This window comes from Pseudophryne corroboree, chromosome 6, assembly GCF_028390025.1.
Source record: "Pseudophryne corroboree isolate aPseCor3 chromosome 6, aPseCor3.hap2, whole genome shotgun sequence".
Taxonomy (NCBI): domain Eukaryota; kingdom Metazoa; phylum Chordata; class Amphibia; order Anura; family Myobatrachidae; genus Pseudophryne; species Pseudophryne corroboree.
The window spans coordinates 824637251-824781429 of record NC_086449.1 but is presented as its reverse complement, the minus strand read 5'-3'; the positions used below and the strand labels follow the sequence as shown (position 1 = coordinate 824781429).

Below are 144179 nucleotides of genomic sequence, written 5' to 3'. Positions count from 1 at the left end.
ACCACAACATTTTTTATATAAACAATAGGCTAGAAACCACAGCACTCATAAATCCGCGGTGCCAGTGGTATTTGTGACCATTTAAATAATAAAATCATGCAATGCTCAGATTTTTGTAAGTCAGCGTAGGGACTGACCAAATGGGAATGGCCGTGACGTGACTGGTCAGCTTAACAAACTATTGTAATATTTTGGAACTAACATTCCCTGAATTCAGATGAATTACAGTTTAAAGTGTTAATATTAGGTGAGTGCTGCATTTGTATGATTTTTTATTTATTTAAATGGTGTGGTCACAAATACCACTGGCACCACGGATGTATGAGTTCCAGCAGCCTGCTGCTACCCCAGCTTGCCACTGTGCCAGGATGTGACTCTCAGTGGTGCTCTGCTCTTTCTGTGCCTACTAAGCTCCCAGGAGCAAAGTTCCCACCAAAACCAAGACATGAGAGCAGTCATGTTGTATTCGGTCAGCTGACTCTCCACAGCCAATCCGGACGCTGCTCCAAGAACAACAGAGTGCAGCGACCAATGAGCATCCACACAGTGCTATAAAGGGGACTTCCTGTCAACCCCAAATTGTCAGTACAACATTGCTTCTCCAGAAGTTACAGCTCTGTGCTGAGCTCTCTGATACTCTGTGTTATTACAGTTCTAATCCACTCAATTCCAGTTCCAGTCTGGTTCTGTTATCTCTTCTTTACCGCGGCCCTCCACCTTCAGAGTGGTTCTGCAGAGACTCTATCCTGATATCACCATTCCAGTTCCTTTCCGCCCACCATTCTAGTTCCAGTCCAGTCACAATCTGGCTCCAGTCCGGTCATTATTCCAGTTCCATTCTTGTAATTATTCTGGTTCCAGTCCAGTCATCAACCAGTTCCAGCCGGTCACCATTTTGGTCACTATCCAGTTCCAGTCTGGTCAGCATTCTGGTTCCAGTTGTAGCAAAGCTATCTCCAGTATCTACCTACTCAGCATACAGCATCACTGGGATGGTCAAACCAACTACAGTTCCTGTTTAATAAAGTTTATTTCTCTTTACACTGTTCCTGTCTTCAGTCCAGTCACTGCTAGAACCGTCTCTACACAATCCCCTGCCAGCAGCTCCTACTGCCTCCTAGTTCTAAGCTCTATGAATAGAAGCTGGATCAAGCCTCCCTGCTTCCTCCACACTCTATCTATACCAGCCGTGCCCACACACGTACCCACATCACACCCAACCCTCAGTCATTCCATTATTATTATTTAACAATTTCTTATACATCAAATTCTGTTGCACTTTACAATTGGAAACATTGACAAAACAAAACTGGGTAAATACAAACAGTAATGGAGGTAGGAGGGCCCTGCTCGCATGCTTACAATCTACAGGGAAATAGGCATTGATCCACAAGGATAGGTGCTATCTATTGCATAGTTATTCACCAGATTGCAAAGGTTCTTGGTGGGCTGCATGTTATGGCTACAAAGCAATGATGAACGGTATCCGTTCACATGTTATGGTCGACAGTCATTAGGTCGACCACTATTGGTCGACATTGACATGGTCGACATGGACACATGGTCGACACATGAAAATGGTCGACACGTGAAAAGGTCGACATGAGTTTTTTTCTTTTCTTTTTTTCTTTTGGGGAACTTTTCCATACTTTACGATCCACGTGGACTACGATTGGAACGGTAATCTGTGCCGAGCGAAGCGAAGGCACCATGCCCGAAGCATGGCGAGCGAAGCGAGCCATGCGAGGGGACGCGGTGCACTAATTGGGGTTCCCAGTCAGTTTACGCAAAAAACGACACCAAAAAAAGAAAAAGAAACTCATGTCGACCTTTTCATGTGTCGACCTTTCATGTGTCGACCATTTTCATGTGTCGACCATGTGTCCATGTCGACCATGTCAATGTCGACCAATAGTGGTCGACCTAATGACTGTCGACCATAACATGGTCGACCATTTATAACCGGAACCATGATGAACTGGGGTCAGGAGGAAGGGAAAGAGAAGGAAGAGAAGACTTGTGAAGACATCTGTGGACTGTACAGTGGGGATATAATTGGATAGAAAAGCTTATGAAGGTTATGCGCTTGAAAGTTTGGAGACTAGAGGACAGTCTTATTGTGCATGGTAGAGCATTCCACAGAGTGGGTGCAGCCCGAAGAAAGTCCTGTAATCATGAGTGGGAGCGAGTAATGAGTGTGGATGAGAGACGTAGATCTTGTGTAGAGCTAAGAGGTCAGGTAGAGAGATACTTTGATATAGACGAAGAGGTGTAGTTTGGTTAATGGCCTTGTGTGTGAGTAACAGTATTTTATATTTAATACGGTAGAATACCGGTAACCAATGGAGGGACTGACAGAGCGGATCTGCAGACGATGAACGTCCAGCAAGGAAGATTAGCCTCGCAGCTGCATTCAGAATGGATTGTAGTGGTGAGAGTCTCTTTTTGGGAAGACCCAAAAAATGTATGTAACATGATCTTGAGACAGAAACAACGAATAGCAAACAAAATAGCAGCGCTACAATCAACAATTGAAATATAAAATCAACACAACGATATATATCGATTGGAACAAATGGAGATGAATGGACTGAAAAGGAAAGGTACCAAATTATTTAATAGCATGAATAATTAAAAGTGCACGACATTGCCGAAGCAATAATAAAAGTACATTGAAAATGATAATTGTTAAGATCAATATTCAGATCCCCAGGGGGCTACTAGGTGTGTGTCCGTTCCTTAATTGGTGTGGACGTCAGATGAATAAGATCAGAGTGAACATTAGAACTGGTGGCACAGTCCTTTTGGTGATAGTTACCACAATGATTACCGCTGGAGGGAAGGAGTCCTCTGGATGGCGTCCCTTTAAATGGGTGGGATCTTTGGGATCCATAGTCCTCACCAGATTGCGGAATCCTCAATGCTGAGTTGGTAATTAAGGTGTCACCAATACGTGAGAATGGTTTATCTGGTCATCTGTATAGGTAGTCAAAGTCCACTAAAGGTCCGGATGTAGCTCATACAGCTTCCAATAGGCAAGGTGATTCCAGATCACCTTGCCTATTGCCCCCTGGTGATCTGAATATTGATCTTAACAATTATCATTTTCAATGTACTTTTATTATTGCTTCAGCAATGTCGTGCACTTTTAATTATTCATGCTATTAAATAATTTGGTACCTTTCCTTTTCAGTCCATTCATCTCCATTTGTTCCAATCGATATATATCGTTGTGTTGATTTTATATTTCAATTGTTGATTGTAGCGTTGCTATTTTGTTTGCTATTCGTTGTTTCTGTATCTGCAGGATTGACTAGTCCTGCTTGTGTGGCAGCTGCTCAAAATTAGCACAACAGCCCTCTTTGCGCCTGATTTAACCTTGGTTAAACCCCCCCTTTTTTGATCTTGAGACAGATTGAATGTGGGTAACAAAGGACAGTTCTGAGTAAAGGATGACACCGAGGCAGCGAGCTTGTGGGGTAGGGATGATTGCTGAGTTCTCATCAGTGATAGAGATATCAGGTTGGGAAATACTATTGGCCGGTGGAAATATAATTAGCTCTGTTTTGGAAATATTAAGTTTGAGGTGGCGAGATGTTATCCAAGATGCCACGGCAGAGAGGCACATGGGGTGGAAAAGTGATGGGTGTCCCTGGGTGGTGACGGGGACTATTATGGGTGTGACAGTGACAGCAGGAGTGTCCCCAGATGCACAGGCCAGAGTCACACGGTGAAGAATCTGCACCTGCCACAGGAATTACCATAAAGCAGGCATGTCCAAACTGCGGCCCCCCAGCTGTTGTGAAACTACATATCCCAGCATGCCCTGACACAGTTTTGCTGTCAGTGAATGCTGAAGCTGTGTCAGGGCATGCTGGGATGTGTAGTTTCTCAACAGCTGGAGGGCCGCAGTTTGGACATGCCTGCCATAAAGCATCACCGGCAGCATTACGGCATTCAGAGATGCGGAAAGTATGTATATATTTGGGGTGTTGTATATTTTGGTATATTCATATCATCATAAGAATATCGACATGGTCATATTGTTGACATGCAGAATGTCAATATGTCCCTGGTGGACTGGTGGCGACTTTCCTGATCCAGCAGGTCCAGTGGCTCCAACCAGGTCTTCTGGCAATATCCTCATACACTGTTGCCACTGGTCAGAATAAAGGCCCATACACATGGTGAGATTCAGGCTATGCCCGATCCTCACTGTGCGACAGGGGCTAGGTCGGCACATAGTCAGTATCGCAAGCACATAATGGGGTATATTTACTAACATTCGTAATTTTCCGAAAGAGGTCACAGTTCAATCACAAATGACATCGGAAGTGTAAAATTGCAACATTTTGAATTGATTACGACTAATTTACTAAGCTGCCGTATTCTGCATTTTCGGGTTTTCCGATGTCGATGTCATTCGTTTTTTTTGGCAGTGTTTTACGTGAGTGAATTGTAAAACACTGCCGACTTTAATACAATGAATCTCGGCCGGATCTGAGAGATCCGTGCTGGGCTTCATTGTGCACCTTGTAAAAAAAAAAAAAAGTTTAAATGTGAAAAAAAAATTGCATGGGGTCCCCCCTCCTAAGGCAAACCAGCCTCGGGCTCTTTGAGCCGATCCTGGTTGCAGAAATATGGAGAAAAAATGGACAGGGGTTCCCCCATATTTAAGCAACCAGCACCGGGCTCTGCGCCTGGTCCTGGTTCCAAAAATACGGGGGACAAAAAGCGTAGGGGTCCCCCGTATTTTTAAAACCAGCACGGGGCTCCACTAGCTGGACAGATAATGCCACAGCCGGGGGTCACTTTTATACAGTGCCCTGCGGCCGTGGCATCAAATATCCAACTAGTCACCCCTGGCCGGGGTACCCTGGGGGAGTGGGAACCCCTTCAATCAAGGGGTCCCCCCCAGCCACCCAAGGGCCAGGGGTGAAGCCCGAGGCTGTCCCCCCCATCCAATGGGCTGCGGATGGGGGGCTGATAGCCTTTGTTTGAAGTTATGAATATTGTTTTTAGTAGCAGTACTACAAGGCCCAGCAAGCCTCCCCCGCAAGCTGGTACTTGGAGAACCACAAGTACCAGCCTGCGGCGGAAAAACGGGGCCGTTGGTACCTGTAGTACTACTACTAAAAAAATACCCCAATAAAGACAGAAGGCACACACCGTGAACGGATAACTTTAATACATACATACATACCAACATACATACATACTTACCTTATGTTCACACGAGGGTCGGTCCTCTTCTCCAGTAGAATCCATGGGGTACCTGTTGAAAAAATTATACTCACAAAATCCAGTGTAGATCGGTCCTCTTCTGCAAGCAATCCATTTGTAATCCACGCACTTGAGAGAAAAAAAACGGAGTCCTGACCTCGAACTGAAAGGGGCCCCATGTTTTCACATGGGACCCCTTTCCCCGAATGCCAGGAACCCCCTCTGACTTAAGTCCAAGAGGGTTCCATCAGCCAATCAGGGAGCGCCACGTTGTGGCACCGTCCTGATCAGCTGTGTGCTCCTGTACTGACTGACAGGCGGCACACGGCAGTGTTACAATGTAGCGCCTATGCGCTACATTGTAACCAATGGTGGGAACTTTGTGGCCAGCGGGTGACCGAAAGTGACCTCACCGCTGACCTCAAAGTTCCCACCTGTCAATTTTTTTCCCATATTTTTGCAACCAGGACCGGATCAAAGAGCCCGAGGCTGGTTATGCTTAGGAGGGGGGACCCCACACAATTTTTTTTTGAAAAATTAACACTTTCCCACCCCTTCCCACTGATATACATGCACGGATCTCATGGATCCGTGCATGCCTATCCAATCACGGCTCAAAAAAGCAGGTCTGTTTTTTTTTAGCACTTTTTTACGATTTGTAATTTATCACGGCAGTGTTTGGCTATTTTGAGATTTGCACTTTTTAGTAAATGACCGAGTTCTACTAATTTGCTGGCGTATTTGACCAATGGTGTATTCATTCGTATTTTTTTTCTTGGACTTCCAAAAAAATACGAATGCCCTCATCACTGCCGTGATTTGACTTTAGTAAATGACCGAGATGACACTTTGAAGAAAAAACGGCATCTCGGTCAAAATCGGGACGTTAGTAAATATACCCCAATGAGTGTGCTTGCAAAACTATGTGTGTAACCCTCCCCTCGATATATGTCTTAGATAAGGATTGTCTATCTATGTATTACAAAAGGGGAAGGCTACTAAATTGTTGTGCCTTCACTCAAGCTATGTGTCGTGTTCAACTACGGTTAAGGCTTGCATGAGAAAGCCTGGTATTTATATTTAGTGATCGATACCCTTATGACATAAATATAATATAATATATACCTGTCTCTTCCTTAGGATCCTCAGATTGACTTCCAGATGGACCAGATGTATATGGTAAATATAACTATTTTTTAATGAAAGACACTAAGGGGGTCATTCCGAGTTAATCGCTAGCTGCCGTTTTCGCATCGCAGCGATCTGGCTAAAATTCGGCAGTTCTGTGCCTGCGTATAGGCCGCAGTGCGCACGCGCTAAGTACTTTTACACAAAACTATGCAGTTTTACACAAGGCCGAACGACTCTTTTCAATCGCTCGAGTGATCGGTGAGTGATTGACAGGAAAGGGGCGTTTCTGGGAGGTAACTGACCGTTTTCCGGGAGTGTGCTAAAAACGCAGGCATGTCAGCAGATAACGCAGGTGTGCCTGAAGAAACGGGGGAGTGGCTGGCCGAACTAAACGGACTGAGGTGATCGCAATCTAGGAGTAGGTCTGGAGCTACTCAGAAACTGCAGGGAATTATTTAGTAGCAGTTCTGCTAATCTTTCGGTCGCTATTCTGCTAAATTAAGATACACTCCCAGAGGGCGGCGGCCTAGCGTGTGCAATGCTGCTAAAATCAGCTAGCGAGCGAACAACTCGGAATGAGGGCCATTGTGATCTAAACACACGGCAACAATTCACCATTTATATATTTACTTTTAGGTTATTAATCCCAGCCAACCCTCTCATATTTGGCCTATACACAATACCTGCATGCAATACACAAAAATACCTTTTTAAAGTAACACCCTTAGGTGTTAGAGTGACCCGGGTACTCTCAATACGACAGATTCATAAAAATAACAGCAATTAATGTCTAACATTTAACATCACACATAGCAATGACATTCGCCTTTCCCTTTTGTAGATGAATTGCTTATCTCAGTACAGAATGTTATTATAGCAATTGCTGTCTAGCATAGTGTTACTTATGTTTCTCTTCTCCCTGCTAGGTAAAAAGTATCTTTTTCCGTAGATGTAACAAACAGCAGTGAGCGACTGGTTCCTTTCCTCAATAAAAGTGTTTTTGCAGCTACACACTCTTATGCTGCGTTCTTTTAACAAACTGTACTCCCTGTATCTTACAACACAAGTGTCTTCTCTATTCCTCCAAGGCCTAGATTAAAACTGTCTCTTAAGGGCCGTTTTCATGGACTGATATGGGGAGAGCTGTGTGCTGAGCGTGCGGGGGGAGACGGGGGGGGGGGGCGCTCATTTCACCCAGCGGGTGAAGTGAGCGACCTGCTAGATTGGCCAATCTAGCAGCAGCAATAGCGATGCGCGGGGCACACACGGAGGGGTACACACGGAGAGATCACTGCTTAAAATCTTAGCAATCTAGGCCGCTATTGCTAACAAAAGACTACTCTGTTGATACATTTGGATACAGAAGGGGACTTTCTATATAGGAACAGGTCCTATCACCTCCTCCATTTTTTCAGCTAAATGTGTCTGGGAGATATGCCGTACACCCTTTTCTAGGGTTTATTAACATTTCATGTTGTTATTGTTCATTCCATTATTGTTTAATGAATTTTATATGAAATAAATGTTTGTGTATTAATTTTCTCATCTCATATATGACCGTTTAGCGCTAGAATTCTACTGTTGCTAGTATAAATCACTGGGATATAACTCACTGTATTTCATTTCCCAATAGCCACTGCCCTATAATCCTTGATGACTAAAGCCTAGCGCTGGTGTGTTTAATCCCACTTTGAATATGGTTTGGTTTGTCCTTGTGGCTTATAGTGTCAAGTGTCATATAAATGACATGGGCCCTCATTCCGAGTTGTTTGCTCGCTAGATGCTTTTAGCAGCATTGCACACGCTAAGCCGCCGCCTACTGGGAGTGAATCTTAGCTTAGCAAAATTGCGAATGAACGATTCTCAAAATTGCGAATAGACTTCTCTGTGCAGTTTCTGAGTAGCTCGAGACTTACTCTGCCAGTGCGATCAGTTCAGTGCTTGTCGTTCCTGGTTTGACGTCACAAACACACCCAGCGTTCGCCCAGACACTCCTCCGTTTCTCCGGCCACTCCCGCGTTTTTCCCAGAAACGGTAGCGTTTTTTCGGACACACCCATAAAACGGCCTGTTTCCGCCCAGTAACACCCACTTCCTGTCAATCACACTACGATCGCCGGAGCGAAGAAAAAGCCGTGAGTAAAATACCTAACATCATAGCAAATTTACTTGGCGCAGTCGCACTGCGGACATTGCGCATGCGCATTAGTGGCTAATCGCTCCGTTGCGAGAAAAAAATAACAAGCGAACAACTCGGAATGACCCCCTTACTACACTTACACCTCCCTTGAAGATCAGACAGCTGGTGCTGCGGCATTCACTCCCCCGACTTCTCCCTTTAGCTCAGGCTTTTTCAACTAGTGTGCCGCGACCAGTTGCAAGGTGTGCTGCGGAGCCAGAGCAGCTTCCTGCACCTTCAGAGTGAACTGTTGTCCCAGGCTCTTCTTAGAGAGGATCAGTCATGCTCTGGCCGTGTCCTATGCCTTGAAGACGCGGCGGTGTGATATCATAGGTCACGGCCGCCGTGTCTCACCACCCAGCCAGCCCACCCGCCTGCATACATATCTTCCAGTTCCTGCCTGCATACACAGCCTTCCTTTCCCACCCACATTCACACCTGCCCGACCGCCCACTGCTCAGTATTCGCAGCACTCCACTATGTACAATCCCCGCCACTGAGAGACAGGAAGGAGGACAGCTGACCGGTAGGGGCTAATATTTGTTTTTTTATTTCTCCTGTGGGGAACAATAGGATTTATGTGGGGAGAAGGAGGATTTATGGATTTGTGGGGGGGAACAATGTGAATAATTCATGTGGGGAGTAATAGGATTTATGTGGGGAGAAATGTGATTGTTTTTTTCTGTGTAGGCCAATGTATGTGTGGATTTTTTTTTACTGTGAGGGCTAATGTGTGTTTTTTTTGTTTGTTTTTTTCTGTGGGGAACTGATGGTGCGCCTTGGTAATTTTAAAATATTGTTTGGTGTGACGCGAGTAAAAAAAGGTAGAAAATCACTGCTTTAGGGGATGGGGAGACTAGGAATAGCTGGCTCACTGCTGCTGCTGCCACAACGGCTCTGCCTCCGTTGGGAAGGAAGGGCTGCAGTTGGCATCTGGGTTGCTATGACACTGCTTCCCTCCTGCACCCACTGCCTGGAGCTCTTCTCCGGCTGCCCTGCCGCCCCGACACCCGCCTGGATGACACCGCGGGCTCAGCGCGCAGCACCTCGGTGACCTCCACCTCCGATTTACGCTTCCCACCACCGTTGCCGGGATGTCAACTGGCAGGTACGTCACCGCAGCAGCTGGCCGCTCCTCCGATCCTGCTTCTGTCCTCCGGCTGCGCCCCCCAAACTCTCCGGCTGCCGCTGTAATGTTCACAGCATGTATAGCTCTCAGCGGCACCGGAGAGACCTAGGTGCGAGCACTCCCAGCGGGATCTGCAGTCTGACCTGTGCCGGCAGGGAGCATCTTTTATATGCTCCTCAGTGCCGGCACGCGGGTCCCCCTCTCTGCACACAGCTCCCCACTTACCGGCACGCGGGGGTCCCAGCATTTGCACGCGGCTCTGCTCTCTCTACCGGCGCGTGGGCAGCGAACCCATCTTTGCACCCGGCCCTTTGCGCATGCGACACTGCCAACCATGCAACCTGCCTCCACTGTCCCTCTGTCCCCACTAATCGCCCCAACAAGACTCAGCGCAGCACCAACACCCCCCCCCCCCCTTCCCCATCCTTTTCTCTATATGAATATGCTATTTATAATTCATGGCTTAAATAAATAATCATTATATACAGTACAATATATATGCATATCCTGCAATATCAATATATATACACATACTAGGTGCTTCATCGCGCCCTACGGGCGCTCTTCACACCGTCGCAAGGGGCTACGCCCACTTAACCCTTGCATGCCTTTCTGGGGTTCAATATTTGTATTATATAGAGTATTACCTGCATTCCTTTGTTAGTGGTTAAATATTGCACAATGAAAGGGCGTGCGATGGTGAAGGAGGCGCAGCCCCTTGCGACGGCGTGAACAGCACCTGCAGGGCACAATGTACAGAATGTAGCAGGTGCGGGGGGGGGGGGGGGGCTGTGGATGGGGGAGGGTGTCTGTAGATGCTGCGGGTAGAGGGGGGGTGGAAGCGGGGGGGCCCGGATGGTGATGGGTCAGGAGATGCTGCGGGTGGGGGAGGGGCAGAGGAGTGGGGGCTGCAGATGGGGGATGCGGTCCGGAGGCACTGCCGGTGGGGGAAGGGCAGGGGTGCCAAGGGTGGGAGAGGGGCAGGTGCGGGGATGTTGCGGACGGGTGAAGGGTTCCGGAGGTGCTGTGGGATGGGAAGGGGCGGGGGTGGGGTAGGGGGTCCGGAGGTTCCGTGAGTAGGGGAGGGGCAGGTACAGGTGGTGCGGCAGATGGGGAAGGGGGTCCGGAGGTGCTGCAGGTGGTGGAGGGGCAGGTGGGGCAGGGGTGGATGAGGGGGGCACCGCGGATGGAGGAGGGTGTCTGCAGATGCTGCGGGTGGAGGGGGGGCAGGTGTGGGGGAGACATATATGGGGGGTGGATGGTGGAGGGGGTCTGGAGGTGCTGTGGATGGTGGAGGGGCGGAGGAGTGGAAGCCGCGGGTGGTGTAGGGGGTCTGGAGGCACAGCGTGTGGGGGAGGGGTGGGGTGCCGCATGTGGTAGAGGGGAAGGTGCGGAGGTGTGGTGCATTGGGGAGGGGTCTGGAGGCGCTACGGGTACTGTACCTGCCAAAAAGGTAGTTGGAGGGTATGCAGTAACGGGGCCAGGACAGGGGTGACTGGGTCAGGACAGGGGTGACGGGGCCAGGACAGGGGTGACGGGGCCAGAATATGGGTGACAGGGTCAGAACAGGGGTGACAGGGCCAGGACAGGCGTGACGGGGCCAGAACAGGGGCGACGGGGCCAGGACAGAAATTACAGGGACAGGATAGGGGTGACATGGCCATGGTAGGGGCGGCAGGACCAGGAAAGGGGTGACAGGGCCAGTATAGGGTTGACAGGGCAAGCACAGGGGTGACAGGGCCTGGATAGGGGTGACAGGGCCAGGATAAGGGTGACAGGGCCAGTATAACGGTGACAGGGACATGACAGAACACAGGGCACGGGAGAGATTGGTATTAGGGACAGAACAGTGGTGACAGACAGATGTGTCTTACCGGAGTTACTGCTGCTGGCTGCTGCTGTTCCACTCCAACCTGTTGGGATCTGCTGCTGGTGGAGACTTGGCATGGCTGACTCTCTCAGGCTGGAGACTGGGAGTGACTGGTTAGCCCCCAGGAGACGCTGTGACTGGAGGGAGGAGGGGGTCGGAGCCTGCAAGCAGCGCGGACTTCTGCAGCGCTGCCCGCCAGCTAAAGTGTGTGAAGGAGCTGGGCGCACCTCACTGCGGGCGGCAGCACTGCAGCTAGCGGTGGGGTTGCCGGGGCTGGAGATAACAGAGGCAGTATGGAACCTGCACAGCGGCAGGTGGCCCACAAAACTGCAGCTAAGAAGCGTGGAGTGTGCCAGAAAGTGACGCTCCTCTGCGCCAGTGAGACCCTGCTGAGTATGCTGATGTGGGGGGTCAAGCACACAGTGAGCCGGTGCCCGTGTGTCTGTATGGCATACCCCCTCACACACCCCCACACCTCCCAACCGTCCCGATTTTCGCGGGACAGTCCCATTTTTTAGGGTCTGTCCCGCTGTCCCACCCGTGGGCCACAGTGTCCCGCGGTGGTGGTGGTGTTGGGGGGGGGGCAGTTGGGAAGCTCCTGTACTCTCTGTTTTGCTTAGAGCAGCGGTGAATTTAGTGGAGACAGAGGGAGAGGGGGCATCAGGGGGTACGGATTAAGGGGGGGTTCCAGCAGCAGAGCCGGATTAAGGGGGGGCAGGGGGTACGTACCATGGGCCCCACAGTTTTATGGGGCCCCCTGGCTGGAGTAGCTCTGTCCCAGCTCAGAAGCTCCCCCGTCCTGCCAGCAACAACGGCAGCATTGTGTTACAGTCAGCACACGCTGCTGCGTGTTGGCAGGTCTGTGGTGTTGCTGGGAGGCAGCAGTCTCCCTGCTTTCTTCTACCTGTGCGGGTGTGTAGGGGGGAGCGACCACCCCCTCTGGATTTACCTCTAGCTGAGGGGCCAAAATTCCATTAAAAAAAATAATCCCTGGAATTTGCATAAGGGGCGTGGCTTCGCGGGCGCGATTAGGCCACGCCCCCAATCCAACAGCAGGCACAGAAATGAGTTAGGGCCCCTTGTCTTTAGTGCCCTGGGCCCCCAGACTCATAATCTGCCCCTGGGGGCATGCCAGCAGCTCACAGAGCGCTGGGCATGCCCCCTCACTGACGAAAACGGGTGCCCTCCCGTGAAGCCACGCCCCTTTCATTGACCACGCCCCCTTTTCGCCGTGTGGTGTTTTGTGTGTGTGTGTGTGTGTGTGTGTGTGTGTGTGTGTGTGTGTGTGTGTGTGTGTCCCTCCTTCTGTCTGAAGAGAGCTGGGAGGTATGCACCCCTACCTGTGCCATGTCCATACCATCTGCTTCTGCTGCTGGTCTCCTATTGATTTACCCAGTTCTGTGACTCATTTGAATAACTCCACCCACCACTGTAACTCCGCCCAGCGATACAGCACAGAGTCACAGATTAAGGCAAATATATAGGAGATGCTACATGTGCGATTTTGGCTAAGTGTCAATTTTGACTATCTCTTCTATAGAGATAGTCAAAATTGACTTGCCTGCACAGTCTATCTATTCTTGCGATGCCGACCGGGCGGGACCGCGCATTGGCATCGAATCGGCATCGCAAGGTGACTTTCACCTTGCGATCTGCACTAACTTTTCTTACGATTTTGACTATATAGTCAGAATCGTAAGAAAAAATCTTACTGTGTGTACACACCCTTAGACAAGAACCAATGTTGCAATTTTGTTACTAGTTGGGGACAAAATGGACAGAGTAGACATAGGGCATGTACTGTATAGTCAAAATAAGTATATATATATATATATATATATATATATATATAGTATATTTTGACTAGTGGCAACAGTGTAACATTGGGGGTCATTCCGAGTTGATTGCAAGCTGCCGTTTTTTGCAGCGCAGCGATCTGGCTAAAAATCGTCTGTTCTGCGCATGTGTACGGGCCGCAGTGCGCACGCGTCAAGTACTTTCACACAAAACTATGCAGTTTTACACAAGGGCGAGCGACTCTTTTCAGTCGCTCGGCTGATCGGAGAGTGATTGACAGGAAAGGGGCATTTCTGGGAGGTAACTGACCGTTTTCCGGGAGTGTGCAAAAAAAAATGCAGGCGTGTCAGATGAAAACGCAGGCGTGCCTGGGGAAACGGGGGAGTGGCTGGCCGAACGCAGGGCGTGTTTGTGACGTCAAAACAGGAACTAAACTGTCTGCAGAGATCGCAAGCTAAGAGTAGGTCTGGAGCTACTCTGAAACTGCTTGAAAATATTTTACAGCAGAACTGCTAACCTTTCGTTCGCACTTCTGCTAAGCTAAGATACACTCCCAGAGGGCGGCGGCCTAGCGTCTGCACTGCTGCTAAAAGCAGCTAGCGAGCGATCAACTCGGAATGAGGGCCATTGGTTCTTGTTTTATTCTGACTAGTGGCAACAGTGTTAAAACTTTAAAATACATATACTGGGATTGCTGAATGGTGCTATGTTAAATATACTTGCTTTGTTATATTATTTTTAACGACTTCAGCCTTCAGGATCACAATTTATAACAGGAAGCACTTTCATTATTCTGTTTTCATACATGCTGACCTCTATATGTTTCTCTTGTATGTCAGTGAGTTGTGTTTTATCACAACACTTTGATTATATTGCATTACAGAAATTGTGTCATCACAGGATATATTGCAGGCATTTAATTTTTCTGTTGCGTATTTGCCTTTATATATTTTTTCTATAGGTTAGTGAGTAGCGTTTTGCTACAAATTATTTTATTATATTTCATCACAGGAACCATGTCATTACAGATTATATCGCAGGCAACAGTTACAAATACTGCAATGAATGTACGCTGTAGAAGCGCTCAGCAGGGAGTGGCCGATAACAGGTTTTATTGAGATCAAAATCCAGCATTTAAAGGGGGAGATTCAATTCTTTTCACCCCTTTTCACACCCATTCTGTTTCTGCCCTCAGTGGCGTGGTATCATTATTTCTGCTTGCTACCTCCGGAGTATGGAGGCACCCAACCCTTTACACAGCTAAACCTGAGCACTATGGGCGCAATATGCGCAATAACGGAGATCATTTTAGAAGGAAATTGGGCGTGATATGTCATTTGAATCTCACCCAAAGGATCTCATTAATTGGATATTATAAACCTGTATAAAACTTCTCTATATTTTCACTTTGCTGATAGAAATTATTTTACGGTTCTACCTATACACCCCTATATGTAAAGAAGGAATATAATTACAGGTTGAGTATCCCATATCCAAATATCCGAAATACGGAATATTCCGAAATACAGACTTTTTGAGTGAGAGTGAGATAGTGAAACTTTTGTTTTTCGATGGCTCAATGTACACAAACTTTGTTTAATACACACAGTTATTAAAAATATTGTATTAAATTACCTTCAGGCTGTGTGTATAAGGAGCATATGAAACATAAATGAATTGTGTGAATGTAGATACACTTTGTTTAATGCATAAAGTTATAAAAATATTGGCTAAAATGACCTTCAGACTGTGTGTATACGGTGTATGTAAAACAGAAATGCATTCTGTGCTTAGATTTAGGTCCCATCGCCAAGATATCTCATTATGGTATGCAATTATTGCAAAATACGGAAAAATCCGATATCCAAAATACCTCTGGTCCCAAGCATTTTGGATAAGGGATACTCAACCTGTATATTTATAGGGGTGATATGATTATAGGGTAGTACTAGTATTGTTGTACATACTGTTAAATCTTTTCAGGGTGACAACCGATTGTCCTATGTTATGCCTATTAATACTTTTTAAGAAATTTAGTAATAAAAGTTAAGTTTTAGTTAACTAATGTAACAACACTAAAAGAGTGTGCCACACATTAAGCCTTCTTTGGCTAAAGCCCACTAGTGGTTTTTGCTTAAATCCCCAAACTACAGGTGCGGGAGAATGCAATGATGGTATTTACTTTAGCAATAATTTTGGAAAGGCGGTTCCTGTGCATGTATGTATTACACATAACTTTCATAAACCTTCCTATCAAATTACATCCACTCTGTACAGTCCACACATATCCTCACATGTCTTCTCATTCTATGCAATAGATAGCACCTTTCCCTGTGTACATATGCCTATTTCCCTATAGATTGTAAGCTTGCGAGCAGGGCCTTCCTAACTCTATGACTGTTATCACCCAGTTTGTTATTATTATTTCAAATTGTAAAGCGCTACGGAATTTGCTGCGCTATATAAGAAACTGTTAATAAATAATAAATAAATTAGTGGAACTAAGCCTGTTAGTGTGCTCCCAGTGATAAGCTCAGCCTCGCTCTGTGTGCAGAATGTGACCACACTGATATCTGAGTGTCAGAGACTTTCACTTTTATTTCTCTCTCTTGCTGCTAGCGATGGCGTCTGCTGCTCTGAGACAGGAACTGAGCTGTTCCATCTGCCTGAGCATTTATACAGATCCCGTAACCCTGAGATGTGGCCACAACTTCTGCCGGGGCTGTATTAGTCGTGAGCTGGATACACAGGAAGAGTCTGGAGTTTACAGCTGTCCCGAATGCAGAAAAGAGTATCGAAAGCGTCCTGCTCTGGAGAAAAACAGGACGCTCTGCAACATAGTAGAACATGTCCGCTCTATTCCAGAGGAGGGAACTGGGGTGCTCTACACTTATGGTGTCCAATCTCCAGTACAATGCTCTGTCCATAAGAAGGTCCTGGAGTATTATTGCACTGAGGACTCAGCCTGTATTTGTGTGTCCTGCTGTCTGATTGGGGAACACAGAGGACATAAGATGCTATCGCTGGATGAGGCCTCTGAGAAGAAGAAGGAGAAGCTGAGCGATGTTCTGCAGAAACTGACCATAAAGAGAGCGGAGACTGAGAAAAAAGTCCAGAATCTGCAGGAGTGCAGGAGAGATCAGGGAAAAGCAGCTGGTGTAACAGAGACAGTCACTGCCCTGTTTAGAGACATCAGGAGACAGCTGGATGACCTGGAGAAGAGAGTACTGACTGAGATCTCCAGGCAGAAACCACACATTTCACTCTCAGTCTCTGATCTGATCCAGCAGCTGGAAATAAAGAAGGACGAGCTGTCCGGGAAGATGCGTCACATTGAGGAGCTGTGTAACATGTCTGATCCAGTGACTGTCTTACAGGAACCAGACACAGGTGACTTGTGTGATACTGAGGACACAGAGAGACATGATAACCAGGTCCATGGTGCAGGAGATCTGGATGTGGGTCTCATCTCAGGGACATTACACACATTATCTGATATAATAACAGGTATAAATACAGGGATCTATGTGCAGGAAGATACAGACCTATTACTGGATGTAGCCACAGCTGGTGATACAGACTCTGATATAATAACAGGGATAAATACAGGGATCTATGTGCAGGAAGCTACAGACCTAATTCTGGATGAAACCACAGCTGGTGATAATATACAAATATCAGGTGACAGGAAAACTGCATCCAGGTCAGATATAAACCAGAATCTCCCAGTAACACCAGAGAGATTTCAGTATCCTCAGATAATAAGCACCAGGGGATTCTCCTCAGGGCGACATTACTGGGAGGTGGATGTCAGTAAGTCAGTGGGCTGGAGGGTGGGGATGTGTTATCCCAGTATAGGCAGGAGAGGATGGCAGGCAGTCATTGGATGTAATAACAAGTCCTGGTGTCTGTGTAGGTGTAATAATCAGTACTCAGTGATACATGACAGTAGAGAGATCAGGTTACCTGAAAATATCCCCTATGGCAGAGTGAGGGTATATCTGGATTATGAGGCAGGACAGCTGTCCTTTTATTTTATATGTGACCCCATCAGACACTTACACACCTACGCTGCCGCCCTCACTGAGCCCCTCCATGCTGCATTATGGGTAGGACATGGGTGTATAACTATATCTGAGGGAGTCAGTAGTTGGGAGAAATTACCATAATGAATTTGCTTAGAGACTGGTGACATCACAGGGAGGTGAATATGATTGGTGGAACATTCAGCTAATAGCATGCTGCAGTAGGTGGAGCTACAGCTAAGCTCCCATTCTCTCCTTCCCACGAGTCTTGTATATAAGCATAGTTAGTGATTTCCAGCCGCTTTCTCTATTGCTGCTTATCTAGCACTATGGGCTAAATATAATAGCCTCCGATTTGCCGGAGGTGTGAGACTTTGTGCAGATCAGCCCGTTCTTTTTAAGCAGTCGTCATTTACAAGGTGAAACTGGGCCTGATTCAGAGGGTTCCGGTATGAATAGTCGACCACGTTATGGTCGACAGTCATTAGGTCGACCACTATTGGTCGACATTGACATGGTCGACATGGGCACATGGTCGACGCATGAAGAGGTCGACACATGAAAAGGTCGACATATGAAAAGGTCGACATGAGTTTTTTAACTTTTTTTGGTGTCATTTTTTGCGTAAAGTGACTGGGAACCCCAATTAGTGCACCGCGTCCCCTCGCATGGCTCGCTTCGCTCGCCATGCTTCGGGCATGGTGCCTTCGCTTCGCTCGGCACACTTTACCGTTCCAATCGTAGTCCATGTGGATCGTAAAGTATGGAAAAGTTCCCCAAAAGAAAAAAAAGTAAAAAAACTCATGTCGACCTTTTCATATGTCGACCTTTCATGTGTCGACCACTTTCATGCGTCGACAATGTGTCCATGTCAATGTCGACCAATAGTGGTCGACCTAATGACTGTCGACCATAACATGGTCGACCATGTGAACGGATACTGATTCAGAGATGGACGGAAGTTCAATGCCGTATGCAAGCAGCATTGTATTTTTATCCGATCTCTAGGAGTGGCATGCAGGAGACATCTCAGCAGAAGAGATGCCTCCTGCATGTAGCTGTGATCCCAGCACTGTGACCAACGTGGCAAGCTGGGATCCAGCATCACGTCTGTCGCTCGTAATGTTCCCTGCAGAAGGCCAGCTGGGTAAGCCTCCGTTTGAACAGCTGACAAGTGGAAGCGGGGGCTGCGAGGTCTGGAAGTCTGCGTGGCGACATGGAGCCCCTTGGCTTTCCTCTCCTAGAAAACGAGGGAGACACGTCTCCATTTCTAGGAATGCATCCCTCCCTCCTGTAAATTAGGCAGTGGCACAGGGGAACTCCGTACAACAGCGAAAGGCCCAAAGTCCTGCAACTCCACCAACTCAACTAGAGTTACCAATGTGGATTTCTATAATTGCTAAATTGTACTAGAGATGTGCCCCGACCCCTGTGTTTGGATTTTGGATCTGTATATCGCTCGTGTTTTTGGATCTGTATTTGGTTTTGCCAAAATTGCCCTTGTGTGTTTTCGTTTTGGATCTCTATGCTTGTAAAAAAACAAAACATAAAAACAGCTAAAATCACAGAGTTTGGGACTGTGTCTGTTCCTACAGTATTATTAACCTCAAAAACATTTATTTCCAGTCAACTTTGACCACCTCACAGCTCACAATATTGTTTTCATACATTTTATGCCAAAGGCTGCAGCGAGCCGGCTGGTTACTAACAGGCACAGCAGCGACACAAACATGCAGCAGTTTATAGAACATCTACAGTATGAAACTTTGTCACACAGGAGTGCAGAAATGGAAAGTGGTGCCAAATGGAATTGTCCTTGGGCCCTCCCTCCCACACTGGATATTAAAGTTTAACAAACCAAGCACTTCAGTGATAGGGACAGACACTTTTGTGGCTAAAGCAATTGCTTTGTCTGGACCCGCACAATACAATTTTTTGGAAGGACTAACTCCAATCACTAATGAGGTTGCTGATGAGGGTGTTAATTACATTATAATCTTGTACAATAAATTTCACGAACTCGCCGCAAATGACGTAACATGGAGGAGTTGCCTAGATAGCTAACTCCCTACTTCTACTAACTTTGGCCTCACAAATGGAGCAGATGCCTTCACAAACATTGTCAGGATTTGGGGAAAAATAATCCCACACCCAAGAGGTGGCTTTTTTTGTCTTATGCCCAAGCATCACAATGGCTTTATTTTTACCATGGCCAAGACCTGTAGTCACTGGTGGCTAACTTACACAAACAACATCAACATCCTCAGTGTCAGATAGAAGTAAACACATATCCCCCTCACCCTGTTCCACTTCCACACACGACTCCTCAATTTCTATTATGCCCTCATCATCACCATCTTTACTTGTACTGCTTCCCACATGTGCACATGGTGCAGAACTGGTGATAGAAGATGAAAGACTTCTCTATGAGGACAGTGTGAGAAATGTCAGACTCACACATAGCTAATGGGAACACCCTTAAATGTTCCTCAGGAATGTGTGTCAATGCACAGTTTGTTCTACTGCCTTGGTGGTTTTTATTTTTTTGACACCTCTTCTAGACTCTGGGTGAAAAGTTTTTGCATTGTCATGAGATGCAGAAGAAGATGCCTCACTGACAGTTTCAAAACCACCACTTAAAGGCAAAGTACTGAGTCTTTCCTTGCCACTTTCATGTTTCTCTGCAGCTAACTTTTACTTTTGATGGTTTTTTCTTTACCACTGTAAAATTAAATTGCTTCTTTGATTTTATATGCCCTGACCTAAACCCTCTATGCCCTTGGGGATCAACTTTAGTAGATGACATTGATGGACTTGTATCGTCATGACTGTTGGCAGCACTTGCAGCACTAGTATGTGCTTCCTGCTCTCCTCTCAATTGTTCATTCTCCATATCTATTAACAAACACAAACAAAGTGGGGTACAGCACACATTACAATCTGTACAAAAAAAGTAATACCTACAGTGTCACAATACATGTATGAGTCAGAAATAATAAAATAACATACAGGTTTATTTTCACCTACAGTGTCACACAATACGTGTATAAGACAGAAATAGTACACTAACACTGCAGTTTCATTTCACCTATAGAGTCACACAATATGTGTATGAGTCAGAAATAATAATGTTGCAGTTCACTTTCACCTACAGTGTCACACAATACATTTATAAGTGCAAAAAATATATATTACACTGCGGTTTAATTTCACCTACAGTGTCACACAATGTGTATGAGTAAGAAACAGCCATCTAACACTCCAGTTTAATTTCACCTACAGTGTCACAAATACGTGTATGATTATACATGATGGTCTGACTGGCAGGGTCACAGAAAAATAATAGTATAGTACACTGGGGCTTAGAACCCAACAAAAAACTATACCAAAAAAAAAAACAACCTAAAAAAATAAGACAGCGGCACTCCAGGACTTAAAATGGTGCAATAATCAAAAGGTGTGTATTTTCAAACTCACATATCCAACCAACGTTTTGGGGCCCACAGCCCCTTTGTCAAGGTGTGAAAATACACACATTTTGATTATTGCACCACTTTAAGTCCTGGAGTGCCGCTGTTTTAATTTTTTCCTATTATCTACACCATCGCGGAGGGCACCCAGGCGTCTAACCCACAAAGGGCCGTGAGTGCCGGGCATTACATCTAGCTATATATATGTGTGTGTGTTTTTAAATGTGCTAAAAAGCAGAATCTGCAGCTGTTTCTATAGCATGCTGGGGGCCGGTCAGCACAGGGCAAAGCCACCCGGCATGATATCTGCTGCCCATTGGCGGCGATCGCACCGCAATTAGATTGCGGTCACAGCAACTGTGATTACCTCTCTGCCTTCGAAGGCTGGCTGCAAAGGCAGGCACACCGCCACCATCTTTTTCCTCAGAGCAGCAGCGTGTGACGTCACGCGGCTGCCCTAAAAATGATCCGACGGTGCCCCAATTTTCGCCACCATCACCATGCCCCCGCAGCACTGTAAAACCGCCCTCCCCAACGCCCACTGCTGTCAAAGTGCGGTTGCATCCTTCCAGGATGCGCCATGTTCTCTCTGATGGGCATCCAATCCTCTGTGGCAGCTTGCCACACCCTCTCTGGAGATTGGCCACACCCCTCTCTGCACCAGCCGCAATATGATCAGAATAACATGATGTGTGAAAAGGTGCGTGCCCTAACACGCCACCATTCATCGCAACGCCAAAACTTGCAACAACCCTATGGCAGGTGCAGTGTCTCCATCTGACCATGGCGTCCTGTGCCTGCAGCTGTGCGTCTTACCCGGCACCCGCAGGGGTAGGGGCTCGGAAAGGAGCCCATCCCTGTGATGTGTTTTGCGGGCTGCCGGGGGTCCTGCGCATGTGCGGCCACATGTGACTGCGATGCACTAAGGCTATTTCCAGCAGAGGGTTCCATGGAACCCAGACGGAACTCTTTCCGCAAAGTGTAGCCCGTAGGTTACAATGGGCTATTGTAATCAGAAGTTTCTGGTAGCGGCAGGGGCCATTAATGGGAATGCTTTGCATTCCCTATATTGATGAATTTGGCAGCATCGCATCCCCCATAGAAACCTATGGGGGATGTGGCTGTGCAGGAATAGAGGGATCACAGCAAGTATCTCTAACACTTAATATTTGTGGCTCATCTACCAAAAACAAATAGTCGCAAAATAGGATTTTAAATACCTACCAGTAAATCCTTTTCTCGTGGTCCATAAGGGATATTGGGGACAGATTAGTACAATGGGGTATAGACGGGTCTAAAGGAGCCAGTGCACTTTAAATTTCTTCAACTGGGTGTGCTGGCTCCTCCCCTCTATGCCTCCTCTTACAGGTCAGTTATAGGTAAAACAGTGCCCGAAGGAGAATGACATACTTGAGAGAAGGAACAGAACAACAGCAGATGTGGTGAGATTTACACACCAGCACACCAAAACATAACCGGGCCAGCAACAGCTGGCAACATTAACAGCAACCGCTGAACAGGTAACACCCAACAGAGAACCTGCAGAAAGTCACCGCACAGAGGCGGGCCCCCAATATACCTTATGGACTACGAGAAAAGGATTTACCGGTAGGTATTTAAAATCCTATTTTCTCTAGCATCCATAAGGGATATTGGGGACAGATTAGTACGATGGGGATGTCCCAAAGCTTCCAGAATGGGCGGGAATGTGCGGAGATGTCTGCAGCACCGCCTGCCCAAACTGGGTATCCTCTTTGGCCAGGGTATCAATCTTGTAGAACTTCACAAAGGTGTACTTCCTCAACCAGGTAGCAGCTCGGCACAGTTGTAGGGCCAAGACTCCACGGGCAGCCGCCCAGGAAGAGCCCACCGATCTGGTAGAGTGGGCCTTCAGAGACTGTGGAACAGGTAAGGCTGCCGACACATAGGCCTGTTGGATCGTAAGCCGAATCCAACGAGCAATGGGCTGCTTTGAAGCAGGGCAACCCTTTTTCTGCGCATCATACATTATGAACAAGGAATCCGTCTTCCTGATCTATGCCGTCCTCTTGACATAGATTTTTAAGGCTCGCACTGCCTTCAATGCCTCTGGAGGGGCAGAAGTGCCAGAACTGGACGGAATCACAATAGGTTGATTCAAGTGAAACACAGAGACAACCTTCGGCAGGAACTGCTGTCTAGTTCTGAGCTCCGCTCTGTCCTCATAAAAGACCAAGTAGGAACTTTTACACGAGAAGGCCCCCAATTCTGAGACACGTCTAGCAGAATCAAGGGCCAGTAACATCAACGTTTTCCACGTGAGGTACTTGTCTTCTACCGTCGTCAGAGGTTCAAACCAGGAGGACTGTAGAAAGCGTAACACTACATCCAGATTCCAAGGTGCCATAGGCGACACAAATGGAGGTTGTATGTGAAGCACCCCTTGCAAGAAGATCTGAACTTCCGGCAAGAGAGACGACTTCTTCTGGAAGAAGACGGAAAGAGCGGAAATCTGGACCTTAATAGATCCCAGACGTAAGCCTTTATCCACTCCAGTCTGCAGGAAACGTAGGAACCTTCCCAAGTGGAATTCCGCAGAGGGATATGTGCGTTCCTCACACCAAGAGACATATCTCCGCCAGTTATGATGATAGTGTTTTGACGTCACAGGGTTTCTGGCTTGCACCATAATGGCAATGACCTTTTTGGAAAGCTATTTTCTGAGCTAGGATGTTCCACTCAACTTCCATGCCGTCAAACGAAGCCGCCATAAGTCTGGGTAGACGAATGGTCCTTGTTGAAGAAGATCCCTTCTTAGTGGTAGAGGCCAAGGGACATGTCGAGACGAGTCATGTACCACGCTCTTCGGGGCCAATCCGAGGCAATCAAGATTGCTCTCACTCTTTGATGCCTGATCCGCTTGAGCACCCTTGGGATCAGCGGAATCCGAGGAAACAGGTAGGCCGGCCGGTAAGTCCAAGGCGATGTCAGCGCATCCACTGTGCTCGCCTGAGGGTCCCTGTTTAGTGAGCAATAACAGTGAAGCTTCTTGTTGCGGTGAGAGGCCATCAAGTCGATCTGTGGGTATCCCCACCTGTCGATGATCTGTTGAAACACCTGAGGGTGTAGTCCCCACTCCCCCGGTGGAGGTCGTGGAGGTCGTGGCGACTCAGGAAGTCCACTTCCCAGTTGTCCACTCCCGGAATGAAGATCGCGTACAGTGCTCTTGCATTTCTTTCTGCTCAGAGGAGTATTCTTGACACTTCTCGCACGCAGGCTCTGCTTTTTGTCCCTCCTTGTCGATTGAGGTACGCCATGGACGTGGCGTTGTCCGACTGAACCTGGATCGCCCGATCCCGGAGTAGAGGGGAGGCCTGAATCAGAGCATTGTAAATGACCCGAAGTTCCAGGATGCTGATTGGAAGGAGAGCCTCTTGGGCAAACCACCTGCCCTGGGACTGTGCCCCCTGGGTGACAGCTCCCCATCCTCTCAGACTCACATCCGTCATGAGGAGGATCCAATCCTGAATCCCAAAGCGTCGACCTTCCAGCAGGTTGGAAGACTGTAGCCACCACAGTAGTGAAATCCTGGCCTGGGGTGACAGCTGAACCATCCGGTGCATCTGAAGATGGGAACCGGACCACTTGTTCAGGATGTCCAATTGGAACGGTATGGCATGAAACCTCCCAAATTGGATCGCATCTTACAAGGCCACCATCTTTCCCAACAATTTGATGCCAAGATGAATGGATACTCGAGCCGTTCGGAGTACCATACGAACCATTTCCTGAAGTGTTCTTGCTTTTTCCTCTGGAAGGAACACTTTTTGTGCTACAGTATCCAGTAACATCCCCAGAAACAGGAGCCGCTGAGATGGTTCCAGGTGGGACGTCTGCAGATTGAGGATCCACCCGTGGCGAGACAGAAGTTGGATAGTGCAGTGTATATGGAGCAATAGAAGCTCCCTGAAACTCGCTTTTATCAGGAGATCATCCAGGTATGGAATTACATTGACCCCCTGGACCCTGAGCTGAAACATAATTTCTGCCATTATCTTTGTGAACACCCTCGGAGCTGTAGACAGGCCGCAGGGTAACGACTGAAACTGGTAGTGATCGTTCAGTAGGACAAACCTCAGATAGGCCTGATGAGGAGGCCAAATTGGGATACTGGCCCTCATTTCGACCTGATCGCACGCTGCACTTCCTCGCAGCGATGCGATCGGGTCTGGAATGAGCATGCGTGGCGTGCGATGTTGGCCGGCGACAGCTGTCACTGGGCAACGACGCTGACAGCAGAGAAAGCGGTCGCAGAAGCGACCGCAAGGAGATTGACTGCAGGAAGGCGTTCTGGGGCGTCAACTGACCGTTGGAGGCCGTTTTCGGGGAGTGGTAAGAAAAACGCAAGCGTGTGCAGGTGAACGGAGGGTGGATGTCTGACGTCAAAGCCAAGCCCATCATCGCTGGATCCGTCGCACAGGGTATGTATGTCCAGGGCTGGTCTTGATTTGTGAGAAACTTTTTTAGCATAGCAGGGATGCACAAGCGAACGTAGCCCTGCTATGCTAAAATACACTGCCCCATAGGCGGTGTCAAAGTCAAATTGCATATTTCGATATTTAGTATACGCTATGGGATTTATTAATGGATGCATCTACGATGCCTGCTTCGATACAGTAAGGCGCAAATGACCATAACGGCAAGTTACTGTGCGCATTATGGTAGAAGATGCATTTCTTAATAAATATCATACTGTGACAAAATAGCAAATCTCTCCTACACACACTCAAATGTGGTATCTTCAGGAATACAAATCAAATAGTGTCTTAAACATATCAGATTGCTTAAACAGCCATTGTGAACATACAATGTAGTGTTCTTTACTCATAGGATTTCTTTGTTGGGAAGGTAAATACCTTATGTGTGCCTGACTGTAAGCATGAACAATGGAAAGTTGTGTGTTGAGTCTTGTATTCAAACAGCACAAGTCAGAACCTTGTTTGCTTAAACCTTTAATGATTTAAACAAGACCACCAAAAGGTGCAGTAGGAGGCACAAAGGGTGGTTGAATCTGCAGAAGCCCTTTCAAGAATGTCTAAACCTCAGAGAGAGAAGCCAATTGTTTCTGGAAGAAAATGGACAAGGCCAAAATCTGAACCTTTATGGAGCCCAAGCGTAGGCCAACATCCACACCTGCTTGCAGAAAGAGGAAAAACCGTCCCAGTTGAAACTCCACCGTAGAAAACATCCTGGATTCACACCAAGACACACATTTTTTCAAAAACCGATGGTAATGTTTAGACGTTACTCCCTTCCTAGCCTGTATCAGGGTAGGAATGACCTTGTTTGGAATGCCCTTCCGAGCTAAGATCTGGCGTTCAACCTCCATGCTGTCAAACATAGCCGTGGTAAGTCTTGATAGGCGAACAGCCCCTGCTGTAGAAGGTCCTCGGAAAGAGGAACAGGGGATGTTTAGCAGTTAGATTTGCCACCAGTGGCGGAACTATGGGAGGCAGTGGAGTCGGCTGCCGCCGGGCTCCTGATCACAAGGGGGCACATCTCCTCCACTGTCTCCCGCTGCCTGAGGACCGCGCTGCTATTGTGGACGGAGGAGCTGTGTCAGTGACACGGAAGCTGCCTCCTGTAGAGAGAGATGGCACTGGCTGCAGCTAGGGGGAGCTCCAGAGCACAGCTCCTCTTCTAGCAAGCCAAGGGAAGCTCTCTGCTCTGTCAGCCTGATGATAGCCAAAGGTAGGCACTGTGTGGGGGGTGGGGGATAGGTGTATTTGGGGGGAAGCACTGTGTTTTGTGTGTGCTTGGTTTTTAAGTGAGGTGTGTGTGTGTTTTTAGGGAAAGTTGTGCATTCAAGTAAAAGGCATGTGTGTGAGTGATGTGTGTGTGTGTGTGTGTGTGTGTGTGTGTGTGTGTGTGTGTGTGTGTGTGTGTGTGTGTAAGTGAGTGGCATGTGTGTGAGAGGCATGTATGTGTGTGTAAGTGAGAGGCATGTATGTGTGTGTAAGTGGGAGGCATGTGTATGTAAGTGAGAGACATGTGTGTGTAAGTGGGAGGCATGTGTGTGTATGTAAGTGAGATGCGTGTGTGTTTAAGTGAAAGAGACGTGTGTGTGTGTGTTTAAGTGAAAGAGACGTTTGTGTTTTTTTTATATATATCTAGTGTTCACGCTAGGTGTCTGCCCCTTTTTTAGACAGATGAATCCCGCCCTGCCCGTTTTTGTGCGCCCTGCCGACCCGCCGTTTGCTGCCTGCCGGACACCGCCACGCCGCCGGACCCAGACGTGCGCCGCTGGACCCGGTAAGCACATGAGAGTCCCCCTGGGCTAAATTAACCTTGTAAGTATTTTGCAGCTGTAAACTTCAATCTCAGTGCTCTCTACCTGGTGCAATGTGTCTCAGTGCTCTCTACCTGGTGCAGTGTACCTCAGTGCTCTCTACCTGGTGCAATGTGTCTCAGTGCTCTCTACCTGGTGCAGTGTACCTCAGTGCTCTCTACCTGGTGCAGTGTGCCTCAGTGCTCTCTACCTGGTGCAGTGTACCTCAGTGCTCTCTACCTGGTGCAGTGTGCCTCAGTGCTCTCTACCTGGTGCAATGTGTCTCAGTGCTCTCTACCTGGTGCAGTGTACCTCAGTGCTCTCTGACTGGTGCAGTGTGCCTCAGTGCTCTCTACCTGGTGCAATGTGTCTCAGTGCTCTCTACCTGGTGCAGTGTACCTCAGTGCTCTCTACCTGGTGCAGTGTGTCTCTGTGCTCTCTACCTGGTGCAGTGTACCTCAGTGCTCTCTACCTGGTGCAGTGTGTCTCAGTGCTCTCTACCTGGTGCAGTGTGTCTCAGTGCTCTCTACCTGGTGCAGTGTGCCTCAGTGCTCTCTACCTGGTGCAATGTGTCTCAGTGCTCTCTACCTGGTGCAGTGTGTCTCAGTGCTCTCTACCTGGTGCAGTGTGCCTCAGTGCTCTCTACCTGGTGCAGTGTGCCTCAGTGCTCTCTACCTGGTGCAATGTGTCTCAGTGCTCTCTACCTGGTGCAGTGTGCCTCAGTGCTCTCTACCTGGTGCAGTGTGTCTCAGTGCTCTCTACCTGGTGCAGTGTGTCTCAGTGCTCTCTACCTGGTGCAGTGTACCTCAGTGCTCTCTACCTGGTGCAGTGTGCCTCAGTGCTCTCTACCTGGTGCAATGTGCCTCAGTGCTCTCTACCTGGTGCAATGTTTCTCAGTGCTCTCTACCTGGTGCAGTGTGCCTCAGTGCTCTCTACCTGGTGCAGTGTGCCTCAGTGCTCTCTACCTGGTGCAGTGTGTCTCAGTGCTTTCTACCTCTTGCAGTGTGCCTGAGTGCTCTCTACCTGGTGCAGTGTGCCTCAGTGCTCTCTACCTGGTGCAGTGTGTCTCAGTGCTCTCTACCTGGTGCAGTGTGTCCCAGTGCTCTCTACCTGGTGCAATGTGTCTCAGTGCTCTCTACCTGGTGCAGTGTGTCTCAGTGCTCTCTACCTGGTGCAGTGTGTCTCAGTGCTCTCTACCTGGTGCAGTGTGTCCCAGTGCTCTCTACCTGGTGCAATGTGTCTCAGTGCTCTCTACCTGGTGCAGTGTGCCTCAGTGCTCTCTACCTGGTGCAGTGTGTCTCAGTGCTTTCTACCTGGTGCAGTGTGCCTGAGTGCTCTCTACCTGGTGCAATGTGTCTCAGTGCTCTCTACCTGGTGCAGTGTGCCTCAGTGCTCTCTACCTGGTGCAGTGTGTCTCAGTGCTCTCTACCTGGTGCAGTGTGTCTCAGTGCTCTCTACCTGGTGCAGTGTGCCTCAGTGCTCTCTACCTGGTGCAGTGTGCCTCAGTGCTCTCTACCTGGTGCAGTGTGCCTCAGTGCTCTCTACCTGGTGCAGTGTGCCTCAGTGCTCTCTACCTGGTGCAGTGTGCCTCCGTGCTCTCTACCTGGTGCAGTGTGCCTCAGTGCTCTCTACCTGGTGCAGTGTGTATAACGTGCTCTGCCTGGCGCAATGTGTATAACGTGCTCTATCTGGCGCAATATGTATAACGTGCTCTACCTGTCGCAGTGTGTATAGGAGGTTCTATCTGGTGCAATGTGTATTAGGTGCACTACCGTGTGGTGTAATGTGAAATGCCACTATTATGTGGCCACGCCCCTTCCCCACGAAACAACGCCGCTAGAGTTTTGGTGCCTTCGGCGCGCACTGTCCATGATTTGGCCCATAGGAATGGGAGCACCAAGCATTATAGTATGTACCTAAGTTTGCCCATCTAACTTAAAAATGTGCCCTCCCCGTGATCAGCACCCTGCCCTAAAAAAAATCCTACAGTGAAAACTAATTATATCGGCACACCGCTGCGCCAAAGCATCTCCATGGAGACCCGCTGGCGGGTGAGGGAGCACTGTAGGTGTACTATAAAGGTATGCTGATGTCTGTTTTATTGTAATGACTGACTTGGAGTGCATCCACTTTCTATGTGTATCTATATTACTATTGGGAAAGGTACCTGAGCACGCTGCTACTGTTCACCCTTAGTGCCGGATAGCTACATATGGTATGTGTGTGTATGTGTATATGTAGGGGGGCACCAACATTTAAAATGCCTCCGGGCTACTGGGACGAACTTACGCCACTGTTTGCCACTGCTTGTTGCAGTTCTTGAGTCTTATTGGTATTTGCAGTGAGTTGAGATGACATATCAGACATCATAGTTTTGATAGCCCCCAACCAGGAGGGCTCTGGACTCGTTAGGGGTGTGCGGCATGCGGCGGCTGCGAAAGCCAAAGCGCCGTGCCCCGCTGAACAAGCAGCCCCTCAGGACGGTGGTCCTGCAGCGGGGAAGCGGCTCGGCACCTCAAGAGGCCGGTGACCCCCCCATCCCCCCTAACTCCCATGGTGCAGGTATGCTGTTGCCCAAACAGCATACCGAAAGAAATAAAATGAAAATAAAATAGGCTTTTAATTACCTACCGGTAAATCCTTTTCTCGTAGTCCGTAGAGGATGCTTGGGTTCCATTTAGTACCATGGGGTAAAGATGGTCCACTAGGAGCCATGGGTGTGGGCTGGCTTCTCCTACCAGACTCTAGAAATTGTGCCAGAGGAGACGGACATACTACGAGAGAAGAAAATACACAGATAGTGGTGAGATTCATACCAGCGCACACATAACAAATGCCAAGCTAACCAAACTGAAACGATTCAGCAATGACTGAACCAACAATACTTAACCAAGTAACAGTGCAGGAAAACGAAGCACTGGGCGGGCGCCCAGCATCCTCTACGGACTACGAGAAAAGGATTTACCAGTAGGTAATTAAAATCCTATTTTCTCTTACTTCCTAGAGGATGCTGGGGTTCCATTTAGTACCATGGGGATGTACCAAAGCTCCCAGTATGGGATGGAGAGTGCTGAGGTTCCTGCAGAACTGATTGACCAAACTCCTCAGAGGCCGAAGTATCAAACTTGTAGAACTAAGCAAATGTGTTCGACCCAGACCAAGTAGCTGCTCGGCAAAGCTGTAAAGCTGAGACACCCCGGGCAGCCGAACAGGAAGAACCCACTTTACGAGTAGAGTGGGACTTAACAGATTTTGGACACGGCAAGCCTGCTGTAGAATAAGCATGCTGGATAGTAAGCCTGATCCAGCGAGAAATCGTCTGCTTAGAAGCAGGACACCCAATCTTGTTGGGATCATAAAGGACAAACAGAGAGTCCGACTTCCTGTGACGAGAAGTTCTCTTCACATAAATGTTCAAAGCCCTCACAACATCCAAGGACTTTGAGGTAATTGAGGAGTCAGTAGCCACTGGCACCACAATAGGTTGGTTGATTAGAAAAGCTGACACAACCTTTGGAAGAAATTGCTGACGCGTTCTAAGCTCAGCTCTATCCTCATGGAAAATCAAGTAGGGGCTCTTGCATGACAATGCCCCCAATTCTGACACACATCTAGCAGATGCCAATGCCAACAGTGTGACCGCCTTCCAAGTAAGAAACTTGACATTTACCTCCTGTAAAGGCTCGAACCAATTGCAGGAACTGCAGCACCACATTAAGATCCCAAGGTGCAGTAGGAGGCACAAAGGGTGGTTGGATGTGCAGAAACCATTTCAAGAATGTCTGAACCTCAGGGAGAGAAGCCAATTGTTTCTGGAAGAAAATGGACAAGGCCAAAATCTGGACCTTTATGGAGCCCAAGCGTAGGCCCACATCCACACCTGCTTGCAGAAAGAGGAGAAACCGTCCCAGTTGAAACTCCACCGTAGAAAACATCCGGGATTCACACCAAGACACATATTTTTTCAAAAACCGATGGTAATGTTTAGACGTTACTCCCTTCCTAGCATGTATCAGGGTAGGAATGACCTTGTTCAGAATGCCCTTCCGAGCTAAGATCTGGCGTTCAACCTCCATGCTGTCAAGCATAGCCGTGGTAGGTCTTGATAGGCGAACAGGCCCTGATGTAGAAGGTCCTCGCGAAGAGGAACAGGCCTCGGATCCTCCAGCAGTAATTCCAGAAGATCCGCGTACCAAGCTCTTCTTGGCCAGTCCGGAGCAATGAGGATTGCCTGAACTCCTGTTCTTTTTATTAGTTTGAGAATCCTTAGGATGAATGGAAGTGGAGGGAACACATACACTGACTGGAACATCCACGGAGTTACCAGTGTGTCCACCGCCACTGCTTGTGGGTCTCTTGACCTGGAACAGTACCTCCGAAACTTCTTGTTGAGGCAAGAGGCCATCATGTCTATCTGAGATACACCCCATCGGCTTGTCACCTCTGGGAACACCTACCAGTGGAGGCCTCATTCTCCTGGATGGAGATCGTGTCTGCTGAGGAAGTCGCTCCCACCTGCCCGATCTCCAGGCTGGGAGGTCCACTGTCATGCTGAAGATTTTGAGGAAGCAGAACCTGGTTTCTGTTCCTGAGAACCTGTTGATGCAGGTTTTCTGGATTTTCCCCGACCACCCCTAATTAAAGTGGAAAGGGGTTTGGACTTTTTAACTTTTGCAGTCCGAAAGGACTGCAATGTAGACGTAGGATGAGATTTTCTAGTCGGTGGTGTAAGGTTGCTGAGGGAAGAAAGGTTGACTTACCCATAGTTGCCGTGGAGATCCACTCATCCAATGCGTCCCCAAACAGAGCCTGACCTGTGAAGGGTAGGTTCTCCACACTTTTCTTGGATTCTGCATCCGCTGTCCATTGGCGTAGCCAGAGTCCTCTGCGCGCTGAGACCACCATGGAAGTAGCTCTTGCGTTTAGCATGCCAAGGTCCTTCATGGCCTCCACCATGAAACCTGCAGAATCCTGTATCTGACGTAAAAACAATTCAATGTCACTCCTATCCATAGCATCTAAGTCCTCTAGTAATGTGCCTGACCACTTTACTATGTCCTTAGAAATCCACGCACAAGCAACAAGCAATAGTGGCCCTTAAAGCCACGCCTGTAGCCGTGTATAGTGATTTGAGCGTAGTCTCAATCTTGCGGTCAGACGGCTCTTTTAAGGCGGTTGAACCAGGGACAGGTAAAACCACCTTTTTATACAACCTAGATACAGAAGTGTCTACTATAGGTGGGTTTTCCCACTTCTTTCTATCTCTTCAGGGAAAGGGAAAGCAATGAGAATTCTTTTAGGGATCTGGAATTTCTTCTCTGGGTTTTCCCAGGATTTTTCAAATAAAGAGTTTAACTCTTTAGAAGCAGGGAAGGTAAGCGAGGATTTCTTATTTTCGGTAAAGTAAGATTCCTCTTCCGGCTCAGGTACCTTCTCAGAAATATGTAAAACATCCCTAATGGCTTCAATCATTAGCTGCACCCCTCTAGCAAGGGATGCATCTCCCCCCTGCATATCCCCATCACCGTCCCCTGTATCAGAGTCGGTATCAGTGTCAACGTGCATTATCTGGGCAAGTGTACATTTTTTCGGGTATGTAGGTGGGGTGTTTGAGGAAGTAGTGGGAGCTGAATACTTCAAACCCTCTACAGATTTTCTCAAAATCCATGTCTCTTTCTCAGTACGTGACATCCTTGTAGAAATCTGGGATATCGTTCCCCTTAAAAAATCCACCCATGGGGGTTTGGTTTCCGAAGTCTGGGAAAGTACATTACAGTCCTGAGTACATGGGATAGACTAATCAGGTGAAGACAAACACTCTGCAGCACAGGACACAGAGTCCCTAGACATGGTAAAGTGGATATACACACTTACACACACACACAGGAAAATGTCAGACACAGTTTCCCCCAGAGTACCTTCAGGGAGTCACAGAGTATAAGGAGCCAGCCACACTGCGCCTCTGTAGGCAGTTATTATGATAAAAGCCTGGTGCTGACTAATTAACCTTAATAGGGTAATCAGTACTATAATCACACTCCCCCGTCTATAACACCCTGGTACCGCAGAGGTATGCTGGAGTTATGTGGAGGGCAGCGCTAGAGATGAGCGGGTTCGGTTCCTCGGAATCCGAACCCCCCCGAACTTCAGCCTTTTTACACGGGTCCGAGGCAGACTCGGATCTTCCCGCCTTGCTCGGTTAACCCGAGCGCGCCCGAACGTCATCATCCCGTTGTCGGATTCTCGCGAGGCTCGTATTCTATCGCGAGACTCGGATTCTATATAAGGAGCCGCGCGTCGCCGCCATTTTCACACGTGCATTGAGATTGATAGGGAGAGGACGTGGCTGGCGTCCTCTCCGTTAGAATAGATAGAGACACTTGAGTTGATTTACTACTAACTTAGTAATTTTGGGGAGCATTAGGAGTACTCAGAGTGCAGAGTTTTGCTGATAGTTACTAGTGACCACCACCAGTTTTATTTATTATTTAATATAATCCGTTCTCTGCCTGAAAAAAAACGATACACAGTCACATACCATATCTGTGCTCAGCCTCAGTGTGCTGCATGATAATATCATCTATGAATATCTGACTGTGCTGAGTGCTCACTGCTCACACAGCTGAATTGTGGGGGAGACTGGGGTGCAGTTATAGCAGGAGTACAGTGCACACTTTTGCTGCCAGTGTGCCTGACCAGTGACCACCAGTATATTGTCTGCCTGAAAAAGTTAAACACTCGTGTGGTGTTTTTTTTTTTTATTCTATAAACGCATTCTGCTGACAGTGTCCAGCAGGTCCGTCATTCATTATATTATATAAATATTTACCTGCAGTAGTGTTATATTTTTTTTGTTCATCTCTATCATCTTTATCATCTCTATATTAGCAGACACAGTACGGTAGTCCACGGCTGTGGCTACCTCTGTGTCGTCAGTGCTCGTCCATAATTGTATACCTACCTGTGGTGGTTTTTTTTTTTCTATCTTCTTCATACTAGTAGTTTAGGAGTCTGCTGACAGTGTCCAGCAGGTCCGTCATTATATTATATATACCTGCAGTAGTGATATATATATATATTTTTTATATCATTATCATCTCTATACTAGCAGACGCAGTACGGTAGTCCACGGCTGTAGCTACCTCTGTGTCGTCAGTGCTCGTCCATAATTGTATACCTACCTGTGGTGGGGTTTTTTTTTCTATCTTCTTCATACTAGTAGTTTAGGAGTCTGCTGACAGTGTCCAGCAGGTCCGTCATTATATTATATATACCTGCAGTAGTGATATATATATTTTTTTTATATCATTATCATCTCTATACTAGCAGACGCAGTACGGTAGTCCACGGCTGTAGCTACCTCTGTGTCGTCAGTGCTCGTCCATAATTGTATACCTACCTGTGGTGGGGTTTTTTCTTCTATCTTCTTCATACTAGTAGTTTAGGAGTCTGCTGACAGTGTCCAGCAGGTCCGTCATTATATTATATATACCTGCAGTAGTGATATATATATATTTTTTATATCATTATCATCTCTATACTAGCAGACACAGTACGGTAGTCCACGGCTGTAGCTACCTCTGTGTCGTCAGTGCTCGTCCATAATTGTATACCTACCTGTGGTGGGGTTTTTTTTTCTATCTTCTTCATACTAGTAGTTTAGGAGTCTGCTGACAGTGTCCAGCAGGTCCGTCAGTATATTATATATACCTGCAGTAGTGATATATATTTTTGATATCATTATCATCTCTATATTAGCAGACGCAGTACGGTAGTCCACGGCTGTAGCTACCTCTGTGTCGTCAGTGCTCGTCCATAATTGTATACCTACCTGTGGTGGGGTTTTTTTTTCTATCTTCTTCATACTAGTAGTTTAGGAGTCTGCTGACAGTGTCCAGCAGGTCCGTCATTATATTATATATACCTGCAGTAGTGATATATATATATATATATATATATATATATATATATTTTATATCATTATCATCTCTATACTAGCAGACGCAGTACGGTAGTCCACGGCTGTAGCTACCTCTGTGTCATCAGTGCTCGTCCATAATTGTATACCTACCTGTGGTGGGTTTTTTTTTTCTATCTTCTTCATACTAGTAGTTTAGGAGTCTGCTGACAGTGTCCAGCAGGTCCGTCATTATATTATATATACCTGCAGTAGTGATATATTTTTTTTTATATCATTATCATCTCTATACTAGCAGACGCAGTACGGTAGTCCACGGCTGTAGCTACCTCTGTGTCGTCAGTGCTCGTCCATAATTGTATACCTACCTGTGGTGGGTTTTTTTTTTCTATCTTCTTCATACTAGTAGTTTAGGAGTCTGCTGACAGTGTCCAGCAGGTCCGTCATTATATTATATATACCTGCAGTAGTGATATACATATATTTTTTATATCATTATCATCTCTATACTAGCAGACGCAGTACGGTAGTCCACGGCTGTAGCTACCTCTGTGTCGTCAGTCACTTGTCATCCATAAGTATACTAGCATCCATCCATCTCCATTGTTTACCTGAGGTGCCTTTTAGTTGTGCCTATTAAAATATGGAGAACAAAAATGTTGAGGTTCCAAAAATAGGGAAAGATCAAGATCCACTTCCACCTCGTGCTGAAGCTGCTGCCACTAGTCATGGCCGAGACGATGAAATTCCATCAATGTCGTCTGCCAAGGCCGATGCCCAATGTCATAGTACAGAGCATGTAAAATCCAAAACACAAAATATCAGTAAAAAAAGGACTCAAAAATCTAAAATAAAATCGTCGGAGGAGAAGCGTAAACTTGCCAATATGCCATTTACGACACGGAGTGGCAAGGAACGGCTGAGGCCCTGGCCTATGTTCATGGCTAGTGGTTCAGCTTCACATGAGGATGGAAGCACTCAGCCTCTCGCTAGAAAAATGAAAAGACTTAAGCTGGCAAAAGCACAGCAAAGAACTGTGCGTTCTTCGAAATCACAAATCCACAAGGAGAGTCCAATTATGTCGGTTGCGATGCCTGACCTTCCCAACACTGGACGTGAAGAGCATGCGCCTTCCACCATTTGCACGCCCCCTGCAAGTGCTGGAAGGAGCACCCGCAGTCCAGTTCCTGATAGTCAGATTGAAGATGTCAGTGTTGAAGTACACCAGGATGAGGAGGATATGGGTGTTGCTGGCGCTGGGGAGGAAATTGACAAGGAGGATTCTGATGGTGAGGTGGTTTGTTTAAGTCAGGCACCCGGGGAGACACCTGTTGTCCGTGGGAGGAATATGGCCATTGACATGCCTGGTGAAAATACCAAAAAAATCAGCTCTTCGGTGTGGAAGCATTTCAACAGAAATGCGGACAACAGGTGTCAAGCCGTGTGTTGCCTTTGTCAAGCTGTAATAAGTAGAGGTAAGGACGTTAACCACCTCGGAACATCCTCCCTTATACAACACCTGCAGCGCATTCATCATAAGTTAGTGACAAGTTCAAAAACTTTGGGCGACAGCGGAAGCAGTCCACTGACCAGTAAATCCCTTCCTCTTGTAACCAAGCTCACGCAAACCACCCCACCAACTCCCTCAGTGTCAATTTCCTCCTTCCCCAGGAATGCCAATAGTCCTGCAGGCCATGTCACTGGCAATTCTGACGAGTCCTCTCCTGCCTGGGATTCCTCCGATGCATCCTTGAGTATAACGCCTACTGCTGCTGGCGCTGCTGTTGTTGCTGCTGGGAGTCGATGGTCATCCCAGAGGGGAAGTCGTAAGACCACTTTTACTACTTCCACCAAGCAATTGACTGTCCAACAGTCCTTTGCGAGGAAGATGAAATATCACAGCAGTCATCCTGCTGCAAAGCGGATAACTGAGGCCTTGGCATCCTGGGCGGTGAGAAAAGTGGTTCCGGTATCCATCATTACTGCAGAGCCAACTATAGACTAGTTTGAGGTACTGTGTCCCCGGTACCAAATACCATCTAGGTTCCATTTCTCTAGGCAGGCGATACCGAAAATGTACACAGACCTCAGAAAAAGACTCACCAGTGTCCTAAAAAATGCAGTTGTACCCAATGTCCACTTAACCACGGACATGTGGACAAGTGGAGCAGGGCAGACTCAGGACTATATGACTGTGACAGCCCACTGGGTAGATGTATTGACTCCCGCCGCAAGAACAGCAGCGGCGGCACCAGTAGCAGGATCTCGCAAACGCCAACTCTTTCCTAGGCAGGCTACGCTTTGTATCACCGCTTTCCAGAATACGCACACAGCTGAAAACCTCTTACGGCAACTGAGGAAGATCATCGCAGAATGGCTTACCCCAATTGGACTCTCCTGTGGATTTGTGGCATCGGACAACGCCAGCAATATTGTGTGTGCATTAAATCTGGGCAAATTCCAGCACGTCCCATGTTTTGCACATACCTTGAATTTGGTGGTGCAGAATTATTTAAAAAACGTCAGGGGCGTGCAAGAGATGCTGTCGGTGGCCAGAAGAATTGCGGGACACTTTCGGCGTACAGGCACCACGTACAGAAGACTGGAGCAACACCAAAAACGCCTGAACCTACCCTGCCATCATCTGAAGCAAGAAGTGGTAACGAGGTGGAATTCAACCCTCTATATGCTTCAGAGGTTGGAGGAGCAGCAAAAGGCCATTCAAGCCTATACAACTGACCACGATATAGGAGGTGGAATGCACCTGTCTCAAGCGCAGTGGAGAATGATTTCAACGTTGTGCAAGGTTCTGCAACCTTTTGAACTTGCCACATGTGAAGTCAGTTCAGACACTGCCAGCCTGAGTCAGGTCATTCCCCTCATCAGGCTTTTGCAGAAGAAGCTGGAGACATTGAAGGAGGAGCAAACACTGAGCGATTCCGCTAGGCATGTGGGACTTGTGGATGGAGCCCTTAATTCGCTTAACAAGGATTCACGGGTGGTCAATCTGTTGAAATCAGAGCACTACATTTTGGCCACCGTGCTCGATCCTAGATTTAAAACCTACGTTGTATCTCTCTTTCCGGCAGACACAAGTCTGCAGGGGTTCAAAGAACTGCTGGTGAGAAAATTGTCAAGTCAAGCGGAACGCGACCTGTCAACATCTCCTCCTTCACATTCTCCCGCAACTGGGGGTGCGAGGAAAAGGCTCAGAATTCCGAGCCCACCCGCTGGCGGTGATGCAGGGCAGTCTGGAGCGACTGCTGATGCTGACATCTGGTCCGGACTGAAGGACCTGCCAACGATTACGGACATGTCGTCTACTGTCACTGCATATGATTCTCTCACCATTGAAAGAATGGTGGAGGATTATATGAGTGACCGCATCCAAGTAGGCACGTCAGACAGTCCGTACGTATACTGGCAGGAAAAAGAGGCAATTTGGAGGCCCTTGCACAAACTGGCTTTATTCTACCTAAGTTGCCCTCCCACAAATGTGTACTCCGAAAGAGTGTTTAGTGCCGCCGCTCACCTTGTCAGCAATCGGCGTACAAGGTTACTTCCAGAAAATGTGGAGAAGATGATGTTCATTAAAATGAATTATAATCAATTCCTCCATGGAGACATTCACCAGCAGCAATTGCCTCCACAAAGTACACAGGGAGCTGTGATGGTGGATTCCAGTGGGGACGAATTGATAATCTGTGAGGAGGGGGATGTACACGGTGATGAATCGGAGGATGATGATGAGGTGGACATCTTGCCTCTGTAGAGCCAGTTTGTGCAAGGAGAGATTAATTGCTTCTTTTTTGGTGGGGGTCCAAACCAACCCGTCATTTCAGTCACAGTCGTGTGGCAGACCCTGTCACTGAAATGATGGGTTGGTTAAAGTGTGCATGTCCTGTTTATACAACATAAGGGTGGGTGGGAGGGCCCAAGGACAATTCCATCTTGCACCTCTTTTTTCTTTCATTTTTCTTTGCGTCATGTGCTGTTTGGGGAGTATTTTTTGGAAGGGCCATCCTGCGTGACACTGCAGTGCCACTCCTAGATGGGCCAGGTGTTTGTGTCAGCCACTAGGGTCACTTATCTTAGTCACACAGCTACCTCATTGCGCCTCTTTTTTTCTTCTTTGCGTCATGTGCTGTTTGGGGAGTATTTTTTGGAAGGGCCATCCGGCCTGACACTGCAGTGCCACTCCTAGATGGGCCAGGTGTTTGTGTCGGCCACTAGGGTCGCTTAGCTTACTCACACAGCTACCTCATTGCGCCTCTTTTTTTCTTTGCGTCATGTGCTCTTTGGGGAGTGTTTTTTGGAAGGGCCACCCTGCGTGACACTGCAGTGCCACTCCTAGATGGGCCAGGTGTTTGTGTCGGCCACTTGGGTCGCTGAGCTTAGTCACACAGCTACCTCATTGCGCCTCTTTTTTTCTTTGCGTCATGTGCTGTTTGGGGAGTGTTTTTTGGAAGGGCCATCCTGCGTGACACTGCAGTGCCACTCCTAGATGGGCCAGGTGTTTGTGTCGGCCACTTGGGTCGCTGAGCTTAGTCATCCAGCGACCTCGGTGCAAATTTTAGGACTAAAAATAATATTGTGAGGTGTGAGGTGTTCAGAATAGACTGAAAATGAGTGGAAATTATGGTTATTGAGGTTAATAATACTTTGGGATCAAAATGACCCCCAAATTCTATGATTTAAGCTGTTTTTTAGGGTTTTTTGAAAAAAACACCCGAATCCAAAACACACCCGAATCCGACAAAAAAAATTCGGTGAGGTTTTGCCAAAACGCGTTCGGACCCAAAACACGGCCACGGAACCGAACCCAAAACCAAAACACAAAATCCAAAATATTTCCGGTGCACATCCCTAGGCAGCGCTCCCTGTCAGCGTCTCTGTCTGTATGATCTGCAGGGAGAAAATGGCGCTGGCGAGTGCTGGATCCGCTCTGAGAGGAAGCCCCGCCCCTTGCAATGGCACACGGCTTCCCGCACTAAGTTGCTTATACTGGCCTGAGTTGTTTGTTGCTAACAGCAGGGATTAGCCCCTGTTAGTTGAGTGACCAGTTTAGGATGAATTGTGCTGGCCCAGGACGCCCCTCAAGCGCCTACACAGTGTGTCTGAGCCTGCCGGAGCGCAGCCTGTCAGAGCTGCGTTCCCACCGGCGACCTGCTAACCGGGCCGCCGGCGCTGTACTCACCACTCTTCTTTCTTCTGGCTCTGTTAGGGGGAGGCAGCCGTGCTGCGAACGTGAGCGGTCACCTCGTGGGCTTGCGATCAGCACCCACAGGAGCGCAGTGTCCTGTCAGCGGAAACAGATAACCATTAACTTCTAGAGTTGGTTCCTACTCCCCCCCTAAGTCCCACGAAGCAGGGAGGCTGTTGCCAGCAGCCAGCCTGTAACCTAACAACTCAGAAAACAATAAAACTAGAAAAACTCATAAGAGCTGCCCTAGCTGTGACCGGCTCCTCTGGGCACATTTTCTAAACTGAGTTTGGTAGGAGGGGCATAGAGGGAGGAGCCAGCCCACATTATTAAACTCTTAAAGTGCCAATGGCTCCTGGTGGACCCATCTATACCCCATGGTACTAAATGGAACCCCAGCATCCTCTAGGACATAAGAGAAATTGAAGAAAAACTCAGGAGCTTGCAGAGTGTGCATCCTCTCCTGAGGGCATTTTTTTCTAAACTGACCTGTAGGAGGAGGCATAGAGGGGAGGAGCCAGCGCACCCAGTTGAAGAAATTTAAAGTGCACTGGCTCCTTTGGACCCGTCTATACCTCATCGTACTAATCTGTCCCCAATATACCTTATGGATGCTAGAGAAATATAGTGCACAGAGAGTTAGATTTGGGTGGGGTGTGTTCAAATTGAAATCTTAATTGCAGTGTAAAATTGCAGTGGGCGCCGCTACATGATCCAGGGGCAATGTCAGACCACCATTTGGTCACAGTCCACGATTCACTGGCTCTGAGCATGCTCAGGAGATCAGTGTGGGGGGCATGGGATTGGGTATATAGATCTCACCAGATCCTCTCCCAGATATTTCTATTGTTTGGGCATTGCAGTGTTCCACCCCTGACTGTTATGGTGTAGCGAGGAGGTTGGGTGATGATGGTATTTACTTTAGCAATACTAGTAGGTTCCTGTGCCTTTATATATTAGCGTAACTAACCTGTAGATATAATCTGAGTGATAAGATCAGCCTCACCCTGTGTGCAGAATGATATCCCACTGATATCTGAGTGTCAGAGTTCACTTTCATTGCTCTCTCCTGCTGCCAGCGATGGCGTCTGCTGCTCTGAGACAGGAGCTGGTCTGTTCCATCTGCCTGAGCATTTATACCGATCCTGTAATCCTGAGATGTGGCCACAACTTCTGCCGGGTCTGTATTGATCGTGAGCTGGATACACAGGAAGAGTCTGGAAATTACAGCTGTCCTGAATGCAGAAGAGAGTACCGGAGGCGTCCGGCTCTGGAGAAAAACAGAAAGCTCTGCAACATAATAGAACATGTCCGCTCTATTCCAGTACATGCTCCTAAATCCTGCCCAAAGTGTGAAGCTTCTCTATGTGATACGCATTGTGGGACACACAACCTATCACCAGAACCCACCACTGCCCTGGGGAACAGGAAATGCCCCGTTCATAAGAATATCCTGGAGTATTTCTGCACTGAGGACTCTGCCTGTATCTGTGTGTCCTGCTACCTGATTGGGGAACACAGAGGACATCAGATGGAGACAATGGATGAGGCCTTTCAGAAGAAAAAAGAGAAGCTGAGAAATGTTCTACAGAGATTGTTCACAAAGAGAGAGGAGACTGAGAAAAGAGTCCAGAGTCTGCAGGAGTGCAGGAGAGAAGATCAGGGAAAAGCAGCGGATGTAACAGAGACAGTCACTGCCCTGTTTAGAGACATCAGGAGACAACTGGACGACCTGGAGAAGAGAGTCCTGAGTGAGATCTCCAGGCAGGAACAGCGCGTTTCACTCTCTGTATCTGATTTGATCCAGCAGCTGGAAATACAGAAGGATGAGTTGGCCAGGAAGATGCGTCACATTGAGGAGCTGTGTAACATGTCTGATCCAGTGACTGTCTTACAGGAACCAGACACAGGTGACTTGTATGATACTGAGGACACAGAGAGACATGATAACCAGGTCCGTGGTGCAGGAGATCTGGATGTGGGTCTCATCTCAGAGACATTACACACATTATCTGATATAATAACACGTATAAATACAGGGGTCTATGTGCAGAAAGCTACAGATCTATTACTGGATGTAACCACAGCTGGTCATTATTTACAGATATCAGGTGACAGGAAAACTGCATCCTGGTCACGTATATACCAGAATCATCCAGTAAAACCACAGAGATTTCAGTATTATCAGGTACTAAGCACCAGGAGATTCTCCTCAGGGCGACATTACTGGGAGGTGGATGTCAGTAAGTCAAAGAGCTGGAGGGTGGGGATGTGTTATCCCAGTATAGTCAGGAGAGGATGGCCGTCACACATTGGATGTAATAACAAGTCCTGGTGTTTGCGGAAGAATAATCAGTACTTCGTGGTACATGACAATACAGAGATCAGGGTAGCTGACAATATCCCCTGTGACAGAGTGAGGCTATATCTGGATTATGAGGCAGGACAGCTGTCCTTTTATTATCTGTGTGACCCCATCAAACGCTTACACACCTTTACTGCCGCCCTCTCTGAGCCTCTCCATGCTGCATTATGGGTAGGGGACGGGTGTATAACTATATCTGGGGGAGTCAGGAACTGGGAGAAATTACCATGAGAAAACTGACCAGAGACTGGTGACATCACAGGGAGAGGAATATGATTGGTGGAACATTCAGCCAGTAGCATGCTGCAGTGGGTGGAGCTAAAGCTAAGTCACTCCTCTTGTGCTGCATAACCAGGGTTGGGTAACTGTACCACAAACCCTCCTCCAAAATGGCCGCTTCCACTGGCTACAAAATAGTTTACCATATTTACAACTGCCTGCAGTTGTAAGATATTCCTACATAACATTACTAACAATACCATATACACTAATTAAACGGCACAGATGGTGTAATGGTTAGTGTCACTGCCTCATAGCACTGAGGTCATGGGTTCAATTCCCACCATGGCCCTGTGTGGAGTTTGTGTATTCTCCACTTGCTTGTGTCGGTTTCCTCCAAGTACTCCCGTTTCCTCCCCAAAATATATATGGAGAGGTCAATTGGCTACTGACAATAAAATTAACCCTAGTGTGTACGTGCACATGGGCAGACTAGATGGGCCAAGTGGTTCTTATCCGCCGTCACATTCTATGTTTCTAACACCACTTACCCCAATCCAAGGAATACTTGTCGTTCATATGAGCTACTTTGGGGACTTGTGCTTGGGATCCTAAACAAGCTTTTTTTTTTTTTTTAGTTTACCACAAATCGCTATATTAACCAGCTACATAAAATATACTTTCTTTAGACTGCGCTTATTGAGGTAGCCATTATTTTGATGCTCTATTTTAGCTATATACTACTTTTGAACATATATTTTGCCTAAATACCATTGGTTTACCACATATTATAATAAATTACAGACTTTCTTTAATGAACATCTCTTGATATTGTATCATCTTTTTTGTGTGTTCATAATAAGGAACTTCTGTATTCATACGATGTCCTGTATCTTACTGCAGCATTCACACAGTAGAAATAAGAATACAATGTGATCATCCTGCCAGGAGCTCCACCAAGGGGCTCAAGAGCAACGAATGACAGCAGCCACAGCAACTGCATTAAATCACTGGCCTCGCATAAAAACTCTTTGGTGGTCCCCTGGCAGGCTGAGTTGAGCTGTAGTGAAGAAATTGAAGAATCCAGGGGTTTTCATTTATGATCTGTAGCAGCAGGAGACTATACAGTGACCTGGGAGTCTCCTGCAGGATGCAGAAGGGTGGACAACTATGTGTCAAGACCATGTGACGAGCTCTCATCAGGAGGAGGAGTCACTGTTGGGCAACAACTCTGAGGAGCTGGGAGAAACTGCCATGAGAAAACGGACCAGAAACTGATGACATAACAGGTAGGGGAATCTAATTGGTGGAACACTTAGGAAATAGAAGCAGTGAGTAGAGCTACAGCTAGTCCCCTCCTGTGTAACCACTAACCAGGGGGTAAAAGTAGTAGGTATGGCCAATAGGTGATCCTGCATCTATTTTTTAGATCGCCATGTCTGCAATTAATGCAAAAAAAGTGAAGGAAATCAATCATTTAAACAGATCAGAGATCGATGTCCATCCTTTAACAGGTACGGAAATCATCATACCCACTCAGATTCATTCTGTCATTCAATACAAATTCTTTTAAACTCTGCTTTACGACTTTAGTATTATGATGGCCGATACACACACAGATTATTACTTCCACCTGCTAGGACATAGTACATTATAGACACAGATATCACTAAAAATACTGCTGCCGACAGGTGGGACGGCGACTCCGTGCCCGAAACGCAGGACAGTCCCACCAAACTCAGTACGATTGGGAAGTATGGATAGCTGGATACAAAAACCATAATTGGGGTATAGCAGGATATGTAAGAGCTGCAGGCGAAGCTGGGCACTTACAACGCAGGGCATGTGTAGGCACGGAGGGATAATGAGAACTTTATGCTGGAAGATGCAGACAGAACCATGAGCAGTCAGGGGAACGAGGGTGTGGAGGTGGTGGGGTGTGGGGGGGCACACGTCTCCCGGCCGCAGGCCCCACCCTCTTACTGTAATGCTGCTGGGTCCTACTGCTTAGTCATTGTTACTGCTCCAAAATATGGAAGGCCGCTGGGGCAGCAGGCGGGTGACGCTGCAGGAAAGGAAGAAGGAATTTGCAGTGCTGCTGAGCACAGCGCAGCCAGCTGCTGAGGGGAACATCGTCCTCTTTTGCAGTTCATGGCGTCCCCCCTTTTCAGCGCATGGTATTTTTTTCAATGTTTTTTGGGGGGGTAAAGATGTGTAGCCACACCTACCCAGACTTGACCGCACCCCCTCTAGTACTCTAGCTCTTTTTCTCTCTCGACAGCCCTGATAACAGTAAACTGGTTTCCAGGTTATCCAAAGCACAAGAACTAGGTCAGCATAGCTAGAACGTAGCATAACACAGTTCTCGGAAAAATATCAATGACCGGCAAGGTCCAACGTGAGGGACGGGAAGATAAAGTCAGTGAGACAGGTGCGACTGCTACAGGTAAGAGGCAAATGCCCAACAGTGGGGGTCATTCCGAGTTGTTCGCTCGTTAGTTTTTTTTCGCAATGGAGCGATTAGTCGCAAACTGCGCATGCGCAATGTTCGCAGTGCGCCTGCGCCAAGTAAATTAGCACAAAAGTTTGCTATTTTACTCACGGCCTAACAAAGTTTTTTCATCGTTCTGGTGATCGTAGTGTGATTGACAGGAAGTGGGTGTTTCTGGGCGGAAACTGTCCGTTTTATGGGAGTGTGCGAAAAAACGCAGGCGTTTCTGGGAAAAACGCGGGAGTGTCTGAAGAAACAGGGGAGTGTCTGGGCGAATGCTGGGTGTGTGTGTGACGTCAAACCAGGAACGAAACTGACTGAACTGATCGCAGTGTAGGAGTAAGTCTGGAGCTACTCAGAAACTGCTAAGAAATTTCTATTCGCAATTCTGATAATCTTTCGTTCGCAATTCTGCTAAGCGAAGATTCACTCCCAGTAGGCGGCGGCTTAGCGTGTGCAATGCTGCTAAAAGCAGCTAGCGAGCGAACAACTCGGAATGAGGGCCAGTGTCAAGTGCAGCACCACTGGTAAAACAGAGGTACTGCACCAGTAGAGCTCACAGTCTGAATTCTCTGCCCCACACATTAATATTAACCTGCAAGCATGTTTGTGGACTTTGGGAGGAAACTGAAATACCAGGAGAAACTCCGCACAGACAACATGGGCTCTGAGGCAGCAATGAAGATCGCTTGGGTGAATTCGGTGCATTCCACTAGTGAACTTGGATCTTTAAAGCAAAATCGCTGCCTGTGCTGTTTGTGATGTGTTTAAACTAGAGATGAGCGGGTTCGGATCCCTGAGAACCGGACCCTACCGAACCTCCCTACCCGAGTCCGGATCCGAGTCAGGCTCGGGTTTTCCCGCCTGACTCGGAAACCAGAACGAGGCAAAACGTCATCATCCCGCTGTCGTGGTTTGGATTTCATATAAGGACCCGCGCGTCGCTGCCATTTTCACTCCAGTCTCGGAGAGTGTAGAGAGAGGACGTGTCTCCGTCCTCAGTGTCTGTGTGGGCGGGAAAGTGGGGTGGCGATTCCAGTGCTGTCTTGTGCTGCTGAGTCCAGTGTAGTGTCTTATGCTGCATCAGTCCAGCCAGTCACAGTGGTGGTGTCCTCTGCTGCCATATATCCAGTGTTACTGGCGTATAATTCCCGTGATACTGCCGTATAATTCCCGTGATACTGGCGTATAATTCCTGTGATACTGCCATATTATTCCTGTGATACTGCCATATTATTCCTGTGATACTGGCGTATAATTCCTGTAATACTGGCGTATAATTCCCATGATACTGGTGTATAATTCCTGTGATACTGGCGTATAATTCCCATGATACTGGTGTATAATTCCTGTGATACTGCCGTATAATTCCCATGATACTGGCGTATAATTCCTGTGATACAGCGTATAATTCCTGTGATACTGGCGTATAATTCCGTGATACTGGCGTATAATTCCCATGATACTGGCGTATAATTCCTAAGATACTGCCGTATTATTCTGGTGATATTGCCGTATAATTCCCGTGGTACTGGCGTATTATTCCTATGATACGGCGTATAATTCCTGTGATACTGACATATAATTCCAGTGATATTGCCGTATAATTCCTGTGATACTGGCGTATTATTCCTATGATACGGCGTACAATTCCTGTGATACTGGCGTACATTATACTGGCGTATAATTCCTGTGATACTGCCGTATAATTCCCGTGATACTGTCGTATAATTCCAGTGATATTGCCGTATAATTCCTGTGATACTGGCGTATAATTCCAGTGATACTGACGTATAATTCCAGTGATATTGCCGTATAATTCCTGTGATACTGGCGTATTATTCCTATGATACGGCGTACAATTCCTGTGATACTGGCGTACATTATACTGGCGTATAATTCCTGTGATACTGCCGTATAATTCCCGTGATACTGTCGTATAATTCCCGTGATACTGGCGTATAATTCCAGTGATATTGCCGTATAATTTCCGTGATACTGTCGTATAATTCCAGTGATATTGCCGTATAATTCCTGTGATGCTGCCGTATAATTCCAGTGATATTGCCGTATAATTCCCATGATGCTGCCGTATAATTCCAGTGATACTGGCGTACAATTCCCGTGATACTGGCGTACAATTCCCGTGATACTGGCGTATAATTCCCGTGATACTGGCGTATAGATCCTGTGATATTGCCGTATAATTCCCGTGATACTGGCGTATAATTCCTGTGATACTGGCGTATAATTCCTGTGATACTGGCTTTTAATTCCTGTGATACTGTCGTATAATTCCAGCGATATTGCCGAATAATTCCAGTGATATTGCCGTATAATTCCCATGATGCTGCCGTATAATTCCAGTGATACTGGCGTACAATTCCCGTGATACTGGCGTATAATTCCCGTGATACTGGCGTATAGATCCTGTGATATTGCCGTATAATTCCCGTGATACTGGCGTATAATTCCTGTGATACTGGCGTATAATTCCTGTGATACTGGCTTTTAATTCCTGTGATACTGTCGTATAATTCCTGTGATACTGGCGTATAATTCCTGTGATACTGGCTTTTAATTCCTGTGATACTGTCGTATAATTCCAGCGATATTGCCGTATAATTCCAGTGATATTGGCGTATAATTCCCGTGATACTGGCGTACAACTCCCGTGATACTGGCGTACAATTCCCGTGATACTGCCGTATAATTTCAGTGATATTGCCGTATAATTCCTGTGATACTGGCGAATAATTACAGTGATATTGTCGTATAATTCCTGTGATACTGGCGTATAATTCCTGTGATACTGTCGTATAATTCCTGTGATACTGGTGTATAATTCCAGTGATATTGCCGTATAATTCCTGTGATCCTGGCGTATAATTCCAGTGATATTGCCGTATAATTCCTGTGATCCTGGCGTATAATTCCTGTGATACTGTCGTATAATTCCTGTGATACTGGCGTATAATTCCTGTGATCCTGGCGTATAATTCCTGTGATACTGGCGTATAATTCCTGTGATCCTGGCGTATAATTCCTGTGATCCTGGTGTATAATTCCTGTGATACTGGCGTATAATTCCTGTGATACTGGCGTACAATTCCCGTGATACTGTCATATAATTCCAGTGAGCCAATTTCGTGAGCCAATCAGAGCGTAATACTGGCGTATTATTCCTATGATACGGCGTATAATTCCTGTGATACTGACGTATAATTCCAGTGATATTGCCGTATAATTCCTGTGATACTGGCGTATTATTCCTATGATACGGCGTACAATTCCTGTGATACTGGCGTACATTATACTGGCGTATAATTCCTGTGATACTGCCGTATAATTCCCGTGATACTGTCATATAATTCCCGTGATACTGGCGTATAATTCCAGTGATATTGCCGTATAATTTCCGTGATACTGGCGTATAATTCCAGTGATATTGCCGTATAATTCCTGTGATGCTGCCGTATAATTCCAGTGATATTGCCGTATAATTCCCATGATGCTGCCGTATAATTCCAGTGATACTGGCGTACAATTCCCGTGATACTGGCGTACAATTCCCGTGATATTGGCGTATAATTCCCGTGATACTGGCGTATAGATCCTGTGATATTGCCGTATAATTCCCGTGATACTGGCGTATAATTCCTGTGATACTGGCGTATAATTCCTGTGATACTGGCTTTTAATTCCTGTGATACTGGCGTATAATTCCAGCGATATTGCCGAATAATTCCAGTGATATTGCCGTATAATTCCCATGATGCTGCCGTATAATTCCAGTGATACTGGCGTACAATTCCCGTGATACTGGCGTACAATTCCCGTGATACTGGCGTATAATTCCCGTGATACTGGCTTTTAATTCCTGTGATACTGTCGTATAATTCCAGCGATATTGCCGTATAATTCCAGTGATATTGGCGTATAATTCCCGTGATACTGGCGTACAACTCCCGTGATACTGGCGTACAATTCCCGTGATACTGACGTATAATTTCAGTGATATTGCCGTATAATTCCTGTGATACTGGCGAATAATTACAGTGATATTGTCGTATAATTCCTGTGATACTGGCGTATAATTCCTGTGATACTGGCGTATAATTCCTGTGATACTGGTGTATAATTCCAGTGATATTGCCGTATAATTCCTGTGATCCTGGCGTATAATTCCAGTGATATTGCCGTATAATTCCTGTGATCCTGGCGTATAATTCCTGTGATACTGTCGTATAATTCCTGTGATACTGGCGTATAATTCCTGTGATCCTGGCGTATAATTCCTGTGATACTGGCGTATAATTCCTGTGATCCTGGCGTATAATTCCTGTGATCCTGGTGTATAATTCCTGTGATACTGGCGTATAATTCCTGTGATACTGGCGTACAATTCCCGTGATACTGTCATATAATTCCAGTGATATTGCCGTATAATTCCTGTGATACTGGCGTATAATTCCTGTGATACTGGCGTATAATTCCTGTGATCCTGGCGTATAATTCCTGTGATACTGGCGTATAATTCCTGTGATACTGGCGTATAATTCCTGTGATACTGGCGTATAATTCCAGTGATATTGCCGTATAATTCCTGTGATCCTGGCGTATAATTCCTGTGATACTGGCGTATAATTCCAGTGATACTGGCGTATAATTTCTGTGATACTGGCGTATAATTCCAGTGATATTGCCGTATAATTCCTGTGATCCTGCCGTATAATTCCAGTGAGCCTGCCATATAATTCCATATAAATCCATATAATTCCATATAAATCCAGTCAAGTGGTGCTGCCATATAAATTCAGTGGTGCTGCCCTGTGCTGTATATTATTTTCTCCAAATAAAGGGGTTATTAATATCTAATGCAAATAATTTTCACAGAGTTTGCCCTGTGTGGTGCAGAGGTACGCTCTCCTGTACTCAGGGCCGGACTGGCCATCTGGCTCTTCTGGCAAATGCCAGAAGGGCCGATGGCCACTTGGGCCGGTCCAGCGGTCACTGAGACACGCTGCCGCTCAGTCCGGCGGCAGCATGTCTCAGCTGTCAGGAGAGGAGAGCGGCTGTGTCTGGTGCTGTGGGGGCTTCGTTCAAACCAGCCGCCGGTTCGTGAGCCAATCAGAGCTCTGATTGGCTCACGAACCGGCGGCTGGTTTGAACGAAGCCGCCGCAGCACCAGACATAGCCGCGCTGGCGGGCGCTCTGCTCTCCTGATTCACCCCCGTCCCTCACAGCCCGGAGGAGCAGCAGCAGCAGCAGCAGCAGTGCAGCAGCGGTAAGTAGCTGCAGCACTGGCTGCTGTGGGGACAATTGTATATCTGGCACTGTGGGGGCAATTGGCTGGCACTGTGGGGCATTTGTATACCTGGCACTGTGGGGCATTTGTATACCTGGCACTGTGGGGGCAATTGTTTACCTGGCACTGTGGGGGCATTTGTATACCTGGCACTGTGGGGGCATTTGTAAACCTGGCACTGTGGGGGCATTTGTATACCTGGCACTTTGGGGGCATTTGTATACCTGGCACTGTGGGGGCAATTGTATACCTGGCACTGTGGGGGCAATTGTTTACCTGGCACTGTGGGGGCAATTGTATACCTGGCACTGTGGGGGCAATTGTATACCTGGCACTGTGGGGGCAATTGTTTACCTGGCACTGTGGGGGCATTTGTATACCTGGCACTTTGGGGGCATTTGTATACCTGGCACTGTGGGGGCAATTGTATACCTGGCACTGTGGGGGCAATTGTTTACCTGGCACTGTGGGGGCAATTGTATACCTGGCACTGTGGGGGCAATTGTATACCTGGCACTGTGGGGGCAATTGTTTACCTGGCACTGTGGGGGCATTTGTATACCTGACACTGTGGGGGCATTTGTATACCTGACACTGTGGGGGCATTTGTATACCTGGCACTGTGGGGGCAATTGTTTACCTGGCACTGTGGGGGCATTTGTATACCTGACACTGTGGGGGCATTTGTATACCTGGCACTGTGGGGGCACTTGTGGATCTGGCACTGCACTATTGGGGGCATATAATGTAAATTTCGGCTCATACTGTGTGGTATAATGTGAAAGAGGCACCAGTACTAGATAGTATAAGGGGTCCTACTATTGTGGTGCATAATGCGTATAAGGGGTGTATGGTGTGATAAACTACACTGAAGGACACGCCCCCTTTTGAGTGGCCACGCCCCCTTTTCCGGAGCGAGCGCGCCTTAGGCGCGCGCTTATTTAGAAACTTCACATTTACATATCCCCACTTAAAAATTTCCACTTCAACCACAGGTTGTGCGTATTTTTATAGAAAATGATGTACGCTTGTATGTTGTTAGAATATTAATTATATTTGTAAGAGCATAGACTAATAAGTGGGAGGAGTCAGGAATAGTAAGGGGAGGAGTCACAAAGGTGGGCCTGTGTGCTTCAAAAATGCCAGGGCCTATTTTTAGTCCCAGTCCGGCCCTGCCTGTACTACATATTGGGGGTGATTCCGAGTTGTTCGCTCGTTGCCGATTTTCACTATACTGCGATTATCCGCTAACTGCGCATGCGCAATGTTCGCAGAGCGCATGCGCTTAGTTATTTTACACAAAAGTTAGGTATTTTACTCACGGCATAACTAAGTTTTTTCACCGCTGTGCTGATCGTAGTGTGATTGACAGGAAGTGGGTGTTTCTGGGCGGAAACTGGCCGTTTTATGGGAGTGTGCGGAAAAACGCAGGTGTTCGAGTTGCAAAACGCAGGAGTGGCTGGAGAAACGGGGGAGTGGTTGGGCAAACGCTGGGTGTGTTTGTGACGTCAAACCAGGAACGAAAAGGACTGAGCTGGTCGCAATGGCTGAGTAAGTCTGGAGCTACTCAGAAACTTTCTATTCGCAATTCTGCTAACCTTTCATTCGCAATTCTGCTATGCTAAGATACACTCCCAGAGGGCGGTGGCTTAGCGTGTGCAATGCTGCTAAAAGCAGCTAGCGAGCGAAAAACTCGGAATCACCCCCATATATAACTCCAGACAAATAATGGAGAACAAAAATTTGGAGGATAAAATAGGGAAAGATCAAGAACCACTTCCTCCTAGTGCTGAAGCTGCTGCCACTAGTCATGACATAGACAATGAAATGCCATCAACGTCGTCTGCCAAGGCCGATGCCCAGTGTCATAGTAGAGGGCATGTAAAATCCAAAAAGCCAAAGTTCAGTAAAATGACCCCAAAAACTTAATTTCAATCGTCTGAGGAGAAACGTAAACTTGACAATATGCCATTTACGACACGGAGTGGCAAGGAACGGCTAAGGCCCTAGCCTATGTTCATGACTAGTGGCTCAGCTTCACATGACGATGGAAGCCCTCATCCTCCCACTAGAAAATTGAAAAGAGTTAAGCTGGAAAAAGTACAGAAAAGAACTGTGCGTTCTAAGATGGTATCACAAATCCCCAAGGAGAGTCCAAGTGTGTTGGTGGTTGCGATTCCTGACCATCCCAACACTGGATGGGAAGAGATGGCTCCTTCCACCATTTGCACGCCCCCTGCAATTGCTGGAAGGAGCACCCACAGTCCAGTTTCTGATATTCAAATTGAAGATGTCACTGTTGAAGTACACCAGGATGAGGATATGGGTGTTGCTGGCGCTGAGGAGGAAGGTGACGATGAGGATTCCGATGGTGATATGGTTTGTTTAAATGAGGCACCGGGTTAAATGAGGCACCGGGGGAGACACCTGTTGTCCGTGGGATGAAGAAGCATTGTGATGCCTGGGCAAAATACCAAAAAAGCCACCTCTTTGGTGTGGAATTATTTCTCCACAAATCCGGACAACAGGTGTCAAGCCGTGTGTTGCCTTTGTCAATCTGTAATAAGTAGAGGTAAGGACGTTAACCACCTAGGAACATCCTCCCTTATACGTCACCTGCAGCGCATTCATCAGAAGTCAGTGTCAAGTTGTGAAACTTTGGGTAAGAGCGTAAGCATTCCATTACACCTAAATCCCTTCTTCCTCTTGTACCCAAGCTCCTGCAAGCCACACCACCAACTCCCTCAACATCAACTTCCTCCTCAGTCAGGAACGTCAGTAGTCCTGCAGGCCATGTCACTGGCAAGACTGAGAAGTCTTCTACTAACCGGGATTCCTCCGGAGGATCCTTGAGTGGTACGCCTGCTGTTGCTGTTGTTGCTGCTGGGAGTCGATTGTCATCCCAGAGGGGAAGTCGGAAGACCACTTGTACTACTTCCAGTAAGCAATTGACTGTCCAACATTCCTTTGTGAGGAAGATGAAATATGACAGCAGTCATCCTTTTGCAAAGCGGATAACTGAGGCCTTGACAGCTATGTTGGTGTTAGACATGTGTCCGGTATCCGCCATTAGTGCAGTGGGACTTAGAGAATTGTCTGAGGTACTGTGTCCCCGGTATCAAATCCGATCTAGGTTCCACTTCTCTAGGCAGACGATACCGAGAATGTACACAGACGTCAGAAAAAGTGTCCTCAGTGTCCTACAAAATGCAGTTGTACCCACTGGCCACTTAACCACGGTCATGTGGACAAGTGGAACAGGGCAGAATAAGGACTATATGACTGTGACAGCCCAATGGGTAGATGTATGGCCTCCCGCAGCAACAACAGCAGCGGCACCAGTAGCAACATCTCGCAAACAAACTCGTTCCTAGGCAGGCTATGCAATGTATCACCGCTTTCCGTAAGCGGCACACCGCTGACAACCTCTTACGGAAACTGAGGGACATCATCGCACAATGGCTTACCCCAATTAGACTCTCCTGGAGATTTGTGATATCGGACAACGTCACCAATATTGTGCGTGCATTACATCTGGGCAAATTCCAGCACGTACTATGTTTTGAACATACAATTAATTTGGTGGCGCAGAATTTTTAAAATGACAGGGGCGTGAAGGAGATTCTGTTGGTGGTCCGAAAAATTGCGGGCCACTTTCGGCATTCAGCCACCGCGTGCTGAAGACTGGAGCGCCGTCAAACACACCTGAACCTGCCCTGCCATCACCTGAAGCAAGAGGTGGTAACGAGGTAGAATTCAATACTCTATATGCTTCAGAGGATGGAGGAGCAGCAAAAGGCCATTCAAGCCTATACATCCACCTACGATATAGGCAAAGGAGGGGGAATGCACGTGACTCAAGCGCAGTGGAGAATGATTTCCGTCTTGTGCAAGGTTCTCCAACCCTTTGAACTTGCCACATGTGAAGTCAGTTCAGACATTGCCAGCTTGAGTCAGGTCATTCCCCTCACCAGGCTTTTGCAGAAGCAGCTGAAGAAATTGGAGCTAAGACGGAGCGATTCTGCAAAGCATGTGGGACTTGTGGATGGAGCCCTTCATTCGCTTTGCCAGGACTCAAGGGTGGTCAATCTGTTGAAATCAGAGCACTACATTTTGGACACCGTGCTCGATCCCAGGTTTAAAGCCTACGTTGTATCTCTCTTTCCGGCAGACACAAGTCTGCAGAGGTTCAAAGACCTGCTGGTGAGAAAATTGTCAACTCAAGCGGAACGTGACCCGTCAACAGCTCTTCTTTCACTTTCTCCCACCACTGGGGCTGCAAGGAAAAAGATAAGATTTCCTAGCCCACCCTCTGGCGGTGATACAGGGCAGTCAGGAGCGAAAGCCGAGATCTGGTCCGGACTGAAAGACCTGCCAACGATTACTGACATGTCTACTGTCACTGCATATGATTCTGTCACCATTGAAAGAATGGTGGAGGATTATATGAGTGACAGCATCCAAGTAGGCATATCAGACAGTCCGTATGTATACTGGCAGGAAAAAAAGAGGCAATTTGGAGGCCCTTGCACAAACTGGCTTTATTTTACCTAAGTTGCCCCCCCTCCAGTGTGTACTCCGAAAGAGTGTTTAGTGCAGCCGGTCACCTTGTCAGCGATCGGCGTACGAGGTTACTTCCACAAAATGTGGAGAAGATGATGTTCATCAAAATTAATTATAAATTCCTCCGGGAAGACCTTTACCAGCAATTGCCTCCAGAAAGTACACAGGGACCTGAGATGGTGGATTCCAGTGGGGACGAATTAATACTCTGTGAGGAGGAGGATGTACACAGTGAAACGGGTGAGGAATCGGAGGATGAGGATGAGGTCGACATTTTGCCTCTGTAGAGCCAGTTTGTGCAAGGAGAGATTAATTGCTTCTTTTTTGGTGGGGGCCCAAACCAACCAGTCATTTCAGTCACAGTCGTGTGGCAGACCCTGTAGCGGAAATGACTGGTTTTTTAAAGTGTGCACGTCCTGTTTTACAACATAAGGGTGGGTGGGAGGGCCCAAGGACAATTCCATCTTGCACCTCTTTTACTTCTTTGCATCATGTTCTGTTTGGGGACTAGTTTTTTAAAGTGCCATCCTGTCTGACACTGCCGTACAACTCCAGGGGTACTGCCATATAAGTCCAGGAGTACTGCCATATAAGTCCAGTCCAGTGGTGCTGTCTTGTGCTGCATCAGTCCAGTGGTGGTGTCCTGTGCTGTATATTATTTACTCCAAATAAAAGGCTTGCATTACTTATATTATTATCCAAATAATTTTTACAGGGTTTGCCCTGTGTGGTGTAGGGGTACGCTCACCTGTGCCACATATTATTATAATAGCTTCAAATAAAAGGGTTATTATTATCCAAAGTAATTTTACAGGCTTTGCCGTGTGTGTGTCTGGTTTAGGGGTACGCTATCCTGTGCCACCAATATTGTGCGTGTATTACATCTGGGCAAATTCCAGCACGTCCCATGTTGTTTGTGCCGCACACTTGTGTCACTTAGCTTCGTCATACAGCTACCTCATTGCACCTCTTTTTCTTCTTTGCATGATGTGCTGTTTGGGGCCCAGTTTTTTAAACTGCCATCCTGCCTGACACTGCAGTGCCACTCCTAGATGGGCCAGGTGTTTGTGCCGCACAATTGTGTCGCTTAGCTTAGGAACTTGGAACTTGGAAACAGTGCAGGAGAGGTGGGAAACATTCAAATGTGCAATATTGAAGGCAACAGGCCTTTGTATCAAAACTGTTAGGAAAAACACAAGGAAAAGGAAGCCAGTGTGGTTTGCAAAAGAAGTAGCAAATATTGTGAGAGCAAAAAAGATGGCTTTTAGGAAATATAGGCAGACACAAAATAATGAAGACAAAAAGATATATCTTGTTAGACAGAAGGAGACAAAGAAGGTAATCAGATGTGCAAAGGCACAAGCTGAGGAGAAAATGGCCCAGTCAGTGGGTAAAGGAGGCAAAACTTTTTTTTAGGTATATAAGCGAAAAGAGAAAAACAAAAGGCGGAATTATAAAACTAAAGACGGACACTGGGAGTCTTGTTGAAGGAGACAATTTAATAGCAGATCATCTTAATGATTATTTTTGCTCAGTATTTACTACTGAAAGAGAGGGGAAGGGGCCACAGTTAAGTTGCAGGGATATTCAGGAAAATGAAACAAGTACATTTACAGAGGAGAAGGTCCTAACAGAACTCTCAAAGCTGAAAGTGGACAAATCTATGGGGCCAGATGGGATACATCCAAGGATATTAAAAGAACTTAAAGAGGTGCTGGTAGCACCATTGACAGAATTATTCAACCAGTCATTAGCTACAGGAGAAATTCCAGGGGACTGGAAAAGAGCAAACGTAGTCCCACTGCACAAAAGTGGAAGCAAGGAAGAGGCAAACAACTACAGACCAGTGAGTCTTACATCAGTAGTAGGGAAATTGATGGAAACACTCTTAAAAGAAAGAGTTGTAGATTATCTCAAATCCGGCAATTTACTGGATCCCAAACAGCATGGATTCACTGGGGGGAGATCATGTCAAACAAATCTTATTGACTTTTTTGATTGTGTGACTAAAGTGATGGATAAAGGTGGAGCCATGGATATAGCTTATCTAGACTTTAGTAAGGCTTTTGACACAGTTCCACATCGCAGACTGCTAAATAAACTTGAAAGTTTGGGATTGGATATTAGGATTATTGAATGGATAAGATCTTGGTTGAAGGATAGAAAACAGAGAGTTGTGGTAAATGGAGTGCATTCACAGGAGGGAAATGTTACCAGTGGAGTACCCCAGGGATCTGTACTTGGACCAGTGCTTTTTAATATCTTTATTGGTGACATTGCAAATGGCATTAAAGGGAAAGTATGCCTTTTTGCAGATGACACAAAGGTATGCAACAGGGTAGACACACCAGGTGGGGTAAAACAAATGATTGAGGATCTAGGTAGACTAGAGGAATGGTCAAGAGTCTGGCAATTACAGTTTAATGCCAAAAAATGCAAAATCATGCACTTGGGTCTCAAACATCCTAAAGCTAAATACAGTATTAATGGCACTATACTGGAAACTACTGAGGAGGAAAGGGATCTAGGAGTCACTATTTCAGATGACTTAAAAGCAGGTAAGCAATGTAACAAGGCAATGAGGAAGGCTAGTCAGATGCTTGGCTGCATTGGGAGAGGAATCAGCAGCAGAAAGAAAGAAGTAATAATGCCACTGTATAGGTCATTAGTACGGCCTCATCTAGAATACTGTATTCAGTTCTGGAGGCCATATCTTCAAAAGGATATTAATACATTAGAAACTGTACAAAGGAGGGCAACTAAAATTGTGCATGGCCTACATCCAGGGGCGGATCCAGAAAAAAATTACAGGGGGGCACCACAAGGGGCGTGGCTTCATTGGAATGGGCGTGGTTTCGTTTGAATGGGCGTGGTATTGCAGGAAAAGACTACCTTATACCCCAGTTTTGCAACCTGCACGCCCAGACGTTGGCCACCACAGGAAAGAAAAATAATCCTGATTCATGCCCCTTACATTATTTGTCATTTTTCCTCCTTATAGTAATGCCCAGTATACATTATTCCACATACTGCAATGGCCCTTAGACATTATTCCACACACAATAATGCACATGACACAATATGCACACACTGTAATGCCCCAGACACATTATGCCACACACCGTAATGCCTGTGACACATTATGACAGGAATCGCAATGCCCGTTATACATTATGCCACACACTGCAATGACCTTGAGACATTATACCACAATGCCCGTGATATAGTATACCATACACCGTAATGCCTGTGACACATACCGCAATGCCCGTTATACCCTATGCCACACACCGCAATGCCTGTTATATATTATGCCACACTGCAATGACCCTGAGACATTATACCACATACCACAATGCCCGTGATATAGTATACCACACACCGTAATGCCTGACACATTATGACACACACCGCAATGTCCGTGATACATTATGCCACACACTGCAATGACCCTGAGACATTATACCACATATCACAATGCCAGCGATATAGTATACCATACACCGTAATGCCTGTGACACATTATGACACACACCGCAATGTCCGTGATACATTATGCCACACACCGTAATGCCCATTACACATTAAGTCCTACAGTAAGGCTTCTAATTACTTTTCAAATACCTGCTCGTTGTCAGGGGTTTCATGCACTGGGTGTCATGCTCGTTGCCAGGGGTTTCATGCTCTTGGTTCCATGCACGGTGCCAGGGGTTTTCATGCTCAGGGTGTCATGCTCGTTGCCAGGGGTTTCATGCACTGGGTGTCATGCTCGTTGCCAGGGGTTTCATGCACTGGGTGTCATGCTCGTTGCCAGGGTTTTCATGCACTGGGTGTCATGCTCGTTGCAAGGAGGTAGTCCTTGTTGCTAGGGCTGTGCTCCCAGTGCCACATATGTCCCCAGTGCCAGATATTCCCCCACGGTGCCAGGTACTCACATGCCCCCAGTGCCAAATATAGCCCCCCCCCATGTGCCAGGTACACATATACCCCGAGTGCCAGATATTCCCCGACAGTGCCACATATGCCCCCAGTGCCAGATATCGCCCCCCCCCCAGTGCTATATATGCCCCCAGTGCCACATATGCCCCAGTGCCAGATATTCCCCCCCCAGTGCCACATATGCCCCCAGTGCCAGATATTCCCCCCCCCAGTGCCATATATGCCCCCAGTGCCAGATATTCCCCCCAGTGCCATATATGTCCCCAGTGCCAGATATTCTCCCCCCCCCCCCTCCCTGCCAAATATGCCCCCAGTGCCAGATATTCCCCCCCAGTGCGTCCCCCCCCCCTTCCTTCCTCCGCTGCCGCCGCTGCTCCCCCCGCTCCCCTGCTGTTAGGAGGGACACGGAGGGCACAGTGCACGCCTCCCTGTGTCCCTCCTGTGTCTCCGGCGGCCGCGGGTCACTGTAATAAAGGAAGTGCTCACGAACGGCACTTCCTTTATGAGACCAGCGGCCGCCGGAGACCCAGGAGGGACACAGGAGAGGCGCGCACTGTGCCCTCCGTGTCCCTCCTGACAGCAGGGGAGGAAACGAGACCGTAGACTGACATGCGGACGCTCGTCCGCATGTCAGTCTGCACTAAAAATGACAGGGGGGGCACGTGCCTTGGTGCCCCCCCCCTAAATCCGCCACTGCCTACATCACAAAACATACCCAGAAAGACTAAGAAATCTCAATATGTATAGTTTGGAGCAGAGAAGGGAAAGGGGGGACATGATAGAAACTTTCAAATATATGAAGGGTTTTAACAAAGTCCAGGAGGGAAACATTCTCCAAATGAAGAGAAGCAATAGGACACGAGGACATGCACTGAGACTGGAGGGGGGGAGGTTCAGGGGAAATTTGCGGAAAAATTATTTCACAGAAAGGGTAGTGGACAAGTGGAATAGCCTCCCATCAGAGGTGGTAGAGGCTAAGACAGTAGAGCAATTTAAACATGCTTGGGATAGACATAAGGATATCCTTACAAAGAAATAAGGATCAAATAAGGTTAGTGATAAAAAATAATATAAAAAAAAAAAAAAATAAGGGGCAGACTAGATGGGCCAAGTGGTTCTTATCTGCCGACAAATTCTATGTTTCTATGTTTCATACAGCGACCTTGGTGAAACTTTTAGGCCTAAAAAGAATATTGTGAGGTGTTCAGAATAGACTGGAAATGAGTGGAAATTAATGTTATTGAGGTTATTGAGGTATACAGTAGGAGCAAAATTACCCCCAAATTCTGTGATTTTAGCTGTTTTTATGTTTTTTCAAAAATCATCCAGATCCAAAACCAAAACACGAGCGGGGAATTAGAACCAAAACCAAAACACGAAAAGTGCCAGCCGCACATCTCTAGTTTAAACCGGTAATACCGCCAGAATTTATTCCTGATTCAGAGGTGGAGGCAGAAGCTCCTGCAGCAGCGTCTATTAGTGGGTGGCCGTCTGCAACTTTATGCAAATATCACTACAAAGCTCCTCCCTGTGTACATCCAGGCGGCCGAATGTGCAAAGACTGCGACACCAAGTGCCGGCAGTTGTTGACACAGTGGCACTGACTGGTGTGTCCTAACACGCCACCATTGGTCGCACCGTCACAACTTGCAGCTGATCACGGCCTCCTGTACTGCAGCTGTGCGTCTGTTACATGGACCATTTTCCTGCACTCTACCAGCCACCACTCCGTTACCGCCCAGGAACACCCAGCACTTTCCCACAACATTAATGATACTGTGTCCCAATCGCATAGCGCCTTTGTGCCCACTCTCTGTGTAACTTGTGCGTTGTACTATTTAAAAAAAAATTGGGCGCATGTGCAATTGTAAATATCTCTCCTCTACCTGACAGTCGGCGCTGTGGGCTGCTGTGAGTCAGACGCTTCATTAGTTGTTTGAGAATTCACCACTCTGCAGTAATATACCTCTCACCACAAGATGGCAGTGCTGCTCCAGTAATGGAAACTTCCTTATTACAGTCTAAGGTGCACATTTATCAATGATCGCATTTGCAATGCCATCTGACCGCGATATTAGCGCCCAGGATCGCACTGCACCATGCGATCATATTAGGTGAATGTAGCACCCGGCACCCGCAAGGACAGGGGCTCCGAAAGGATGTGCTCTGCGGGCTGCCGGGGGTCCTGCGCATGTGTCGCCACATGTGACTGCGATGCACTGAGGCTATTTCCAGCAGAGGGTTCTAGGGAACCCAGACGGAACTTCTTTCCGCGATGTGTAGCCCGTAGGCTACAATGGTCTGCCGCAATCTGAAGATTGCAGTAGCGGTGGGGGCCAATGTCGGGATAGCCCTGTACTGGGCGTCAACCCGCATGTCAGTGTGAATGATCATAGCTGTGCTAAATTTAGCACAGCTACGATCATCTTGGAATGACCCCCATTGGGAGAAGTGGAAGAGGGATACTTTGGTGACCAGAAAGGGGCGGGGCCTACAGGAAAGTGGGAGTGGCTTCGCGGGAGTGCTGCAATAGCGAGCCACGCTCCCAGTTTTCGTCACTATGGGGGTATGGCCAGCGCTCTGTGAGCTGTCCGTCTCTAGTGAATAGACGCTGGGCGCATGCGGGACACTGTGGCCCGCAGGTGGGACAGCAGGACAGTCCCCCAAAAAACGGGACTGTCCCGCGAAAACCGGGACAGTTGGGAGGTATGAGATTAGTATAGAGGCCTGAATAATAGGGGGCTGACCTTAGGTAACTTCTCCAGCAACATGCAATCATAATGTTGCAGGATTTATTTTCTCTACAGTCGTCTGGATTTAGACATATCCCACTCTATATTTAAGTGATGAATGTGTTCTTCCAGATTATCAGTAGAAGCGGATCTGGGCCCTCCGCACATTGGGGGTCATTCCGAGTTGTTCGCTCGTTATTTTTTTCTCGCAACGGAGCGATTAGTCGCTAATGCGCATGCGCAATGTCCGCAGTGCGACTGCGCCAAGTAAATTTGCTATGCAGTTAGGTATTTTACTCACGGCATTACGAGGTTTTTTCTTCGTTCTGGTGATCGTTATGTGATTGACAGGAAGTGGGTGTTTCTGGGCGGAAACAGGCCGTTTTATGGGTGTGTGTGAAAAACGCTACCGTTTCTGGGAAAAACGCGGGAGTGGCTGGAGAAACGGGGGAGTGTCTGGGCGAACGCTGGGTGTGTTTGTGACGTCAAACCAGGAACGAAACTGACTGAACTGATCGCAGATGCCGAGTAAGTCTGGAGCTACTCAGAAACTGCTAAGAAGTGTCTATTCACAATTCTGCTAATCTTTCGTTCGCAATTTTGATAAGCTAAAATTCACTCCCAGTAGGCGGCGGCTTAGCGTGTGCAATGCTGCTAAAAGCAGCTTGCGAGCGAACAACTCGGAATGAGGGCCAATATATATTAACAGTTACGTATAGCGCACCCATATTCTGCAGTGTACCCATATCCCCAATGGAGCATGTACAGGTGCTCTATATTCCCTATCACATGAACACATGGGCGTTGGGGGGGTGGGGGGGTACTCTATACCCGGGCCCTAGCTTGTTGGAGAGGCCCTGGTCACATCCCCCCCCCCACCCAAGTGCAGTGGCACAATGGCATGAAGAGGGAGCAGAGCGCTGTCGCAGGGCTGTGGGCATCCAGGGAGGCTGCTGCCAGGCAGGGTGAAAACACCGGCCATCCTACCTCACCTGAGGGTTACGCAGACGGCCGATATTTTCACCGATGATCTGATTCTGCAAAATCGGATGAAGCAGCTGGCAGGAGGCATCTATTTACACAAGATGCCTCCTGAAGTATTAGCATAATATCACACGCCTGCTGTGTACACTGCATACAATCAATCAGGCCCATAACTGCAAGCCCGGGCTATACTTTCTATTACCCAGCAAAAGGGTACTGTAGGGTCGTAAGCACGCTCCATTGCATTTACATTTCACATGCAGCCTTGTCCTCATGCGTTACTCCTTTCCTGACCTAATGCATGTCGACCAATAGTGAGGTAGGCCTAAAGACCGGACACCCTGTCCTCACTGACACATCCCTCATCTCCTGATATACTCTGTGCTGCTGGGGACCCTGCTCCTCCCACTATATAACTCTCAGTCTGTGGCTTCCTGCTGCCTCCATTCTCCTCCTCACATCATGTCACTGCCCCTGTCACATGCAGCCCTGTCCTCACTGACACATCCCTCATCTCCTGATATACTCTGTGCTGCTGGGGACCCTGCTCCTCCCACTATATAACTCTCAGTCTGTGTCTTCCTGCTGCCTCCATTCCCCTCCTCACATCATGTCACTGCCCCTGTCACATGCAGCCCTGTCCTCACTGACACACCACTCATCTCCTGATATACTCTGTGCTGCCGAGGGACCCTGCTCCTCCCACTATATAACTCTCAGTCTGTGGCTTCCTGCTGCCTCCATTCCCCTCCTCACATCATGTCACTGCCCCTGTCACATGCAACCCTGTCCTCACTGACACATCACTCATCTCCTGATATACTCTGTGCTGCTGGGGACCCTGCTCCTCCCACTATATAACTCTCAGTCTGTGGCTTCCTGCTGCCTCCATTCCCCTCCTCACATCATGTCACTGCCCCTGTCACATGCAGCCCTGTCCTCACTGACACATCACTCATCTCCTGATATACTCTGTGCTGCTGGGGACCCTGCTCCTCCCACTATATAACTCTCAGTCTGTGGCTTCCTGCTGCCTCCATTCCCCTCCTCACATCATATCACTGCCCCTGTCACATGCAGCCCTGTCCTCACTGACACATCCCTCATCTCCTGATATACTCTGTGCTGCTGGGGACCCTGCTCCTCCCACTATATAACTCTCAGTCTGTAACTTCCTGCTGCCTCCATTCCCCTCCTCACATCATGTCACTGCCCCTGTCACATGCAGGCCTGTCATCACTGACATATCATGCATGTCCTGATATACTCTGTGCTGCTGGGGATCCTGCTCCTCCCACTATATAACTCTCAGTCTGTGGCTTCTTGCTGCCTCCATTCCCCTCCTCACATCATGTCACATGCAGCCCTGTCCTCACTGACACATCACTCATCTCCTGATATACTCTGTGCTGCTGGGGGCCCTGCTCCTCCCACTATATAACTCTCAGTCTGTGGCTTCCTGCTGTCTCCATTCCCCTCCTCACATCATGTCACTGCCCCTGTCACATGCAGCCCTGTCCTCACTGACACATCACTCATCTCCTGATATACTCTGTGCTGCTGGGGGCCCTGCTCCTCCCACTATATAACTCTCAGTCTGTGGCTTCCTGCTGCCTCCATTCCCCTCCTCACATCATGTCACTGCCCCTGTCACATGCAGGCCTGTCATCACTGACATATCATGCATGTCCTGATATACTCTGTGCTGCTGGGGACCCTGCTCCTCCCACTATATAACTCTCAGGCTGTGGCTTCCTGCTGCTTCCATTCCTCTCCTCACATCATGTCACTGCCCCTGTCACATGCAGCCCTGTCCTCACTGACACATCCCTCATCTCCTGATATACTCTGTGCTGCTGGGGACCCTGCTCCTCCCACTATATAACTCTCATTGGGGTGAGATATCGGGGCTCTGTCGTAGATAATGTACAGATAGGGTGTGTTCACAAACAGCTGCAGCAGCTCTGGAGCAGACGGATTATTTGTGGGTGACCAGGGGCCGGTGCACATACCAGATGGAATCAATGATTGGAATTTGCCAGTTTGCGAGCGCCCCGCTCACGCTGATTGCCCATTCATCTCTCAGGCAAAGGGTATGTTTTGCATACGTGTTTTTCTTGTGTACACAGATAGGGGATGTTACTGCTGTAAAAGCAGATTTAACATTCAACACAACGACAAGATGATATGTGTTTGTTACGCCTTATGCGCACATCTTGGTTGTAAGGGACAGTAACATCTTCCTGACCTAAGGCGGGCACCGTTTCCTCCCGTGTATGGAGGACCACATCTTGGTTGTGGCTGGAAGTTGGCATATGGGACACGATACAACCACTGTGTATGCTTTTCTCTTTCAGGTGTAACATATGCCCAATTTGCAGCTCATTCAGCATAAACCCCAATACCATCATGCAGTACCAAGCCTTTACCACCAGGTGTCTCTGCTCTGAAAAGCATTCCAGAATGGAAAGCAGTTACAGGATCCGTCCAGCAGATGTCAGCAGCATAATGGATTGAACAAGGTGCTGCAGCTAAACTGTTTGTAGCACTGGAAGTTCTCTTTCAGCCATTTTGGGGCCTGGCTATTTTCCCCCACTCCAAAGCATTTTAATATTATTGCCATTATTATTATTATTATTATTATTATTATTATTATTATTATTACATTATTTTACCATGTTATTGTTTTACTTCTGATCCTTGTTTATGATTTATAACATTAATGCCTATTCTTCATTTTATGTACATCACATTACATCAGTTCTAGTCTCTGTCCCCGCATTATTATGATCATACCCCTCCAGTCTTGCGGGTTCAGGCCCTACATCTCCACTGGGTTTCTTGTACAACACACTTGCCAACTTTCTAGCAGTCATGTCGGCACTACTGGGGGTGTGGCATAGGCGGGCAGTGCGGGGGCATGGACCATACTTGCCTACTTTTGAAAAAGCATGTCAGGGAGATTGTGAAAGTAACACCTATCAGCGCAGGCACGTACTGCAACATCTGAGAGGCGTGTCTTAAACATGACTTACATCCAAATGTGAATGAGCCCCAATGCTAGTAAGATCTATTTGTTGAAGAAAAGACACTGACATTTTTCAGGATTTGTTCATGTTTTGTGTTTTACAAGAGGTTCCATATACTGTAAGTGGCCACGAGAAACCTTATTTCAAATGCATGTAGCCACAGGGATCATTGTGCCTTATAACTAGTGCAGGGAAATGGCGACGAGCCTATTTGAATGTACGTAATGTGTCTCTGATTTATTCCCCCCCTTCAGGAATGTAACAGCTACATAATGTGGAAAGGTGAAATCAGGGAGATTGCTGGTCTATTTAGGGAGTGAGGGAGATTGCTACTGTTTCAGGGAGTCTCCTGTAGAATTAGGGAGGGTAGGCAACTATGGCATGGAGGCGTGATCGTGGCCCCAGCCCCACTATACAATGGCCAAATTACCGCCACTTTAAAATGGGTGGTGGGCTACGATGGAACCATTCAACGCAAATCACATCATAGCCACCCACTTTCGCTGAGCAAGCGGGTGGATGCGATGGATGAGGATGTCAAGCGGCTGCTCCAGGAGATTTGACTACTTTACCGGGAACCTGCTAGTGCCACCCGATTTAGTAGACAACTATAGTGTACCAGGACTACTTATATGATATACGGGTATGCACTGGCCGTATGGCAGGCGCAGTTTCTCCATCAGAGTCAGGCCTCCTATGTGAATGAATGAGGGTCTCCGTATGCAACCGCTTTCACCGATACCCCGATTACACTCCCCTAACACGCTCATGATACGGACCATCTCTGTGCCATCGCTAAGCCATCTTCCTGTCACCGCGCAGGAACGCCAAATACATTTTCTAATCATTCCCCCATCGCAGCTCCAACTTTGCACACACGCTATCTGGACACATCCGCAATGCGACTTAGATGTAGATCCACTACGACCGACATCACCAGTGCGTTTGACTTTAGAAGCATTATGTCACACAGCCTCAGTCTGTTCAATATGGGCTTGAACTATCTTGGAGAATTGGATATGCAAAATAAAATAATAAAAGAAAATGCTTCCTGTCCGTGACAATTTTGATATATGAGCATTGCATCATACAGAGGCGCGTTTCACTCCACAATCATCCTGCATCAGAAGGACATGAGCGATGCATCAGATAGAGGTGCATTTCACTCCACAATTATCCTGCATGAGTGGGACAGGAGCGCTGCATCATACAGAGGCGCGTTTCACTTCGCAGTCATCCTGCATCGGCAGGACAGGAGCGATGCATCATATAGAGGTGCATTTCACTCCACAATTATCCTGCATGAGTGGGACAAAAGAGCTGCATCATATAGAGGCGCGTTTCACGCCACAATCATCCTGCAACAGCAGTGTTGCATCATATAGAGGCACGTTTCACTCCACAATTATCCTGCATGAGTGGGACAGGAGCGCTGCATCATATAGAGGCGCGTTTCACTCCACAATTATCCTTCAACAGCAATACAGCAGTGTTGCATCAAATAGAGGCGCATTTCACCCCACAATCATCCTGCATCAGCGGGACAAAAGCCTTACATCGCAGTGCTAGTGGTAACTTGGATACATGTTGGATTATCCTCTCCCACTTCAGACACATAAACTCCGAACTCTATGGAGGAAGTTCCAACAGAACAATAGGTGAGCAGGTGTACAGTGAGCCCGAGCCGGATGGATCTCTTAGCACGGTAAGGTTTTGCATACAGTGTGTGCGCAGATGTGAATTTACACATCTTTGCATAGGTTCACCTTATTCTGAGTTGTACAGAATTTGGTCGATTCTCTCTTCCGTGAAATAGGGCATTTGGGGACAGGGACTGTGTATTGACAATGCATCTGCACTTAACCACTCTGACTTGTGGCAGAGTTATGGGCAGAGTTGTGTGCATGTATGTAACACTCCATACGTTTCTGAGCAGAGTGTAAGGGGAAGAGAAGCCTATTGTCTGACCGATCTCTTGCATCTGGATGGGGTTAGTCAATCAGTGAACGCAGCCGCAATGTGGCCTACCAGATTCGGGCACGGCGGCCTGTGGAGAACTCTTCTCTCCTGTGACTTTTCCATCAGCGACCAACTTTAAACAGAAACAACAGGGTTGGAACTCTAGGAAACTCTGGAAGTGTTTGGGGAAAGGACTGAGAGATGGTATGGGAGCCATTCTAGGTTACAACTGTCCAGGTTGTGTTCTGGCCTGCAGGGGGACGACGACGACAGGTGTCTACAGCAGGGAAGAGTAACCTCGCTTGCACAAGTGCAAGGGCCAGAATAAGCAGAGAAAGCCCGCGATACTAACCATAAACTTACCGGATTCCCCTTGTTGGAGCTCAGACTTCTGCTGCACCGTATGTACCAGAAGTACACACAGTCCTCCTACAATACAGTATGTCTATCCTAAGTACCTGGTGGTGCAACAACTGGTCATGTAAAGCATACTTGCCTACCCTCCCGGAATGGCCGGGAGGCTCCCGAAAATCGGGTGACCCTCCCGGCCCCCCGGAAAGGTGGGCAAGCCTCCTGCTTTCCCCCTCGGCCGCCCGCAGCAGTAAACAAGTAGGCGGGCCGAGGGGGTCCGATGACGCGATTCGCGCTGAATCGCGTCATCGTAGCTCCGCCCCCTACTATGCAGCGCCTCGTTTCTCGGCACAGCACAGCGGGGGGTGGAGTCACAATGACGCGACCCTGATGCAACGCCCCCGGACCGCCCATCCTGCTGCCGGCCACGCCCCCGAACCACCCGTCCTGCTGCCGGCCACGCCCCCATTCACCTACAACGCTGAGGAGGAGGCAGCAAAGTAGGTAAGCCTGATGTAAAGATGTACAGCAGAACTACAGATGGGTCCATGTTTATCTTGACCTTTAATAGGATTAACTGAGAATGGGCAGTCGGACTTAATCCTCTGCTGTAATGACTTAATCCCCTGCTGTATTGTTCTCTGTATTGTATTGCAGCTGAGAACAATAGATGAAGGGTTTATGTTAATAAACCATGTTGTGCCTAGGCGCAGCAAACTTGCCAAAATAACCGTGGACCCATCTGTATAGCAAGTTGTAGTGCGCTACGCCTCACTGGCTGAACAGCCCTAACACAACCTGGCTCCTGGGGAAGCTATTAACAGGGTGATGCAGGGAGATTACAGATGCTGAATAGACTATTTCCATTATACTATACCTCTCATTTACCATAGAGTTTTATGTGCATCCGATGTTGCCGGGGAAAATGTCATGTGCTATCGCCGACAGCAAAAGGCTTCTACAGCCCCAGAAAACACATCCCTGGCGGTGTAGTGTACTCGGCCTTAATGCCCAGTCTGGAACTGGCACCGGTGGAGATTACAGTAGGTATCGGACTGGAACTGCCGGGAGAAGATATCCGACTGGAACCGATGGTAACAGGTATCGGACTGGAATTGATATAAGGTAACCATTGAACTGGAATTGATGGAATTTAGGAACGGGAGTCCGGACTGGAACCAGAAGAACTTCCAGGAGATTCAGAGGTGAAGTCAGGACTCAGTGAAGCCAACTGGAACCTCTGCGGAGCGCAGATACAAGGCTCACACGTACAGCTGTGTGACTTGTGGCACTGGCAACCATAACTGGGGAGAGCTGACCCTTTTATCCCTGCAGAGGACTTGGGATTGGTGGATACAGTCAGCTGGTCTACTGGCTGACCGGGATTGGACAGATTCCGGTCACCTGACTCCAGACAACATGGAGGCACCATTCCCAGAGACCTAGCAGAAGGCCTAGCGAATCAGCACGTGATTCCCGGAGTCCATGGGAAGAGACCCCGGCAACGGCAGGGACGGGAGTGTCTAGCATAGCAGAGACACGGCTAAGCCCTCTCCGTGAAGCTGGAGCGGCATGCCAGAACCTCATCCGCGTCCACACATGAAAGCAACGGGGTCCGATTCTGGGGTCTCACTCTCTATTAGGGCTGTGACACCCGGACTCTAGATTTATCAGGATTCCTAGTGCTACTCACTATTGGCAGGACGCAATCTTCTGTTTGTGCTCCCCCTAGAGGACCAGGCGAGATGCTGAGTAGCACCCAGCTCTTGTACTATGTATTTAACCCAGTTTAACAATATGCTTTAAGGCAGGGCTGGCCAAACCAGTCCTCGAGATCTACCAACAGTACACATTTTCCAGATCACCTAGCTGGTGCACAGGTGTAGTCATTACTAATTAAGATGTGCTGCATTCATTCCTAACTGACAATTCTACAGATCTCCAGGAGGCCTGGAAAACATGAACTGTTGCTAGATCTCGAGGACCGGTTTGGCCAGCCCTGCTTTAAGGGATTGGAACCCACCACACATCGGAAGTGGTTTCAATTTTCATATTCCAAATCGCAGGACAGTAAATCCTGTGGTTTGGCTCTGACAATACGGACGCTGTGTGGTGGATTGCAAACTGCACATAGAAGTGAAGCTTAGTAAATCTCCCCCTAAGCCCTGTTGTCTGGTATGATTGCAGAGTTGTCATGCAGCACAGGAGGCTCTTGTTGTGGAGTAAGGGACTCAGGGTAATCAGGGGAAGTGAGGACCTGTTCAGTCATTAGCCCGTCCCATGGAGATACACTGTGCAGCCGGATTGCATTCACTCAGCATTTACTGTTTCTACTTGCGTCTTTGAACCACAAAGTGCAGAGAGTGCAGGGAGTACTCTAGGGGGGAGTTTTAAGGGATATGGGGGCCCGATCCCCCATGCAGTGGGTTCCACCCATTCCAGTTCCCAGCGGTGCCAACTTTCCAGTGAAATACTGCTTGCTACCTCTTGACGCACGATTAACAGGCGGCCGTCACGAAGGCACAATGACGCAGCTTTTTGTCTACACTCGCACATCCCGCTGACCCCAGACCAACATTCCTGTGTGACTGGGTCAATACAGCCCACCTACAAGCCCCTGTAATCTGACAGTACCAATATGTAATAGACAGCACCTATCCTTCTGTATCACATTAATTCCTATATAGAGAGTAAGCGGCAAGCAGGGCCCTCCTACCTCTCTGCCTGTTATTACCCAGTCTGGGTTTATTACTTTTTTTGTTCACAAATTGTAAAGCATAACAGAATATGCTGGTGCTATACAAATAAATGTCCAAAAATGTTAATAATCTTCTGAGCCGTTGGGCTACCTGCATGTTCTAAGTTGCAGCAGCTGCGCGCCGTGGCCCGACCCCACAAACGGTCAGGACACGCCTGCGTTGTCCAGACCGCGCCCCGCCAATGACGTTCTAACGCCGTTGGCACGCCCCCTCCCGCCTCGCGACCGCCTGTCAATCAGGTAAAGGCTTTCGCATTTCACTGGGTGCGCAAGCGCAGTCCACTCGCTTGGCAAGCTCACTCCTCAAAGGGCATCAGGCTACGATCGCTGCTTCTGCGATCAGGTCTGAATTAGGCCCTATGTCTTATCCCGTTAGCTACAGGCACTTTTCTGGATGTAGGAGAATAACTACCATACACACAGGGGGCGGGATGTAATGAAGATTTTTTTAAAGGGGCAATCTCATGTATGTGGCATGGATTAGCCTTTTACATGATTGCCCCTTTAAAAAACAAAGTCCGAGTCGGCTGGCTTCCCGCACGGCCGCCGTACTCGGACTTCATTAATTCCCGGCCAGAAGGGGGGGTTTTGTTTGCCCAATTTATACAGTTGTTTTACAGAATTCAGTTAGAGAGTTCCCGGTTCCCTTCGTATCCCGTTTTTAGTGGTGGGTACCGGGAATGATCTGGAGCTTGGATTAAGTCTGCGTGCGAGCGCGGAGTCCGGATTGTTACTTTTGCTGTTCTGTTGTAGTGGATGTGCAGCTTTTCCAGCACTCTCCATTCAGATTAGGAGCACTTAACGGCTGATGAGTTCTTGAAGGGATCTGCAGAGACGTTCCGGAGTTGCGAATTGATGTGAGAGCTTTTGACTGTTCTTGAGCTTCTCCCTTTTTAATTTAGAAGCTGCTGTAATGAGAAGGCCTCTTATTGCCACTTTGTGGGTTGTCAGACGGCCGAGAATTCTACATCAGCATCAATGTTATTTGATGACTATTGTTTCATGTAGTAAAAGTCTCATTAAGTCATCAGGAAGTGCGAAGGTGGTCTGTGCACCATCTGCGTAGTGAGACCGTGACTAGACCATGTAATTGGGTATATTATTATGGCGTAGGTAAGCAGGATCTGATGTATATAGGGCCTGATTCACGGTTTAAGCAAAATGCTCCTGCGTCGTGACCTGAGCGTTACATGCAACTCAGAATTCAATTTGCACCCTAAAAAATGGCGACGCATAAAATTATGGTGCACCGCGGGTGCAGAGAACATATCATGAGCCGTTCTATACTTGCAGAAAAAGAGAAAATGCAGCTGCACACTCTCAACACTAATAAGCCCCAGACTAGGTCACACTATGCAATAGATCGATCAAACAGCCAACAAATGATATATCGTCCCGGCTGCCTGCTCGTGTATACACCCAATATGTCTGTGAACAACATTGTATACCGACATATCACGTTGGCTGTGCAGCACGGCTGATGCGGATAAATATATGTGTGTGTAGGTGACCGACCCTTATAACGGCCGCAGGAACCGCCAGTGATGACACTACTGGTTCCTGTGGCCAGGCATGTCGGGCGTTGGATTGGTGTGTATGCACATATCGCTGTGCAGGACACTTAACAAATCGTTGGTTTGGTCTGCTGGCCGATCCATCATTCAGGTGTGTACCCAGCATTACTGATTTTAGGGGGTCATTCCGAGTTGATCGCACGTAGCAACTTTTTGCTGCTCGTGCGATCAACTAGACGCCGCCTATGGAGGAGTGTATTTTAGCATAGCAGGGATGCGATCGCTTGTACAGCCCTGCTAAGCTAAAAAAGTTTTGTGCAGAACAAGACCAGCGCTGCAGCTACTTACCCTGTGCGACGGATCCAGCGATGGAGGTCCCGGAATTGATGTCAGGCATCCACCCTCCAAACGCCTGGACACGCCTGCGTTCGGATCACCATGCTCGGAAAACGGTGAGTATCCGCCCCGGAACGCCTCCCCGCTGTCAATCTTCTTGTGATCGCGCTAGCGATCACTTTCTTCTTTCTTCTGGTCGCTGGGTAACGACACACGTGCGCATTTCCAATCCGTTCGCACCGCAGCGATGAACCGCAGCGTGCGAGCGGGTCGGAATGACCCCCTTATTACGGCTTTGCACCGAATTGTAAAGTACAAAGGAATATGCTTTTGCTATAGAACTAAGATAAAATGTATATAAAATCAGGTGCTAAGAATTTTAGTATCACCGACTGCAGCTTCTAACAGGGGTTGCTAGAAACCCCTAGGGCAGTGGTTCCCAAACTTTTTTGAATCACGGCGCCCTAGAATATCAGAATTTTTTTCACGGCACCCCTAGGCCAAAAATTTCTTATTGAGAAATTTAGAAATAAATATTACATTAAGTAGATCGCGTTTATATGTCATCCTTAGGGTCAGCTGTGTGGTGAGGGACAAGATTTGCTTCTGTTTGGCCACATATTTTATGACTGGCAGCCTCCAGCACAGGTTTTGCCTATTATATTTACCATGAATAATTTGAATTGGTCCTGGACCACCAACCCAGGGCACCCCTGCAAGTGTCCCGAGGCACCCCAGGGAGCCACGGCACACAGTTTGGGAACCTCTGCCCTAGGGGTATATTTACTAAAGTGTGGGTTTATAGTGGAGATGTTGCCCATAGCAACCAATTAGATTCTACTTATGATTTATCCAGAACCTTCTAGGAGATAATACCTACTGTCTGATCACAAATCCAAAAATCCCATTTGTCTGATCACAAATCCAAAAATCCCATTTGCCGGGAAAGTTGGTAAGTTTGACTCAAGTGACATTATGTATTGTGACATTTTCTACCTTTGCATTATACGGTGTGAGTGTGACACACACACAGGAAGTGCAGAAAATGGCACCAATATATGAGGGGATCTAGAGGCATATAAAGCAGCATGTATAGGTGTCTGATGGCATATAAAGGTGTATGCCGGCACTCTGATGGCATGTAATGGAGCACATGGAGGGGTTTGATACTGTATAATGGGGCATAGAAAGGGGCACATGCAGGGGTTGGATGGCAAATAATGGGGCATGTGGAGGGATTGGGTAGCATGTAATGGGGTATGTGGAGGGGTTTGATGACATAATGGGGCATGTGGAGCACATGGCACAGCGAGGTATGTAGAGGGGTCTGATGGCACATGAAGTGACATTTCGGGGGCTCTGATGGCATATAATGGGGCATGTGGCGCACATGGCACAGCGCGGTATGTAGAGGGGTCTGATGGCACATGAAGTGACATTTCGGGGGCTCTGATGGCATATAATGGGACATGTGGAGCACATGGCACAGCGAGGTATGTAGAAGGGTCTGATGGCACTGAAGTGACATTTCGGGGGTTCTGATGGCATATAATGGGGCATGTGGAGCACATGGCACAGCGAGGTATGTAGAGGGGTCTGATGGCACATGAAGTGACATTCGGGGGCTCTGATGACATATAATGGGGCATGTGGAGCACATGGCACACCGAGGTATGTAGAGGGGTCTGATGGCACATGAAGTCACATTTCGGGGGCTCTGATGACATATAATGGGACATGTGGAACACATGGCACAATGCGGTATGTAGAAGGGTCTGATGGCACATGAAGTGACATTTGGGGGCTCTGATGAGATATAATGGGGCATGTGGAGCACATGGCACAGCGAGGTATGTAGAAGGGTCTGATGGCACATGAAGTGACATTTCGGGGGCTCTGATGGCATATAATGGGACATGTGGAGCACATGGCACAATGCGGTATGTAGAAGGGTCTGATGGCACATGAAGTGACATTTGGGGGTTCTGATGGCATATAATGGGACATGTGGAGCACATGGCACAATGCGGTATGTAGAAGGGTCTGATGGCACATGAAGTGACATTTGGGGGCTCTGATGAGATATAATGGGGCATGTGGAGCACATGGCACACCGAGGTATGTAGAAGGGTCTGATGGCACATGAAGTGACATTTCGGGGGCTCTGATGGCATATAATGGGGCATGTGGAGCACATGGCACAGCGAGGTATGTAGAGGGGTCTGATGGCACATGAAGTGACATTCGGGGGCTCTGATGAGATATAATGGGGCATGTGGAGCACATGGCACAATGCGGTATGTAGAGGGGTCTGATGGCACATGAAGTGACATTTCGGGGGCTCTGATGGCATATAATGGGACATGTGGAGCACATGGCACAATGCGGTATGTAGAAGGGTCTGATGGCACATGAAGTGACATTTCGGGGGCTCTGATGGCATATAATGGGGCATGTGGCGCACATGGCACAGCGAGGTATGTAGAAGGGTCTGATGGCACATGAAGTGACATTTCGGGGGCTCTGATGGCATATAATGGGGCATGTGGAGCACATGGCACAATGCAGTATGTAGAAGGGTCTGATGGCACATGAAGTGACATTCGGGGGCTCTGATGGCATATAATGGGGCATGTGGAGCACATGGCACAGCGAGGTATGTAGAGGGGTCTGATGGCACATGAAGTGACATTCGGGGGCTCTGATTGCATATAATGGGGCATGTGGAGCACATGGCACAGCGAGGTATGTAGAGGGGTCTGATGGCATATGAAGTGACATTCGGGGGCTCTGATGGCATATAATGGGGCATGTGGAGCACATGGCACAGCGAGGTATGTAGAAGGGTCTGATGGCACATGAAGTGACATTTCGGGGGCTCTGATGGCATATAATGGGGCATGTGGAGCACATGGCACAATGCGGTATGTAGAAGGGTCTGATGGCACATGAAGTGACATTCGGGGGCTCTGATGGCATATAATGGGACATGTGGAGCACATGGCACACCGAGTTATGTAGAAGGGTCTGATGGCACATGAAGTGACATTTTGGGGGATCTGATGGCATATAATGGGGCATGTGGAGCACATGGCACAGCGAGGTATGTAGAGGGGTCTGATGGCACATGAAGTGACATTTCGGGGGCTCTGATGGCATATAATGGGGCATGTGGAGCACATGGCACACCGAGGTATGTAGAGGGGTCTGATGGCACATGAAGTGACATTTCGGGGGCTCTGATGACATATAATGGGGTATGTGGAGCACATGGCACAATGCGGTATGTAGAGGGGTCTGATGGCACATGAAGTGACATTTCGGGGGCTCTGATGGCATATAATGGGGCATGTGGCGCACATGGCACACCGAGGTATGTAGAAGGGTCTGATGGCACATGAAGTGACATTTCGGGGGCTCTGATGGCATATAATGGGGCATGTGGAGCACATGGCACAGCGAGGTATGTAGAGGGGTCTGATGGCACATGAAGTGACATTTGGGGGCTCTGATGGCATATAATGGGGCATGCGGTGTCCTGATGTGATAAATCTGGTACATAAGGGTCACTGGCAAATAAAATGTCTGTAATCCTGCTGCAGTTTTGGCCGCGCCGCCTATGCACACAATAGGTGGTTACCCTAGTTACATCGCCCGGTGACAGATCACTCAGACCTCCCCTCCCCAGCTACCAGTGACCATCAGGCATTGGTGTGGTGAGTGGGGGATACTATGACTTGTTATTACAGGAATGTATTTGCAGAGCAGTCAGTAAATTCGGCCAGGACGCCTCCTCTGAGGCAGAAACATCAACTTACTGACACACATCTCCTAAGTCTGAGGGGATGAGTCTCATCACCCATAGCAACGAGACCGCGTGACGAGGAAGTGACAGGCGGGGCCGATGATTGGCTACCAGGAAGCGCGCGAGAGCAGGTGAGAGTGACGACCTTGGCTGGTTATAAACAAACAGGGAGGCGGGGCCGCCTCGGACTACAGCTCCCGGCGTGCAGCGCGGTAGGGGAGGGGCTACTGTGCGTGTCTCCCTCGTGCATGCTCGCGGGGAGCTCCGTGATTGGCCTCCGCCGCCTCGTGCGATGAGCGTAATGGTGACGCTGCCAGGCAACCTGGGGAGGAGGTGACAATAAGAGACAGCGGCCGGGCGGGCGGAGGAGCTGAGCGGCTGCCGGACACCGAGAGCGGGAGCAGGTGAGGGGGCCGGCCGGGGTCATGGGTGGGGGGTGAGCCGGTCACTCGCCGCCCGGTACGTCCGCACCGTCCCCCACAGTACAGCCTGTCACCCCGTGCGTCCGGGTGGCGCCTGACACCCTATAGTACCTGTCACCCCGTGCGCCCGGGTGGCGCCTGACACCCTATAGTACCTGTCACCCCGTGCGCCCGGGTGGCGCCTGACACCCTATGCTCTCCTTGTAGTACCTGTCATCCTTTCCCTGACACCCTGTGCGCTCCTTATAGTACCTGTCACCCCGTGCGCCCGTGTAGTGCCTGTCACCCTGTGCTCTCCTTATAGTACCCCGTGTAGTGCCTGTCACCCTGTGCTCTCCTTATAGTACCCCGTGTAGTGCCTGTCACCCTGTGCTCTCCTTATAGTACCCCGTGTAGTGCCTGACACCCTGTGCACTCCTTATAGTACCCCGTGTAGTGCCTGTCACCCTGTGCACTCCTTATAGTACCCCGTGTAGTGCCTGTCACCCTGTGCACTCCTTATAGTACCTGTCACCCTTTCCCTGACACCCTGTGTAGCGCCTGACACCCTGTGCACTCCTTATAGTACCTGTCACCCTTTCCCTGACACCCTGTGTAGCGCCTGACACCCTGTGCACTCCTTATAGTACCTGTCACCCTTTCCCTGACACCCTGTGTAGCGCCTGACACCCTGTGCACTCCTTATAGTACCCCGTGTAGTGCCTGTCACCCTATGCTCTCCTTATAGTACCTGTCACCCTTTCCCTGACACCCTGTGTAGCGCCTGACACCCTGTGCACTCCTTATAGTACCCCGTGTAGTGCCTGTCACCCTATGCTCTCCTTATAGTACCTGTCACCCTTTCCCTGACACCCTGTGTAGCGCCTGACACTCTGTGCTCTCCTTATAGTACCTGTCACCCTTTCCCTGACACCCTGTGTAGCGCCTGACACCCTGTGCACTCCTTATAGTACCCCGTGTAGTGCCTGTCACCCTATGCTCTCCTTATAGTACCTGTCACCCTTTCCCTGACACCCTGTGTAGCGCCTGACACCCTGTGCACTCCTTATAGTACCTGTCACCCTTTCCCTGACACCCTGTGTAGCGCCTGACACCCTGTGCACTCCTTATAGTACCCCGTGTAGTGCCTGTCACCCTATGCTCTCCTTATAGTACCTGTCACCCTTTCCCTGACACCCTGTGTAGCGCCTGACACCCTGTGCACTCCTTATAGTACCCCGTGTAGTGCCTGTCACCCTATGGTCTCCTTATAGTACCTGTCACCCTTTCCCTGACACCCTGTGTAGCGCCTGACACTCTGTGCTCTCCTTATAGTACCTGTCACCCTTTCCCTGACACCCTGTGTAGCGCCTGACACCCTGTGCACTCCTTATAGTACCCCGTGTAGTGCCTGTCACCCTATGCTCTCCTTATAGTACCTGTCACCCTTTCCCTGACACCCTGTGCACTCCTTATAGTACCCCGTGTAGTGCCTGTCACCCTATGCTCTCCTTATAGTACCTGTCACCCTTTCCCTGACACCCTGTGTAGCGCCTGACACTCTGTGCTCTCCTTATAGTACCTGTCACCCTTTCCCTGACACCCTGTGTAGCGCCTGACACCCTGTGCACTCCTTATAGTACCCGTGTAGTGCCTGTCACCCTATGCTCTCCTTATAGTACCTGTCACCCTTTCCCTGACACCCTGTGTAGCGCCTGACACTCTGTGCTCTCCTTATAGTACCTGTCACCCTTTCCCTGACACCCTGTGTAGCGCCTGACACCCTGTGCACTCCTTATAGTACCCCGTGTAGTGCCTGTCACCCTATGCTCTCCTTATAGTACCTGTCACCCTTTCCCTGACACCCTGTGCGCCTGTGTAGTGCCTGACACCCTGTGCTCTCCTTATAGTACCTGTCACCCCGTGTGCCCGTGTAGCGCCTGACACCCTGTGCACTCCTTATAGTACCTGACACCCTTTCCCTGACACCCTGTGTAGTGCCTGACACCCTGTGTGCCTGTGTAGCACCTGACACCCTGAGCACCCATTGTCGCCCTTTACCTGACACTCTGTGCATCCATATAGTAAGTGACACCCTGTCTCCTGTTACCCTATGTGCCTGTGTATTGCTTGACCCCCTCTGCACCCATACAGTACCTGACACCCCTTCTCCTGTCACCCCGTGTAGCGTCTGACACCCTGTGCACCCATATAGTACCTGACACCCCTTCTCCTGTCACCCCGTGTAGCGTCTGACACCCTGTGCACGCATATAGCACCTGACACCCCTTCTCCTGTTACCCTGTGTAGCTTCTGACACCCTGTGCACCCATTTAGTACCTGACACCCCTTCTCCTGTCATCCCGTGTAGCTTCTGACACCCTGTGCACTCATATAGTACCTGACACCCCTTCTCTTGTCACCCCGTGTAGCTTCTGACACCCTGTGCACCCCTTCTCCTGTCACCCCGTTTAGCTTCTGACACCCTGTGCACCCGTATAGTACCTGACGCCCCTTCTCCTGTCACCCCATGTAGCTTCTGACACCCTGTGCACGCATATAGTACCTGACACCCCTTCTCCTGTCACCCCGTGTAGCTTCTGACACCCTGTGCACGCATATAGTACCTGGCACCCCTTCTCCTGTCACCCCGTGTAGCTTCTGACACCCTGTACACGCATATAGTACCTGGCACCCCTTCTCCTGTCACCCTGTGTAGCTTCTGACACCCTGTGCACCTGTATAGTATCTGACACCCCTTCACCTGTCACCCCACGTGCCTGTGTAGTGCTGCATTTGTGTAGCTCTAGACACTCCTGTCACCCCCTCTCCTGTCGCCATTTGCGTTCATATAGTGCCTGTCACCCAGTGAGCCTGTGTTGTCCCATATACACTTTACCTGTCACCCTGTGTACCCATATAGTACCTGCCACCCTCACACCTGTGTAGTACCTGACACCCGGTGCCCATATAGTATTACCCTTTCCCTGTCACCATGAATACTCAATTAGTACCTGTCGCCCTTTCCCTGTCTCCGTGTGCCTGTATAGTACCTGCCACCCCATGTGTCTGTATAATACCTGTCACCCACTCTCCTGTCACCGTTGAACACCCGTATAGTAGTGTTTCCTCTTTCCTGTGTGCCTGTATAGTGAGACACAATCTCTCCTGTCGCCTGTGTGTCCTGTATAGCACCTGTATAATACCTGCCACCCCATGTGTCTGTATAATACCTGTCACCCACTCTCCTGTCACCGTTGAACACCCGTATAGTAGTGTTTCCTCTTTCCTGTGTGCCTGTATAGTGAGACACAATCTCTCCTGTCGCCTGTGTGTCCTGTATAGCACCTGTATAATACCTGCCACCCCATGCACTGCTATAATACTGGTCACTCTTTCCCTCTCACCCTGTGCTCCCATATAGTACCTGTCACCCTTTCCCTGCCACACCAAGCACGTGTATAATACCTGTTACCCTGTGAACCTATATAGTACCTGCCACCCCTTGTGATGTTCGCTAGTGCCGTTGTAGCTTCTGTGCGAGAATATGCCTCTGCCATTTGTATTGAGGCATCTTAGACCCGCCACTTCTGTACGCAGACATCGGACGCACATCACTTATGACTGACCCTGTGTTCGCCCAGCGTTGGCGCAGGAAGTAAGATGCTGGATCCATTCTAACTGCGGACGTGATCGCAGTCTGTGATGGGCCCCCGTAATGGCTCCTGCGCTCAGGGCGCAGGTCACTGACATTGCTAATAAATCCTCAGCGGCACATCAGCAGTGCAACTTGTAAGCGTGCGCAGTGACGGATAATCGCTCCACTGCGTACATCGCCATTGCGCCCACCTCTTACTCAGGCCCTGTGTTACTGCTTCTAGATACCAAAGCCTTTAGCTATTTTGTATATATTCTCCCACTGTATATATACTATATATGCTGAGCCCCCAGACTAGATCACGGCGTGAGACCCACAGCTGGTCGGAGCAGACTTTGTCCCTGTTGTGTGTAATACACTAGGTTCCCTGCCACCAGTTGTCTCTGTGCACCCCGGCCCCACATCCGCCATTCTCTGTATCACTGCTCCTGCCATCTGCGTGACTTCTGGCACGTGTTCCCTCTCTGCCGCCCCTGGATCTTTGTTACTCTGGCATCCCTCTCAGTATAGCCATTACTTTGTTACGCTTACAAGCCGATTGTATCTGGCGATGGAAGTGCTCTCTAGTCCCTAGAGCAGAGGTTCCCAAAAAGGTCCTGGTTTTAAATGTATCCATGCTTGGCCACAGGTGACTTAAATAGCACCTCAGTCAATTTGATTTAACCATCTGTGCTGAGCCAGGGATATACCTAAAACCTGGACTGTTGGGGTGCCTTGAGGACGGCGTTTGGAAGCCTCCGCCCTACAGTCCTCCTGGCACATAGTACCCGCCACTCATCTGTCCCACCGTGCGCTTTGGCGCATACCCTGCGAGACATAAGCTTTTATATATCTTTTTATGTTAGGATTTCAGTAGCTATGGCAACCGTGCCACCGCTAGTACAGTGTAACGTGTCTGCTGCCGGGCACAGGGACGCTGTGTAACGATCACTTTAACGCTGGTGATTGATCTCATTATATAAAATATTCCGTCAATATTTGCCCCCCCTGTTCTCACTGATACAGGAGCGCGGCTGTATAACGCTGACCTCTCAATCACCCCTCTGTCTGAGAGGCTCCAGACAAGGCAAGTGACAGCGCTCCGGCAAACGCTTGATGATACAATGGTGATACCGTTATCACATGTGACCCTTCTATTGAATGGATAGATAGCCTGATACGTCGGGTGTTCTGTGTCTGCTGCCCTGTGCCAACCGCTTCCTGCGCTGCTTTCCTTTATCAGTCATCTTTGAGATCTCCGCTCAAGCCGAGGAATACGTTCTCGTTCGCTTTACTTCTGCGGAGTATTCAGAAATGGCTGCATTGTTATGTAGTGGTTGATTTTACACCTGTTGAAACCACAAGACTTACCGGTCTCAGGTCGCAACTTGCAACCCCATTCATGTTTCGCTGAAACAGGTGTGCACTCTGCGTGCTGGGAACTCTCCAGCAAATGAGCCTCCGGCAGATCACTTTGGAACAGCGTTCAGTCCGTAATAGAACTACAGATTTTGGAATAAATGGGTTTAAGGTACGGCCCCTCTGATATCCTCTTCCGCATCCGGTCCTCGCCACAAAGTGAGACCTCCACATTAATATTTCTGTAAGGATTTAAGGACTTAAAACATGTGCAAGCCAATTAAACATTGCCGGCGGGGATTGCTTGAGACGCATCTGCGTGTATCGGGATCACGGGGAGCGTTACAGATGGGTGCCCCCATTTCTTATACCGCATTATGCTTTTCTCCTTCATCCACTAGGGGCCACTGGAGCGTAGTTACAATGGGGAATAGTAGGCAGTAATTGGGAGCTGGCACTTTAAACAAAATTCTAACCCTGTGGCTAGCTCCTCCCCTACTATCTCCCCTCCAAGCCAGTCTTAGTTTAGTGCCCAAGGGAGCTGGTTCACTTGGGTTTAGCTGAAGAAATTTTTATTTTTTCTTTATTATTTTATTTTTTCTCACATACACACACAGACTGGCAGCTCTGCCACTGCCAGTCTGCACCGTGGGAGCTGCCGGCGGGGTCCCATCGCAGCTGCGTGCGGCTAGGGATGGGCCCCGGCTGAGGGAGACACTGAGCTCTCCTGAGTTGGCGGACACCGCTGCGTGCGGCGCGTGTCGCGGCCACTCCATCCAGCAGAAGATTCCGGCAGCAAGGCAGCGGTGAGTATAAAAAATGGTCGGACACCGCTGCGTGCGGCGCGTGTCGCGGCCACTCCATTCGGACACCGCTGCGTGCGGAGTGTGTCGGGGCCACCCCTGAAAGGTGAGTGTGTGCATACCCTCCACCCAGGCATGGGTTGAAGGGGTGACAAGGGGTTTTTTGCTGAGAGCCCTTCTATAGACTAGAGGGTTAGTGCTCCTTCTCTAGCTATAACTAGACTGTCAGTGACAACAGAAGTGCTTCTCCCATAGCCTAATGGTATGGTGCTCCGTATAGCATACACTGGGTTCCCAGCCCCATGATAAGATGTTTCTTAGCACCCTGACAACCTACCACCCCCCCAACCCCCCCCCCCCCCTCCTCGGATTATTATTATTATTTTTATTCACTAAAAAAAAAAAAAAAAAAAAAGCGCTGTGCCGCGCTCACATCCGCCCGACCGCCAGCCGCCCGCTCTCCTCGCTGCTCGGATCCCTGGCAGCGCGGCTCACAGAGCCGCTACAGGGATCCGACATAGGCGCGCATTGCAGTTTTAAATTTGGCGCCGTCAAGGAGGGGGGCGGGGCTTAATCCCGCTCTGCGCGCCCGGAAGTAACAGCGCGCCGGGGACCCGTTCTTCAGCAGCGCGGGACGGAGGCCACGCGTCACGGCAAGAGAGTTACAGTGGGGAAGGGGGGGCACTCGGGGGCACTGCAAGGTACAGGTTTTGTTTATTGCAGCCTGTCACTGCACACAGTATCGTGCAGGACAGATAGGCTGCTGTGGCTACGTTCTTCCCTGCTTCCCTCCCCTCCCTCCCATTCTGCCTATAGCTGTTTACTGTGGGGGAAGGGTATCAAGTTTAGGTGCTGCCATGGCCACTAAAGGCTCCAAGGCAGCTCAAAAGCAGGGTCAGGTTTTAAGTGAGGAATCACAACAATCAGCCCAGACCTCCTCGGAACCCCAGAGCGCCCCGACATGGACGACACAACTCACAGAGGTGATGTCCCTGCTGACGGGGGAACTTAAAGCCTCTCGGAAAGATAGAGAGGCGGCCCAGTTCCGACAGCTTGTCCCGGTACCGGTGCCAGAACCTGCATGGGCAGTCTCATTGGCAAAGTCAGTGGAAGGACTTTCCAGGGCTGTAATACCTTCCCAAGCCCCGTCCTTTAGTCCCCCCCAACAGGCTGCAAAAAAGAGATTGCTAGCCTCGGTGTTACAGGACTTTGACGATGATATGCCTCAATTAGATGAGGCGGAGTTAGATGTGCAGGATATACAGGAAGTGGATATCCAGGATACTGACGATCAGGTATATGGGGACTCTGAACCAGTAGCACAGGGTATAGAGGCTCTTATTACTGCTATTCGCTCAGTGTTACAGGTGGAGGAGACGGAAGACACCTTACGCCCTTCAAGGTTTGGCACAGACCAATACCTGCCGGTGACTTTTCCAGTTTCGGAGGAGCTGGATGCGCTCATAACGACAGCCTGGAAGCATCCAGACGCAAGATTTCAGGTATCAAGAAAAATGTTGTCTTCCTATCCTTTTCCCGCAGATAGCAGAACGCGCTATGAGAACTCTCCGATCGTGGATCCTTCGGTGTCTCATCTGTCCAAAAAGACGGTCCTGCCTGTTCCGGGGGCAACTTCACTTAAGGAGGCGCCAGATAGGAAGTTGGAGTCTACCTTAAAGAATATTTACTCTGCGGCAGGGGTTTTGCAGCGCCCGGCACAGGTAGGTTGTTGGGTCAACAAGGCGATCGAAGCTTGGGCGGAACAATTGTCCTCTGGAATTCGTGACGAATTACCGGCGGATCAATTGATAGACCTGGCGGAGCACATCCGTGAATCAGCCCTTTATCTTTGCGAAGCGTCCAAGGACATAGGTGTTCTCGGAGCTAGAATTTCTGCTTTAACAATTGCGGCCCGCAGAACGTTATGGCTCCGAAATTGGCAGGCGGATACGGAATCCAAAAGGGCGGCAGAGGCGTTACCCTTTACGGGTGAGTTTCTGTTTGGTAAAGATCTGGATGCCTGGATCTCTACGGCTACGGGGGGTAAGTCGGCTTATCTTCCTTCTACTGCTCCAGCCGCTCGCAGACCATATAGGGGTCCCTCTTTTCGATCCTTTCGTGCCCCTTCCAGGTTTCGAGGACGGGCCAGGGGTGGAGCTTCTACCTTCCGTGGCCAGAGAGGTAGAGGTAGAGGCGGTGGCAGGGGTAGAGGTTCCGCAGCCTCAACCCAGTCAGACGTTAAGTCTTCTGGCACTGCCACCGCATGACGGGCCTCCCTCCCACCTGGGGGATCACAGGGTGGGAGCTCGTTTGTGGGATTTCAAGGAGGTCTGGATACAGTCCTGCCCAGATGCTTGGGTCCGGGATCTCATCACTTGCGGTTACAAGCTCGTTTTTCGGGAACAACCACCCCAGCGGTTCTTTACCACGGGTTTGCCAGTTTCCGACAACCGGGGAGTTGCCTTACAAACCGCGGTCCAGAAGCTTCTGTCTGCAAGGGTAGTGATCCCGGTTCCCTCGCATCATCGAAAACGGGGCTATTACTCAAGCCTGTTTCTTGTACCGAAGCCGGACGGCTCAGTCAGACCAATCCTGAACTTGAAGGACCTCAATCCGTATTTGAAGGTGTTCAAGTTCAAGATGGAGTCTCTCCAGTCTGTTATTGCGGGGTTGGAAAAGGACGAGTTTCTGGCATCCTTAGACATCAAGGACGCATACTTACATGTTCCCATTTGGCCTCCTCACCAGGCTTTTCTCCGGTTCGCAATACAGGACACTCATTTACAGTTCCAGGCCCTTCCTTTCGGTCTCTCTTCTGCCCCCAGAGTGTTCACAAAGATCATGGCGGTCATGATGGCCCTACTTCGGAAGCAGGGTGTGACAATTGTCCCCTATCTGGACGATCTGCTAATAAAAGCAAACACAGCAGAACGATTACTTCAGAATATCCAGATGACACAGGACTTTCTGATCCGACACGGGTGGGTCCTGAATTTCCCGAAGTCTCACTTATGCCCCGCACAACGGCTGTTGTTTCTGGGAATGATTCTCGACACGGTCCGTCAGAGGGTTTTCCTTCCGCGGGACAAGATACTTTCTCTGCAAACACTGGTAAGACTGGTCCTTCAGCACCATCGGGTGTCGGTATATCTGTGCATTCGCCTGCTGGGAAAGATGGTAGCGGCGTTCGAGGCTCTTCCGTACGGTCGCTTCCACTCTCGACCGTTTCAACTATGTCTTCTAAATCAATGGTCAGGATCTCATCTGTTCCTTCATCAGCGGGTGACGCTATCTCCAAAAGCACGGTCATCGCTACTCTGGTGGCTCCAGTCGACCCATCTGTTGGAAGGAAGACTGTTCGGCATATGGGATTGGACTCTCCTCACCACGGACGCCAGTATGCGAGGCTGGGGAGCAGTGACCCTGGGACATCAGTTTCAGGGGCGCTGGTCAATCCACGAATCCGCTCTCCACATAAACATCCTCGAACTAAGGGCGGTGTACAACGCCCTGCTGCAGGCACATCACCTCCTGCAAGGTCGAGCGGTCAGAGTTCAGTCCGACAACGCCACGACGGTAGCATACATCAACCGTCAGGGCGGCACTCGCAGCCGAGCAGCGATGAGGGAAGTCACCAACATCCTTCTTTGGGCGGAGAAGTATGCTCTGTCCTTATCGGCAATATTCATCCCGGGAGTGGACAATTGGGAAGCCGACTATCTAAGTCGGCAGGACATGCACCCGGGAGAATGGTCGCTACATCCCCAGGTGTTTGGGCAACTGGTCCGCCGGTGGGGAAGACCACAGATCGACCTCATGGCGTCCCGCCTGAACCATCAGTTGCCTCTTTACTACTCTCGGACAAGGGACCCGACGGCGGCGGGCGTGGATGCTCTAACGGCTCCTTGGAATTTCCAATTCGTTTACCTCTTTCCTCCGTTTCCGCTGTTGCCAAAGGTTCTGCAACGCATCAAGAGAGAAGACGCTCTGGTTCTCCTAATAGCTCCAGATTGGCCGCGCAGGGTTTGGTACTCCGCTCTACATCAGTTGTCGGTGGCCGAGCCTTGGACCCTACCACTACGAGACGACCTTCTACAACAGGGCCCCTTTTGTTATCCAGACTTACGCAGGCTACGTTTGACGGCGTGGCTGTTGAGAAAGCCATCTTGACAAGGAAGGGGATTCCTCGTACAGTTATACCTACTATGCTTCGGGCTAGAAAGTCGGTTACATCTTCTCACTACTACCGCATTTGGAAGGCCTATGTAGCATGGTGTGAAAGTCGACAGTATTCTCCTTCCGTGTATAGCTTAGCCCGTCTTCTCCGTTTTTTGCAGGCAGGTTTTTCAGCAGGCCTAAGACTAGGCTCACTAAAGGTGCAGGTCTCTGCTCTTTCGGTTTTCTTCCAGAAACGGTTAGCCTTGCTGCCTGAGGTTCAGACCTTCTTTCAAGGGATTCTTCGAATACAGCCTCCCTTCCGTCCTCCGACAGCACCATGGGACCTCAGTCTGGTCCTGTCCTTTCTGCAGTCTTCAATGTTTGAGCCCCTGGAATCAGTAGAGATAAAATATCTCACCTGGAAGGTGGTTCTGCTCCTGGCACTGGCTTCAGCTAGACGGGTGTCGGAACTGGGGGCTCTCTCTTGCAGGTCTCCTTACCTGGTGTTTCATGCGGATAGGGCCGAGCTTCGTACTCGTATGTCCTTTCTACCAAAAGTGGTGTCTGATTTTCACATCAATCAGCCGATTGTTGTACCGGCCCTCTCAGGGGACTCTCCAGATGTGAGATCATTGGACGTAGTAAGAGCGCTCAAGATCTATGTGGATAGGACTTCGACTATTCGGAAGTCTGATTCCCTATTTGTGCTGTACGACGCTGCCCGCCGTGGTTGGCCGGCATCTAAGCAGACCTTGTCTCGATGGATTCGACTGACCATCAGACAAGCTTATTTGGCGGCTTCTCGGGAACCTCCATCTTCTATTTCAGCACACTCCACACGCTCTGTAGGACCTTCTTGGGCGGCTGCCCGGGGGGTCTCTATGACTACTTTATGTCGGGCGGCTACTTGGTCCGGCCGTCATACTTTTGTCAGATTCTACAAGTTTGACACTTTTGCGGCCTCTGCATCTCACTTTGGCCGAGCGGTTTTACAGGACTCTCAGCGCTCTCCCACCCGTTCTGGGAGCTCTGGGACGTCCCCATTGTAACTACGCTCCAGTGGCCCCTAGTGGATGAAGGAGAAATCAGGATTTTGGTACTTACCGATAAATCCCTTTCTCCGATTCCACAGGGGCCACTGGACGCCCGCCCAGCGCTGTTCTTCCTTGTTGTTTTTTGTTTAACGGTCTGCGGTTCAATTGATGACCGTTGGTTGAGTTCAGGTTAACCTGTTTATGATTATTAGGTTCGATTCCAGGGTTAGTTTGGATTATCCTGGTTCAGTAGACGTCAATAACCTCCTCTACCTTTATAGGTTTCTCTATTACAGCTCTCCTTGGGCACAGTTTTACGTAGACTGGCTTGGAGGGGAGATAGTAGGGGAGGAGCTAGCCACAGGGTTAGAATTTTGTTTAAAGTGCCAGCTCCCAATTACTGCCTACTATTCCCCATTGTAACTACGCTCCAGTGGCCCCTGTGGAATCGGAGAAAGGGATTTATCGGTAAGTACCAAAATCCTGATTTCTGCTCCTTTTATTCGGAGGCTGAATCGTTTGTTAATTATTTTACAATGCTTGGAGAGCGCAGTACGTTCTAGACAGTGTTGTGTAAAACATTTAGAGCAAAAGAGCCCTTTCAACTTCTGTTGTATTGGCAGCACACCAGTACGTTTCTCACCGAGACACATCTGAATTTCTCCACGGGGGGATTGAGTGTAAGCGGAATATAATTACACAATCCGTCATGACTGCTCCGTCCCTATTCAGGAGCTGCCTCTTCTGGCATGGCGTCCAGAATGTGGGTTTTATTTTGGGATTTGGTTTATCAGGCGCTGCCGAAATACACTTGACAGCAGAGCCACACTTCTTGTAGCCAGGGATGGTTCTGGAAGGCCGTGAAGGCCTGTGCGGTCTCCTGTATAGCGTGGTCTGAGATTGGTGATGTTAGAAGAGGGACAGGAACGTATCTGGGCTGTAAACCATTCCGCCACATACAGGTGTAGGTTAATATATGCAAATTAGGTGTTACCGTAAGTGCGCGCTGCATCGGCTAGCATTGCACCCCAAAATGCTGGTCCTTATCTGATTATACCATATGTGAATGAAATATAAAAACTGTGGGATAGTGAGTTTAGTATGTGAGGCCGTGTTTGGGGTTACGAATCCTCCTGTACAGATGTAACTATACATTGGTGGCTGTCACTGTAACTTGTTGAGAATGTTGAAATGTTTCTTGCGAATAGTTTGGGAAACCCTGTGCAAGGAATATGGTCAGACACGTGGAATTCTCCATTGTGAATGATAGGCCTGACGCCTTGCTTTAAAACCGTGCGGCCACCTGGTAGAAGATTTCACTAATGTGCGCCCCCTTTACCGGAGCTCCAGGGAGGCTGTTACATGCCACTGTTTTTCCTGGGGCGCTACTTACAGTCCCTGGTTAAAAACCCAGGGAGGTTGTCGGTGAGTGGACCAATTACAAGCTGCCATTTAGACATGGTGGCGTATGATTGGTTCTCTCACTCACGCACACTCTTGCTGTATTTTAGATGGCGAATGGAATTGATTGGGTGATGCTGCATCTAACATCCCCCCACCATGGTAGAGTCTCTTACTAGTGCAGTTTTAAAGAGTCTTATTTGCAGCTCTGTGATTTGAGGCTGTACTGTATGAGGTCATTTTATAGTTGTGGTCGTTCGGATAAATTGGTTACATCAGATGGATTTAACCAGTTTGTCTGAATGTCCATTTTTGGTTTCCAGTGTTTGGAAGCAATTGATCCGTTGTCATTTGCTCCAATACGTTACCAGATTTTTATTCCAACCAGAAAAATTGGGCTGATAATCCTGTAGTGTTTTATTCACACACCACTAAATTATCGTTGATCTTATTTCGTGATTGTGTTTTGGTCTGACAAAGAGTGCTCGTTAGGCACTTTGATATTACACGCATTTAGAAAAATAAAAAGCTTCCTCATGAAGTTTTTACACAAATTCATATGTTAAAACTTGTACAATGTCCCGCATGTGACAGTGGAATGGCCTATTACACTATTTTTGCAAACGGTTACCGCTAGCATTTGTATACTCTACTTCCAGTCAGTCTCTTATTGACCTATAGGGAAGCTCATGACCTTCCCAATTACCATCAGCCCAGCAGAGCTGGATCTCTGTAAAGCTCAGGCTGCAGGTTACAGTCTGCAAACAGGTATTTGTATGTGATAAATATTACTACACACTCCCTCTACCACTATGACCTCTCGGAGAGGGCATCTGCGTCTGTTGGCGCACACTGGGTGTTCTGCAGCAGCAGATTCCAACTAGTTTGCTATGTAGCCACAACATAGCAGCACAGGCAGATTTACCTGTTCTGCGAATCCTCCCTTCCCACCCTGGTGCAGCATTGGCACTTTTCCAGCACTTTTCCAGTCCCACCGGTTTCTGTCACTCCATAGATTGGGAACAGTGGGTGTGGGGAAAGATACAGACTTCTTCCCCACAGGTACAGGGTTTGTTATTGGGAAACCTGCAGGTTCAGGAACGTAGTATGCGGGGTAATTGCTGCATCCGAATAATATTGTGGCTGGCACAGACCTGCTCACCCAGCATTTCCTCGCGCAGTCACTGTGGGCAGAGCCGCTTGGTGCTGAGTGGGTGGTGTCACCTAGCATGGTAGTGTAAATATCGGGACGCTGCTGATGTTCCGACTTCTGTCATCGGGTCCTCGTCCCTCCTGAGGATATTACGCTTATTACCGCATGAGACAAACTATAAAATGAGAAGACGTGTTGGCAGCTGCTGTGTAATAGTGGCTTCTGTGCTTTGCAGGGTTCCATGGTTCTGTGTGCCAGGAAAATGCAGCCTCATTGCTGGTAATAAAAGCTTATCATTAGTTTCCACTTTATCATTGGTGAGTGTTGGGCAGCTTATAGATTCTGACGTGTGCCTATAGCCTGCGCCCACTAGATATAACCAATCTGTCTGCTTGTATTCCGCGTATCGGGGAGTGAGTGTCAGCCCAGCGGTACAGCGCTTTGTGGTGTCTTCTTCCCTAGTCTGTAATCTGCACCCCTTTGTGTAACTCACCCCAAACAACCTGCCTCCGTCACTGCTTTCCTACCAGTGGAACGCCATCCCTCCGTCAGCCAATCACAACCTTACATGTGTGAGACGGAGACCCAATTCCTATTGTATACTAATGTTAGCCCTGTTCTAGTTCCCCTGCAGGGACTGTCCAGGCAAATGGTTTTTGTAGGCAGTGAGCCACTAAGATAAAATGCGCTGTTCAGTGGTACCCTGACTTCCCTCTGCAGCTTGGCTAAAAAGCAAAGCATTACCGTCTCGCTCCATAAGACAACGGGATGTATATCACTCCACTGGGTAACAAATGACTATTAATATAACTTCCTCGGTAAACCGTCTGTTATAAATCACAGCCCGCACAGAGTTCCACTTTCCTTCGCTTTCAACTAAACCTTCTTGAAACTCCTCAGATTTTGCTAAAGAAAGTCTCACTGGGGCTTCTGCAATTCCGGGGGAAGTTTCACATTTCCCAACGTTTACTTACTCATGTGCCAAATGTGTAAAAGCGCCTTTCCATGGTGAATGAGTCAAAGTTTTCCATCCGTCAGACGTATGTACTACAGATGCTATGCGCTGCTTGTCCGTTACATTCCTGGGAACTTGCATCAGACACCTCCTGGTCACACCGCTGTACAGTGATACCCTGTGCTTCTAGCAGCCTAGCCCCTGATGTTGTGCACAGCCGCTGTGCCAGTCCCAGAATCGGGTACCTGATCTTGTGCCCCCTTGCTACAATCTTGCACTGTTATTGGGTAATAGTCCATGTCTGGTAACTGTAGTGTTATGTCTGAGACCCCAACTTTTTATTTATTCTTAGCTTAAAGTGTATATGAGGGGTTTTGAGTTTGTTACAGACTATAGGTGGTCATTCCGAGTTGATCGCTCGCTAGCAGTTTTTAGCAGTCGTGCAAACGCTGTGCCGCTGCCCTCTGGGAGTGTATTTTTGCTTAGCAGAAGTGCGAACGAAAGGATCGCACAGCAGCTGCCAAGTTTTTTTTTGTTGTTTTTTTTTTTTTGTGCAGTTTCAGAGTAGCTCAAAACCTACTCTGCGCTTGCGATCACTTCAGACCATTCAGTTCCGGATTTGACGTCACAAACATGCCCTGCGTTCGGCCAGCCACGCCTGCGTTTTTCCTGGCACGCCTGCGTTTTTTCAAACACTCCCTGAAAAAGGTCAGTTGCCACCCAGAAACGCCCACTTCCTGTCAGTCACTCTGCGGCCAGCAGTGAGAATAAAAAGCTTCGCTAGACCCTGTGTGATACTGCATCGTTTGTTGTAATAGTAAGTCGCGCGTGCGTGCCGATTTTTTGCCTCATCGCTGCACAGTGAACGAATGCAGCTAACAATCAACTCGGAATGACCACCATAATGCAGCTTGCTTGCGTTGAGTAGCTTGTCTATGTAATTATGTACAGTGTTAATGGTTGTAGCTCCTGCCACCACCTCTGATTTCTATACCCTTATGATTCGCCAGGTAACCCTGGAGTGGGCTACCATAGCCTTCCTGTGTTCTCTGTAAGCCATACACATTGTATATTGAGGCCTTAGAGTAGAACAGGAACTCTCCTGGAGATGACGGTGCCTTGTGGTTAACCAGGCGGGTAAGCAGCCAATACAAGAGGTACATATGACGCATGTGTCAACTCTACAAAGGTGCGGGAATAGTAGTGGGAGACCATTTTACTTCCATTCCCTTTTTATCTAACACACGTCATTTTTATATCCTCTTCTGTTAGTAGGCTTTACGCCTGCATCCATCACCCAGACAATCGCCGTCTTCCTTCCTCTCCAGCTCTCCGGTGTGTTCCCAGTGTAGACGTGACCCGGGATTGCCCAACCTGTAGTCAGTCGTCCTTCTGTTTGCTCCCAGCAGTACAGTATGTTCCGCAGGCGAGTGTTAGGGAGGCAGTGACCTGTTCCGGCAGTGATGCAGCTAGATTATGGCTTTTATTCTGATTTTTGGGTGGCTGAAGGTGACTTATGTCCATGATTCAGTGAGGAAGGCGATGGCGTCCCCAGACATTGGTGTCTTGTATGAGAGTGATTCAGCAGCTGCAGCAAAGTGCTGTGCAATTAGTAGGGAGCGGTTTCCCTTCCTGTAGAGCGAATGGCGTCGCCTCCGTTGGTTATTGAGGACATTAATACTAAGGTGCAGCCTCATCCAATGAGTAACACTGACAGAGTACAACACCCGTACACATAAGGCTTAATTCATGTCTGTATGCAGGGCCGATGTCCACGCAACTGAGCAAATATCTGTAGAATGCGCTTGCGCTGTGATTGCGCTGTGCATGCACCAAGGTACCATTGCGATGGCTCTCGCAGTGAGATCTTTAACGCAGAGTTTTGGGGAGGTAACGGAGTGGTGACAAGAAAAGCGGGAATGTTATGGCCGTTTTCAGGGCATGGATCTGCCGTCAGCTGCGAGGATGTACACAGAGAAACATGGCGCCAGCATCGCTATAGCGCTGTTTGCGTGGCTGTAGGCTCGGGGAGTCAACGTTCCTCGTTATTGCATTGATGCTGCATATGAGGACTTTGCGGAGGCTCCGGTGGTCATCTATATACTTTCCTGGGCGGCAGCTTCACTTGTGGTGGTTAGCAATCCGTAGTCTGGAAATGGCAGCTGCGTCGGCGTGTGTGTACAAACACGGTTTAGGCCCTGAGTGACGCCCCGAGGATTTTCTTCATGGGGAAACGAGAACTTGTCAGGTCTTTGAAAAGTGCTTTATGGGACTTTAACGTGAAATGAAGCAGTTGCCTGTCCCCGCTCTGCCCCTCTTGTTCCGCCAGTTGCCTGTCCCCGCCCCTCTTGTGCCGCCAGTTGCCTGTCCCCGCTCTGCCCCTCTTGTGCCGCCAGTTGCCTGTCCCCGCTCTGCCCCTCTTGTGCCGCCAGTTGCCTGTCCCCGCTCTGCCCCTCTTGTGCCGCCAGTTGCCTGTCCCCGCTCTGCCCCTCTTGTGCCGCCAGTTGCCTGTCCCCGCCTCTCTTGTTCCGCCAGTTGCCTGGCCCCGCTCTGCCCCTCTTGTTCCGTCGGTTGCCTGGCCCCGCTCTGGGCCGTCGGTTGCCTGGCCCCGCTCTGGGCCGTCGGTTGCCTGGCCCCGCTCTGGGCCGCCGGTTGCCTGGCCCCGCTCTGGGCCGCCGGTTGCCTGGCCCCGCTCTGGGCCGCCGGTTGCCTGGCCCCGCTCTGGGCCGCCGGTTGCCTGGCCCCGCTCTGGGCCTCTTGTTCCGCCGGTTGCCTGGCCCCGCTCTTGGCCGTTATGTGCTTTGTAAAACGTAAGCCTGCGCTTTGTGTTGCACCAGTTAGGGATGTGTGAGTTCTTAGCGGCAGAATCTGGTGTTGCCTTCAGATCTGGTCATTGGTGCAGAATTTTGCCATATGCTTATACAGTATGAAAAAAAGCAATTGTTTCCCCAGCACCCTGAATGGATAACAGTACCCAGATATAAATCCCACATGATAATAGAATTCAGAGATCTTCGTTACACGTATTTGCGCAAATGTGTGGTTAAGCCCCAAAGCCGCATCAAGGCCTCTCTGTATATTTGGGGTCCCTAGTGCTATATCTAGGTGCAGGGTGTGGCACCCCAAAACACCAGAATGAGCCAGAAAGCCCAGCGCGGCATACCAGTGTAAAAAACTATAGTGTTAATAAATTAGTATTTAGGAAGCCGAAGCTATAGAGGGGGTGATACAAACAAGAAATGTAATTAAAATAGAGAAATAGTGTCAGAAAATTAATAAGTGAAAAGTGTTAATAGAATGTAAAGGTATGCCACACTAAAGCCATCCAGCTCAGCCAGTCCAGAGGCACCACACCTCACACCTCCATTGCCCCAATCTGGGTCTAATATTAACCAGCAAGGAGCCACATGATAATGGCTCCTTACTAAAATATGTCTAAGCTAAGAGCTACCTACCTTGGAGCAACCCCATAATGCTCCATGTGGCATGTCAGGGCCTGCACCTCCTCCTAATGCAGAAACCTCTCTGCCTCTCACAACAGACATATAGATTGGTAAATGCTCAATTAGCTTAGTGATATCATTCAGGTGCTCGAAAGGGAGGGGTATTTCTGAGCAAGAAAAAAAGCAATTGTTTCCCCAGCACCCTGAATGATAACAGTAACCAGATATAAATCCCACATGATAATAGAATTCAGAGATCTTCGTTACACATATTTGCGCAAATGTGTGGTTAAGCCCCAAAGCCGCATCAAGGCCTCTGTATATTTGGGGTCCCTAGCGCTATATCTAGGTGCAGGGTGTGGCACCCCAAAACACCAGAATGAGCCAGAAAGCCCAGCGTGGCATACCAGTTGCCTGTCCCCGCTCTGCCCCTCTTGTGCCGCCAGTTGCCTGTCCCCGCCCCACTTGTGCCGCCAGTTGCCTGTCCCCGCCCCACTTGTGCCGCCAGTTGCCTGTCCCCGCCCCACTTGTGCCGCCAGTTGCCTGTCCCCGCCCCACTTGTGCCGCCAGTTGCCTGTCCCCGCCCCTCTTGTGCCGCCAGTTGCCTGTCCCCGCTCTGCCCCTCTTGTGCCGCCAGTTGCCTGTCCCCGCTCTGCCCCTCTTGTGCCGCCAGTTGCCTGTCCCCGCTCTGCCCCTCTTGTGCCGCCAGTTGCCTGTCCCCGCTCTGCCCCTCTTGTGCCGCCAGTTGCCTGTCCCCGCTCTGCCCCTCTTGTGCCGCCAGTTGCCTGTCCCCGCTCTGCCCCTCTTGTGCCACCAGTTGCCTGTCCCCGCTCTGCCCCTCTTGTTCCGCCGGTTGCCTGGCCCCGCTCTTGTTCCGCCGGTTGCCTGGCCCCGCTCTTGTTCCGCCGGTTGCCTGGCCCCGCTCTTGTTCCGCCGGTTGCCTGGCCCCGCTCTTGTTCCGCCGGTTGCCTGGCCCCGCTCTGGGCCTCTTGTTCCGCCAGTTGCCTGGCCCCGCTCTGGGCCTCTTGTTCCGCCAGTTGCCTGGCCCCGCTCTTGTTCCGCCGGTTGCCTGGCCCCGCTCTGGGCCTCTTGTTCCGCCAGTTGCCTGGCCCCGCTCTGGGCCTCTTGTTCCGCCAGTTGCCTGGCCCCGCTCTTGGCCGTTATGTGCTTTGTAAAACGTAAGCCTGCGCTTTGTGTTGCACCAGTTAGGGATGTGTGAGTTCTTAGCGACAGAATCCGGTGTTGCCTTCAGATCTGGTCATTGGTGCAGAATTTTGTCATATGCTTATACAGTATGGTCTGATTGCGTAGATCTCAGTCAATTAGTATTTGGGCAGAGTAATCTGTGTATACAGGATCGCCAGGCAGAGTTTCCTTTGTTTGGTCAGTTTGTGTCCTCAGTCCAGACTGGCTGCAGTGTTAGGTCAGTCTGGTATCAGCCCTGTTGTGTACAGAGCTGAAGGTGCATTTGTCTTAGTTGTGTTTGCACTGCTCACAGAATGAATGCAGAGTCCGGTGTACCCCGATGGTATCCACACCTCTGACCGAAGCTGGACGGGACGATGGTAAATGTAAGTTTCCATGTAGGCAAAGACTAGCGTACTGTATATATGGAGTATACTCCTGTTGGGAAGGCAGGTGACCGTACACGGTGATGAGGGAGACTTGTGGTGAACCAGGTACGTAAGAGGCTGATACGGAGGTGAGTGTTAGGGAGGCAGTGGCCTGTTCCGGCAGTGATGCAGCTAGATTATGGCTTTTATTTACAGATTTTGGGTGGCTGCAGGTGAATTGTGTCCATGATTCAGTGATGAAGGCGATGGCGTCCCCAGACATTTGTGTCTTGCGTGAGAGTGATTCAGCAGCTGCAGCAAAGTGCTGTGCAATTAGTAGGGAGCGGTTTCTGTTCCTGTAGAGCGAATGGCGTCGCCCCTCCGTTTGGTTACTGGGATGTTGAGGGCATTTAATACGAAGGTGCAGCCTCATCCAATGAGTAACACTGACGCATGTGTTCCTGAACCATGACCATTGTTTGTATGTGCTCTTGCTCATTAACTGACTTGTTGTTTTCTCCTGTTAATGAGCTTTTTAAGTGGTTAATTGCAGCGGTATTCCTCAGGGCTCCCTTCTGAAAAGCTTACACCCTGAAGGTGACTTGTTATCCTGCCCTGACGGCTTGCACTCTAGTGATCCGGCGCTTCCCCTTCACGTACAATGGAAGCAGCCGTTATGCGGGCTGCACCACAGTGAATGAGCATGCGGTGTGTGCTCACACTAGTGATGTAACTGGGCTGCCTAGTTGCTGGTAGATGGATAGCCGGACAGTGCAGGGGACGGGACACACCTGTTACTTACCTAGTGTATGGCTCCATTAGAGCCTGATTCCGAGTCGCACGTAAAACTGAATTAATTGCACACCCGGTTAGTGATGGGAAGTCCTATGGGACCCCCCCCCCCCCCCCCCCCCCCCTCTCCTGTATTCCTACTAGTCTCTGTATTTATATCCGCCCCATCCTTGGTGCGGCAGATCTGACTGACCATTTCCAGATGTGTACATGCAACGCGTTCCCCTCCTGTGCCGCGTCGCGTTTCTCTCCTGTGCCGCATTTATCTCTGCGCAGTACTTTATTACGGCAAAAGATGACAATCTGGAAGTAGGATTCGCTAGCACCTGGCAGCGACTGTCCTCTATAGAAATCTAGCGCCATATATTGTTGAAATGATGGACAGCTAGCGCAATGATAAATTGGAATGTCCCGCAGCGCGTCTGAGTTTGCTGCAGAACCTACGGCCTTAACGCAGAAGGGCAATGATCTGCAGATCAGTCAGTCTCTGAGCAGTTGGTGAACTAATGGCACCTGTGTTTACCCTCTCCTCCCTCCAAAGGAAAGGGTCTTTGTAATTTTATTTTAACCAAATTACAAAATAAATAAAGTTGGAGCACTCCTCTACAGTGCTGAGATGGTATCCGGACTCCAGGTCGACAGCAAAAAGGTCGACACACCTTATGTCGACGCCAATTGGTCGACACACCTTAGGTCGACGTGGACAAAAGGTCGACAGGAACAAGGTCGACATGGAAAAAGGTCGACATGAGTTTTTCACGATTTTGTTCATTTTTTTTCAACCTTTTCATACTTAACGGTCCCTGTGGACTACGATTGGAACGGTAATCTGTGCCGAGCGAAGGCACCATGCCCGAAGCATGGCGAGCGAAGCACTAATTGGGGTTCCCAGTCACTCTACGAAGAAAACGACACCAAAAAAAACATAAAAAACTCGTCGACCTTTTGTCCATGTCGACCTAAGGTGTGTCAATCAATTGGTGTCGACCTTTTTGCTGTCGACCCTCAGTCCCAGACCCGCTGAGATATGGGATCACGTTGGGACTTTATGCATCATCTTGAACAAAAAACCTGTTGCGTTGGGGAGACAGAACCATTGACTGTTGTGAGCAGGACACATGGGTTTGGACATTTCCAAAATATGCAATTTCACGGGCAGTGCTGCTCCGCAAGGGTCTGGAACCCTCTCTGGGTTATATTCTGTGCACACAGACGTTCCATCTGGGCCTTTTGTGGGGTCTAAGCCTGTCTATGAGCGCTGATCCAGCAGCTGTACAGTGCCAGATAGGAAACCAGTTTCTGTATGGATGGGTTTGTGAGAGCGCAGGTGACGTTCAGTAGTTACCGGATGAACCTGATGTCTAAATCAGCCAGTCTGGGAGGTCCATAGGCTGATTACAGCTTCCGCCTGCGGATCTGTGACCGCTCGTGTTATAGCTCTCCGTCTCTTTCTGCTTTGTGATTGGGGCAACTTCCAGTTATCCTGCAGGAGTCCTGATTGTATCGCATCCCCCCCCCCCCCCCCCTTTACCCATATTTGCGCAGTAAAAGGTGCATGTGCTGTATGCGTTGGTCATGGCTGTTCCCATACCAGTGTTTTATGTTCTATGGCTTATTAGTCTTGTAGCCAGACAGCGTGGGCTCCTCTATAAATGCAGATCTGTGCGTTTGTGACCGTCCTTTGTACGCTGTACTAACACATCCCGCCGTAGGTGCCCCGATTTCTGGGAGTATCTCGGAGTGCACACTCCTGGCTTTTGTTTGGCGCTCTTCTCCGGTCCCTAGGTCACTGAGTGGTCGGTCCCTGACCTTTGATCCATAGATAATTCTAACTTTATTTCATTTTCGTTTTTGTTCCTGCACCTGAGCAGTGACTGGGAAAATGAAATGCAGTCTGATTGCTGGCACAGCTATAATGGGTTCATTCAATTGTCTAATACTAATTGCTTCCTCTCTCTGAGGCCTGTCTAGTCGGTGACATAAGTCAGGACGCTGGTAGGAAGTTTATTTACAGTAAGTGACTCTGGAAGACAGTGCCGCTATGTAGACATTTGTATTCTGCTGTTCTGTTACTATATATAGCGTACAATGCTGATACAACTACCACAGTTCAGAGTGCTTATACAGCCGTCACGTCCTCTCTTCCCATTTATACTGTCCCTGAATGTTATCATTACTATTAAATATCAGTCCCCTTATTCCCCTTCCTTTACATTACCTACACATATTTGCTGTGGATTTTCCACCAGTCCCTTGGAAATTGGATTGGGGGGTACTACTGTGACCTTTTTCTAATGTCCCTCCTTTCCTGAGAATGCTGTGGCAGCATCCGGAACCTATGAACCTGTTAGGTGCAAGAATATGCTGTATCTGGAAGCGTGCGGCATATGCCCATAGACCAGGTCTGCTTCTCTCTAAATTATTGGCAATCGGTTAGTTTAAATCATAAGTGGCAGTCTACCCAGTTATTCTCTAAGCCCTACCCTGCTCTGCCAGTTGGTTAATCAGCCTTGAGCGCCTTTCCTCGTTAATGCTGAGTACCGTTTTGCATATTAAGCTCCTAATTATGGAAGCATGTGACCGTGTCCCTCTGGCTTGGTGTTTGGATACGTCCTTTCCTGCCAGCTCGGCAGAAACATCTCGAGGTCAGGACTTCAACTATAGAGGCAGCAAGACCCAGATGAGGATCTGTACGTTATCTCGGAGACACAGAGTGCTCGGCTCAGTGTGTGCGGCCTGGAACAGCTGCGTACAGAACTGAAGACACTGCTCGGGAACCTGTGCCCCCGGATAGTTCTTAAGAGTCAGCTGATTAAGTTTATTATGTGGAAAGCCTCTACTTCTTAATACTGCGCTTTATTATCTTCCCCACTCCCCCTCCCCCCTTCCCCTTGTCTGGCTGTGCTCTACATCTGCAGACTCCCAAAATCCTTCATTTCAAACAGTACGTATTGTACGCGGATATTTGCAGTTGCTTGGAAGATTGCTTGCATCTCCTATAGCAACCTAGGATGACATGAGTGTGTTTGTGTGTATAAAATAAAACGATCGGACTTTATGGCAACAATTGATTGGTTTACCCATAAGTGTTCTATTGCAATGTTATTAGTTAAATGCAATTATCAAGATAGAGGGACCTGCCTTCCTGCAAAGATAAACTGTATCTTATCAGGTCTTTCTAGTATTTGCTAAATGAATAACCTTTTATGATCCAGGCAGATAGTTATTAGCTGTACGGGGCATGAGTAAAGCTCTCTTTGCTCCGAAGGTGTCCGGCTGCTCTGCGTGCCCTGCAGAATGTTCCGCCGTTCCGGACAGAATAGTAACCTGCTCTGCTTTTGTCTCTCATTGTGTGGCTTTTGTTAACTCTTTTTATTTTTATTTTAATGTTTCAGTTGTTGTAGTGTGGGCTACGGACGGAGCTGTGGAGAAGATCCAGCTTGTAATGTTCACACCGTCCTTTTCGTTGCAGATCATCCGAGCGACGCTGGCCGTCTGCGCAGAACAAGGACTAACGACGAGGGGCTCCCACATCCCATGAACAAACAAGAACGTGAACAGGAGGGGTGCAGCGACGGTCCGGAGTCTGTCCTGAGGCTGCGCCGAGGACACATGCCAGTCACCTCAGAAGGTACAGACTCCCAGAATGACCAGTACGATGATGTGTGCGCCCTGCTGGCAGATCCCCCTCCGTCTCCTGCTCAGGATAGTGTAAGTAATGGCATAGGGACCTTTGGGGGAAGGGGAATACTGTTTTCCAGCATTGCATGTAGATGATGTATGCGCGTCCTGGGTGCACCACCTTAATCGTGCTGATGGTGTCATCTGAGTGAAGAAATATCTATTAAAGCACTGTAGCACAGATGACTTAAGGGCCCCATACACTAGAACGATAATGCCCGATTTCGGGCATTCGGCCCAATATATCGGATGAAGTCGGGCATTTTGGAGGTGGATCCGATCCGATGCACGTTCCCGCAGACATGGCTGGGATCGCCCAAGATACATCGTATGCAAAAGGACAGCGTACAATGTATCTTGGCCGATCCTGCCGCCTGGGAGGCTGCCGAGGTGATCGCCTGCGACATGACGGTCAGACATGTCGCGTTAGTGTATGGGGCCCTTAAGACTAAAGACAAGCACGGAGGTGGTAGTTTCTGGTGTGAGCTGCAGGTGGAACGATCAGACTCGAGTGTGTTAAGTAAATTTTAATCATGGCGGAAGCTGATGGCGCTTTAACCTGACTCTTGTCCGATGTGCATCACAACTGACAACGCTGAGCATTCATAAACAATAGGCTGGGCCTGACGGCAAGCCCCGGAACGTGCATGTTATTTGCACCAGGGTCTAAATATAAAGGAAGTTATGCGGCTGGCTGCTGGCGTGCTCTTCTCCTGTTTGTACAGAAATCTCCCCGTCCTGATGCAGCCAGACTGTATGTGTGTGCGCAGCTGTTTGTATAGTGTGTTTTTTGCTCCCGCTGTGTAGGAGAGAATGTCTGGCCTGTACCGGCCAATTAGATTTGTGTGCTCATTTGGCTGCCGCTTATCTATCACACGTTCTCTGTGCTGGACACGCTGTACTTCCTATTGTTGCTGGGTACAAACGCTGGTTCTACAGTTCTTTCTGGAGCACAGACCGACTTATAAAACATTCTGTATTATTCTGGCCAGCACAGAAGCGGCTGCGTGGCCGGGGGGGGGGGGGGGGGGGGGGGGGGGGGGGGGGGGGGGGAGCATGTGTCGTTCTGAGAAAACCAGTTACGTGATGTTTGTTACTGGTTATTTAGAGCGTGACACAGGACGGGGTTAACGTGGACTTTACAGGCTTCAATGTTAGAGTTCTTATTTGGCTGACGGAACTGTTAAATGCCCTCCATACCCGTTAATGATGATATCGCAATGAGTACTCGGTGGCTGGGTTCCCGATGGACTTCCTCTGTATATGGCTGTGAGATTAAGGTGCAAGCTGCCCACTTGGCATAATGCTCAGAATTTCCTGAGTGATGGGTTTACAGAGAAATGCCTGTACCCACCGTACATCTGCCCGGGTTCCAATATATAGGTCGAAGTGTCTAGGTCGACAGGTAAAAGGTAGACCGTGCTTATGGTCGATTTGTTTCCCCCCCCCCCCCCCCCCCAACATTTGCAACATTTACTGCCTATTTGGACTACGACTGGGAATAGCAACCTGTACCGGGTGTAGAGAGACCCTTGCCCGCAGCGACGCAAGCCCGCGTGGGTACAAGTTTGCACTAACTGTCAGATATGATGAAACATACAAAATGACACCCATCAAACTTTTTGTACTTGTTGACTTTACCCACTGTCGACCAAATGCATGTCTACTGTATGGGGTTGACCTAAAACTGTATCTAGACAGTGTAGATTATGGGTCTTCAACCTGTGTCCCTCCAGCTGCTGTGGAACTACACATCCCAGCATACCATGCCACAGTTTTGCTATTAAGGCATGCTAAAACGGAGGCAGGGCATGCTGGGAAGTGTAGTTCCACAGCAGCTGGAGGGCCATAGGTTGAAGACCCATGCTGTAGATCTTCTACAGCCCCACCCCATCTGCCCAGGGTAAGTTCTTGGTGTTAGGGACCCACATATAATAATGACTGCAGATCAATGTGAGGGCTGCTGTGACCTTATCTAATTGATGTATACTTAAGCTGAGGTTTCTGGTAAAGCTTTGGGCCGGTTAATTATGCAAATGAATGTGAAACGAGGGAAAATGTAAGGAGGAGCGGAGGGTTACACCCTGGAATGCTCGGTTGCTGTAGTTATGAGATCATGTGACCAGAGACGCTGCGGGTCCTTTTTTTTGTTTTTGTTTTTTGTTGTCTTAAATATCTATCTTTAAATAGTCATTCTGGTCGTGGCCAGTATAATCTGCACGTGTATACTGTTATTACATAACTAACCGGGGAAAGGGTAACTGTCTGGGAGTAAACAGCAGAATACTGCATGAGACCGTGACCCTTATGTGGGCCTGAGACTGATCATTGCGGCAGATCTGGCTCCTTTATTGTGTATATACACAGAATTCTATCTGATGACCTCTTAGGTGAATAAAACAAGTTTGACGAGTGAAAGGCGCTTCTCAGACTCCTAGTATTGCTGGATAGGAGTATGTTAATCTTGTGTGCTTATGTGGGCGATTTTACAGGGCTACATTTGGGTAAGGCAGTGTCTTGATGAAAGGAGTGGCAGCAAGCCCACAGTTGTATAGTGAAGCACTGCAGCACAGAGTATATCAAGAGATGAGTGATGCTACAGACTGAGTTATATAGTGGGAGGAGCAGGGTCCCCAGCAGCACAGAGTATATCAGGAGATGAGGGATGTGTCAGTGAGGACAGGGCTGCATGTGACATGATGTGAGGAGGGGAATGGAGGCAGCAGGAAGCCACAGACTGAGAGTTATATAGTGGGAGGCGCAGGGTCCCCAGCAGCACAGAGTATATCAGGAGATGAGTGATGTGTCAGTGAGGACAGGGCTGCATGTGACAGGGGCAGTGACATGATGTGAGGAGGGGAATGGAGGCAGCAGGAAGCCACAGACTGAGAGTTATATAGTGGGAGGAGCAGGATCCCCAGCAGCACAGAGTATATCAGGAGAGGAGTGATGTGTCAGTGAGGACAGGGCTGCATATGACAGGGGCAGTGACATGATGTGAGGAGGGGAATGGAGGCAGCAGGAAGCCACAGACTGAGTTATATAGTGGGAGGAGCCAGGTCCCCAGCAGCACAGAGTATATCAGGAGATGAGTGATGCTACAGACTGAGCGTTATATAGTGGGAGGAGCAGGGTCCCCAGCAGCACAGAGTATATCAGGAGATGAGTGATGCTACAGACTGAGCGTTATATAGTGGGAGGAGCAGGGTCCCCAGCAGCACAGAGTATATCAGGAGATGAGTGATGCTACAGACTGAGCGTTATATAGTGGGAGGAGCAGGGTCCCCAGCAGCACATATGAGACACTTGTCACATTCATATAATTGTCACTTGCTGTAATATGAAGTAAATATCTTCTGGTAAGCTGCTGGATGACTGTATATCTGGTTTGGGTTAATTATGGGTTACATGTGTTTGGTCCACTCTCCGAGGGTGTAGGGTAGAACCTGCTCATTAAGATCATGCTGACTCTGTACCAGGTGTAAGAATAAATGCCTTTTACATAGATTAAATTCCACCAAGCGTTTACTATCTAATTATTCCATTCTGTCCTCTGGGCCTTTACCTGCTGTTGCAGCTACTTATTTGTCGCCTGTGTGTATAGCAGCTCTACACATGCCGGTAGTGTACTGTTTCCAGGTCCTCTGGCTCTGCCATATGCTGGTAGTGTACTGTTTCCAGGTCCTCTGGCTCTGCCATATGCCGGTAGTGTACTGTTTCCAGGTCCTCTGGCTCTGCCATATGCTGGTAGTGTACTGTTTCCAGGTCCTCTGGCTCTGCCATATGCCGGTAGTGTACTGTTTCCAGGTCCTCTGGCTCTGCCATATGCCGGTAGTGTACTGTTTCCAGGTCCTCTGGCTCTGCCATATGCCGGTAGTGTACTGTTTCCAGGTCCTCTGGCTCTGCCATATGCCGGTAGTGTACTGTTACCAGGTCCTCTGGCTCTGCCATATGCCGGTAGTGTACTGTTACCAGGTCCTCTGGCTCTGCCATATGCCGGTAGTGTACTGTTTCCAGGTCCTCTGGCTCTGCCATATGCCGGTAGTGTACGGTTTCCAGGTCCATATGCCGGTAGTGTACTGTTACCAGGTCCTCTGGCTTTGGCTAGAATAATAGCGTGCCTGTACTCCCTGCAGCCGGGGCATTCTCCTGAAATCCTAGCCATGCTTCATAATTGCTTGGCACCTGATATCGTGCTATTGTCTACGCTGATAGCTGTGCCTGATGAAGCACTGATCTCGCTGGCCCTGGGCTAGAACGCCACCCTCTTATGATGTGACCTGGAACCGCGTTGTATTGCGGACGCGTGTGCTGAATCTTAGAACTTGCAAGGGATGCCACATGCTGAGCTCGGGGAGCGTAGCCTGAAGGCTACCAGCAGGAGCCAGGCCGCGATCTGCAACATAAAAGATCACATTTTACTTTTCACTCCAGTTTTGCGTTGAATTTCCGATAGATTGTTAGACGATGTTGTGTTCCTGGCTCATATGACACTAGACGCTCCAAACCAATACTTGTATAATGTATGACAAACTTGCTCTGTTTATCTTCCAGATTCCGCTGGCAGTGGAGTTTACTGAGGGGGTGTAAAGCTGTGATATTGCTGCCCCAGGCTATATACAGAAACAGTCTTGCACTGGGATACTTTAGAATTGCTATCACAGCCCACTGGTGTATAGTATAATAGGTTCTGACTAAGGGGAAAAAGCCTATTTATATTGCAGTGTTACAGGACAGGCACTGCCACAGATCTCTAGGGGTTCCATGTACCTTTAGGAAAGGTTTGTTTCTGACCCTGGGAATGTTCTTCCAGCGCGCCTCTCCCCCCCCCTTCATCCCACATAATAGTGGCAGCTCCCCTCTCAATGACAGGCCAAGGTGACCTTCCTCTGCCCGTGATAAGTAGATATTTCCGGCAGCAATAAACGCGTCCTGGAAGAGCCCAGCAAACTCAGGCGGATGCAGCAATGTTGGTTAATAGCATTATTTCTGCTGGAATTCTCCGAGTCTGAGTCAGAACTGGGATCAGCTGTTACTTGTTTGCTCTTTTTGATATTGCAATTTATTGTATGGCTTTTATTAATACTAGATACAGCGCTCTATCGCAGTACGCCGAGGAGGTATGTACTGTAGGTTTACCTGAAGTGCCCTCCACTTACTGCGCCATCAGCCGCTGCTGACGTCCACTCCTCCACTAACAGGATAACTCTGCACTGTATGCCCGTCCGGCCAGATCGGGGTGTACGCGCTTGACATTTCAGCACTGTCAGAATAACGCCACTTAACTCTGCACACGAGATACGCAACGCATACTGACTGCAGCAGCGCCCACTATCTACCCGGGCACATTGCCTGCTGCCCCCGCAGCTGGGAGGAAAAATTAAGGTTTTAGGGCATACATTGGTATTTGCAATTTCCACATTCTAAATGCTAAAAACTGGCTTTAGAGCAAAACGGGAGCTTGAATACAAGTTGTGGCCTCATCGCTCCTGTCCGTACGGGTAACGCTAGCAGCTATCTGGGTAGTCTCTTATCCCAGCATAAGTGCCAGTGACTGCTGACTCCCTGCCCTACCAAATGCACATGACACCGGCGTAATCTCTGTCTGCTGACTCCTAACCCCCAGAGAGCATTATTACTTTTTATGGGTTTATTAAGTCTGAATCATTTATGGATCCGTCTTGGTGACTGGCACTGCCTGGTGCACAAATCTGTAATGAGGGCTGTAAAGGTAATCTCTGCAGAATGTCGCATTGTTTTCGGCTGGATAGGAGATTTCGGCCAGCGGTGGAAGCATGTGACCTCACAAAAGAGCCCTTGCTTGCAGATTCTTTTCTTGCTGTTCCTAAATTTAAACTTCCAGGATCATCCGATATGGAAGTTCTTCTCCGTCCAAACCTGCGATTACAAAAGTGACCTATCAGAACTTTTAAATGGTCTTTTCAATAGGGTATTCCGACTAGCCGGATCACTACAACTCCCAGAAAGCTGCCGACCAGAGTCATTGCTGGGAATTTGTAGATTCCTAGTAGCATATTAGCCGCAGGTAAATGGGGGGTATACACACTGTGACGGATAATGGAAGAGTGGAACGTGGCGCTTGCTCGGTCGCTGTTATAGCTGTATGTAGATCTGACCGCTATCCTTGTTTCTGTATATAAGGGGTAATTCAGACCCGATTGCTCGCTAGCTGTTTTTTGCAGTCCTGCGTTTGCCGACTGGATAGTGTATTTTAGCTGCGCAAGTGTGCGATCGCATGTGCAGCCGAGCGGTACAGAAAGATCTTGTGCAGTCTCCGCGCAGCCCAGGACTTTCTCAGCCGCTGCGATCACATCAGCCTGTCCAGGACCGGAATTGACGTCAGACACCCGCCCTGCAAACGCTTGGACACGCCTGCTTTTTTCCAAACACACCCAGAAAACGGTTAGTTGCCACCCACAAACGCCTTCTTCCTGTCAATCTCCTTGCGATCGCCCGTGCGAATGGATTCTTCGCACAAACCCAACACAGAGCAACAAAGCGCTTTGTACCTGTGATGCGCCTGCGCATTGTGGTGCATGCGCAGTTCTGACCTGATCGCAGCGGTGCAAAAAATCGCTTGCGAGCGATCCGGTCTAAATTACCCCCATAGAACCTATCGTTTGATGTGCTAAAAAAACAAACGTACGCCTGTAGACCAGCTCCCCCAAAGCATATTATGGTATTATATTGCACGTCTCAGAACACAATCAGGCGTGATTCTCGTGAGTGCCAGCGTTTCCCGTAGTAATCCGTTATGTTCTGCCGTGGGCGTAGAAATCCACTTTGTGCCCCTTTTTGTACAGCGTCCTCATTAAGCTTCCACTCATTACATCTCCCCCTCGCGCGGCTTCCTGCTAATAGTCCCAGTAAGGGGAAGTAAAGATTCTAATATTACTCTGATCATGAGCAATAATGTTGCCAATAACCTGCGAACAATTAAACCGGGAGTCTCGTGTGGTTTTATACTGAAGCAGGCAGCATACGATACACCTGTATCTAGGCAAAGGGCGTACAGCTGCTGACTGCTATCTCAGCGGTGGGTTGTGGATTCCTCTTACAGGTGAGGATTCTGTTTCTATATGCTGACCCTAGTGTGACCAGTGACCGTGATCCAATAAGAATTGTGCGTGTCTCTTCAGGAGGGCGGGTAGTATGCACCACCATATGGTAAGTTGCACTGTACTTGCATATACAATATCTAGTATTGATCCTGCTGTTCGGGAGACCGGCGGTCACGTGATCCGTAGCACCTGTGGCGGTCTCTAAAGGGACAGGCATCCCAGTGACCTCGCTGAAGACTTAGTGAATTTACAGGTTGCGTTGTGAGATATAGGAGCTCGTCCCATGACACGTCATTTGTGTACAGATAACGGTTACCCTATAGCACTTTGTAAGGCCCCGCAGCTTTGGTTTATGGCCCGTCATACCCGTCTTAGCCCGGTACAAGGACTCTATTTAGGACGGCTATTAATGATTACTAGACTGCCTTCTATTCCAAGGACAGATTGCACCGGAGGCAGAGACGAGGTGAAATAACAAGACACACGTCCAGCTCTTGGGCTTTGTTCCATGTAAAGACGAATGTTCGCTCCGGGATCAGTTTTCCAGGAAAATACAATATTGCTCTTGGCTAATTGGGCACCTGGGAAGTGCTGGATCCTTTCTGCTGAGTCAGGCCTCCGATTTCCTACGTTTATCCTCTCGTTATGGACAAGCTAATTAGCCCTACTGCTCTTGCATCATCTTACCATGTGGAGTGAGATCTGTTGGTTCATTTAGTTGTCGTTAAACCCAAATCGCCCCTTCCACCCCCCAAAAAAATAAAAAATGCTATATGTTGTACGTTTTTCCATAAGCTGGAGGCTGGGACGGTATTTGCCACCTGGTATGATGTCGCTGGTTCAGTGACTGTGCCAAATACCCAGAGCATTGCTTGTGTGGCTAGCCCTAAGTGAATAGCTCATGCCTATCCCTGAAGGTTCTGTTCTGCTGAATGCAGTAAGGGCTCCCTGGCATTGGAATATCCTTGTTGCTGGTGTCTCCTTTAGCAGAGTGTTGGAAGCGTGTTGTCTGCGCCTTACTGCAGCGCGGTGTCCTATGTACTAAATGACGCTCCCATAGAATTACACTATATGGTCACAATCTAGAATGCTGCTTAGCAGAAGAGGCAGCATAGCGATTGTCAGGATCTGAGCACGTGTCAAATATGTTTACACGTCTGTTTTTACTATGTTTTGTTGTTTTTGTATGGCCGGCATTAATGTGAATGTTAGCATGCTGTAAGATTACGAACACGTGTGTGTACGAGCCTCAAAGCTTTCGTGTTATACAAGTTCCTTACTAACACTTGTGTGTACGAGCCTCAAAGCTTTCGTGTTATACAAGTTCCTTACTAACACTTGTGTGTACGAGCCTCAAAGCTTTCGTGTTATACAAGTTCCTTACTAACACTTGTGTGTGCGAGCCTCAAAGCTTTCGTGTTATACAAGTTCCTTACTAACACTTGTGTGTGCGAGCCTCAAAGCTTTCGTGTTATACAAGTTCCTTACTAACACTTGTGTGTACGAGCCTCAAAGCTTTCGTGTTATACAAGTTCCTTACTAACACTTGTGTGTACGAGCCTCAAAGTTTTCGTGTTATACAAGTTCCTTACTAACACTTGTGTGTGCGAGCCTCAAAGCTTTCGCGTTATACAAGTTCCTTACTAACACTTGTGTGTGCGAGCCTCAAAGCTTTCGTGTTATACAAGTTCCTTACTAACACTTGTGTGTACGAGCCTCAAAGTTTTCGTGTTATACAAGTTCCTTACTAACGCTTGTGTGTGCGCGAGCCTCAAAGCTTTAATATAATACAAGTTCCTTACTAACGCTTGTGTCTATAATACAGCAAGTTCCTAAGAAGTCCAGCATGCCTTTCAGTAGTCCTATGAGCTGACACTCGCCTAGTTTGCCACAGCCTTGGGACACTGCTCCATTTTATGGAGGCTGGTAAAGCGTACTGCGTCTAGGAGAACTGCGTGTAGCCTCTTACTCTGCTGCCGTTGTGCCAGCGGGGTGGTTTTCCTGCTGTTATACCAGCGGAATATGTACTTGTGCAGCCCAATCTTGAAACACAAGGGATGTAACCAATGTCTGGTTGTTACTGATTTTGGGTATTGCGACCGTAATACCCTAATTTTGTATATATTACAATTGCAGCTTGGTAAAGTCGGGATGTGTGTGTGTGTGTGTTCTCTGATACCAGGATCTGCAGTTACTGCTGCACTGGGTGTTTGCAGCTGCCTAGGTGCACTGCACTGGTATCTTACACTGTAGTTGCTGAGCGCTGCCACACGGCCAGTATTGCGTTATACGCGAATTGCCCCTTGTGTCAGACGTCCCTACAGGCTATGGGAAGACCTCTCATCCAGTCACCGCTGTATCATACGTGTCCTGTGCGTCTGGTGACTGATCTGCGACCTCTGTGCACAGTAACCTCTGTACATAGTCTGATCACAAGTCTCTGCCTTGTGTGGAGCCCAGAAGCCTGATCACAACTTCTTGCTGTGTTCCCAGACGGGATCACCGTCTCATTCTCTGCCTCCAGGCTATAGTCTGGCTACCCTGCTGGAATTCCGATTTATCAACAGAAAGTGCTTAAAATTAAAAAACACTGAAAATAAGTATTTTACAGAAACCCCCCTTTGTTGAAGACATTGCTTTTAAAGTGGACGCATCATTGTCCTAACAAACAGTTCCGTGTATTTACCCTAAATCTACCACTGAAGGGCTAGGGTAGGGGGGCAGCTGCAATCAGTGTCATCCATTTAGTGCCCCCCGCCCTTTACGCAAAAGAGAACCCACCCATCTACTAAGGGACCCCTAGTTCTAAAGAGGGACCCCTTTTCAACTGAGGGTACCCCATATGTCTCTCTAGCTGCCAGGGTAGTGGAGATGGAGCACTTCTAATGTCTCTCCCTCCCCCAATTCCTAGTTCTATGTACAGGGGCAAAGGAGATGTATATTTTATATACTGCTCTGTGTATGTGCAGCCGTATTCCTGCTCAGTGACTCGACTTATTTATTACACAAAGTAATGTTAAAGGGGTGACATCACGTGCGGCCTGGGCGAGGTGTCACACACAAGGTGTGTCCGTGCTGCACTGGATCCGATCTCTTGCTTCAGGTTTCCTATAGAAGGGAGCTCGTACCTGACACCAGCCTAAAACATTTAGCACATAGCTGAGTGTGTCAGCGCTCGTCACCTGTCACTGAGCTGGGATTATATGCCAGACACCCGATCTCCCCGCCTGTATCCCATGTCTACAAATCTGTCACACAGCCAAGCAGCTTCTGCCGTACCAGTGCCCTTCACACGCCCCGTGTCTTATATAGGTCTCGTATTGTGCAGGTTATTAGCACTTTCAAACGTGTCAAATTCAATGTTTTTCATATAGAGGTGTGTGTGTCGCAACAATTTCTCACAGGAGCCTCACATCACTATTTTGTACTGCTGCAGGACCCTGCTCCTCCCACTATATAACTCTGACTGTGGCTTCCTGCTGCCTCCATTCCCCTCCTCACATCATGTCACTACCCCTGTCACATGTAGTCCTGTCCTCACTATCACTCATCTCCTGATATACTCTGTGCTGCTGGGGACCCTGCTCCTCCCACTATATAACTCTGACTGTGGCTTCCTGCTGCCTCCATTCCCCTCCTCACATCATGTCACTGCCCCTGTCACATGCAGCCCTGTCCTCACTGACACATCACTCATCTCCTGATATACTCTGTGCTGCTGGGGACCCTGCTCCTCCCACTATATTTCTCTGGTCCTGTTATATGCATGTTTACCAGTAGAATTAAATGGGTTATTAAGAGAAGCATATTTTCTCATACGTCCTAGAGGATGCTGGGGACACTTCAAGAACCATGTGGTATAGACTGGATCCGCAGGAGACATGGGCACTTTAAGACTTTGAAGGGGTGTGAACTGGCTCCTCCCTCTATGCCCCTCCTCCAGACTCCAGTTTTAGAATTGTGCCTAGGGAGACTGGTCACACACAAGGGAGCTCTACTGAGTTTCTCTGAAAAGACTTTTGTTAGGTTTTTTATTTTCAGGGAGGACTGCTGGCAACAGACTCCCTGCATCGTGGGACTGAGGGGAGAGAAGTCAGACCTACTTCTAATGAGTTCAAAGGCTCTGCTTCTTGGCTACAGGACACCATTAGCTCCTGAGGGTTTGGAACACTAGGTACGCCTAGGGGTTCACTCCCAGAGCCCGCCCTCACCCCCCTTGCAGAGCCAGAAGTCAGAAGACAGGTGAGTAGAAGATCAGAAGACTTTAGTGACTGCTTTGAGGTACCGCACAGGGATCGTGCTGCGCGCCATGCTCCCACACACAGCGGCACTGCAGGGCGCGGGGGGGCGCCCTGGGCAGCATATAAATCCTCATTAAGGCTGGCAAAGGGGATGAATAGTGCCAAGGCACAAAATCCTTACCCCCGCCAGTGTGTTTATATTATAAAATAGCGGGGCTGAAGCGCGCCATTAAGGGGGGCGGGGCTTAGCCCTCACAGCTCTCACCAGCGCCATTTTCTCTTCACAGAAGCTGCAGAGATGCTGGTCCTTCCTCAACACTACTGTACAAGTAACGGGGTGCAAAACGGGGGGTGGCACATTTGGTGTTAATATATGTTATTAAAGCGCTACAGGTCTGAGGTTTTTATATTAACGTTTCAGTACTGGGATTGAGTGCTGGGTTTTGAGCTGGCAAACTCCCTCTGTGTTTCTCTGAAAGGCTTTACTGTGGGTCTGTCCACTATTTGCCCAGTGTGTCTGTACACGTATGTCGGCATGTGTGAGGCTGAGTGCTCTTCCCAGGAGGAGACTGTTAGGGACAGAAACGGCTGTGGGAGTGACCCTGTCGGCACCGCCGACTCCTGATTGGGTAAATGTGTTGAATGCCTTGAATGCTAATGTGGCTCTTATTAATAAGAGATTGGATATATCTGAATCTCAGAACCAGGCATGGTGGAAGTCTGTGGAGGATGTGTTATCACAGGTCCAGACCCCCTCGGGGTCACATAAACGTTCATTTGCTCAGTTGGCAGACACAGATACCGACACGGACACTGACTCCAGTGTCGACTATAGTGATGCCAGATTAGACCCAAAATTGGCAAAGAACATTCAGTACATGATTGTGGCAATAAAAGACGTGTTGCATATCACTGAGGACCCGGCTGTTCCTGATACTAGGGTCTGTATGTATAAGGGAAAGAAACCTGAGGTAACGTTTCCTCCCTCTCATGAACTGAATAATTTTTTTGAAAAATGTGGGAAAATCCTGACAAAGTTTCTGATTCCCAAAAGGATTCAGGTGGCGTATCCGTTCCCCTCTGGGGATAGAGAAAAGTGGGAGTCATCCCCCACTGTGGACAAGGCCCTGTCACGGTTGTCTAAAAAGGTGGCTTTACCGTCTCCTGACACGGCAGCCCTTAAGGATCCTGCGGATCGTAGACCGTTAAATACTGGGAAGCAGACTTCCTCAGCAGACACAATCTCCATCCAGGAGAGTGGGGTCTCCATCCAGGAGAGTGGGGTCTCCATCAAGAGGTCTTTGCAGAAGTGACAAGTCTTTAGGGAATTCCTCAAATAGATTTGATGGCGTCTCGCCTCAACAAGAAGCTTCAGAGATATTGTTCCAGGTCGAGGGACCCTCAAGCAATAGCTGTGGACGCGCTAGTGACACCATGGGTGTTTCAGTCGATGTATGTGTTCCCTCCGCTTCCACTCATACCAAAGGTGCTAAAGATCATAAGAAGAACAAGGGTTCAGGCGATCCTCATTGTTCCGGACTGGCCAAGGAGGGCTTGGGATCCAGATCTTCAGGAATTACTCATAGGAGATCCCTGGCCTCTTCCTCTACGAGAGGATCTGTTACAGCAGGGGCCGTGCGTATATCACGACTTACCGCGGCTACGTTTGATGGCTTGGCGGTTGAACGCCGGATCCTAGCCCGAAAGGGCATTCCCAGTGAAGTCATTCCCACACTTCTTCTGGCTAGAAAAGAAGTAACGGCGAAACATTATCACCGTATTTGGAGAAAATGTGTCTTGGTGTGCATCCAAGAGGGCTCCTACGGAAGAATTTCAGTTAGGGCGTTTTCTCCATTTTCTGCAAGCAGCTGTGGATGCGGGCCTGAAGTTAGGCTCAATTAAAGTACAAATTTCGGCCTTATCAATTTTCTTTCAAAAAGAATTGGCCTCCCTTCCAGAAGTTCAGACTTTCGTGAAAGGTGTTTTGCACATCCAACCTCCCTTTGTGCCCCCAGTGGCACCATGGGATCTTAATGTGGTGTTGCAGTTCCTTCAATCTCATTGGTTTGAACCTTTACAGAAGGTAGAGTTGAAATTTCTCACTTGGAAGGTGGTCATGTTATTGGCCTTAGCATCCGCAAAGCTGGTGTATGAGTTAGCGGCTTTGTCTCACAAGAGTCCTTTGCTCTATCTTCATGGAAGATTAAATGAGTTGAGGACTCGTCAACGATTTCTGCTGAAGGTGGGTTCATGTGGAACGATGAAACAGCCTATTGTGGTGCCGGTGGCTACTGACGCCTTTGCTGAGTCAAAATCTCTCGCTGTTGTCAGGGCCTTAAAGATTTATGTCACCAGAACGGCTCTACTTAGGAAAACAGAAGCTCTGTTTGTCCTCTATGCTTCCAACAAGATTGGAAATCCTGCTTCCAAGCAGACTATTGCGCGCTGGATCTGTCATACGATTCAGCAGGCTCATTCTACGGCTGGATTGCCGTTACCGAAATCAGTGAAGGCCCACTCTACCAGAAAGGTGGGCTCATCCTGGGCGGCTGCCCGGGGGGGTCTCGGCATTGCAACTCTGCCGAGCAGCTACTTGGTCGGGTTCAAACACCTTTGCGAAATTTTACACGTTTGATACCCTGGCTGATGAGGACCTCATGTTTGGTCAATCGGTGCTGCAGAGTCCTCCGCACTCTCCCGCCCGTTCTAGAGCTTTGGTATAACCCCATGGTTCTTGAAGTGTCCCCAGCATCCTCTAGGACGTATGAGAAAATAGGATTTTAATACCTACCGGTAAATCCTTTTCTCTTAGTCCGTAGAGGATGCTGGGCGCCCGTCCCAGTGCGGACTCTATCTGCAGTTATTAATTTAGTTATAGTTACACACAGGTTGTGTTTTCTGTTATAGTCGGCCTGTTGCTGACATGGTTCATGCCGTTGACTGGACTTTTGTTAAATGCCAGGTTGTACGGTGTGTTTGTGGTGTGAGCTGGTATGTGTCTCACCATAGTTTAACAATAAATCCTTTTCATCGAAATGTCAGTCTCCCTGGGCACAGTTCCTATAACTGGAGTTTGGAGGAGGGGCATAGAGGGAGGAGCCAGTTCACACCCCCTCAAAGTCTTAAAGTGCCCATGTCTCCTGCGGATCCCGTCTATACCCCATGGTTCTTGAAGTGTCCCCAGCATCCTCTACGGACTAAGAGAAAAGGATTTACCGGTAGGTATTAAAATCCTATTAATTTCTTGAAGTATTAGGAGTCCTATCACGAAGCCAAGGTGCAGCATAACACAGTGTTTGCTGTAATGTGCCAGTGTATTGGTTTGTGTAGGAGCAAGAGCTGGCTCCGGCCAATGGCCCTCATTCCGAGTTGTTCGCTCGCAAGCTGCTTTTAGCAGCATTGCACACGCTAAGCCGCCGCCTACTGGGAGTAAATCTTAGCTTATCAAAATTGCGAACGAAAGATTTGCAATAATGCGAAAAGACTTCTCTGTGCAGTTTGAGTAGCTCCAGACTTACTCTTCCAGTGCGATCAGTTCAGTGCTTGTCGTTCCTGGTTTGACGTCACAAACACACCCAGCGTTCGCCCAGACACTCCTCCGTTTCTCCGGCCACTCCCGCGTTTTTCCCAGAAACGGTAGCGTTTTTTCACACACTCCCATAAAACGGCCAGTTTCCGCCCAGAAACACCCACTTCCTGTCAATCACACTCCGATCTCCAGAACGAAGAAAAAAACCTCGTAATGCCGTGAGTAAAATACCAATCTTCATAGCAAATTTACTTGGCGCATGCGCAGTTAGCGGAAAATCGCTGCGATGCGAAGAAAATTACCGAGCTAACAACTCTGAATGAGGGCCAATGGGGAGAGTTGGGTGGAAGAGAGAACGTTTCTTGCTAAGTATGGAGACTGTGCAGAAGGTTCGGTTGCACAGAATGAGATTATTATTGGGGGGGGGGGGGGGGGCACACTTCTGGGGCTAGCAGCGTATAGCTGTTTTCACTCCGCAGCGAGAGAAGCCTGTTTTCTGGAGCGCTGCATATAACCTTGGGCTACACGAGGCTCATTACATCTGCGTTCTATATCGTGGGCCAATCGCTGCTCTTCTCAGGCTGGGAGTAGCGGCCACAAACACTGGACAGCTTCATGAGGCTGAGTGGATGAGATCTGTTCCTGGATCCCCTTGTCTGACTCCATCTGGGACCAGAACAAGGCCGAATTCATCACACTCCTGGGAAATGTCATCAGTTGCCCGGCCAAAGCTGATCTCTACAATGCCAGAGTCTGTGCACAGAGCACACAACGTTATCCTTCTGTAAATCACTGCCGTGTACCCTAATGACGGACACGTGTTCTAGATGTGTATACACTGCAGGGACCGCTACGTCCCCACCCTGCATTAAGCGCCACTTACAGGGATTGATGGGCCAGCATTCTCTTCCTGCAGAGATCAATACTGTGTTATGTGTATGTACTAATACAGGCTCTTTGACTTGAACCAAAGCGATTGTCTTTGTGCTCTTGACGAGAGATTGACGGGAGAGTTTATCTTGACAGGTACGTCAGTCCCATGCGGGGTCGGCGTGCTCTGCCTGCGTCGGCGGCACATTTCCCTGCGGGCTGTGGGAGTTAATGGAAAGTTCAGGTCGGCGTCCTTGGATGTCGGTCAGTAGCTGATGGGGTTAAAAGCCTAAACTAATAGGGATACCGCTATGAGAGGCCTGGGCTCCAGCTGTGTAATACCACCTGCAGAATGTAACGGTATAATGTACAGTATATATCGTTCACCTTGGATGGAACCTTGTGAAAATGGGACATATATTTATCATGGGTACAGGGAGCTTGGTGCACACTGGCCTTGGGAGACTGGCACCATGACACTCTGCATACAGGACCCCCGTCAGAAGGGGGGGAGCCTGGCAGGAACATACGAGGACTCTCCGCCGCTTTAATTAAGGTTTTCTTTCTCTCTTCCCTTAACAGAACCCGGACAAGTGTCAGAGCGTAGAAGAGCCGGCCCAGGAAGATGAAGGTTTTATGGGGATGGCACCTCTCCTGCAGGCTCACCATGCCATGGAGAGGGTGGAAGAATTTGTCTGCAAGGTAAAACGGTCTTTATTAGGGGAATGTAGGGCTCTGTATACACCGGTAACACAATCACTGATCGCAGGTACGGTACGGCCTCCCGCAGGGCGGACACAGTACTGCAGCTATCCCAGGCTGTGCTCTACCGAAGACTGTATACCTCCCATGTAATCCGGAGGCATCTGTAGATATTCATCAGCGTCCTGGGGGAGCTGTGCTGCAAGGAACATGTAAACAGAGCGCTAAGTGGCCCGTGGGGGTTCAGCTACTGAGTGATGTCAGATGCTATTTAGGCACAGTATTGTCAGTACGGGAGGCAGGACGTGACATTTCCTGTAATGGGGATGGCCGGGTTGTGCAGTGATTTTCATGTCGAGGTGTCTCCAGGACAAACACTCAAGAGCTCGCACTGAGCCAGAGATTTACAATTGGAGCTGAGCGAAAATCTATTTGTAAGGGGGTGTAGGGGCTTCTGATTGTTTAGGTGCCCCTTAGTCTGGGACTGTGAATGAAATGAGCACCCTTACTCTGTAGCAGGGCTCTAACACACTGCGTGTACATCTCTCGTATTGCTAGAGAAACTAGTAACCTTCTTTCTAAAGTGTCTGCCCCCCCCCCCGCCGCTCTATAAAATGTACGTCCTATCCATAAGTCGTGAAAAGTAAAAAATAAAACTGTGGACAGAGAGGGCTTAGAACAGGCAATGCAACAGACGATACCTAGCGCGTTGTCCTGCTTGTCTACAGATGGGTTACACCTATGAGGTTCTCTCCCAAAGCTATGATGACCTTTATTTCCTTCTGTCTCCTGTCCTTAGGTGTGGGAAGGCCGGTGGAGAGTCATTCCTCACGACGTACTTCCTGATTGGCTAAAGGACAACGATTACCTGCTGCACGGGCACCGCCCCCCTATGCCTTCATTCAGGGCGTGCTTCAAAAGTATCTTCAGAATACACACGGAGACGGGCAACATCTGGACCCATCTACTAGGTATGCTTCTGTAGGGCGGCAACGCCAGGTCTGAGTGTGGGCTATTTGGGTGTAGTAACGGGTGTCTCTCTACGCCAGCTGGTGCTGACTCACGTTTGTACGCACATGGCTGCGATTCTTCAGCCTGCTGACCTGCTAATCCTCGCAAGTGAAGCTGCCGCTCGGAAAAGGATACGGATGCCCGCCGGAGCCATTTCGCATACTCGGCAGCTGCGTACACACATGCAGCGCCGACGCAATAATGAGGAACATCCCCGAGTGAGCCTTTGGTCACGCAGACTGGCCGCGGCAGCAGTGATGCTGGTGCCACGTTTCTCTGCGTACGTTATCGCAGCTGAAGGCATATACACACCCTGAAAATGGCTGTAACACGCCTGCACCTCCCACTTCCACCCCCCCCTGTCCCTTCCTGTCAATCACACTATTACCTCTATATATAGGTTATGGTGGGGGGGGGTGTTACAATGCCCCAGTTAGTTTAGGGAAAAGACATGAGGTATAAGAAGTGTTCTTGTAGCTTTCAGCAAGGGCAGTGCCAGTCATTTGTCCATACAGGCCTCAGCAGACGTCACTAAAACTTGTACACTAGATGTCACCTCTTCTGCTGATGCTCCGTGTGGAAGGAAAATCCCATAAAATCCAATAAACCTTTTCTTGCATTCCCTTTTTGTACCTTTTTAACGTTATTTTTTAAAAATCTTTTCATAGATTGCTTGGTTACATATAATAATTTATGGCTGTTGTGTAGTTTGAAAAGCAGATGGAAGAATTACTACCATTCATTTTATTTAGAGATTCTCTGGTACAGCCCATTGTTCCCCCTCATGTCTGTCTGAGACTCTTCCTAAGCTGTCCTAAAAAACCAGCGGACACCATGGGAGGAGTCGTTGCGCTTTATACCTTCCGGCGTGTGAGGGGGAGGGGGTAAAGTCATCAGGTTTAAAGGCAGCGACCCCTCTTCCTCCCCCAGTGACTGGCAACCCACACACAGACTGCGGCAGATCTTTGTGTGTGTGGGCACTGTGCTCTGGCATGCAGATGCTGACTGTGTTATTTAGGTCACATCCTAGAGAGAATGTCATTGCAGCAGCCATACCCAGACACGACAGCAGGTCATACCTCTAATTTCATTTGGAAGAGTTGGTGCTTGTGTAAAGCTGACTGCTTTCATACTGACACCCATTGCTGCAAACCTTATACCGTGTCTCCCTCCAATCGCACATCTCTGCATGAACCTTTCTCCGCTGTATATTCCTGTCTCGGGCTGTTTGGCACGCGTGGAAGAATTCAGTATACCTGTGTATAGTACACCCCTACACATCCGTCCGGCTGTTTCTTACATACAGGTGTAATAGAACTTGCAGAACATAATGTGATGGTTACACACGCCCGTTAGTGGTATATAGGTGGCTGCTATCTTGCGGGCATAACCAATTGTATAACAGGATTTTTTTTTTTTCCTCTCTTGGATTCATTTGTATTCAGTCTCTTTTCCCTGTGTTGCAAGAAATAGGTCCTTCATATCACCAATGCACTAAAGATGCTAATTAATCAATAGTGTTGTACTGTATATTGCTTGGGGTGCCCTGAAGAGTCAGTGATTATAAAGAGAGACTTGGCGACTTTTGTAGGACCCCCGTATCCCAAAACCAACATGTCTAAAGTGAAAAATGTCACATTGCCATTTATTTTTGTAATATTAATAACTGCGCTCTATATAGAACACTCTCGTAGTCACTGGCATTATCTGTAGAAGGGTCTGGAGAGGTAATGTCAGTCCTGTGTGTGACGGGATCTCGGTGACTGTAGGTTGTATAAAGACTGCACATGATACTCTAATACGTGCTGGGTGTTACTAAAGGACCTACCCCGCTGAAACGTTTCTCAGTCATTGTATTTGTTAACAGATCAGAAAAGCATTTTGAGGGTTTGGTTTCCAAAAGCAGCGATTCTTCAGCAATGTGTAATTCTAGAACGGTGATTGGGTCGCCAGATGTCTCCATCACTGAACGGAGGTGGCCACATTGTGGTATAAACTCCTTGGGGCGGGAGGAGGTTTAATTCAGCACGATATGCCGCAAGGTATTGCCATGATGTCCGGCTGCCTGCTTATCAGCCATTGCAAGTTTTCGCTTGTACCTCTGGGGGGTAACATGCGTTGGCAGCAGGATGCAATGGGGCATACCGGAAAGCCACTTTATGTTGGGTTTTAAATTCCCCCACCCCCCCATTTTCCAGTGAGAGTATTGATGAGAATGCATCCTATGGTACAGGCGTCAGCCTGGCCATTCAGTGGGAGCTGGTAACTAGTGTTCATTCTAGCACCCTGCACCTTTCAAAACACGTGCAATTGCCCTTTCCTACCTGGGGTGTCGCTCTCTGCTCTGGTGCTTCTCAGCACACTGCTCTGTATCTCGGCACTAAAACGCAGACCAGAATGTGCTGAGAAGCACCAGAGCAGAGTGTGACACCCCAGGCAGGAAAGAGGAACTGCACCTCTTTTGAAAGGTGCAGGGTGCTAGAATGAACACTAGTAACTGCACAGTATTTGCCTCTGTCATTTCCCAGAACCCTGGACGGCTGCACCTCTGGTACATAATGGTGACCGCCACTAAATCGCTGCATCTCTGTGTAGATATAACACATTCTATAGGTTCCTACAAGTAACACATTTCCATCCCAGTTGCTCCAATGCTCCTTCATAAAACCTGTCCGTGTGTTTTTCTTGCAGGCTGCGTTTTCTTCCTGTGTCTGGGGATCTTCTACATGTTCCGGCCCAACATGGCTTTCATTGCCCCCGTGCAGGAGAAGGTTGTGTTTGGGATGTTCTTTCTGGGCGCCATTCTCTGCCTGTCGTTCTCCTGGCTCTTTCACACCGTGTACTGCCATTCGGAGGGGGTGTCCCGCGTGTTCTCCAAGTAAGCACCATCGGTCCTCCCTGGGACAGTATAAACATGTTAGAGTCTGCAGGATCCAGGGGCTCATCCTCAGTCACTCAGGATTGCTCATAGTCCTGGCTATTGTGTCAAAATGATCACATCGCAAATTGCTTAGCAACCAAGTGTCAGGAATATATTCCGTGATAAAGGGATATTTATTGTTCTGGGGGCTCTTGTTGCATGTCTACACCAACAATGTAATAATAAGGTAGGTACATTAGCTATCGCTGCACTATGGACCGGATGTGGCTGGAGCGGCTATCACTTCCTGGTATGGTGACGCAGCAGGAGGAGTTTATTACAAGCGCACGCCTCCTGCTGCAGTAGTGACCCCACCTGTGTGCTAGGACGCAGCACCGGATTACTCACGGTAATTCGATTGACGCTACTTAGGTCGACAGTCATTAGGTCGACCACTATTGGTAGACATGCATTAGGTCGACAGGGTCACTAGGTCGACAGGTCAAAAGGTTGACGAGTTTTTCACCATATCTTAAATTTTTTTGACTTTTTCGTACTTTACGATCCACGTAGACTACAATTGGGAACGGTAACCTGTGCAGCGGTAGTGGAGTGAGGCACCTTGCCCGAAGCACGGCGAGCCAAGTGAGGGGACACGGTGCACTAATTGGGGTTCCCGGTCACTTTACGAAGAAAACACCCAAAAAAGTAAAAAAAATAAATAAAAAAATACTCATGTTGACCTGTCGACCTAATGACTGTCGACCTAAGTTGTGACGACCCATACCCGATGGGGTAAGTTGCTTGCGTTTCCTATAGGCCATTTCCTAGGGATACGTATCCAGCTTCCATATACCAGGGGCAGGAGTGCAGGGTGACGGCCAGTAAGGCGGATGCCCGGTGTAAGTAGTGCAGAGCTGCAAGGTCTCTGCTGCGCTGTGTAAGGCGGATGCCCCGTGTAAGTAGTGCAGAGCTGTAGGGTCTCTGCTGCGCTGTGTAAGGCGGATGCCCCGTGTAAGTAGTGCAGAGCTGCAAGGTCTCTGCTGCGCTGTGTAAGGCAGACGCCCCGTGTAAGTAGTGCGGAGCTGCAGGGTCTCTGCTGCGCTGTGTAAGGCGGATGCCCCGTGTAAGTAGTGCAGAGCGGCAGGGTCTCTGCTGCGCTGTGTAAGGCGGACGCCCCGTGTAAGGTGTGCAGAGCAGTCTCTGCTGCGCTGTGTAAGGCGGACGCCCCGTGTAAGTAGTGCAGAGCTGCAGGGTCTCCCGGGAGTCACACTTTGTATTAGAAACCTGCTGTTCCTGTACTTTAGGCTCACAGTAGGCCCTGTATGGTAACGCAATGTTCCCTGCTGCCTGGGTGTACCCCTGTGATCAGGCACATGTCGCACACAAGACCTTATATTCGCACCACACTGCGCCCACCTTTGTCCCCCCAGTCACTCATCTCTCATCTTCTTCCTACAAGGTTGGACTACTCCGGGATTGCACTCCTCATCATGGGCAGCTTTGTTCCCTGGCTCTACTACTCCTTTTACTGTAACCCGCAGCCATGTTTCATCTACTTGATCATCGTCTGCAGCCTGGGCATAGCCGCCATCGTCGTATCCCAGTGGGACCTCTTCGCAACCCCCCAGTACCGCGGCGTAAGAGCTGGTGAGTTCCGTCATATGCTGCTGTGTTGGGCGAGTAGCCTGTTCATTGCCAGGATTGTATAGAAATGGTATTTAATAGGCTTTGTGGTGATTTCCCCCAGACAGCGGCCAGAGTTACAGACCCTGTGTTCTCGGATCTCTCGCCATAAGGTCAGACTGAATTAAAGCCCCCCGTCAGATGGCGTCTCAGTGACCCGGCGGTATAATTACACTTTCCTAGTAATCTTGGCTCGCGCAGTAATCTCCCACTTCCTCCTCTAATACCCCCTGCTGAAATCTGCCACCCTGACTGATGCCACACGGCTAATGAACCACAGGTCTGCTCTGGGGCCACAGTCCAGACAGTATCGCAGAGCCGGTCCGTGGCCGCAGTGTGAGTGACCGGTCCTGCACGAGATTAACCTGTGCTATGTAAGATCTGGTAGTGGTGTCACTCGGATGTATTAATAGTGGGAATGTGAGGGGTCTGATTTCTGCTTACGCAACTGTATAGTGATCCCAATGTTACCCCAGCGTAGCCGTGAGATGTTGTGTACACAGCTGCACGCTGGTAGTATTACGAGACGCTGGCGTGAGGCTGCAAACCTTCCCCCTGCCTGCACAGAAAGCCATTTAATACAGTGGGGGCGGTTCCTCAGTATTACATCTGCTGACCATGACGTTCTACAAGTCTGAGAGATAAATCCAAGTATGCCCAGTGTCCCTGCTGTCCGTCTGTGTCTAGTGCTCCGCTCCTCCGTCACGTAACCTCTCTGTTCCCCCTCCTGCAGGCGTATTTGTGGGCCTGGGTCTCAGCGGCATTATCCCCACCCTGCACTTTGTTATCGCTGAGGGGTTCCTGAAAGCTGCTACCATGGGTCAGATCGGCTGGCTGCTTCTCATGGCGACTCTCTACATCACGGGCGCCCTCCTGTACGCTGCCCGCATCCCCGAGCGATTCTTCCCTGGGAAGTGTGACATCTGGGTAAGTACCGGGGGGAGTCTCTGTGGGGGGGTGGTATGGGAGGCAGTGGGCAGCCGGACCTGCTGGAAGTTGTAGTTCTGGAGTACATGTAAAGATGGGAGGGATCTAGTGCTGTAAAGAACCTCTGATCTGTAACCTAGAGCCTTGTCTAATCCGGTGATTGCTCCATATACTAAATCCGGTGTCTGCGGTGACATCACGGTTACGTACTGCGGTGCCTGTCTCTAACGTGACCAGACCAACAGATATACGTCATATAGTTCTATAGGTAATAGATAAATCACACAATCATTTTTAAATTGGGTTGAAGAGAATCTTAATGCACAGATTGCTTCATGGGATCATTCTGATACGGTGTGTTCCATGAAACGGGCATGCGTTGCTCAGTGCGCGCAGACCAGAAGGGCAAGCTCCAGTTAGAGGTGGCAGTATGCGGTACCTGGGAGAAGTGCGGGAAGCAGCTGGTAAACCACCCTGGCCCCAAATCGGCGGTGAGTGACCCAGCAGGGTCAGATAGAAGGCTGTGGCCATAAGGAGTGTACTGGAGGTTTTATAAAAGGTGCAAAGTGAATGATCTCTGCACGTTTTTATTAGTGGTTGATAATTGATAGCAAGCCAGCGTTTCTCAGCAAATGACCATTCTCCCAGCATTTGGGGGTACAGAACAAGGTCTATTTAGTGATTTTTTTTTTTCAGTGTTTTATATACACGTTTGTAAAAAGTTGGTATAAACACTTTTACCTCTCATCTGCGAGTTCAAACCTCCAACACCATGTGCACCTCTGCCTACCTGTCACACGCCATTTAGCCCATTATTGAGTTTCTGATGTCAGTCTATGTAGCAGGTTAGTGTGGGATTGGAATGTGATGTCACACGGTCTATGTAGCAGGTTAGTGTGGGATTGGATGGTGATGTCACACAGTCTATGTAGCAGGTTGGTGTGGGATTGGAATGTGATGTCAGTCTATGTAGCAGGTTAGTGTGGGATTGGATGGTGATGTCACACAGTCTATGTAGCAGGTTGGTGTGGGATTGGAATGTGATGTCACACAGTCTATGTAGCAGGTTGGTGTGGGATTGGAAGGTGATGTCACACAGTATGTAGCAGGTTAGTGTGGGATTGGAATGTGATGTCACACAGTATGTAGCAGGTTGGTGTGGGATTGGAATGTGATGTCACACAGTATGTAGCAGGTTAGTGTGGGATTGGAATGTGATGTCACACAGTATGTAGCAGGTTAGTGTGGGATTGGAAGGTGATGTCACACAGTGTCTATGTAGCAGGTTAGTGTGGGATTGGAATGTGATGTCACACAGTATGTAGCAGGTTAGTGTGGGATTGGAATGTGATGTCACACAGTATGTAGCAGGTTAGTGTGGGATTGGAAGGTGATGTCACACAGTGTCTATGTAGCAGGTTGGTGTGGGATTGGATGGTGATGTCAGTCTATGTAGCAGGTGAGTGTGGGATTGGAATGGAACAATGACTGGAACACAGTCTATGTAGCAGGTTAGTGTGGAATTGGAATGTGATGTCAGTCTATGTAGCAGGTGAGTGTGGGATTGGAATGTGATGTCACACAGTCTATGTAGCAGGTTAGTGTGGAATTGGAATGTGATGTCACAGTCTATGTAGCAGGTTAGTGTGGAATTGGAATGTGATGTCAGTCTATGTAGCAGGTTAGTGTGGGATTGGAATGTGATGTCAGTCTATGTAGCAGGTTAGTGTGTGATGTCAGTCTATGTAGCAGGTTCATTTACTCTTTGGGCTGCACATCCTGCTGATGCTCTGTCAGATCCGTAAATGGAATGGTAATAATTCTACCCACCATTGTCCTATGGTAAGGGTTGCCAGTGAGTAAACTGAATTATCCCTGTTATAAATCCATATTGACCGGACGGGTAAGCAGCCCTGATGTGGGTGATCCCTGTTAGATGATGAATAATACGTACAAGCCTGGGCTGTTTCCTGACTGCTGCTAACACTCTCTCTCTCTCGTTCCTCTGTCTCCGCAGTTCCATTCCCACCAGCTGTTCCACATCTTTGTTGTTGCCGGAGCCTTTGTCCACTTCCACGGCGTCTCCAACCTCCAGGAGTTCCGCTTCACTGTGGGCGGCGGCTGCGCAGCCCAGGAGGTGTTGTAGGAGTCTCCCCACCCTTGGAGGGAGCGCGGTCCAAGATCGACTTCTGCACAAGTTGGTAGGAAGGACAGTCCTTCCTCGCCCGTCGTGTGAGGGGAGACGGCAGCAGACAGACTGTGGAACCTAACAATCTTACCTCAAAGATTCAATACCAAGTGTATGACGTTTAATTTATTCCTGGGGAGTGGGTCACATATCTTTTACCCTTTCGGATTTGGAGGGGGGGTGGGAGGTATGGTCTCTCCGGCACTGACTCTCTGCTCGAGCTTCCCATATATGGAGAGAATTCCTGCAGGTCTCTTCTGAGAAACCTCTATTTATTTTTATAAATCTTCTGGAGCGGGGTCTTGTAACGATGACTATGATTATTTTCCTGTAACACCTGGTAAGATTCACGATTTGTTTCTACGGTGGCTGCGTTGTTCTCTGATTTCTGGGAAAACATGTGAGGAACGGTCGGTGAATTTGTTGTAAATAAAAAAAAAAAAACTTTCTAATTTTCTGTTTAAAATGAAACAAATTTCTAGACTTTTTTTTATTTTGTGGTGGGGGGAGGGGAGTAATATACGACAAGGATACAAAAACGTAATTGTATATGAAGATGATCTGTACCATTCACTGTTAATGGACATATTTTGCACACGTATGGAGCAGGGTGTAACGATGGCAGGCCCATGGTGTTACGGCTATGGCGGAGAAAAGCACGGCCTGGTGGCACGGGTACCCGCGGGCACGGTACAGGAATGTTGGATACCGGTGGCTGATTGCACAGAACTTGGCGCCGTTACTGAGCCGCCGACAAACTGGCAACTTTTGTGTATCTCAAAAGCTGGACATATGTGGTAAGAGACTTGGTGCAAAATCGTGGACTGAGCGGAGGATGTACAAGTGCGAGTAACAGCAGATGATGCGCAGCACCTGGAAAACATTAGTCCAGCGACCACATTCCCTGTGCCAACGCTCGGCTCTCCTGCTGCGGAGTTTTGGGGGAGAACGGAGCAAGCTCCCCGGAAGTCTGCACCAGTGCAGTGTTTATCAGCTGCCTGCACAGAGACCGGCTTCAGCGCTGCAGGATACTTGTATTTAAAGTACTACTGTATATATCTAATGAAAGTAGACGTGTTACCCGCACATGGCTGGGGCTGTACATGAAAGTAAGCCAAGTGTTCCACTACGAGCCAGCAATGGTAAATACTGTGACTCCACGGTATATAACAGATGGGTCCACTCTCATGTAGCAGTCAGTGACATTAGCAGGACTGATGTGCGGCAACCGGTGAATTTACCTTACATTAACGTCACTTAAAATTCAAGCGCTGTGTCCAAGTATATGGGCAGGGGGGCTACATCTGGAAACGCATCAGGGGACTGTAAAACAGGTTCAGTACCTAGTAGGGTGGAGGTCGGGGGAATAGGGGTCGGTCCGTGGTCCCTGTACGTCTCCGCTCACAAGTGTCAGGTGATTAGAAGGAAATATTTGTGGGTTCTCATTTAAAACGCCCCCTTTTTGGCCAAGAATTCCTGTGTCGGAGGCCTGATGTTAGCAGTAGTGTTCTACTCTAATGCCCAAGTATTACCTCAACTCTATTGGCCACAAGCACTGAATGGTGGAGATCAGTGGGGGCTCCATTATTGCAGGGAAGGGGTTAATAACGAGGCTCTGCACTGTGGTCGCTCTCTGCGTATAGGAGAGATGAGGTTGCCAGTCCCTTTTTAGACGTTGCGGACTATGCTAACGGTTTGCCACAAGAAGCACACTATCCAGGGCAAACGCTCGTGGCTGCACTAGGCACTTTGGGGTACTCTGCCGCCATGTCTTGTAAACTCTGTAGCACCTCCCCCCCCCTCCCCTCCTGTCACCTTGTCTTCGTCATAACCTTACAGCAGGATTGTAATCTCAGAGCTTCTTATCCGTGTTAGCATTAGGCATTGATTTGAGCGTCTATTTTAAGATCTCCAGAAAAAAGAGAAGACCCTCCTATGACTATATTCCTCCTACATTGGGGGGGGGGGGGGGTCACATTGCTGAACATCCGGATGATTCTATTGGCGTTTGCAGGAATGGAGAAGCCGGCCGTCTGCATGTAATCTGTAATGGTGCCTCGTCGCTTCCATTTCATTTTATATTAACCCGTAAGCATTGTGGTTTTTGGTAATTATTTGCCGGCTGTAGATACAACGCACAGATGAGGCTTACACCTTTACACGTTATGTTGCCTGAGCGGCACGGTGTATAGCATTACATGTCTCCGTAGAAGCCTTAAAGGAATTTTTTTTTTTTTTCCGGTCATATAATCCTCCCCTTACTTTTATTTTATTTATTTTTTCTTATTATTCCTCCTATTCACTTTAAAAAAGAAAAAAAAAAGTTTTCCTTTTAAACTCTGCTCAGCAAGGACGCCGTTATCAAACTGTGACCTATAACGTGAGGTGTTGCTGCCCCCCTCTGGCAGGTAGGGGTAATGTTGCGCTCACCACATAGGAATCCTCTACCGGTTCCAGCTACACAGCCACCTTTACTGTCTCGGTTTTCATGTAGGGGGCAGGGAGGCACACGAGGGTCTTCTTCCTGCCTTTTGTGTCCTTATTCGATGTAGCCTAAAGCATCTCCAGTCCATCTTCTAACATTAGTAAATAGTGGCCTTGTTAATATTCTCATAACTGTTACTATTTATATGGTTTCCTGTGAGAAGCAGCAAAAGCACATTCAGGGGTGAGTAGCGGTTTTGGGGTTTACTTCTCATTTCTCGCTGTATTATTCACTTTCTGTTTAAATAAAATAATTTACAAATGTTCTGGTTTCTATTCTTGCTGATATATTGCCAATGAGTGACTGGAAGTCTTTGTCTATATGGAGGGTTAGTATTGTATTCACTTTTCTCTGACGTCCTAAGTGGATGCTGGGACTCCGTAAGGACCATGGGGAATAGTGGCTCCGCAGGAGACTGGGCACAACTAAAGAAAGCTTTAGGACTACCTGGTGTGCACTGGCTCCTCCCACTATGACCCTCCTCCAGACCTCAGTTAGAATCTTGTGCCCGGCTGAGCTGGATGCACACTAGGGGCTCTCCTGAGCTCCTAGAGAGAAAGTATAGATTTAGGTTTTTTATTTTACAGTGAGATCTGCTGGCAACAGACTCACTGCAGCGAGGGACTAAGGGGAGAAGAAGCGAACCTACCTAACTGGTGGTAGTTTGGGCTTCTTAGGCTACTGGACACCATTAGCTCCAGAGGGATCGACCGCAGGACCCGACCTTGGTGTTCGTTCCCGGAGCCGCGCCGCCGGCCCCCTTACAGAGCCAGAAGCAAGAAGTGTTCCGGAAAATCGGCGGCAGAAGACTTCTGTCTTCAACAAGGTAGCGCACAGCACTGCAGCTGTGCGCCATTGCTCCTCATGCACACCTCACACTCTGGTCACTGATGGGTGCAGGGCGCTGGGGGGGGGCGCCCTGAGGGCAATATAAGACACCTTGGCTGGCAAATCATCACAATATATAGTCCCAGGGCTATATATGTGATAAATTACCCCTGCCAGAATCCATTAAAAAGCGGGAGAAAAGTCTGCCGAAAAAGGGGCGGGGCTATCTCCCTCAGCACACTGGCGCCATTTTTTCTTCACAGTGCAGCTGGAAGACAGTTCCCCAGGCTCTCCCCTGTAGTTTTCAGGCTCAAAGGGTTCAAAAGAGAGGGGGGGCCACTAAATTTAGGCGCAATATGTGTATACAAGCAGCTATTGGGGGAAAAAATCACTCAGTTATAGTGTTAATCCCTGCATTATATAGCGCTCTGGTGTGTGCTGGCATACTCTCTCTCTGTCTCCCCAAAGGACTTTTTGGGGTCCTGTCCTCAGTCAGAGCATTCCCTGTGTGTGTGCGGTGTGTCGGTACGGCTGTGTCGACATGTTGGATGAGGAAGGTTACGTGGAGGCGGAGCAGAGGCCGATAAATGGGATGTCGCCCCCTGTGGGGCCGACACCAGAGTGGATGGATAGGTGGAAGGTATTAACCGACAATGTCAACTCCTTACATAAAAGGCTGGATGACGTAACAGCTGTGGGACAGCCGGCTTCTCAGCCTGCGCCTGCCCAGGGGTCTCAAAGGCCATCAGGGGCTCAAAAAACGCCCGTTACCTCAGATGGCAGACACAGATGTCGACACGGAGTCTGACTCCAGTGTCGACGAGGTTGAGATATATACACAATCCACTAGGAACATCCGTTACATGATCTCGGCAATAAAATGTGTTACACATTTCTGACATGAACCCAAGTACCACATAAAAGGGTTTTTATTTTTGGGGAGAAAAAGCAGCCAGTGTTTTGTTCCCCCATCAGATGAATGAATGAAGAGTGTAAAGAAGCGTGGGTTCCCCCAATAAGAAACTGGTAATTTCTAAAAAGCTACTGATGGCGTACCCTTTCCCGCCAGAGGATAGGTCACGTTGGGAGATATCCCCTAGGGTGGATAAGGCGCTCACACGTTTGTCAAAAAAGGTGGCACTGCCGTCTTAGGATACGGCCACCTTGAAGGAGCCTGCTGATAAAAAGCAGGAGGCTATCCTGCAGTCTGTATATACACACTCAGGTTATATACTGAGACCTGCAATTGCCTCAGCATAAATAGTGCTGCTGCAGCGTGGTCTGATACCCTGTCAGATAATATTAATACCCTAGACAGGGATAATATTTTGCTAACATAGAGCATATTAAAGACGTCGTCTTATATATGAAGGATGCACAGAGGGATATTTGCCGGCTGCATCCAGAATTAATGCAATGTCCATTCTGCCAGGAGGGTATTGGAGACCCGGCAGTGGACAGGGGATGCTGCCTTTAAAAGGCACATGGAGATTCTGCCTTATAAGGGTGAGGAATTGTTTGGGGAGGGTCTCTGGGACCTCTTATCCACAGCAACAGCTGGGAAGAATTTTTTTTTACCTCAGGTTTCCTCACAGCCTAAGAAAGCACCGTATTTTCAGGTACAGTCCTTTCGGCTTCAGAAAAGCAAGCGGGTCAAAGGCGCTTCCTTTCTGCACAGAGACGAGGGAAGAAGGAAAAAGCTGCACCAGACAGCCAGTTCCCAGGATCAAAAATCTTCCCCGCTTCCTCTGAGTCCACCGCATGACGCTGGGGCTCCACAGGTGGAGAAAGGTGCGGTGGGGGCGTGTCTCGGGAACTTCAGGGACCAGTGGGCTTGCCCACAGGTGGATCCCTAGGTTCTGCAAGTAGTATCACAGGGATACAGGCTGGAGTTTGAGGCGACTCCCCCTCGCCGTTACCTCACATCAGCCTTGCCTGCTGCCCTCGGAGGAAGGTAGTACTGGCGGCAATTCACAAGCTGTACTTCCAGCAGGTGAAATCAAGGTACCCCTCCTTCAACAAGGCCGGGGTTACTATTCCAAAATGTTGTGGTACCGAAACCAGACGGTTCGGTGAGACCCATTCTAAAATTGAAATCCTTGAACACTTATATATGAAGGTTCAAGTTCAAAATGGAATCGCTCAGGGCGATTATTGCAAGCCTGGAGAATTTCATGGGATCACCGGACATCAAGGATGCTTACCTGCATGTCCCTATTTACCCTCTTCACCAGGAGTACCTCAAAATTGTGGTACAGGATTGTCATTACCATTTCCAGACGTTGCCATTGGTCTGTCCCCGGCACCGAGGTATTTACCAAGGTAATGGCCGAAATAATTATCCCATACTTGGACGATCTCCTTATAAAGGCGAGGTCCAGGGAGCAGTTGTTGGTCGGAGTAGCACTATCTCGGGAAGTGCTACAACAGCACGGCTGGTTTCTGAATATTCCAAAGTCGCAGCTGGTTCCTACGACGCGTCTACTGTTCCTGGGTATGGTTCTGGACACAGAACAGGATAAAAAGTGTTTCTCCTGGAGGAGAAGTCCAAGGAGTTGTCGTCTCTAGACAGAGACCTCCTAATACAAATACAGGTGTCGGTGCATCAATGCACGCGAGCCCTGGGAAAGATGGTAGCTTCTTACGAAGAAATTCCATTCGCCAGGTCCCATGCAAGGATCTTCCAGTGGGATCTGTGGGACAAGTGGTCCGGGTCGCATCTTCAGATGCATCGGCGGATAACCCTGTCTCCAAGGGCCAGGGTGTCGCTGTTGTGGTGGCTGCAGAGTGCTCATCTTCTAGGGGGCCTCAGATTTGGCATACAGGACTGGGTCCTGGTGACCACGGATGCCAGCCTTCGAGGCTGGGGGGCAGTCACACGGGGAAGAAACTTCCAAGGCTATGGGAAAGTCAGGAGACTTCCCTACACATAAATATTCTGGAACTGAGGGCCATTTACAATGCCCTAAGTCAGGCTAGACCCCTGCTTCAACACCGGCCGGTGCTGATCCAGTCAGACAACATCACGGCGGTCGCTCATGTAAACTGACAGGGTGGCACAAGAAGCAGGATGGCGATGGCAGAAGCCACAAGGATTCTCCGATGGGCGGAAAATCATGTGTTGGCACTGTCAGCAGTGTTCATTCCCGGAGTGGACAACTGAGAAGCAGACTTTCTCAGAAGACACGACCTCCACCCGGGAGAGGTGGGACTTCATCCAGAAGTCTTCCAAATGATTGCACACCGTTGGGAAAGGCCACAGGTGGACATAATGGCGTCCCGCCTCAACAAACAGCTGCAAAGATATTGCGCCAGGTCAAGGGACCCTCAGGCGATAGCTGTGGACGCTCTGGTAACACCGTGGGTGTACCAGTCGGTGTATGTGTTCCCTTCTCTGCCTCTCTTACCCAGGGTAATGAGAATAATAAGAAGGAGAGGAGTAAGAACTATACTCATTGTTCCGGGTTGGCCAAGAAGAGCTTGGTACCCAGAACTCCAAGAAATGATCTGAGGACCCATGGCCTCTGCTGCTCAGACAGGACCTGCTGCAGCAGGGGGCCTGTCTGTTCCAAGACGTACCACGGCTGCGTTTGACGGCCTGGCGGTTGAAAGCCGGATCCTGAAGGAAAAGGGCATTCCGGAGGAAGTTATCCCTACGCTATTTAAAGCTAGGACAGAAGTGAACGCAAACCATTATCACCGCATATGGTGGAAATATGTTGCGTGCTGTGAGGCCAAGAAGGCCCCAAAGGAGAAATTTCAGCTAGGTCGATTTCTGCATTTCCTACAGTCAGAGGTGACTATGGGCCTAAAATTGGGTTCCATTAAGGTCCAGATTTCGGCTCTATCGATTTTCTTCCAAAATAGAACTGGCTTCACTGCCTGAAGTTCAGACTTTTGTTAAGGGAGTGCTGCATAGTCAGCCCCCGTTTGTGCCTCAAGTGGCACCGTGGGATCTCAACGTGGTGTTGTATTTCCTGAAGTCGCATTGGGTTGAGCCACTTAAATCCGTGGAGCTACAATACCTCACGTGGAAAGTGGTCATGCTGTGGGCCTTGGCCAGGTGTGTATCAGAATTGGCGGCTTTGTCATACAAAAGCCCTTATCTGTATTTTATATGGATAAGGCGGAATTGAGGACTCGTTCCCAATTCCTTCCTAAGGTGGTATCAGTTTTTCATGTGAACCAACCTGTTGTGGTGCCTGCGGCTACTTGGGACTTGGAGGATTCCAAGTTACTGGACGTAGTCAGGGCCCTGAAAAGTATATGTTTCCAGGACGGCTGGAGTCAGGAAAACTGACTCGCTATTTATCCTGTATGCACCCAACAAGCTGGGTGCTCCTGCTTCTAAGCAGACTATTGCTCGCTGGATCTGTAGCACGATTCAACTTGCACATGCTGCGGCTGGACTGCCGCACCCTAAATCTGTAAAAGCCCATTCCACGAGGAAAGTGGGCTCTTCTTGGGCGGCTGCCCGAGGGGTCTCGGCTTTACAACTTTGCCGAGCTGTTACTTGGTCGGGTTCAAACATTTTTGCAAGAGTCTACAAGTTTGATACCATGGCTGAGGAGGACCTAGCGGTTGCTCATTCGGTTCTGCAGAGTCATCCGCACTCTCCCGCCCATTTGGGAGCTTTGGTATAATCCCCATGGTCCTTACGGAGTCCCAGCATCCACTTAGGACGTTAGAGAAAATAAGATTTTACTCACCGGTAAATCTATTTCTCGTAGTCCGTAGTGGATGCTGGGCGCCCATCCCAAGTGCGGATTGTCTGCAATACTTGTTTATAGTTATTGCTTAACTAAAGGGTTATTGTTGAGCCATCTGTTGAGAGGCTCAGTTATATTTCATACTGTTAACTGGGTATAGTATCACGAGTTATACGGTGTGGCTGGTATGAGTCTTACCCGGGATTCAAAATCCTTCCTTATTGTGTCAGCTCTTCCGGGCACAGTATCCTAACTGAGGTCTGGAGGAGGGTCATAGTGGGAGGAGCCAGTGCACACCAGGTAGTCCTAAAGCTTTCTTTAGTTGTGCCCAGTCTCCTGCGGAGCCGCTATTCCCCATGGTCCTTACGGAGTCCCAGCATCCACTACGGACTACGAGAAATAGATTTACCGGTGAGTAAAATCTTATTTTATGTTCCAACCCTTTTTAAAGCGTCAGCATATTCCCTTGTGCTTTATAATTTTATCTTCATGTTACAGGGGTGTAGACCTGTGGATTACATTAAGTGGAGCCTATGTGCAGACTTTGGGCGTGATACATCATTTGAATATCGCCACTCTCTAAAGTGATCCCGGTTATCGCACATATTGCGCCCATAGTAATCACCTTTTAGGTATGTAAAGGGTTTGGGTGCCTCGCTACCTCGGGGCTAGCGAGCTGAAATTATAATACCATGACCGTCAGCAGAAACAGATTAGGTGTGGAAGGGAGTGAAAAGAATGGAATACCGCCCTTTAACGCTCTTTCATGAGGCACTAAGAGGAGGTGCAGGGGAAGGGGTATTACGCCACTGAGCCCCGCGGCTGCTGTGTAATTCTGTGATTTGCTGCATGGTGCAGAGGAGGTCTGGTTGCGGTCACACAGACATTGCTATGTATTATGGTCTTACCTTTATCACCGATACTACAATATGGCAGAGTCGAGAATGGCTCCGTGCCACCCGGATGCTTCGCTGCTGATTGGCTAAGAAGGTCTCATCCGCTGACTTTCCAGTTACTAAATCCTTTCAAGAGTTTCCTATTACGAAGTATGTGAGTGGATCCCATATGGTCACAGACTTTGTAAATTGTAACTGAAGTATCACGGCTATGTACTAACATTACCTTGCAGCGGGAGCTTCTTCCTGATCCCATCAGAGGAGTCTGTCACGTTTTTGTAAGGCTATTCCTGAGAATCTGACGCCGCACAGGTCACCGGAGCCAGACTGAGGCTGCGGGACAGGGATCTAGAGACCCCATTCCTGCAGGTATGCCTACATAGGTATAAAGCGGTTTACTCTTATGTGAGGATGGTGTGGACAAATGGCGCAAAACACAGAAAAGCGATGTTTTTTAGGAGTTTGCTGGGTAGCGGTCAGTCTCCATTGAGAATAATAGGGACTGCAGTATGCAGTGCTAATTATTCCTGTGTGAATCTCCTGCCTTAGTCTACTGGAATACAGCTGGGATGTGTAAAATTATGTGAAACGGGTCTTTATAAATGTCCGCTATCTTACACTGTACGCGTCTGGCTGGCAATGGCGTCACAGCCACATAGGATAATGCAGGCTGGCACTTTATGCCGCTACTGGCTTCCCTTGCTAGTGACGCCATGGAAATTATGGTGCAGAACCACCCACGGGACTGTGCTGTGTTTTCTTCTTCATTTGGTTCTTTTTCTGGTTTACAGATAAACTGGGACAAGTCATAATTATTCCATTTAACTGCATTGTAGATTTGTTTTGGAAATGCTGAAAGCAGATGTGCAAGCCCCCAGTCCCCCCAATATCTTCCCTCTCAGTATCTCTGTAATGTCATATCCTCTGTCCTGTGGGTGGCCTGGGTGTCTGCAATCCACTTTCTAGCCAGACATAATGATTATAACATGAAGGTACAGTAGATGGTGACACCTATACCAGCCGTGCAGGCTCGTCCAGATCTGGAAGTCCTGTGTACAGTGTCATTCAAAAGTCACAGTACACACTTTTGTTTCAAAAACTGCAGGAAATTGGAAAACTGAATACTCCAGTAAGGTATGGGTGAGGTGGGCTATCTTATAGGGTATGTACCGAACATGGGCGCCATCTTGAGCCAAAGTCCAGTTTTTTTAAATGGAAAGGGGGTCGTGTAACAATGTCAGAATTTGCTGAAAAGTGTATTGCTGCAAACAGATTTGAAATAGCAGTTATGGTTCAAACGTTACAACACTTTTTTTTTTTTTTTGCAAAAGAGAGAATTTTTGGTCCTTTTGATGTCCGGAGAACAAAGTTTCTGTGTCATAGCTGCAGATTTTAACAACCGGCACCCAGAAAGACCTCCAATTTCACATAACACTGCCAGGTGCCTAATTTCCAAATACAGAGAAACTTGGACTGTTGCTGACAAGTCAGAGTGGTCGTCCAAAAAGTGCTACTGACTAGACAACCTCAACAATAGTTGTGGCATCCTTCATGAAGAGCCCACAACGCAGCACACTACGTTTGATGTCAAAATGACCTCAATTCTCTCCTCTCTTGTCAAAGCCATCTTCAGTTACATGCAACAAAAAAGTGTTGTAACTTTTGAACCATAAAGGCAATTTCAAATCTGTTTGCAGCAATAAACTTTTCAGCAAATTCTGATGTTGTTTGACATGTTACACGACCCCCTTTCCTTTTAAAAAGACTGACTTTGGTTTAAGATGGCTGATTTCAAGATGGCGCCCATGTTTGGTACATACCCTAAAGAATGGCCCACCTCACCCATACCTTACTGGAGTATTCAGTTTTCCCATTTCCTGCAGTTTTTGTAACAAAAGGGTGTACTGCCACTTTTCAATCACCCTGTATAAGGAATACATGCTATAGATGCTGTATGTGGTTTGTTGCCTACAGGATGCAAGGGTCTTTTGTTGCGCTCACCCCCACCCCATTCCGCTGCTGGGAGCCCGGTGTCTGTATGCTGACCGCTGGTCTCCCAGCCCCAACCCTTGTCTACAATAGGAAGATTTTGGTGAAAGTGCAAGTTGCCATTGTCTGCACCTAACTTACCCTATAGAGGTGCAGCAAGGGTGAGAGACTTGATTGTCCTATGGAGAAACCCCCAAACGAACAACCAGAACTGTCCAATTTGGCAAACCCACCAGATGATGCTGAGAATGGGGTCACGGTAACTTCCCCCCCTGAGCGAGGCTTTTCCACCACTGAATTCTGTATTTTAGGTACATATAGAGGAGACTCCTTGGGACACAAATCCGGCTAACGACCGGACTATGGTTACACCCTTACAACGTGACCTGATTGAGGGAACTCTGCAGACCTCCTCTTTCTGAAAAAGGCTCAACGTTTTCTAAAGCTCCATCATGCACCTTGCCCACCCTTTTACAGAAATCTATAGGGGAGGGCCGTTACATGGTGACAAATGGTGATTTCGGACACGGCAAACATTCCGTCACCCATGATTTACTCCAGAGAAAGACCCCAGCCAGTTATGTGGAGATACAGAATTTATTAGACACCGTGTAGAGTAAGGCTTGTAAAGATGATGCACAATAGAATCCGTGGGCCTAATTCACACCTGATCCGTGCTGAGTGATTTCGCACAGCAGCCGATCAGGTCTGAACTGCGCCGGTGCCGCAGTGCGCATGGCAGACAGCTGACGGCTGTCATAGCCCAGCGATGGCCTCTGCCTGATTGACAGGCAGATACGGTTGCTGGGCGGGACGGCGGTGTGGTCCGGCCAACGCAGGTGTGGCTGGGGCGGGCTGCGGCTGCTGTGTGACGTCACACGCAGCCGATGTGACCCGGGCAGCGACGAGTAGCTCCCGGCCAGCGCGCAGGAGCTGCTCCTGAGGTACAAAAGCATCGCTGCTGTGTGATGCTTTTGTACTTCTGTGATGGGGTAGGGCCTGACATGCGGGTCGGACTAGCGCTGTGCTGGGCGTCCCCCCGCATGTCTGTGTGACTGATCGTAGCTGTGCTAAATTTAAAAGTTAAGTTTTAACATTTTCATTTTGCATGTGTAATGCTGGGTACACACTGGCAGATATATTGGCCAATCAGTTGGTTGTCCAATATATCTTTTGCTGATCTGCAGGTGTGTACAAGCAATATGTCTGTGAAAGACGTCTTTCACAGATATATTGCTTCTGCTGTGCAACACAGCAGATGACCAATATATCTGCAGATATATTAGTGCATCTTTCTGTGTGTATGAACAACCACCATCTGCAGATATATCTGCAGATCGATTGAACTGTAGATATATCTGCCAATGTGTACCCAGCTTTAGTCAATAAATTATTTTCTGATGCAAGAGTCCCCCCCCCCCCCCCCCCCCCCCAAAAAAAAAAAAAGTTATTTTCTCTGCCTCATATATTGTGTGCGTTCTGGCCCTGGGAGGCATCACCTGTTTAAACGAATATACATTTTGGGGTATATTTACTGAATTCCCGATTTTGACCAATTTGTCCCCCATATTTTTAACACCAGCACCGGGCTCCACTAGTCAGAGAGATAATGCCACAGCCGGGGGACACTTTTATAAAGGGCCCTGCGGCCCTGGCATTAAATCACTAACTAGTTACCCCTGGCGGGGGTACCCTGGAGGAGTGGGGACCCCTTAAATCAAGGGGTCCCCCCCTCCAGCCACCCAAGGGCCAGGGGTTGACCGCGAGTAACCTCAACTGCTGACCGCAAAGTTCCCACCACTGGATACAATGGAGCGCCTATGCGCTACATTGTATCTCTGCCGTGCGCAGCCTGAGTGACAGCTCAGGAGCGCACCGCCAATCAGGAGAGTGCCACGACGTGGCGCTCCCTGATTGGCTGAAGGGACCCTCTTTGACAGGAGTCAGGGGGGGGTCCTGGCAGTCGGGGAAAGGGGTCCCATGTGTAAACATGGGACCCCTTTCAGTGCGTGGTTCGGGTTTCCGGTTTGTTATTTTGCCAAGTACGTGGATTATAAAGAGGACACTTGCTACACTGGATTATGTGAGTATAATTTTTTTTCTCAGGTACCCCGTGGATTCTACATGGAGAAGAGGACCGAGCCTCGTGTGAACATAGGTATGTATGTATGTATGGAGGTGTGCATGTATGTAATAAAGTTTTACTGTCATGGTGTGTGTCCTGTTTTTTGTTGGGTATTTTTTTTGTAGTAGTACTACAGGTACCAGCGGGCCCATTTTTCCACCGCATGCTGGTACTTGTGGTTCTCCAAGTAGCAGCTTGCGGCGGAGGCTTGCTGGGACTTGTAGTACTGCTACAAAAAACAATATTCTTTTTTTTTACACTTGGCTATCAGCCCCCCATCCGCCGCCCTTGGGTGGCTGGAGGGGGGGACGGGACCCCTTGATTTAAGGGGTCTCCACTCATCCAGGGTACCCCGGCCAGGGGTAACTAGTTAGTGATTTAATGCCAGGGCTGCAGGGACCTATATAAAAGTGTCCCCCGGCTGTGGCATTATCTCTGACTAGTGGAGCCCGGTGCTGGTGTTAAAAATACGGGGGGCCCCTACGCTTTTTGTCCCCCGTATTTTTGGCACCAGGACCAGGCGCAGAGCCCGGTGCTGGTTGATCAAATATGGGGGAACCCCTGTCAATTTTTTCCTCATATTTTTTCAACCAGGACCGGCTCAAAGAGCCTGAGGCTGGTTTTGCTTAGGAGGGGGGACCCCACACAATTTTTTTTCTTGTTTCTCTAACGTCCTAAGTGGATGCTGGGGACTCCGTAAGGACCATGGGGAATAGCGGCTCCGCAGGAGACTGGGCACATCTAAAGAAAGCTTTAGGACTATCTGGTGTGCACTGGCTCCTCCCCCTATGACCCTCCTCCAAGCCTCAGTTAGATCTCTGTGCCCGAACGAGAAGGATGCACACTAGGGGCTCTCCTGAGCTTCTTAGTGAAAGTTTTAGATTAGGTTTTTTATTTTCAGTGAGACCTGCTGGCAACAGGCTCACTGCATCGAGGGACTAAGGGGAGAAGAAGCGAACTCACCTGCGTGCAGAGTGGATTGGGCTTCTTAGGCTACTGGACATTAGCTCCAGAGGGACGATCACAGGCCCAGCTTGGATGGGTCCCAGAGCCGCGCCGCCGGCCCCCTTACAGAGCCAGAAGGCAGAAGAGGTCCGGAAAATCGGCGGCAGAAGACGTCCTGTCTTCAACAAGGTAGCGCACAGCACTGCAGCTGTGCGCCATTGCTCTCAGCACACTTCACACTTCGGTCACTGAGGGTGCAGGGCGCTGGGGGGGGGTGCCCTGAGACGCAATAAAAACACCTTGGATGGCAAAAAAAATGCATCACATATAGCTCCTGGGTTATATGGATGCATTTAACCCCTGCCAGAATCCATAAAAAAGCAGGAGAAAAGTCCGCGAAAAACGGGCGGAGCCTATCTCCTCAGCACACTGGCGCCATTTTCCCTCACAGCTCCGTTGGAGGGAAGCTCCCTGTCTCTCCCCTGCAGTCACTACACTACAGAAAGGGTTAAAAAAAGAGAGGGGGGCACTAATTAGGCGCAGTATTAACTATACAGCAGCTATAAGGGGAAAAACACTTATATAAGGTTATCCCTGTATATATATAGCGCTCTGGTGTGTGCTGGCAAACTCTCCCTCTGTCTCCCCAAAGGGATAGTGGGGTCCTGTCCTCTATCAGAGCATTCCCTGTGTGTGTGCTGTATGTCGGTGCTTTTGTGTCGACATGTATGAGGAGAAAAATGATGTGGAGACGGAGCAGATTGCCTGTAATAGTGATGTCACCCCCTAGGGGGTCGACACCTGAGTGGATGAACTGTTGGAAGGAATTACGTGACAGTGTCAGCTCTGTATAAAAGACAGTGGTTGACATGAGACAGCCGGCTACTCAGCTTGTGCCTGTCCAGACGTCTCATAGGCCGTCAGGGGCTCTAAAGCGCCCGTTACCTCAGATGGCAGATATAGACGCCGACACGGATACTGACTCCAGTGTCGACGGTGAAGAGACGAATGTGACTTCCAGTAGGGCCACACATTACATGATTGAGGCAATGAAAAATGTTTTACACATTTCTGATAATACGAGTACCACCAAAAAAAGGGGTATTATGTTCGGTGAGGAAAAACTACCTGTAGTTTTCCTGAATCTGAGAAATTAAATGAGGTGTGTGATGATGCGTGGGTTTCCCCCGATAACAACGGATAATTTCTAAAATGTTATTGGCATTATATCCTTTCCCGCCAGAGGTTAGGGTGCGTTGGGAAACACCCCCTATGGGGGATAAAGTGCTCACACGCTTGTAAGGGCTCTACCTTCGCCTGAGATGGCCGCCCTTAAGGATCCTGCTGATAGAAAGCAGGAGGGTATCCTAAAAGGTATTTCTCTATCGTCCTAGTGGATGCTGGGGTTCCTGAAAGGACCATGGGGAATAGCGGCTCCGCAGGAGACAGGGCACAAAAGTAAAGCTTTCCGATCAGGTGGTGTGCACTGGCTCCTCCCCCTATGACCCTCCTCCAAGCCAGTTAGATTTTTGTGCCCGGCCGAGAAGGGTGCAATCTAGGTGGCTCTCCTAAAGAGCTGCTTAGAAAAGTTTAGCTTAGGTTTTTTATTTTACAGTGAGTCCTGCTGGCAACAGGATCACTGCAACGAGGGACTTAGGGGAGAAGAAGTGAACTCACCTGCGTGCAGGATGGATTGGCTTCTTGGCTACTGGACATCAGCTCCAGAGGGACGATCACAGGTACAGCCTGGATGGTCACCGGAGCCTTGCCGCCGGCCCCCTTGCAGATGCTGAAGTAAGAAGAGGTCCAGAATCGGCGGCAGAAGACTCCTCAGTCTTCTAAAGGTAGCGCACAGCACTGCAGCTGTGCGCCATTTTCCTCTCAGCACACTTCACACGGCAGTCACTGAGGGTGCAGGGCGCTGGGAGGGGGGCGCCCTGGGAGGCAAATGAATACCTATTTTGGCTAAAAATACCTCACATATAGCCTCCGGAGGCTATATGGAGATATTTAACCCCTGCCAGAATCCGTTAAGAGCGGGAGACGAGGCCGCCGAAAAAGGGGCGGGGCCTATCTCCTCAGCACACAGCGCCATTTTCCCTCACAGAAAGGCTGGAGGGAAGGCTCCCAGGCTCTCCCCTGCACTGCACTACAGAAACAGGGTTAAAACAGAGAGGGGGGGCACTAATTTGGCGTTAGAAATATATAAAAAAGATGCTATAAGGGAAAACACTTATATAAGGTTGTCCCTATATAATTATAGCGTTTTTGGTGTGTGCTGGTAAACTCTCCCTCTGTCTCTCCAAAGGGCTAGTGGGGTCCTGTCCTCTATCAGAGCATTCCCTGTGTGTGTGCTGTGTGTCGGTACGTGTGTGTCGACATGTATGAGGACGATGTTGGTGAGGAGGCGGAGCAATTGCCTGTAATGGTGATGTCACTCTCTAGGGAGTCGACACCGGAATGGATGGCTTATTTAGGGAATTACGTGATAATGTCAACACGCTGCAAGGTCGGTTGACGACATGAGACGGCCGACAAACAATTAGTACCGGTCCAGACATCTCAAAAACACCGTCAGGGGTTTTAAAACGCCTGTTTACTTTAGTCGGTCGACACAGACACAGACAGGGACACTGAATCCAGTGTCGACGGTGAATAAACAAACGTATTCCTTATTAGGGCCACACGTTAAAGGCAATGAAGGAGGTGTTTCATATTTCTGATACTACAAGTACCACAAAAGAGGGTATTATTGTGGGATGTGAAAAAACTACCGTAGTTTTTCCTGAATCAGATAAATTAAATAAAGTGTGTGATGATGCGTGGGTTCCCCCCGATAGAAAATTATGGGCGGTATACCCTTTCCCGCCAGAGGTTAGGGCGCGTTTGGAAACACCCCTTAGGGTGGATAAGGCGCTCACACGCTTATCAAAACAAGTGGCGGTACCGTCTATAGATAGGGCCGTCCTCAAGGACCAGCTGACAGGAGGCTGGAAAATATCATAAAAAGTATATACACACATACTGGTGTTATACTGCGACCAGCGATCGCCTCAGCCTGGATGTGCAGAGCTGGGGTGGCTTGGTCGGATTCCCTGACTAAAAATATTGATACCCTTGACAGGGACAGTATTTTATTGACTATAGAGCATTTAAAGGATGCATTTCTATATATGCGAGATGCACAGAGGGATATTTGCACTCTGGCATCAAGAGTAAATGCGATGTCCATATCTGCCAGAAGATGTTATGGACACGACAGTGGTCAGGTGATGCAGATTCCAAACGGCACAAAGGTGTATTGCCGTATAAAGGAAGAGGAGTTATTTGGGGTCGGTCCATCGGACCTGGTGGCCACGGCAACTGCTGGAAAATCCGCCGTTTTTTACCCTAAGTCACATCTCTGCAGAAAAAGACACCGTCTTTTCAGCCTCAGTCCTTTCGTCCCTATAAGATCATATCTGCCCAGGGATAGAGGAAAGGGAAGAAGACTGCAGCAGGCAGCCCATTCCCAGGAACAGAAGCGTTCCACCGCTTCTGACAAGTTCTCAGCATGGCGCTGAGACCGTACAGGACCCCTGGATCCTACAAGTAGTATCCCAGGGGTACAGATTGGAATGTCGAGACGTTTCCCCTTCGCAGGCTCCTGAAGTCTGCTTTACCAAGGTCTCCCTCCGACAAGGAGGCAGTATGGGAAAAAATTCACAAGCTGTATTCCCAGCAGGTGATAATTAAATTACCCCTCCTACTACAAGAAAAGGGGTATTATTCCACACTATATTGTGGTACTGAAGCCAGAAGGCTAGGTGAGACTTATTCTAAAAAATTTTTTGAACACTTACAAAGGTTCAAATCAAGATGGAGTCACTCAGAGCAGTGATAACGAACCAGGAAGAAGGGGACTATATAGTGTCCCGGGACATCAGGGATGCTTACCTCTATGTCCCAAATTTGCCCTTCTCACTAAGGGTACCTCAGGTTCGTGGTGCAGAACTGTCACTATCAGTTTCAGACGCTGCCGTTTGGATTGTCCACGGCACCCCGGGTCTTTACCAAGGTAATGGCCGAAATGATGATTCTTCTTCGAAGAAAAGGCGTCTTAATTATCCCTTACTTGGACGATCTCCTGATA

General features: G+C 48.7%; 3 protein-coding genes across 3 annotated transcripts; all 3 read left to right on the top strand.

The window, feature by feature from the left end:
• Window positions 1-15948: 15948 nt before the first annotated feature.
• LOC134935806 (E3 ubiquitin-protein ligase TRIM39-like) lies at window positions 15949-18102 on the top strand. The gene has a single exon (XM_063930630.1). It carries the CDS (start codon window positions 15950-15952, stop codon window positions 17495-17497), a length of 1548 nt encoding a protein of 515 aa, XP_063786700.1. The 5' UTR covers window position 15949; the 3' UTR covers window positions 17498-18102.
• A 23230-nt stretch (window positions 18103-41332) lies between these two features.
• On the top strand, window positions 41333-92857 carry LOC134934711 (E3 ubiquitin-protein ligase TRIM11-like). The gene is made up of 5 exons (XM_063930081.1): window positions 41333-41601; window positions 41680-42787; window positions 44265-44349; window positions 90079-90165; window positions 92781-92857. Exons 1-5 carry the CDS (start codon window positions 41333-41335, stop codon window positions 92855-92857), a joined length of 1626 nt encoding a protein of 541 aa, XP_063786151.1.
• Window positions 76787-128818, top strand: ADIPOR2 (adiponectin receptor 2). The gene is made up of 8 exons (XM_063929244.1): window positions 76787-77008; window positions 100766-101004; window positions 117279-117398; window positions 118198-118369; window positions 121101-121287; window positions 122732-122919; window positions 123689-123882; window positions 125900-128818. Exons 2-8 carry the CDS (start codon window positions 100831-100833, stop codon window positions 126026-126028), a joined length of 1164 nt encoding a protein of 387 aa, XP_063785314.1. The 5' UTR covers window positions 76787-77008; window positions 100766-100830; the 3' UTR covers window positions 126029-128818.
• The last annotated feature ends 15361 nt before the right edge of the window (window positions 128819-144179 follow it).

Excerpts from the sequence above, each read along its gene's own strand:
- LOC134934711 (XM_063930081.1), top strand. The coding sequence starts at position 41,333 with ATGGCGTCTGCTGCTCTGAGACAGGAGCTGGTCTGTTCCATCTGCCTG. Across the intron at positions 42,788-44,264 it reads CTCTCCATGCTGCATTATGG|ATCGCCATGTCTGCAATTAA; the intron begins GTAGGGGACGGG and ends TCTATTTTTTAG. Across the intron at positions 44,350-90,078 it reads CGATGTCCATCCTTTAACAG|GGAAGCTCATGACCTTCCCA; the intron begins GTACGGAAATCA and ends ATTGACCTATAG.
- LOC134935806 (XM_063930630.1), top strand. The coding sequence starts at position 15,950 with ATGGCGTCTGCTGCTCTGAGACAGGAACTGAGCTGTTCCATCTGCCTG.
- ADIPOR2 (XM_063929244.1), top strand. The coding sequence starts at position 100,831 with ATGAACAAACAAGAACGTGAACAGGAGGGGTGCAGCGACGGTCCGGAG. Across the intron at positions 101,005-117,278 it reads CGTCTCCTGCTCAGGATAGT|AACCCGGACAAGTGTCAGAG; the intron begins GTAAGTAATGGC and ends TTCCCTTAACAG. Across the intron at positions 117,399-118,197 it reads TGGAAGAATTTGTCTGCAAG|GTGTGGGAAGGCCGGTGGAG; the intron begins GTAAAACGGTCT and ends TCCTGTCCTTAG.